At 36.5% G+C, this 141,699-nt stretch overlaps 2 protein-coding genes, 4 long non-coding RNA genes and 1 pseudogene across 7 annotated transcripts; 4 read left to right on the top strand and 3 right to left on the bottom strand.

The window, feature by feature from the left end:
- The first annotated feature begins 48,774 nt into the window (after positions 1-48,774).
- LOC138309240 (uncharacterized) lies at positions 48,775-50,566 on the top strand. The gene is made up of 2 exons (XR_011206224.1): positions 48,775-49,188; positions 50,190-50,566. It is a non-coding gene; the product is annotated as an uncharacterized lncRNA (long non-coding RNA).
- A 9,132-nt stretch (positions 50,567-59,698) lies between these two features.
- LOC138309236 (elongation factor 1-alpha) lies at positions 59,699-78,888 on the bottom strand. The gene is made up of 7 exons (XM_069250391.1): positions 78,782-78,888; positions 75,260-75,451; positions 74,684-74,852; positions 72,147-72,325; positions 68,403-68,682; positions 65,470-65,726; positions 59,699-60,339 (listed from the first exon to the last, which is right to left on the bottom strand). Exons 2-7 carry the CDS (start codon positions 75,413-75,415, stop codon positions 59,986-59,988), a joined length of 1,395 nt encoding a protein of 464 aa, XP_069106492.1. The 5' UTR covers positions 75,416-75,451; positions 78,782-78,888; the 3' UTR covers positions 59,699-59,985.
- Positions 78,889-78,920: 32 nt separating this feature from the next.
- On the top strand, positions 78,921-88,602 carry LOC138309239 (small ribosomal subunit protein uS14m-like). The gene is made up of 3 exons (XM_069250393.1): positions 78,921-79,172; positions 80,195-80,386; positions 86,696-88,602. Exons 1-3 carry the CDS (start codon positions 79,122-79,124, stop codon positions 86,876-86,878), a joined length of 426 nt encoding a protein of 141 aa, XP_069106494.1. The 5' UTR covers positions 78,921-79,121; the 3' UTR covers positions 86,879-88,602.
- Positions 88,603-97,257: 8,655 nt separating this feature from the next.
- Positions 97,258-101,848, top strand: LOC138309311 (uncharacterized). Its single transcript, XR_011206243.1, has 2 exons — positions 97,258-97,825; positions 101,394-101,848. It is a non-coding gene; the product is annotated as an uncharacterized lncRNA (long non-coding RNA).
- LOC138309310 (uncharacterized) lies at positions 99,814-101,387 on the bottom strand. Of its 2 annotated transcripts, none has more exons than XR_011206241.1 (2): positions 100,917-101,387; positions 99,814-100,058 (listed from the first exon to the last, which is right to left on the bottom strand). It is a non-coding gene; the product is annotated as an uncharacterized lncRNA (long non-coding RNA). The 2 variants fall into 2 exon arrangements; XR_011206242.1 differs by having other exon boundaries at positions 100,921-101,387.
- Positions 101,849-112,974: 11,126 nt separating the features above from the next.
- Positions 112,975-114,825, bottom strand: LOC138309700 (uncharacterized). Its single transcript, XR_011206311.1, has 3 exons — positions 114,747-114,825; positions 113,509-113,613; positions 112,975-113,088 (listed from the first exon to the last, which is right to left on the bottom strand). It is a non-coding gene; the product is annotated as an uncharacterized lncRNA (long non-coding RNA).
- A 12,336-nt stretch (positions 114,826-127,161) lies between these two features.
- LOC138309137 (uncharacterized) lies at positions 127,162-130,121 on the top strand (annotated as a pseudogene).
- The last annotated feature ends 11,578 nt before the right edge of the window (positions 130,122-141,699 follow it).

Raw genomic sequence — 141,699 nt, 5'->3', positions numbered from 1 at the left:
ATTGTGGACCAAAATTTGGCCACAAATACATCCTTGGGGGAAGGGGAAACAGAACTATGTTATAAATTTTGGCTCTGACCCCCCCTGGGGGCGGGAGGGGGGGTGCCCAATAGGGGATTTAGAGGTTAATATTAAAATTCCTTCAGAAAAAGAAACAATGAACCTGTATTCAGAACATTTACTTGGCATTACAAACCAGGTGATGCGATACAGGCCCTCTGGGCCTCTTTGTTAGGTCATCTGACCTGAAGGTTCAGGATGACCTATAGTTCATCATGCACCGTCCGTCGGCGTCCACCATCCGCCTTGCGGCAGTGGACGTAAACTTTTCATTAAAACTACTTCTTTCTCAATAACCATAAGGCCAAGAGTACGCTATTTGGACCTGTTGCATGCTGGGATAAAGAGATACCATAGTTGTGAAAATAAATGACCTTGACCTCTTTCAAGATCACAAGGGTGTCAAATAGGCTGAAATCTTTGAACGACTTCTTCTCAATAACCATAAAGCCTAGAGTACTCATATTTGGTCTGTAGCATGCTGGGATGAAGGGCTACCAAAGGTGTTAAAATAAATGACCTTGTCCAACTTACAAGGTCACAGGGGTCAAATAGGCTGAAATCTTTGAACGACTTCTTCTCAATAAAGCCTAGAGTACTCATATTTGGCCTGTCAGCATGCTGGGAGGATGAAGAGCTACCAAAGTTGTGAAAATAAATGACCTTCACCTACTTTCAAGGTCACACAGGGGTCAAAAAGGCTGAAATATTTTAACGACTTCTTCTCAATAACCATAAGCGTCCGAATAGCGGAGTTGTAGTAATATTTGGCCTGTAGCATGCAGGGATGAAGGGCTACCAAAGTTGGTGAAATAAATGACCTTGACCAACTTTCAAGGTCACAGAGGTCAAATAGGCTGAAATCTTTGAACGACTTCTTCTCAATAACAATAAAGCCCAGAGTACTCATATTTGGCCTGTAGTTTGCGGGGATTAATGGCTACCACAGTTGTGAAAATTAATTACCTTGACCAACTTTCAAGGTCACGGGGTCAAATAGGCTAAAATATTGAATGACTTTTTCTAATTAACCAAAAGGTCCAGGGTACTCATAATGGCCTGTGGCATGCGAGGATGAAGGGTTATCAAAGTTATTGAAATGCTTGACCTTGACCAACTATCAAGGTCAGGGGGGTCAAATATTCTAAAATCTTGAATTTTGAATTTCTTCTCAAATTCTGCCAGTCGTGACCATATTTATATCTTATGTTGATCTGAAATCCAAGATGGACACCACTCCCGCCATCTTGAAAATATAGTTTGAACTTATTCTCAAGTTCTACCAGTGCGATTTTGCTGGAACTTATCTGAATAATTTTAAGGATACTGACATTGTCCCAACAAAGTGTTGTTATTTGTCGGGTTGACCCGAAAACCAAGATGGCCATCGAAGCCGCCATCTTGAAAACACATTTTGAACTTTTTGAAGTTCTATCCATGCAGTTTGACTGAAACTTGCATGAAATTATCCTTACATGGTCATGACCAAGTGTTTTTTATTTTTTAACCATGACACCATATCTAATTAATTTCCTATGCAGCTATTGCTAAAGTAGTCAGATGACCGTTAAGGCCCTTGGGCCTCTTGTTATAGTGTTATATCACTGAAACATACCACTGAAGACACCAAGCAACACACTCAACCCTGTCACATTATGCTGACTACGAGAGAGCCTATCGTCCCACTCACTTAATGCGCCGCTAAGCAAGAGTAAAGGGTAAATAATGTAAGAGTGTAGTTGTTAAATAGTCAATGTGTTTCTTGTTTAGTTTTTGTTAGGATTTAGAATTTCAAAGTTTTTGCAGGAACTAAATATAAATTTCGACACCATTGACGAGTACACCATATCGGATGTACCACCATGGCTCATTCAAACACCTGATATCAATTTATCTTTGCATCAGAGGGCCAGTGCATTACCCAAAGAACATACATCCTCCTTTCCGGAGTGCATCAGGACTTTCCCTGATCATATTAAGATCTACATTGACGGCTCAAAAGATGGTGATAAAGTTGCGTCAGCATGCTGTACATCTAATCACTGCTCCTCTATCCGACTTCCGATGTTGCCTCCATTTTCTCTGCGGAAGCTTGTGCTATCGGTCTGGCTCTTGACAACATCGAAGAACACCGCATTGAAAAGGCAATCATTTGTTCAGACTCTCTTTCGGTTCTTCAGGCTTTGAAATCAAGAAACCCCAGAAATACTCTAATTCAAAATCTTTTAATCGGAACATTTCGATTATCTTCTAAAACTTATCTCTGGATTCACAGTCATGTGGGTAAAAGGGGAATGAACAGGCTGATAAAGCAGCTAAGACTGATCTTCGGCTAGCACAAACAGATTTGAAACTACCATACACCGACATCAAACCTTACATTCAGTCAGCCATCAAACACCATTGGCAACAAAGGTGGTCTACCGAATCAAACAATAAACTGTTTAAAATACAACCTACACTTAATCCTAAACTGTCAAGTCGGAGAGACCGCAGAGAGGAAGTTGTTCTCTCTCGGCTCCGAACTGGACACACATATTTTACCCATTCCTATCTATTGAGAGGGGAGGATCCTCCCACATGCAATGCATGTGATTCTCCTCTCACAGTGGAGCATATTTTAGTGCACTGTATGATTTTAAGCACATACGAGATAAGTACTACGATGACTCCGACATGTACACTTTGTTCAATGTCGTTGAGGACATAATCGTATTTTTAATTATCTCAAAGAAATCGGTATTTTAGATAAAATATGAACGTTTTCTAATCATATCATACGTATCAACTCAACATTTCATCGTTTCATCAACATTTTGCATGAGTTTTCTCGTGTGTTTTAGCCAAAACTATTTTTTCCCATGTAAACCTTTTTTATCAAATAAACGTTTAAAATCTGTGTTTTAATCCTTACTTGCCTTTTCTTACCCTGATCTTTTATCCTGATATTAATGCCTTACTTGTAGTTTGGCCCTAAATGACCTTAGTGGGCCGTAAAACTCAAACAAACAAACAAAAAATTGTTAGGCTAAGCAATTCGTTTCTCCTTCAACAATTATTTTCAATGTTTATCTAATATAGACTACATCACCCATTACCAGTAGGTTCCTTACATTGGCCAAACACGATAACATGGAATGTATTGAAGATAGGCTCTTGCCACTGATGAGAGATATCATACTATCATACTGTTGTGTTCTTTGAATGGTTGTACCAGTTAAAGAGCGACATCGCTATCGTAATGACAGGCAGTCAATTGTGTATCTATAATACCACTGTTTTGTTTATTAGAAGGTCGTTTTTGATAGCGGCTCGAGTTAATAATAAATATCGGGTACTTATATCACTGATTGATAGTAAACCAAAACCGATAGCAACTGATTTACTTTAAATTATTCACTGACATCTTGGGCGGACCGAATATCGTATTCCGAATACCATATTTATTCACGATGTAGATAGTTTAATAGGTTAAGTGTATTTGTTTACGGTGTAACAGTCTTAATCGTTTTATAACATGGGAACGCAACATTTTGGGTTTGACTGAATGGTTAGAATTAAACGTTTCTTCTACTAGAAAATGGAGTAACTCTAATGTCTAAGTTAGATGGTTCGGTGGATAGTGCATGGCTACACACGATTACGCGGTACATTGTGGATGTTACGGGAAAAAGTTCAGGGGGACACTACTATAACTCGGTCCAAGTTAACATTGTACTCTGCTTACCGCACAAGGCACAGATGTATCGTAATTTTACCGTATCGCGAGGTTGCTATTGAGTTTCATCACCACGGTCCTAAAGACATAATCTTTTCACGCTATACTATAAAGAATGGTTTTTTTATATAGGCCGAGGAGTGCCAATTGTTTTTTTTTTTGTAGCCTTCATGACCCACTGCGTAACGAAATCACGAGAGTTCGGTATACATTGTAATAAACTGGGAATGAATCTTCCTGGTTATGACCACCAGTTTGACAGATGGCTTGCCATCTCAGAATTTTACTACGAAAATGTATGAAAATAGTGCTACAAACATTGACATTTTTTAACTGAAGGAAGACCATAAATAGAACCTAAAATATAATATCAGGGGACCCATATCATCCAATATCATGTAGTGATTTCTAGGTGTAGGTAAATGGGACAAACTATCGGCATTTTGTTCATTAATTATTTAAGGCTCAAAATTCATGGTAATTTTTCAGTCGTAATTTTTTTAACGCACAATTTTTTAATTTTTTCTCTGATTTGGCTTGTCCTTTTCGATTTGACTGGCTTATTGTGTTGGGCTTTGGAAGCACATACACAAAACAAATTGTTTTCCACCCGCAGGGCAAACTGGTTTGTATATCCTAATCAGTTATTTGACCTCTCTATCAATCAGTAAAAAACAACACCAACAAAAAAAATGTGGAAACATTAAGTAGCAACATATAAACTCTCCGGTTATGACAGAATAGTTGACCGAATATCCCCCGAATAAGGTAGGACAAGTCACAGCAGAGTTTCGTTTATTTCGTCTTTTTGCATATCTGTATAAGCTAAAATGTTCAGATTGGGATTGTTACCACAATGGTCACATACTTCTTTCACTGACGTTTCTCAATTGTCATAAGTGTCATATATCATTCCGTGCGTGCTTTGCCCGCCTCGCTGTTTTCTGCTACTATCCTGTGACACGTGACTCGGCGCTACTTGTCTGGTAGCTGGTCCAAAAATCAGAGTAATCGAGATATCAGTATCCAATTCGTCGAAAGCCAGAGCGTCGTCGTCCCCCCTTCGATGTCGATGAGCTAATGTGACAGTCATACATTACCCGTGGTGTTTCTAGCCTCCTTATCTTTCATGACCCATCCATGGCCAGAGTCAGAGTTTATATCAGAGAACCAACAGGTCCAGGGATGTGGGATCTCCTTCGCAAAATTCTAACATATCGTATATGCTGTTTTCAGACTTTTCACGGAAATTCAAACCAGATCCAGATTCTTCGAATGGTGGAATGATTCAAGCACCATTCATCAACCTTGTGGACACTCGTGCGACTTTTGAATTTCACAAGGTGATATCACTCGAGGTACTTTAATGAGGTTAAAAATGTTAAATGTTTTTCATTGGTCAGCAGGACTTTCTCAAAGTCCCTTTGAAGGTACTGGTTGTGTTGTGTCGCATCTGGTCGTCATGCGTGGATACACTCAGTATATTAAGACGGACTCTCCAGAAAAAGTGTTCTACAGTTGCTCTCCAGACGTTGGCAAAGAGAGGAACTTCACTGTAGGACCTCATTTATGTACCTCAAAGAATTCACCCTGTTGCCATCTATGAACAGCTCGATACTTATAGGTTCGTGACCAAATCCTCGATACGAATATGTTTACTGACTCTATAAATCAGCTCAATACTGGTATGTTCGTGACCAAATCCTCTATATGGATATGTTTACCGACTCTGTAAATCAGCTCAATACTGGTAGGTTCGTGACCAAATTCTCAATACGGATATGTTTACTGACTCTAAAATAAGCTCAATACTAGTAGGTTCGTGACCAAATTCTCGGTACTGGTAGGCTCGTGACCAAATCCTGAATACGGGGCTATGTTTACCGACTCTGTAAACAAGCTCAATACTGGGTAGGTTCGTGACCAAATCCTCGATACAGATTGTTTTTACCGACTCTAAAATAAGCTCAATACTAGTAGGTTCGTGACCAAATCTTCGATATGATGGAAATTGTTAACCGACCCTTTAAATAGGCTCGATACCATTAGGTTCGTTACCAAATCCTCGATACTGGTAGGTTCGTGACCAAATCCTTGAGAACGGATACGTTCACCGTCTCTGTAAATAAGATCGAAACTAGTAGGTTCGTGACCAAATCCTCGATACTGATATATTTGCCGAATCTAAAATAAACTCGATTGTGGTAGGTTCGTGACCAAATCCTCGATACGGATAATGTTTAATCCGACTCTATAAATTAGGTTCGATACCAGTAGGTTTCGTGACAAAATCATCGATACTTGTAGGTTCTTGACGAAATCCTCCATAAAAGATAATTGCAACCTTTCCTGACTGTTCTGTTTTCAAATGAGGGGAACTGGTCATTTCCCATAAGTTATAAACTATTGCAAACCATTCTATTCTTAATTATGACAGCTATATTTAACCTTTGTTAGCATATATTTTGCGTATATACACATTCCATATGTGGAATTCCATATAATATCGGATAAAATTATAAATCTACAAATATAAGCCTGGATACGGAAGCCGATTGGGCTCGTTTTGTTAGAAGACGAAAGAACAAATTTCGCGTATCAACGCGAAACGTTTGCGTTATTATGCGAAACTCTCACGTTATCCTCAAAACCTTTGGCAATATTACGCGAAACTTTGGCGTTATTACGCGAAAATTACACGTTATATTCAAAAACTTTGGCACTATTACGCGAAACCTTTGCCGTTGTTATACTATATATGATTACATTGAGCCTCGGAAGCCACATGTTGTTTCCGAAAGGCACATTTAAAATGTACGAGCAAGAACTTTGTCATCTGTCCGGAATGCTGAGGTAAATAAATGTTGAAATATCGTTTAAATCTGAAAACAGTTTTCCTCTTTTTAATTCCAATTGATTTAGATACCTCTTTACAGTATATTTGCTTGTTGAAAATCCAAATGTATAAGTCAAAAATTTCCACTTATCCCATGGTCACCCTGAGGTCGATGTATGAACTCGGATTAATTTAAGAAACATCGATATTGGATATTGGAATTAATATTCCATTAAAATCCAATTATCCAAAATGTTAATCAGGGTAGTGTTTTATTACGTTGTCTGCAAAAACTTTGGCCAAAAGTTTCGCGTACTTTACGCGATTTTTTTTTTTTTTATATCAAATTGAACCCATCGGCTTTCGTACCTGGACGGCTAACAGGCTTGCAGTGATTGTGTTACATTTGAAAATTAAAAAGAGTGCTAATGTGGTACTAGTTTATGTGTTATCACTGATCAGAATAGTGTCAAATGACATGATATTAACAATAATAGACAGTATTGTGTAGATTCGTCTGTATGCCATGGCCATTTGAAGGTCATAGATTTGATTTGATTTGAGGGTATTAGCTGTTATGCCCGATAACACAACATTGCCCGACTGCCACCACGTGGAGGTTCCCTCTTTAGGCAGTCATATACGGAGTGTTTCAGAAAACGTTTACCGACCTTTTCATGTAAAATAAACACATTATAGAAAGTAAACAATACCACCATTTTCTAGGATTTCATACTAAAACATAACTTAAAACTATGATACTAAGGTACAATCGATCAAAGACTGTTATGTGGTAAAATCATTGTATCAACGATGAAACTGCAGCAGAGGTGAATCTTGAACAAGTCACTGTAGAAATAGTTTTACGTTCTCGTTCATAAATATTATTAATCTTTACAATAAATACTCGCAGAATAAAGGAGATATTCTGACAAATTACATGTATTGTTGACGTTGCTCATAAAAATGATCTAATTTCTGAGAAGACTGCATGTCTGTTAAACTGAACCTAAATGTATACGCCAATCAAATTGTATGTACCTTATTTTTTGCGCACTCTTTAGATAAAGTATGGAATGTCAAAAAAAGGGGTGCGCAAGAATAAGGTTGTTTGAGATATTGTTATTTTCGTCCGCTATTTTGGAGTATCTCCCTTTACAGATATGGGAAAAAATAAGTAATAAAAAAAAAAATTTAGACAACCTTTTTTGAATATTTTAACCGTTTATATATTATAATACGATCAAAACACGATGGTAAATAAGCAATATTAAAATCTTGATCATAGGCAACTAATTATGTAAAGTTTTGTAAACTCAAGGTTAAACCCGAACTAAGTAATAAACGTATACATTTGGAAGCACTTATCACCACTTGTTTTCGCTGGCTTTCCCCTTTTCTGTGAATGCTTAGATATGTCCATTATCCACGTCGTTTCATCGCTATACTCATGGGCGTCTTTCATGCGTATAATTTTTCCAATCATGTCCCCAACTATCCGATCTCGAAACGATTTCTTATTAATAAACGGTTAAATATTGGGACCCATTATCGCAACACGGAAAGTCCATAGTCACAGGCTTCCCACAGTCACAAGTTTACTGAGCCATTGTACACGAATCCCAACATAGCACAGGTCCGTAGTATCATTTAGATACTTTATACCAACGGTTGCACATTCACTGGTTGACGCGGCCTCGTCCATCAGGCTGTAAAGTCGTTGGTTGCTTATATGAGGAGATTACGAACATTACAGGAATGAAGGTTTGATGATTTTAAGTTTAGTAGGCTGATCCGAGCTGTCCGTTGAGTTGTGGTTTTCGCCTGGCATTCACCTTGTTTGTCCCTGACATTGATCCCATCATCCAAATCCGGTTCACATGCTGTTAGCTGTAGGTTCACTCATCAATGAAGCTAATTCTTTTCCAACAATGATAAGATTCGGAAGATACGATCGGGGGTTCGAGAGGGGGGAGGTTTGTATGATGTTAGTTCATGTGGCCCGGATTTTAAGGCATTCAGCATGTTAGTTACTCTGTCAGCATTACCTTCACATTAGGGGGGTCCTAATGTAACGGACTGGAGATACAAGCATGATTCTTTCCTCCAGACGAGTGTAGGTCTCGTTTACTCCATGAGCAATTTTTTTCATTAGAGCGTTCGCACATCCAGCATTTTTTTCGTTTTTTACGATTGATGGTTCTATAGGGAGATATACCTAGCCGGAGATTTTTCTCATAAAAATCACTCAATGTTCCCTTGTTGATTGAATATTCTCTTACTTTGTAACTTGTATAAAAGTTCGTGTATTTTAGTGAAATCCAGGATATCATTCTAACTCATCTAAGGTATAGGTAATGATTATCTCTATTTTTTAGTCAGATTGTTTCGTTTTTTGACAAAGTACATCTGAATTCAAAGTGGCCTCAATGGTGAAATGTCGCTTTCTCTGCATTTGGAAATGGTTATAGCTAGCTGACGCCTCCAACCTGTAGTCAGGACTTCCCCCCCAAGAGAATATTCTCCGTTTGCTCCAGGTTGAACTTTCCTTTTCTGCCCGTGGTTTGTCGTACTCAAGCAAAATTTTTCGTGCTTGGAGTTCATAGAACTTTATGATAAATTTTTTTTACCGTCCTGATTTAACTGTGTCTGCGTCAAAATATAGTATGTTTATATCATTTTCTTCCGACCGTCCTGATGATCCTAGAAGTGGAAAGTGTTGAACCTAATCGGATGTACCAGTTTAAGTTAACTAACGAGTACGCATTCAGCATGACAGATAAGAGGCTCGAGATGGTATACCCGTATCTAGTTTTGAATTAATAATTTTGAAAAGTCTTTCTTCTGGGCTTTTGACGACGCTTCTGGTTCATGTTGAGCTCATCTGTAGGGTACGACTATGGAAACATGGAGGTCAAAAGTCTGCTATTCACTTTGAACATTTGTGTGGAACTATGTTATTGATATGTGATACTAAAAGCACGACTGGTAATAATGGGAAGAGCACGGATTTGTTAAGGACCAAAATACAGCCATTGACTTCGAATTTGACATTGAACTTAATATAAGTTCGAAAAAAAAAATATTAATAAATGTGGCAATGTGGTATGACTTTAAAACTATGCATTCTTTCATAATCGTCTTATTTATAAAGATTAATTAATATCAAATGATAATTGTGACTACAATCTTAGTAATATATAATCATCCCCCCATCCAAAGGTTTCCTGACCCTTATATAAGGAAAAAGAATATCCAAAAATTCCCTATCTGAATCAAGAAAGACACATGCCTGCACTTGTTAAAACGGCTATGTAATTTCATAGACGCCATGTCACTAACATCTGTGGCCCCTAGTGATAATGAATCAGTTGTCTGTGTAAACTCTGTCGTCTCCTAGGTCCGGGCTCAGTCGTGATTGGTTGATGTTGCTCTTATGGACACTTGGAAAAGACCATTAACGATCCCTGGGACACTACCAGCAAATGTATGTGATTGTGGACAAGCAAGTCCTCTCCACCTGGGTTTGGTCGCTTTCATGGCTCATGGTAACCGGTCTCCGATTGTTATTTACGAAGATTTCACGTACTCGGTCCAAGCACCTGTCATGGTGCATTTAACAGTTAAGTCAAGTTGTGAAGATTCACGGAACTAGCAGGGGGTCCACTCTCGATAACTGATACCGGAGGTTTCAATTTGTGTTTCCCCTGGCCACGCCCAAATATTCTATTTGTAAGGGAGATCATCTGTCTAGTCCAATGGTGCATGTTTGACGTCGTCACCTCTCAGAAAAGATTTGTTAGACATTCTTATTTTATTTTGAAAGATTTGATAATGCACCCTACTTTTTTCCCCTGTCAGTGTCCGTCTTACGTTCTTTTATGCTCATCCTAGCTATTCAACAGGTGAGTTGTTTTAATAACGGACGGCTTACTTGTCCGCTTTCCTTATAGTCACGCTGCTGGAATTGACCTAAAATAACTCCCTCCTGAAGACTTCGTATACATTCTCTAATTACCGCTGGTCCATATCTTATGCAACCATACCACAATAAACAAAAAAAAAAAAACAATTTTTTGTTTTTTTCTTCCTTAACAAGAATTTCCTAGTAGACTTATCCGCAATGTGTTGTTTTAAGATTCAGCTGATAATACTGGCAGGCGACTAGGTTTTGTGTCCAGCAGCATATCTTTGAGCAGTCAATATATTCGATTAACGTCCGCGGGTCCACTGTTCATGTTGGTTTTTACATCGTCAATGGTTAATCTGTAACTACAATCAACATAAAATTGGGACTCTCAAATTCCAGCCCACTTCTCAACGTTTACGATCCACTACAAGATCAAACCAATCCCCCTAGCTTTTGCTAGTCATACTCAGCATGACCCCCTACATTTAACCAATATCTTCGGTGTGGTAAGATTTCAATCGGCAATGTATACAGATGCCTGACACTGCATTTCCTGAATTAATATAAGGGTCCATTATTATCACTGCCTTATCAAACCGGTAGTGATGTTACGAAAGTATCTTAGGAGGGTGATAGTGATCTTTTTTCATATGATCAAGTAAAAAACAAGAGTTGATTTTTGAAACTCATTTCCGATCGTCCGCGATCCCGAGTGCCTCTAATTGAAGTCAATTTTCAATTAATAATACATGTTTGAGTATATTGTGTGTTCGGTTTTCCTCGCAGTATCAACATAAGAACACTAAAAGCAAATACTTGACCTCTGGCTCGGGCAACCTCGCGATCGGATCCCGCGTGCCGACTAAAAATTGATCAAGAAAGTTGAAATTTACCTCATTATTATATTTATGTAAAAAAGAGGCTATTAAAAACTGGATTAAAACCGGTAAATACTTGGGAAGAGATAATTTGGATTCGGTATCCTCAATGCAATAGTGCCACTAAGAGTTTTCTCTTAATGATATAATACATTTATTAGTTTTCGGATTTCCCACGAGTTTTAATATATAACAGTATAACACTAAGATGATCTATTGGCTCGTCTCAACTCGATACCCGACGCGCCACTAATGAACCGAAGATCTTATTTCCTTGTGTGTGGTAAATAACAATGAACAAATTTTATCTATTTATTTAATCTGTGTTTATAGATACCGAGCGCCACTATATGGAAGCTTATGATACTGATATAGAGGGATAAAAAACATTAGCAAATTTAAAAAAGAGACGAATCTATATTTTTTAAATAACAGAAAACATCTAAAATTTTAGCTTTACCCTGAAAAAAAATAAAAATGAAAAAGCGAATTCTGCGGTAGTATTGAAGATAAATACAACTGATGTGCAGATTATCAATGACATAATTATCCAAAACTTGGGAAGGAAATATTTGATGATATTTGTTTGATTTTCGGTCACCTCGATGCTTGGTTGCCACATAATATAACCAAAAGGACCTAATTGTCCTAAATGTTTTATTTAATTAACTTGTGTAATAGTTATGTATGTGTATTATTTTCCTTCGATTTCATTTCGATTCCGAAACTAATATAACTTGTAAACACAAAATAGAATATTTTATCATCTGGCTCGAGTCAAACTCAGTCCCGTGCGCCACAATGGAATCTGACATCTTATAGCCTAAAGGGTGACGAGCTGAAATTTTACTACTTGATATAAGAATCTTAAAAAAAAGAATGTTATTGAAAATCTGAATGGGAATAAGGAAATATTATTGTGATCTTTGGATTTGGTCTCCCTCGATGCCGCAGTGGCACACTATGGAACCAAAAGATCTTATATTCTACCATAGGATGGCGATTAATGATTCTTTTAATAAAACTACAATAAATAATAAAAAAAAAATGAATGAATGCGGGCCAAATTTAATGAGATCTTTTTGGATTCAGGTCTCCTCGATGCCGAATGCCCCTATGGAAACAAAGGACCTCGTGCATTTACGAAAAATTTTCCTATTGATAGATCTTATGTGTTTAACATATTCTTGTTATTAATAATAGATTTTCCTGAAATAATAAATATAGGTAACACAAACAAGAACATATCAATGACTTTTGAAGATGTATACAGTGGTGGTACATAAAATACATTATAATGTATCAAAAACCAGAGGCAGTATTTGATGAAATACTGTTTAAGTCGTTTGTTTCAAAGTGTGTCGTCCTCTATTAGGTCATGTTGTCACCGCCCCGACCTAGTTCTCTAAGCATCCCATAGTAAGGGTAAAAAGGACGGATTATCTTGCCAAACACTGTATATCAATGTCATGTCATGAAATTGTATACAATTGCGGAAATTTAATATAAAAATTAAACATTTGAAACTGAATGGTGATAAGGACATATTCTATGAGATCTTTGTGTATTCCGGGTCTCCTCGATGCCGAGTGCCCACTATGGAACCAAACACTTTGGTATTTTTTTAAAAGTTTTCTATTGATGATACATGTTTATGATTCGGTTTCCCTCGAGAATCTAATATACAACAATATTGAAGTTGTTGAAATCTTTGGCTCCGGTTCACACTCGATCCCCGTGCGCCACTATTGAGGTAAAAACCAAAGACTCTTATATCCTACCAAGAGGATCGATTTAAGATTCTTTAACAAAATTAATGAAAAAAAATAAAAACTGAATCAAATATAAGACAATATTTAAATGAGGATCTTTGTGATTTCTTTCTGTCTCCCCTCGATGCCGAGCTGCCAACCTATGGATACCAAAGTATTGTTTAAAATATATTATCTTAGATTTTACCTGAACATAAAATATTGTGATCAGAAATTTAATACCAATGAATATTTGAAAGATATTTACAGTTGACTTGTACATGATAATCATTATATGATATAACAAAAACGAGGAACTCTTTCATGAAGTGTTATTTAAAACATTATAACATGCGTCTGTTACTATATGGAGTCTGTTTTTGTCGTCGAAGTCCGCGGTTTTAAATGTATTCCCATTTAACGTCAATTGTCTATGGCCACCTGCCCCGACCTATCTCTAGGCATCCCATAGTAAGGAAATGGTGACGGATTTCTTGTTAAAACTGTAAACTGTCATGTCTTTATGCTGTCGGGTTTTTTTTGTCAATGTCGCTGTTTCAAATTATGTCCACTTACGTCTATTGGTCATGTCCACCGCCCCGACCTATCTCTAGGCATCCCATAGTAAATATGGTGACGGATTTCTTCTTAACACTATATACTACGTCATATCTCTATGTTGTCGATTTTTGTCAATGTTTCAATTTATGTCCACCTACAGTTATTCGTCAAGCCCACCGCCCCGACCTATTTCTTGGCATCCCATAGTAGCAAATGGTGACGGATTCCGTGTTAACACTGGTCACAGCAATTTGGAAATATATTTTTGACGAGTACTAATATTGAATATACACAAAATATATACAATTGATGTGCAGATTATATTTACAAAAGTGAGGAAATATTTTATGGTATCTATGGTTTCGGTCTCCTCGATGCCGAGTGCCACTATGGAAAACCAAAGACTTATTTATCCACATGTTTTATGTGTTTAATTATGTGTTTGTAAAGTTATGTATTTGTCATTTCCTTCGAACTAAAATAGAACAAAATAGAATATATTTGATCTTTGGCTCGGTACAACTCAATCCCGAGCGCCACTATGGAACCAAAGATCTTATATCCTTTAGGGTGATAAAAGAGCTGAAAATTACTCTTGATTTCACAATCTAAAAATATATAGATTGAAAATGAATGGGATAAGGAAATATTCGATGAAATCTTTGGATTGAAAGGCAATCGGATTCTTGGAAATATTATGAAATGCTTGGATTCGTCGGTCTCCTCGATGCCGAGTGCCACTATGGAACCAAAGACTCGTGTATTTACAAAAGTTTTCTATTGATGATAAATTTGTTAACATTTTAGTTTTCACCGCCTCGAGCTCTAATATACAACAATATAGAATGGTTGATCTTTGGCTCGGTCAACTCGATCCCTAAGCGCCACTATGGAACCAAAGATCTTATATCCTACCAAGAGGTCGATAAAGATTCTTTAATAAATTAAATAAAAAAATAAAACTGAATGATTCAAAAAGGCAATATTTAATGAGATCTTTGGATTTCAGTCTCCTCGATGCCGAGTACTATGGAACCAAAATTGATATATGTATTTACAAGACGGGAAATATTTGAACAATGTTGTTTAAACCTTTACTAGTTTCCATGTTGTCGATTTTTTTACGATACAACAATATAGAATGGTTATCTCTTGGCTTGTCACCGCCCCGACCTAACTCGATCCCATAGCGCCACTATGGAACCAAAGATCTTGTTTTTATATCCTACATGTAACTCTTGTCGGGATATTCCTTTTTTCAAATCCTAAATCCCATTTACGTCTACTGTCTATGTCCTACCCGCCCGACCTATCTCTAGGCATCCCATAGTAAGGAAATGGTGAGATTTCTTTTAATATCATGTCTTTATGTTGTCGTTTTTTGTTACTGTTTCAAATTATGTCCACTTACGTCTATTTGTCAATGTCCACCGCCCCGACCTATCTCTAGGCATCCAATAGTAAGGAAATGGTGACGGATTTTTGTTTCGGTCTCCTCGATGCCGAGTGCCACTATGGAACCAAAGTTTTTTAAATTTAAATATATTATCAAATTTATTCCCTTTAAAATATTGTCTATTAATATCAATGAATTTTGAAGACCTATATACAGTTGGTGTACATGTAATCATTATATTTTACAAAAACGAGGAAATATTTCATGAAATGTTATTTAAACCTTATACTATGCGATGTTTCTATATTGTCGTTTTTTGTCGATGTCACCGTTTTAAATTATTCCCATTTACGTCTATTGTCTAATGACCACCGCCCCGACCTATCTCTAGGCATCCCATAGTAAGGAAATGTTGACAGATTTCTTGTTGACACATGACTCGGTGTTGTCGTTTTTTGTCGAAGTCGCCGTTTTAAATTATTCCCATTTACGTCTATTGTCTATGTCCACCGCCCCGACCTATCTCTAGGCATCCCATAGTAAGGAAATGGTGACGGATTTCTTGTTAAAACTGTATACTGTCATGTCTTTATGTTGTCGGTTTTTTTCAATGTCGCTGTTTCAAATTATGTCTACTTGTGTCTATTGGTAATTTCCACCACCCCGACCTATCTCTAGGCATCCCATAGTAAGGAAATGGTGACGGATTTCTTGTTAACACTGTATACTATGTCATGTCTCGGTGTTGTCGTTTTTTGTCAATGTCGCTGTTTCAAATTATGTCCACTTACGTCTATTGGTCATGTCCACCGCCCCGACCTATCTCTAGGCATCCCATAGTAAAAATGGTGACGGATTTTGTTACAACTTAACACTAGTGTATACTACGTCATATCTCTATGTTGTCGTTTTTTGTCAAAATGTTTCAATTTATGTCCACCTACAGTTATTGTCAAGTCCACCGCCCCGACCTATTTCTTGGCCCATAGTAGGAAATGGTGACGGGGTTCCGTGTTAACACTGTTATATGGTCACAGCTACTTTGCAAATATACTTTTGACGATCTTTTGTCGACCTTATGGAATATCACACAAAATATATACAATTGGATGTGCATATTATATTTACAAAATGTTTAAGGAAAATGGTTATATATTTATGGAAATGATTATCAACAATAGAATGGTTTTGTTCTTTCGGTTCTCCTCGATGCCGAGTTCCACTATGGAACCAAAGACTTATTTATCCAACATGTTTTATGTGTTTACTGTTGTTATCAATGCTACGTACTGTTGTCAAATTTGTCCACTCGACCTAAAATAGAACTTGGTAAAATTCCCCACCGCCCCGTAATATTTCTGACCTATACATATCCACAGTAAGGAAATGGTGACATGATTTCTTGTTCACAAAAACACTGTTATACTACATGCTTTATGTTGTCGTTTTTTTGTCGATGTCGCCGTTTTAAATTATTCCCCTTTACGTCTATCGTCTACATGTCCACCGCCCCGGAACCTATCTCTAGGCATCCCATAGTAATATGAATATTAATGAAATGGTGACGGACTTCTTGTTAAAACTGTATACTAAGTCATGTCTCGGTCATCGTTGTCGTTTTTTGTCAATGTCGCTGTTTCAAATTATGTCCACTTACGTCTATTGGTCCCATGTCCACCGCGCCCGACCTATCTCTAGGCATCCCATAGTAAGGAAATGGTGACGTATTTCTTCTTAACACTTAACTAATGTCTCTATGTCATAATGTTGTGATTATGTTTAGTCTACCGTCTTTCAAGAAATATCTCGGTACATGTTGTCGAGATTTTTGTCAAATGTCAATGTTAAAAAAGAGAGTGGTTTTCACCACAGGGACCTGGCACGAAAATGTTTAACCAACAGTATACATACTATAATATACTATACTATAATATATATCTGTATACTGTTAGTTAAAAAAATCGTGCCAGGTCCCTGTGGTTTTCACTGCTATTCCCTTTCAAATTCTCTCCCTCTTCTTTTGAAGCATTTGATGATTGATAAGCACATGGATACTACCATCCTCGATTATCCATGGGTTACTATCACTGACGCTATGTACACCCCTGGACTATCTCGTAGTAAAACAGGGGGCAACAGAACAGGTAATTAAATATAAGTCCGTATAACGGTACTCTAAGGTTGACTCTGTGTCTTAAGCTGGGCATCGCTCTCTATGTAATCTGCGAAGGAAGTCGTTACAGGGCTGTGTTCAGATTCAATTTTTTTTTCGCCTGAGCTGACTCAAGTTTTACTATGAGATAGTCCAGGGGTGGATATAGTGCCAATGATAGTAACCCATGGAGTATCGAGGATAGGAGACTACATATGAAATCAACATAGCCAGCATTTCAAATTAAGAACCTTCAGTAATTGAAGTCTGGGAAATAGCGATATCGCTTAAATCCAAAATGGTTGCCTTTCGGCCACTTCGTTTTCAGATCGATTTCAAAATTCAATCTGCATAACTAGTCGCCAAGTGTGTCCGAACCCACAGCGGTTGAGAAAGCTGAAATCGTTCTACAGAAGCGCATTTACCTTTTAAGCTCAGTTAGTCCAAACGTCGTCAAATGCGAATATTTTGGATCGTATGCTGATTGTTCTTCCTAAAGTCTCTCTTGACATCGCCACACTCTTGGCTCTGAGTTAAGAATGTGAGGTAGGCTCTGTTTTTGTCTCCTGGCCGAGACATGTCATAGTTCGTAAAAGTGGTAGTCCCTGTTCTTGCTTAGCATAAACGAAGCGAAACGACTGACATGACTGTAATCAGTTTGTTTTTGGGTTAAATGTGTTTTCCGTGTCTCAGTCTCCCAAAGCATACAAATGTTCATGCATAGACAATGAATTGCATATATTCCAAACAGAGGTGAGCATTTTTCAATGACATTTAGCTGTTATAATACTAATAGATCGATTTTACTAAAGTACAGATCATTCACTACGTAACGTACTCTATAATGGTGATCTGTATTTTAATCATATTGCTAATAGATCTATATTAAGATCTAGAAGATATTATCGGAACAGGTTTGGCTTGTACTTTCAGTAACCTTTCAACTCAGTAATTTAAATGCCGTTGACCTATGACATGCTAATTTAAATGCCGTTAACCAGCTAATTTAAATGCCGGTGACCTATACTGTGTACTAAATGCTGTTGATCTATACTGTGTACTACATCTCAATCCTGTCTCCCCCCCCCCCCCCCCCCCCCCCCCTCCTACTCCCCCTGTTCCTGCATGTGTATAATGGCACTTAATACACAGCTAGGCTAGTACCTTAGCTTGTCCACACAATCTATACACACTGGTGACTCCCCCATCTAACTTGAACACATAATCTCTGTTACTGATCTTGCTATCTAAGTCTCATATACCTAAAAGTTATAATTAAAAAAAGTAAATTAATCAAACTTTCTTTCTGTGTACATTAAATAATCCTTTTGAAAACAGACCTGAGGTTAAAGACAATATAAGGCCGCCATTATGTGTGCATGGTTTTACTTGCATACATAAGTGAGCAACACAAGAGTGTAGTACAAATAATTTTTTTTAATGAATATAAGACTTTTGCTTTCTTTATTTTAAAATCTTTTTTTTTATAAGAATTTTTATAAAGAAAAATGTCAAATAAGCATATATATGGTTTTTCTGTGATCAGTTGAATATTGTTGAAATAATCGATATCAAAGTCAGGCACAAGACATTTGACTGCTGATAGATACACAAAGCTTTGAATTAAGCTTAATTTTCATATAACACACAGTATCTGTTTTTTTGGGGAATAGAAATCTGCCTAACAGCTTAATGTTTTTATAATGAATAAGTCATATATTTACCATTAATTTTTTTTTACTATAATGATAATTGTAAAAACAGAATGGTTTATCTTACACCATAGTAATGTCATATAATCAACATAAATTAAAACTAAAAATCATTTTGAATTATATTAGCATTTGTGGCAGTATTGCAAAAAATATTACATTTACATTTATAGTTATAAGTGAAACAAGTACATACATTAAATTCAGACCATGAAGTCAAATTATGGTTTACAATTTCATTTCTTCTAACATTTATGTAAACTAATGTTCAAAATGAAATATGTTGTTAGCATCTCGCTAGCTTAACAAAGATTCAACTTTGGAGGTGTCACTAAAATCATGAAATCCATACATATACTTGTGCGGCATGATCATTTCTGTGATTTATGTAATGGCCTTGAAATCATCTTTTTGCCTTTTCCTCAAATACATATGAAAATCATATATGAATAAAAAAAAAAACCACAGAAACTGTATTTTCAGTACATCAGAATGAAATCACTGAATTTAACGAGACACTGCTTGATACCTTAAATTATTATTATTCAAATTATGATTGCAGAATTTACTCTTTGTGTTTATTCCCCATAATGCATGCTTCTTAGATTAAAACCACGATCTATTTTTCATAAAACAGACTGAATTCCATCATTATGATAAAAACGGACACAAACAGTGTTAAATTAACATACTTATTTTGAAATAAAATACCTAACAAAAGCTTCTATAACCTAATGATGGCTTGAAAAGTATACATGAAAATTAAAATATATTTTGATATTTTTAACATTTACAAAATAATTTGAAATATAGGTGGCTTATGATATTGTGTAAAATACAGATAACCTTGAGAGAGTTTCAGGTTGTAAATATTGATATAAGCATTGGCTTTCAGTTGGCATTATGAATACCAACTGGAGGGAGGCAAATTTCATTATGCGCTCTAGCTTTATTGACATTGCTAATGATACAAAAAAGCCTTTCGATCAATATCGATTAAATATGCAGGAATGAAAGAAATGATATGCATATGCACGAAGAAGTTATATATAGAATACTATCCAATTGATGTTGTCAGAGTAAATTGAAGATTGCCATAAAGGGATTTAAAGGATATGGTAAATAAATTAAGGTACACATAATAACAAAATCTTGGAGTGGCAAATGACATTTTTTTGCGATTTTCTCAAAAGAAAGAGAGAAGGAAATATTCATAAATCATTGACTCATGGTCGACCCTACTTTGTGATTTGCTATTTGTTTATCAATAATGAAATAAATTGTCATCTTATGTTAGAGTGCTTGCATTTATAATACAAAACTTTTACCTGGAATTTATAGTTGTCCAACTGGGAATTTACATGATGTGTATGATATGATGTTCACCAATATCAAATTGATTTATCTAAGGAACTGCAATATTTTTGGATTATTGTATTGCATAACGCATGTTTTTTGTTTTGAGTAGAAGGAAATAGAAAATTAACTCTAAAAAAGTATATAAAAAAACTTCTTTTCTGCGGCGGCCATTTAAAAAAAAACCACCAACAAGATGACTGATATATCACCTGGAACCAAAAATGCATTGTTCTTAGTAATCCGCATGTAGCTCCTTTTTAATTCTTAGCATTTACAATATATATATTCAAGTATATTAAAGCACTGATTATGTTTAGTTAATAATTTTCTATATTCAATTTAATTCTTTTTATTATCATAGGTAATTTAGCCTATCGGCTACAAACAAGCATATACATTTACACAATAACACCAATTCTAAAGAATACATTTGACAAAATACTAAAGCGGTGCGTATTTTCCAAAAAAAAGTAATCATATGAATTAAATACATACAACGTAAACAGAATAACCAATATATAATACTTTGAATTAGATATTGCACCTAGAGTTACAATATTGAGTTATATGTACTAAAATCACACCTTACAAATGACAAAAAAGGAACTTGCGGACGAATGGACTGATTAAAGGACACGAAAATATCGGATAGAGAGCAGCACTTAGAAGACAAAAACATTTCAGTAATAATGTAATTACACAATTCTACTATAAATCTTCCCAACAAATTCAATTCTTTCTGACTCTTTGAGTTTGATAATTCGATAACTTTATGAACTGATGGCTTTTGCCAATAATATTTCTTTATATATATTTCATCCTAATATCAGAGTAAAAGTGACAGAGAAGAAGAAAATGATATTCATCTTCAACATCTAATAAATTACAATATTGACAATATCTGTAACATCTTTCTACATTCCTGTATCTCCCGGATTCTACAGCTAAATTATGAGCAGAAAGACGAAATTTCGTAATCATAATTCTTCGTTAATTTGGCAATGATTTAGTCAAATAGAATTGCAAAGTCACTTTATCAACCATATGCCTATAAAGATCACATTTACTTGAGACTTATATCAAATTAAATAAATTTTGATTGGCCTGATCTTCAATTCTCTGTTTAATTAGAGACAAAAGAGAGATATCGCTGGAAGTCTGTCTCGTCCAAACATAACGAAAACCTAGCTCAAATAATTTACGCTTAAGAAATACTAACCAATTTTGCTTAGGATGTTCCTTCTCCGTTTCCATGTAAAGAAAGTTATATACCTCAGATAAGATACAATTATCTGATTTTAATAATTTAAACCAATACATATTACATGCATTTAATGTTACTTATGATACTGAAATACAGGTAAATCTCAGATAATTGCCTTCCTATTGTTTCCTAAAACAATACCTACCTATTGTTGTTAAATATTTGGCATTCAGAGGGCACCCAAATCACAATAGACCTTCTTGGATATCAGCTACACGTATTGAGGTACATACACGTGTAAAATTAGTGACATTTATCAGAAAATCCACTTTCAACATATTTATAAAAAAAAAATTATGGTAATAATTATGTAATCATACAGTTATGTTAACGCCTCTTTTAATTAGAAATCACCTTCGTGTCAATTCTACTGAAATATTTATACTGCAATATATCGTCATTTTTAGGAATGCGGTTGAGCCAATTTGCCGAAAAAAATTGTACTTTTACGTTCATAATTTGACATGTTCGAATTATCCGAAATATGATCTATTATAAAAAAAATCGGTGTTCGAACTATCACTGGCTAAACAATTATCTCAATAACATTCACATTCTCTCAAACAATTTTCAATCTGCAGAAGTCTATATTCTGTAGAAATGCTTAGGTTTTTATGGTGTGATAAGAGGGATGCGCATTACACAATACACATGTATATATACACGACCAAATTACTTGTCAAATCATGCAAAGTCAAATGCAATTGCAAGTTTTGCGGGTTACACTTTCGCTAATACAATGTAACATTTAAAACAAAAGATATCTCAATGAATCCAAATATTACATGTTGACTAAAAAGTATATTTAATTTATTGTATTTAGTAATTATATCAGGTTTGATATTTTAGCGACCATCTGGATTTTTCCAAAAAATATCACTTGATGAAAAATATCTTGATTTTCTCAATGCCTAACATGCCAAATATATATACAGTATGTTAGACTTTCTTGTCACTGTAGAATTGGAATTTCGGGACATCAGTACAGTTATATATATATATATATATTGTACAACTGTATATGGTATAATTAATTAGATACAAGTTCAAGATAAATTTGTATCTACATGTACATTTATATTGTTACATGTATCATCCTATAGAGTTAAACAGTATCTTATGCTATATTCTCTATATCGATCTGTAGCTACATAACTAACATAAGTGCACATGCCAACATGTATTTATTACAAGCATTATTGTCTTGACAAAGTCTTTATAATAGTGATAGTGGAATATGTTATTACTAAATATCACATATTTGTTTTTAACTAATTTTTGAAATTGCAACAGTTTGTTAAAAAAAAATTCTGACACCTAATTCTTCTAAAACTTGGACGCAAGTTTGTTCTTTAATTCACCATTCTAATGGCGAAATTTATAAAGATGTAACATATAAAATATTATTTGCATTTGTCTGTAAAAATGCACAAAGTATTATATAGTACTGTATACATGCATGCATATTGGTATCTCTCTATTTCCCCATTTTTGACAAACTAAAGGTAGCTCAGGTAAACGAACACAGTTAAGCACAGTTAAAAATTAATATGGAACTGACTATAACTGGTTTTCCATTGTTCTCCTATACCAACACTTTTCTTTGTTCTCTGGGCAAATGGAGAACACACCATTCAGAGAACACTCCCACATATGCATACAGCAACTTGAAAATAAAGGTATTAAACAAACATTATGATTATATATCAGTTAGTTTTCAAATTATTATAATATTTCTATATTTAAACATTTCTATGTCGGCCATTTTGAAAAACAAGATGGCCTATCAGTTATTAAAATATGGCTATGATGTCATCTCTTGTTGTCCCAATTTTCAACTAATCTACAGTTCCAGGTAAACTAATGTACATAAGTACATTGAAAGGTAGAGTGACACTACATACAGCATTGGAAAATTGGACAGATAAATAAAAAATAAATGTAATCAAATTCAACATAAATGTAATAGAAAACTTCAATAATACATACTATTACATATTTTCTGTTTTATATATAGATTCGTGGACATCGCCATAAATCCAATCACATCAACCACAACGCATAAGATTACCCCTTGTGTTGAAAATCAAGACTCTTTAGTATTTCGACAGCACATGCATTCCTACAATGATGTTTTGATTATAAATAGAAATGTGTACTTTCTTTCTTTGAAAATTGAATGAATGCTTTTGGTATATTTCCCAATAATTTCACTGTTAATTGCTTCATTTCTTGAATGCATACACGTCACACATAAATCCGCGTTTTCCAATTTGAATAATTTCGGTATAATTCCTTATCCAAGAATCACACAAAGCCTAATGAACAAATTTGAAATTTTAAGCTTTCTTTTCATCACTTTGCCGTTTTCACTGAATTTCAATCTGGTTTCCTTTAGAATCCACTAAATCTTGATATCATGATTTAGGACCAATCATATTTTTCATTTCATAACGTAGAGCGGTATATTCATGATTTATATATTCATATTTATTTGATGAAGAGAACACAAACTCACAAAAAAATCTCTGTTAATAACATTGGTATGGAATTTCATGAAAAATTCATGCAATGCATGTACGACCAGAGCAGACATATAACAACAATTACTGTGCTGACATGTTCAGTGTCAAAGACGGTTGAAGGCCTTACCTGTAGCTGTAGATTAGTTACACAATAGTCATAGTTAGCATTGTACATCAGAGTGCCATGTTTTAAGTAAGAGTTTGAGGTGTTTCTCCTATACTTAAAGGCTTGTTCAACAGATTGAGATATGTGAGACCAGGTGATAACTGGAGAATTCGGAGGTCTATAAAAAGTACCATGCAAAACATTTACTGTGCCAAAAACTATTTCCAACCACACACATTCTATGGTTGGTAATTCAAGATCTTGCCTACGCTTTGCAGGTACAGTATCTTTAACATAGAAAGATATACCACCGCCAGTACGATCAGGCCTACAGTAACAGAATGGGTCAGAGTAAACAGGCAGACTGAGTTCTGGAGAGATATCTGTGACATTTAGCCAGGTCTCGGTAAACGATAAAATAGTGCATTTGTTAAGTTCGGTATAAAGTATATCGATTTTTTTATTTAGACATTGAACTTTGAGATGGACGAATGAAAAAAATATGCTCAAGGTCAAACTGTTCACTTATATTAGAAAAAAAGTGATGATGAAGATGAATTCAGAGATGAAGGACCGGGATTTATTTCAATGTCAGACAAAGATAGTTACCACTGGATAAGCGAGAAAAGAATGAAAAAGGTAAAAAATGTCTACTGTAGAAAAAATGATGTTAATAAACTTACCAAGACAACTATTACGAAAAGAATGGATTTGAGACCTAACAAATGACAAATACATTAATGAAATCAGAAGTAATAACCCAACACAAAGTGACTTAAGGATACCAAAATAGATGATCTTTTCCCTGCTTTTCAAACTTTTTCAAACATACTACAAATAAAATTTCAGACAGATCGCTTAAGTACTTTCTTAGAAATAGCGGTAACAAACTTAAACCTTGAAATCCAAGATGGCGACCGGTTGGCCATCTTGTTGACCGATTTGTCCCAAAAGGCATTATGCACAACTAGGGCCTAGGGGAACCTACACATGAAATTTCAGGAAGATCCCTTTAGTACTTTTTGAGAAATAGCTATAACAAACTTTAACTATCAAACTCCAAGATGGCTGCCTGGCGGCCATCTTGTTGACCGATCGGTCACAAAACGCAATATGCACAACTAGTGCCCTAGGAGAACCTACATATGAAATTTGAGAAAGATCCCTTTGGTCATTTCTGAGAAATAGCGGTAACTTCGGTAACAAAAATTAATTATCAAATTCCAAGAAGGTGGCCTATCGCCCATCATGTTGACTGATCGGTCCAAAATGCAGTAGGCACATCTAGACCAGTAGGGGAACCTGCAGATGAAATAGGAGACAGATCCCTTTAGTATTTTCTGAAAAATAGTGGTAACAAGCTTCAACTATCAAAATCCAAGATGGCGGCCAGTCGGCCATCTTGTTCATCGATCGGTCCCATAATGCAATATACACAACTAGACCCCTATAGCTAGGGGAACCTGCACATGCAATTTGAGACAGATCCCTTCAGTACGTTCTGAGAAATAGCGGTAACAAACTTCAATTGTCCTGTCGGCCATCTTGTTCACTGATCGGTACTAAAATGCAATATGCATAACCAGGGACATAAGGTAATCCCAAAATGCTATACGCACAACAAGTTCCCTAGGGGAACCTGTACATGCAATTTGAGATTTGTACAATCCAAACTTTGAAAATGTTACCTACAGCATCGGGTAAATGGCCTATCGGAAGTTAGAGGTTAGACACGACGTAATGTTCCAAAAGTGTCTCGTCGTGCTATACCTCTAACATTGTTGGAGTATCTTCCATGAAAGTTTGTCTTAGGATGTCGTAGAATGTACATTCAGAACAAAGATGAACTGCAGCGTTGTCAAAAGTCAGAAAGCAGAGCGGACACTGGTTACCGGCAAACACTCTCGGTACTGCCAAAACTTTACATAAACAGTAGATGGTCTTAATATCGGACAAAGATTCAACAGCAAGCCACAGTATATATGGGTGGTATGAGGAATGTACAGTTTTTAAAAAGGATAAGTCATTATCGTTTGCCATACGATCCTCGAGCGCCGAATTTTCACGTGATCTGATATTGGAATTTATTATACGTTTCCATTGGATCTTGGAAGGAAAAATGTAAGATCGTAGATAAGACTCCAAATAAGCAAGAAGGTTGTATTTCTGGAGTACCTTAACTATATCAGGGAAATATCCCTTCTCGTGGTTAACCGTGGGTCTCTTTGAAATATACAAATGAAGACGAATGGTAAAAATTTGCTTTGGCAAGTAACGTTGGTCCATAGCGATAATTTTTTGCAGAAACAGTAGTTTCCTTCGGTCGATCTCTGCTGAAATTCTGAAGAGACCAAGAATAGGCTAGGCTATATCGGACCTCGTACGGCTCGGCAAGCCAAGTATAAGGTTTGCAGCGTAATATTGGAAACGTGCTATCTTGGAGATGTCATAAGAGGAGAGATTTACCCAATGTTCACAACCATACAGAATAGATGGTAAGACGACTTTCCTATAAAGACTGGCTTTAACGATTGGACTTATTGCAGATAAGGAATGGGCTACACCAACGATCGAATGTAAAGTTCTTCTACCTTTATCACATGCGCTGGTGATACGTTCGGCATTAGTCAGTTTGGACGAAATAATTGTACCCAGGTGTGTTTGGGAGTGTGAGATTTCAATAATATGAAGGCCCAGTGTCCATGTTTCCATCGGATTTCTTGGAATGTAGTTTCCTATTACTAGAATTTTACACTTTGAATCATTGAATTCAAACCTCCACTTAGTGCTGTGTACCTGACAAATGTTCAATAGGTGTTGAAGCGATCGTGAAGAAGTGCTGATTAGTGCAATATCGTCTGCCAGAGTTGGGTTCCCAGAGGTAATCCTACCGATAGAGGCACCGTGTTGGCTTTTTTCTAGACAATCGAGTAGGTTATCAATAAACGTTTGGTAGAGAAAGGTAGATAAGACACCACCTTGCCCGACTCCAGATTCAACAGGAAACCAATGTGACGTCATACCATGCCACGTCACGGCGCTTTACATACATATCCTTGTACGAGGCGCGAATGGGCTCTACTAAAGAATCAAAGAGTTTTAGTTGTATATCTATCGGAAGAGAAAGATTCCTGATTTTTTATATATAGAAAATATTGACTTTTGTGCCTGATCGATTAGTCTACGTCTCGCGTTGACAAAGTTCCCATTGTAATTAAAAGTAATTCCTAAATAAGTAAAATTATCTACATTTTCTAAAGTTTCGTTTTGCAATATAAATACATGATTCTGTTTACTTTTTTTCTTACAAAATACCATAACTTTTGTTTTATTTACATTAATTTTAAGCTTCCAAGTTTCACAATAAAGCTGAAATACATTTAAAGCACTTTGAAGACCTTCTGGACTTTCTGAGAATAACACAGTATCATCGGCGTATAAAAGAACAAAGATTTCAACAAAGATGTGAAGTTCGTTAAAAAGCTTATCTCTTACAGTTTCAGGTGGATGACTACCTAAAGAGGCAAAATAACTTGCTATGTCATTAAGGAACACGGAAAAGAGAAAGGGAGATAGGTTTTCTCCTTGTCTGACTCCAATTAAGCACGGGAAGAAATCAGACGTTCTGGAATTGAATTGAACACATGATTTGATAGTATTATACATGATAAAATAACTTTAAAACATTTACCATTTACATTACTGTTATGTAATTTTTGCCAAAGGCCTGCTCTCCAAACGGTATCAAATGCCTTTTTGAAGTCTATGAAGGTACAGTATAGTAAAGATATATAGATATGAGAATATGCAAAACGAAAACGTTATCTACAGTTGAATGACCTTTCCTAAAGCCTGCCTGGTTTCGAGATATTGAGTTAATTTGTTTTTCATATTCATTAAGGCGTTTATTTATTATTGAAGTGAATAATTTGCCAAGACAGCTTATCAATGTGATAGCTCTATAATTATCTGGGTCTTCCGGACTACCTTTATTTTTGTATATAGGTTTGATGATACCGACACTCCAACTATCCGGAATAATCCCCGTGTCTAAAATTATATTGAACAATTTACCAAAAACAGGGAGCATCTCCGGAGGAGAATTTTTCAAATATTCGTTCAAAATACGATCTGGGCCGGACGCTTTGTTATTTTTAGTAATCGAATAGCTTTCTGTATTTCGATCTCGTTAATCGGTTGATTCAGTGTATTATTGACCAGGGGCGTAGGAAGCGGGGGGGCAGGGGGGGCAACTGCCCCCCCCCCCCCCCCCCGTTCCCCAGGACGGGGGGGCAGACATGTCTTTTTTTGCCCCTCCATTTTCGCCTACTGAAATTTTCTAAAAATGCTTATTTGAATGAAAAAAGGGTCCTCCTGCACATTTTTCGTACTTCATTCTAGAAAATTTTCCGCTGCGCGGCGCATTTCCACAAGCACATAATGTCAAACCTTAAATAGTAAAAATTCAATACACACGAACTAGACTAAAGTGTTCATCAAGGGATTATATGTACTATTTAAAAAATGTCTCTTAAAAGATCAATTTGTTTATATGTCTTAGCGAGACAATTAATTCATTTTTTTATGTTACACAACAATGTGCCGATGGTGTGAAACCGGTATATTCAGATCGAGTAGGGTTGCATAATGTTATGGCGACACAATTATCATTTCTAAATCGAAAAATTACCATGTTAAGAACGCTTTATAATCATTAAAATACCTCTTAAAACTCATCTCAGCCATTCTAAATCGTAATTTTTTGCCCGGGGGAGACCCCCGATCCCCCCTAACACCAACTTCTCGCGCCTTTGAGCGCTCGCAAATTCATCAAAATGCATCGTAAAACTCATCTAAGCCATTCTAAATCGTAATAAGTTCCCGGGGGAGGCCCCGGACACCCCACCCCCCAAACACCAAAATCTCGCGCTTTCGGGCACTCGCAAAATCATCAAAAAACATTGTAAAACTCATCTCAGCCATTCTAAATTACAATATTTTTTTCCCGGAGGTCACCCTCAGACCCCTAAAACACCAAAATCTCTCGCCTTCGACGCTCACACGCTAATTTAGCCAATTTGCATATTCGTTAATTTCCTTTTAGTGACCCCACTGCTTATAAATGTGTACAAGGATTAAATTTAAATATATATGAAAAATGTACATAAAGCATGTATGGTTGGCAGTTGAATGAATCTCCTCCTGGAGGACCTTTGCCCCCCCATTACGTTTCATCTTCCTACGCCACTGTAGACATCATTATCGTTAACATCAAGGTTGTCAATTTCATTTATAACATTATTATTTTCTTCTTCAGATGTGTTAAGTTTTTTGAAATAATCATGTAAAACGTACGGAGCCCACGATGGGACATGGAAATATATTTATCAATCCGTGCACACGGTTTGTGAATCTGTTCGCAAGGTTTGTCAATCCGTTCGCACGGATTACTAATCCGTGCACACGGTTTACTAATCCGTGCACACGGTTTCCCAATCCGTCCGTACGGTTTGTCAATCCGTTCGCACGGATTATAAATCCGTGCACACGGTTTGTGAATCCGTTCGCACGGTTTACCAATCCGTGCATACGGTTTGCCAATCCGTTCGCACGGTTTGTGAATCCGTTTGCACGGTTTACTAATCCGTGCGCACGGTTTGTCAATCCGTTCGCACGGTTTGTGAATCCGTTTGCACGGTTTATCAATCTGTCGTGCCAATCCGTCCGCACGGTTTACAAATCCGTCTATAATTAGACTAGATCTATGCAGTAGGATTACTAACTTCACTGGACATGGGTTCAATTCCATTCTAAGGGTTAACACGGAGCTTGTATTAGGGATTACACGGTCATATAAGGTAAGGACATGCTACTTTCTCTTATCTAACCTTTTTGGTCAATTCTTTGCATTATTTTGTTTGGAAGAACAGCTGTATTCTACTTTCTGGTGATATAATCAAAATGATGTGAGAAAACATACCAGGTGTACAATTGTCACGTTTTTCTTCGAGTTTAAACGACGTTTTTATTCATTAAATCACCGCTTATAAAATGCTGAATATAGACAATATTGTTAGAAGATAATGGCTTATAATCAAATCCAGATTTTGGGATACATAAAATGTGGTATTACCGTGTACTGTCTGCAGTTTATGCAAAATGTTGTATTTTTTCTATTACAGTTATGGATGACGGATGCATGCCATCGGACAAGCGATATTTCGTCAAACATATCCATAGAATCGATTGATTAAAAAATCATAACTTCAGTTTTGATGTGGAATATGCACATTGGGATAAATCCTTTAAATCCTTTTAGCACCCACAGTTTCTGCAGGCTTAAAATACCCCTATAGATATTATCCACGGTGACACAACGGGCTTAATGAACTGTTAAGTACAGTGCAGATAATTGTCAGAGATAATGAATGATCTTAGTTCCCGACCAATGAAGGGACTTATTTCACTGATAAATTTAAAATAATAGGAGATTTCAGAAAAGATGGCGATGACGTCACACAAAGGTACATCCGGGCGCTCAAAGGTACAACTCCTATATCTGTACACATAAACATTGAGGGAACACAGCCGCTTGCGATGTTTGTTTACATTTTATTGTAATAAATAGTACAATCCGAGAACTATTGCGTTATTTACATTTCGAAAAGTGTAAATAAAAATATATTTACAATAATTTACAATATTAAACATATGGTACCATATATTTTACTCTGTTTATACTCCATTTTCGACCGCCACGAGAAAACACGGTCGCCATTACGTATAAACATTGACAGATATATTGCAAATATCAATTTGAAATTACATATTAAATTCAAAGTCACCCAAAATATAATTATAAGCAATTACTGTTTTCGAAGGGTTTCTTGATAAAACACCTTACGATGTGTGATTAGTACAAAATTAAACAGGTGTACAATTGTATTCTGGTTAATATTTTTGTCATCAATTTTGGGATTTAGTTTATAACATACAAATTCACGTTTTTCTTCGAGTTTAAACGACGTTTTTATTCATTAAATCACCGCTTATAAAATGCTGAATATAGACAATATTGTTAGAAGATAATGGCTTATAATCAAATCCAGATTTTGGGATACATAAAATGTGGTATTACCGTGTACTGTCTGCAGTTTATGCAAAATGTTGTATTTTTTCTATTACAGTTATGGATGACGGATGCATGCCATCGGACAAGCGATATTTCGTCAAACATATCCATAGAATCGATTTATTAAAAATCATAACTTCAGTTTTGATGTGGAATATGCACATTGGGATAAATCCTTTAAATCCTTTTAGCACCCACAGTTTCTGCAAGCTTAAAATACCCCTATAGATATTATCCACGGTGACACAACGGGCTTAATGAACTGTTAAGTACAGTGCAGATAATTGTCAGAGATAATTAATGATCTTAGTTCCCGACCAATGAAGGGACTTATTTCACTGATAAATTTAAAATAATTGAAATGCGACGTATTTAAATTTAAAGCAATCCTGAAATTTTGTGTAAATAAAAGTGAATATAAGACATCGTTTTAAATAGATCGAACAACGTCTTAGAATGTGACGTGACAGTCGGGGAAAAACTGAGTACATGTACATGTACCTTCGATATATGAGTAGTGCCTTATTATGCCATAGCCATCGAAAAGCAAGTTTCGAACTGGCAATTTATATAATTAGGGGCAGCCTGCCAGCTGACGCCTGATTCACAGGGATATGAGAATTAGTTACACTCTATATAACCATGGACACACCAGAGTGCCCACAGACCAATTTAGATGTTTTAGGAGCTAGATAAAAAATAGGAAAATAATCATACTCTATAGTTTGGTATCAGTGTCATAGTAACTCAAGCTACCTTGCTTGTCGGAACATTACTCGGTTGTTATGTTGACATTATTCAAGAATGCTACATATGTAATATCAATACCTATAATTCATTCTAAAGTTGGCGTAGCTATCATATTATTTCTAAACGCGTGCACAATACAGGAGCCTAAGAATTAGTTAAAGGAGAGTGGCCAAGTGGTTCAGATGTCCTGACATATTACCACAAACCTCTGGATCGCGAGTTCAAAACTTTCTTCCCTATGTATACAACTGTATTTAGTACAAAGAGGTATGATTTTTACCGATTTTAATCTAGACCCTTAAAACATATAATATACATTGCCATCCAAAAGGTCTGTTACAAGTGTCTAAATTCTGTATAAATAGTTTTGACAAAAATCCATGTGTAACAAAACATTTGGAGGGCAGTGTATGTCCAATATCACGAGTTTAAGTACATATGGACCATCAAGTCCCTGTGGTCAAGGATTACAAGATAAAGTTTCGTATTGTATTATTAAAACAAAGGAATATTAGTTAGCTATTGAGTTCTATAAGTAAAGTCTAGGTTCTCATATAACACTAGATAGAACAAAAATGGGTCCTTCTGCTCAAACTCCAACCAGGGTAGCTTTATTGAAATCAGGCGCATTTTGCGCTCAAAAATCCTGAAATTCTAATATTTTATATATGGCCATATAATAATGTAGAAAGCAATGTCATTTACAACGGCCAACTAACCAAAACCTAATCTGACGCCGACGCCAAGGTGATTCCACAAAACAAGGAATGTGTACCTAAATACTCTATGGTGTTTTACCAAATTCTGTAAAACATTGCTGCACACAACGATGTGTATGGTACATGTATATATTTTTAAAAAAAAACAACATATATCTGTGCCTTTCTGTGCTAAGTCATATGTACCTGTATATAAAGAATAACACAGTGCTTGGGATTTTGAGCACAAGTATTCGTCACATCTCCTTCGCCAACGTTGTCCACTCCTACTTGAAAGTACTCGCACCTCATGTTTCGAAATTTGTTACAACGCTCAGCCGAATAAGTTCAAAGAATATTATAAAAATAACCTTGAAGCTATTCCGAACTGTCTTTATACCAAACTTGATATCGTCTTTAGACGTCACAGTGTCAGATTGGTTTCCAGTCGTCAGTAAGCCCAACACAGGGATCTGATAATTAGTTACAGTTTATAGAAATACAGGTTACATGAGTCGTTGTTGTTGAATACAGAATATATTCCACATGGTGAGTTACTTGTTGAAAGTTACGAGCTTGAACTCATGTATGGAAAACATTGTATGACCTGTGTCTACCACAATACGTTTTAAAGGTCTAAATCTTACATTTGTATTATTCATGTACACCATGTAGAGTATGATTCCAGTCGACTTATTATATAAAATATACAACGACTGAAAATGGTTATACATGTATATAAACTAACTAATTTGCAGATGCCTTTGAGCTCCAACGTTCGGACGAGGACAATTGTACAATTTTAAAATTGAACGAATCCATGTACAGGTTGATGTTAAGAAACAAACAATATATTGTGTCCATTTAATACTAGATTATTATACATGTATTTCACCACTATATGAAGACGGACCATGTTACAACTCATTTAAATATTACTAATGTAAGTATTTTCATATATACAGATCAGCATACATACACTGATTATACATGTAACAAAAATGTGAAAAAGTAGCCAAAACAAATCGATTTATTGTGATAATCAATCAACTATCATTTGTAAAATAATGAGAAACATTTGTGTATCATTAGTCAGCGTACATACATGTTTTTTTGTTTTTTTTATTAAAGTCAACAATAAATCCATGGAAAATATCCCGTTTGACATAAAAACCAACAACATATACCTTTTCGAAACACCTTTTAATTTAAAAAAAAATAGGAATATAAAACGAGACTGATAATTTTGTAGAGTTGCAAAAGTTACAGGCCAAGTACCAAGATTTAGTATCAGACTACCAGCAACGAGGATGGAGAATGTGGTGTCTTCCTGTGGGGGTTGGTTGTCGTGGTTTCGTTGGGCAGTCTATGTGGAGGGCCCTGCGGATCATCGGCATCACTGGCATAGGAGAAGAAGATTGATAGGGCGGCTCTGTAGAGAGGCTGAGGTGGCATCAATGTGGCTGTGGAAGAAGAGAGGAACAGTGGAGAGGGCAACACCAGTAACATCAAGTTGTGTATGAACATTTACTATCAGAACAACAGTGTTGCTCATACTAGCGGACAGCTGAGTGGTTCCGGGCTGAGACCTGATCACCCCAGTCGGCGCACCTCCGGAGGTTGTAGTGAACAGCGCCGAAACAACCAAGGAAGGAGGATTCACCTGACGACGGGACCATGACGCATCAGTACCATCCAAGATGTATATAGGTAATATTAACACTACACTTATCATCATCTTCTGAACATTTTCAATAAAATGTTCACCTTCATAACGCGGGTCGCCTTGTGCTTTCCGCCTCGTGCTAATCATCGTGCGTTAGTTGACTATCACTGCGTCAGACGACAAAACAGCTCAATGAATCTTTTCTTCACATGTAGTTTTAAAGAAACTTTTTTTTTAGAATGGAAGTGTTTATTGGTCTTTGATCCGATTAGTGACAGTCGTGCGATGTCTTTCACCTTTGAGTTCGAAACCTATGTGGAGTGAGGCAGTTGTCAGGATTTTGAAACATATCGATGTTTTTCTCCCAATACTCTGGCTTTATTTTATCTCTCGATAAGACTCGTCCTTACATAGCCCTGTCTGATCTTATCCTTGATCACCAGACGAGCGTGACATTATTTTAAGGACAATTAATGATATGGTTCACTGATCAATGTCAGGTTTAAGATAGAGCCATTTTAGCATCACATTGAAACTCCGTCAACTTGTATTCTTCTTAAAAACTTTGGTATCGTTTTACCAACAGTATGTCGTCTCTCCGTTGAGTTACACAATAATATTTGACTACTTTTTCGCGTTATGGAAGCACGTGTCTTTGTTTTTGAATTGCCGTCAACTGGAATATCAAGTAGAAATTGTCTATTAGATGAAGTACATATACACATGCATTGTGTATATTTTTTAAATATTACTCTTTACTCTGTGATCTAGTTATTTAAAAAGTTAACATCAACTTCTAAGCATAGCAAATTCGATTTACATGTACTTATAACAGGTCGTTTACTTCATACTCACAAATTGAAAATAATCAATAATCTCGAAGGCATCAATTAAAAAGCACATTAAACGTTTTGTAAGATACATGTTTATATGTCTCCATTGTATTATCCATTAATTAAAACTGTAGATTTCCTTACCTCATGTTGCCGCCGTGCCCTCTATAATCAATTGACTCGAAAGTAGTCGATGGTTCAATGTTCTATGTACACGTCACGGTTTGATAACAGATCATTAGTAAACCGTGCGGACGGATTGACAAATCGTGCGGACAGATTCACAAACCGTGTGCACAGATTTGTAAACCGTGCAAACGGATTCACAAACCGTGCGAACGGATTTGTAAACCGTGCAAACGGATTCACAAACCGTGCGAACGGATTGACAAACCGTGTGCACGGATTGATAAACCGTACAAACGGATTCACAAACCGTGCGAACGGATTAACAAACCATGTGCACGGATTAGTAAACAGTGCGGACGGATTGCCAAACCGTGCGCACGGATTGGTAAACCGTGCGAACGGATTCAAAAACCGTGTCCACGGATTAGTAATCCGTGCGAACGGATTGACAAACCGTGCGGACAGATTCACAAACCGTGTGCACGGATTGATAAACCGTGCGATCGGATTCACAAACCGTGTGCACGGATTAATGAATATATTTCCATGTCCCTTCGCGGGCTCCGTAGTAGTTTATTTAGCCTGCCATGCTTGTTTTCTTCTGATATTCAACGAATTTAACAACTTCTTCACTGACCTTTGTTGGTTTCATGATAGGCCGAACACGTGGAAGCAGGGAACCATGCTGTTCCTCGTACAACTTTGCGATGTTTCGACAGGTGGATTTACAAACGCCGACCGCTTTAGATATATTTCCATATGACACCCCATCATTTTCACTACCCTTTCGCGTACTTTTAGATCGGTTCGTGGCTTTGACATGTCGACATATGATCGGTTGAACCGCTTCTAATTTTGGCTGTGATCGGTTGAACCGCTTCTAATTTTGGCGCAATTTTAGCGAGAGATTAAAATAGTAACGTAACGTTACACATATGTACTGGTAACTTATAAATGCACGCGTAGACAGCTTGGCGATCGACGATTTTTAGTACTTCCACACTTTATTATTCAGTAAAAAGTTCAAATTAAGAATTAAAATTAACATTTTAAATATACATTACTATAATTTTGAAACTGAACAGTTACACGTTTTAGCAGATACTTTCTTCTTGGCCTTCATTAATGGTACCAGTATTATTATGTTTAAATCAATATTATGTATTCTTCTACAGCTAGTATAACCTGATTGTGTTATCTCTTTCCATGTTTGATTTTTTTCCTTATCATATTATTTATACTCTGTCAGTCATGTTCGTCACAAGTGCTAGGTGTACTACGGAAAAAACACCCCGGATCAAAACAATCATGTATATTACAGCGCGAATTCTATATATCAGCGTTATTTATTTTTACGGCATAATACTTGTATTTTGCAAATATTAATTTTTCAGATGTTTATCTATTTGAACATTTGTAATTGTTTCGACGTACTTTGAACGTCCCGCGGATGTACAATTCAATCGGAACTCCTCGGGCATTCTTGTTTTCCGTGCTTGCGGGAAAGGAATCGATACACTAGTACTGTAACACAATCGTGCAATCTTATGATAGAACGGCAGTAACGCGCGGTCAAGGTCGTGGTGGTTTACAAACTTGGCTATGATGTTGCGTGGTTTTCCATCCCGTCGCGGACGTAGACGGTGCTTATTTTGGAACGCTATGTCTCCAGCACTTACTACCTCCAGCCGCTGATCGATAAAGGTTTTGAGAACCTCCTCTGTGTTCTCCTCGTCAACATTGCCTTCACCTGCGATTCCCGAAAATATTAAATTATATTTCATGGAGTGAGTTTGGAGTCGCAGAAATTGCTCCCTGAGCTCGTAGTTCTCCCGTTCGAGATCATTATTCATCGATTCAATGTATGAAACACGATCATCCATTTCATGGTGATGGGCCTCTTCCTTCGCTAGAATGTCGTTATGTCGCTTTACTTTAGAGGCAATATTTGCGAGTTCATTCTTCAATGAACACATACTGGTGTCAAGGGTTTCAAACTTGGTATTTATATCAAGGATATCAAGCTATGAAGGCGGCTAGGTGGAGGAGGGCTGAGTAGGAGGCGACCGAGAAGGAGGAGGCAGTATGGGTGGAGACGTCGATGTGATAAACTGGGGAAATGGTGGCGGGGGCCTGTTCAATGGGGACAACCTACGTCACCGGAAGTGATATCGGACACACAAAAACAATGAAAAAACGCCCTCTTCAAGATAAAAATCGGCTGAAATTATGACATAAAAGCAATGCATTTTCTAAATCTATCGTGCGTCAAAGACAGTGTATTGTTAGAGATTCTATGAAGCTATTAAATATCGTCAAACTAGCTCAGATAATGCAAACACCTCAACACAATATTTTTCGACAGCAGGGATATCGGTCACATTTTATTCAATAAAACGTTAAAAGTTGTAAATAAATAAAATTTGCTGTCACAAAACCGTCCCGTTTACTAATATGTAATATATGACTGTTGAAAGAAAATATTTCATTCATTACATCTGCTAGTGGAGAAACATAGACGGTGCTTAATTAGAAATTATGAAAGTGATATCGGTCACACTTAGAACTTTAGGGGTAACGGTCACATCCAAAGTTACGAAAACTGAATATTACAGCATTGTACATGTAGTCGTTATTTACGCATTCATGCAACTCCAATGGATACCCCGCCAAAATACTTTTATTTAATTGATTTTTCTAACCCACCATCAGCAAATGGTTGTCAAGCTATAAAAATAGCCTTCCCCTCATTGCTCGTCATCCGTTCGTCTTTTATATCTGTTATTTCTCTGAAAGTACTGGAGGGGTTTCATAATCCAGTTATGTATAACAGATTTCGGAATCAATCCGAAATCGATTTATTTCGATACCGCTACATGTATTTGCCAGAGAGTACAAAGGCTCTTTTTTAAATTTCATGTTTAGAAAGTCATCTTTCTTGATTCTTATAGATGGACTTGTTGCTATGGTTCAAATTCAACATGTGAGCTTAATACTTAATGAACCTTTCTGGAATTTTATAAGTACTACATATGCACCAATGGGAAAACGCGGTAGTCGATAACTTGAAGCTCGTTACCATGTAAACATACAATTATCAAATATCTTGTTCGATATAGATATTTTGATAATCATTTTTAACATAGGATTGTATTTATTAATGCTCATTTTTGAGACAGATAAGATTACAAAATAATGAATATTTGGCTATCTTGAAATTATTTGACGACCACGATGCTTTAAAGCATTCATATACATATAATTACTTTTTCACTGCAACCCTTATATGTATACTTACCAAGCGCATTTGATTTGCTTTATTAATTTGTTTGCATATGATCATTTGTGCTATTGTTTTTAAGATATATTTTAAGTACATTTTCAATCGTTACTGTGTGTTAAATCTGTGGAGAAGTTATTAGTGAACTGACATGTAGAACTGTACTAACGCTATCAGCTAAACAGCTAAAAACCCTCAGTGATCCTGTCTATCATGTATTCACGTATTTCTGTAGCTTATAGATCAGTGTGTTTTTTCCTTTTGTTTACATCGGATGCCTTTACATCTTTAAGTTTTATGTAGTTTCTTGTATATTGTCACTGCGAAGTTTTTAGATTATAATTACTTTAACACAGAAACGTACTTCAAAAGAGTACAATGGTACTCCATGGAGATGTAGTTTGTCTGCTTGGTAAGGGTTGCCTCAGTTCTACTTTGCTTCAGCAAACGTTCCACGCAAAGACAATGCAAGAACAAAGGGTGTGTACAAATACATGTACAGACAAAAACGAAACAACATACAGTGTACGAATAACCAAAGTATTCAGAAAAAAAATAGTTACGATAATAGTTAATGATGTATCATGTATCTCGGTAGTATTTCCTCTTTACCTGAATGATTAGTTAGGGAAAACAACGCTGCAATATTTCAGCAATCTTTACGAAGCGACAAACCATTTCAAAATCTTGACATATTTTCGGTGAATAAAATGTGACCAATAGCCACGCAGTGGAAAAAAAAGACGGACGGATGGAGAGCAATAGACGAAAAGCGATTTCAATAGCTCGCTTTACCATTTGCTGATAGGGGGTTAAATTATCGTCTACCAAGATCAGATAAATTCAACAAAAGTATTTTGGCGTCTTATCCACAGTTTTCGTAACTTTGGATGTGACCGTTACCCCTAAAGTTCTAAGTGTGACCGATATCACTTTCATAATTTCTAATTAAGCATCGTATATGATTCTCCACTATCAGATATAATGAATGAAATATTTTCTTTCAACAGTCATATAATACATATTAGTAAACGGGACAGTTTTGTGGCAGCAAAATTTATTTATTTGCAATTTATAACGTTTTAGTGATTAAAATGTGACCGATATCCCTGCTGTCGAAAAATATTGTGTCGAGGTGTTTGCATAATCTGAGCTAGTTTGACGATATCTAATAATTTCCCAGAGTCTCTAACAATACACTGTCTTTGACGCACGATAGATTTAGAAGATGCATTGCTTTTATGTCATAATTTCAGCCGATTTTCATCTTGAAGCGGGCGTTTTTCCATTGTTTTTGTGTGCCCGATATCACTTCCGGTGACGTAGGTTGTCCCCATTGCTGTTAGCTATAGGCTGGCCATTCACTATGGAGTGCACATCAGGTTGAAAATAAGGTGTACTGTGCGCTACATGTATATGTTCACGTGCCGGTTCGCATGACTGACTATGAACGGCGTGAACTATAGGCACGGGCATCGAGTTTGAACTGTTGACCGTTTGAAAATGTTCATTAAAAGTTACATATCCGGGTGGGAGAGAATTCTCAGTCATTTGAGGACCAAACAATGACCCGTGGGCATCGGACAAAACTTGAGAAGTCTGTAGGTCACCAGTTGGTATACAGGAACCCGACATACCTGACATAGCCACAGGGACTTGAAACGTAGGTTGTGAGAAAGTCTGTTGTGTATACATGTGTACTAGGCCTATATACTATATAAAAGGACAAGGGAACCAGCGGTTCGCTTGGAAGAGGTACGCCTGCCTCTACAAAAGTCGCCCGTATTCCGTCAAACATGGATAAATATGTACATATATAATACCAATACATTCTTAAATAAATTTTCGACATGGAAAACACAACTTCAATCACGAAATAATATATTAACATACCTTTATTTCACTATATTTACACTTGCTAGGCTTGATCACTATACGTAAGTACAAGCCGATTTTTTACCATAACTGCATGGTAACATTGAACTTTGAACTTGCGTATGAAAATATTCTATGCAACGTAAAGGGGCTACTTTTTTTAAAAGAAACACATGGCTTTGTTTACATTTTGACGTAACATTACGTGTATATTGCTGTTTTTCATAGAATTTGGGGAAAATGTAAACAATACATATATGTTTTATATTTATATATGATACAAACATTTTTAGAATTAACAATTGTATAAAGAAACGGGAAAAATATCCCGACCGGGGCGACGTGCAGCGCTTTCATTTTTGTTAAAAATGATGGATGTCAAATGTAAACATTACCTCTGTGTCTGTGTCCTACGATCGAGTCTTTTGGGTTGACGGGCGTGAGACCCACTGACAGAGATAGGTCAGTTATAAACATATTCTCTTGTCTTTGTTCTTTGAGAATTTATCATGTGTATTATAAAACATGCACCGCTTGTAATCCACGTGTTGACAGTCACACGTCACCACAAATACATTGTATCCATCGAACACAAGTGAATGTTACAAGCAGGAATAACAGAAATGAGAAACCAGCAGCTAAATTCAAAACACAATTTAATTATATATAAAATATTATACAGAGATGGTTTACAATATCTAAAGTAATTGGTGGTGGTACAAGAGTAATACGATGATTTAAAGTGTTACTTATCTGTATGCGAATGTCCTGGTATAGTCCTTGATCCTTCCAGGTTTCAAAATAACAATAATCACAAATCCACGAGGAAAATGAATGTCCACAGATAATTTGTAAAGTTCCAGGCAATATGAATAAATCCACAAAAAGTGTTGTAATAATCCACAGATAAAGTCACAATAGCTCTCCCAATAGAATCTAATATGGCACTGTACAATTCTTGATATGTCCCTTTACAGGTCTCATTACAGTTCTGATTAGCTTTGGACAGTTGGAGTATATATATCTAAACCCTAATTCAAGACTACTGGAGAACCTTCTACTTCTAGAAATATCTAACTAAAAACAGTAAACAAATAAACACACAGAACTTTCTGGAAATAGATCATTCTAGATCTCTACTTATAATCAACATGTTTACAAACATATTTGTTTATACATGATAATATTCTAGAAAGTTCTATAACCTAAATCAATTATATGACCTTTATAGGATGTATTGATAATAAAGCTAAGGGAGTTATCTCCCTTATCTCATAACTACATGTATTTAGTGTCATACATAACACACCCCTCCTTAAAGAAAAGAAAGTTTTCTTGAAAAGGAAACTTTCTTGACATATCAAGTCATATTTAAATCCTTGATAAAGCATCAGCCAGAATATTGTCTTTCCCTTTGATATGTTTGATGTCAAGATTGTACTCTTGCAAAGTCAAACTCCACCTGAGAATTCTTTGATTTTTGTTTTTCATTTTCCCAATGAATGTCAAAGGGTTGTGGTCGGTGAAGACCAACACAGGCACAGCTGTAGTGCAGAGATACACATCAAATTGGTTTAAGGCCAAAATCAATGCTAAACATTCTTTCTCAATGGTGGAATAATTTTTCTGGTGTTTGTCAAATTTTCTCGAGAAATAACAAATTGGATGGTCAATTTGTTCAGAACCTTCTTGCATCAAAACCGCACCAACACCTACATCGCTGGCGTCAACAAACAGTTTAAACTGTTTATTAAAATCTGGAGCAGTCAGAACTGGTGAGTTTGATAGTATGGCTTTCAATTTCTCAAAGGCAGACTTACATTCGTCTGACGAGACAAATTTTACATTTTTCTTTAACAAAGCAGTAAGTGGAGCTGCTATAACAGAGAAATTTTGACAAAATTTTCTGTAATATCCAGCCATACCAAGAAATATCATCAGCTCTCTCTTGCTTCCAGGAGTTGGAAAATCTATAATTGATTCTACTTTGGCCTGAACAGGTTTAACCTGCCCCTGTCCTACAACATGGCCTAAAAATTCAACAGTTGCATGACAAAATTCACATTTCAATAAGTTTACAGTCAATTTCATGGTAATGAGGCTTTCGAAGAATTCACGAATCCCGCGTAGATGGTCTTCCCACGTGTCGTGGTAGTTGATGACGTCATCAATGTATCCATCACAGCCTTCCAGGTCTGATATCACGCTGTTAAGAAGACGTTGAAATGTTGCCGGGGCATTCTTCATACCAAACGGCATAACTTTGTACTGGTACAAACCTTGTGAGGTTACAAATGCCGACACTTCTTTAGCTCTTTCTGTTAATTGCACCTGCCAATACCCTTTCAACAGGTCAAACTTGCTTACGTACTTGGCTTTGCCAACTTTGTCAATACATGAGTCAATCCTTGGAATTGGATAAGAGTCTATTTTACTGACAGAGTTTACTTTTCTGAAGTCAGTACAGAACCGGCATGTCTTATCTAGCTTTGGTACCAGAACACATGGAGAGCTCCATTCACTTTTGCTTGGTTCAATAATATCATTGTCCAACATGTATTGAATTTCTTTCTTTAAATGTTCTTCTTTCAAAGGATTGACACGGTAAGGATGTTGCTTGACAGGTGGCGCATCGCCTACATCCACGTCATGATAGATAGCATCTGTTTTGCCTGGTGTATCCGGAAACAGATGTTTACACTCAAGTATCAAATCTTTCAGTTCATTTCGTTCCTTTTCTGATAGATGACACAGTTTCTTGTCCAAGTTCGCAAGCACATCCGAGTTCCGTAACTTAACACCACAGTCTAAACCTACATCTTGTACACCACCATCTAAGTCTAATTTACAAATATCAGCTGTACTTTCACTTTGTGATGGTACAGAGGCCAAAGTAGCAATAGGTTGCGAGGTCTTGCTCTCTTCTCTATCTACATATTTCTTAAGCATATTAACATGACATAATTGAGTTTTCTTGCGCCTCCCTGGAGTTTGTATAATGTAGTTAACATCATCGACCTTTTTCTCCACAACATAAGGTCCAAAATATCTAGCTTGCAAAGGCTGACTCGGTATTGGTAATAGAGCCAAAATTTTGTCACCTGGATAAAAACTTCCTGCACGGGCATCTTTATCATACCATGTTTTCATTTTGGTTTGAGTAACGGCCAAATTTTCTTTTGCCAGTTCACATGCCCTTGTCAATCTTTGCTTAAAATTAGACACATACTCTAAGAGATTCACTTTAGAATCTTCGTCCAAAATTTTGTCTTTCAAAATTTTCAAAGGACCACGTACAGTGTGTCCAAACACAAGTTCAAAGGGACTGAAGCCAAGAGATTCTTGTACAGATTCTCTAACGCCAAACAACAACATGTGTATACCTTCGTCCCAATCTCTTTTGTTTTCAAAACAATAAGATCTCATCATAGTCTTCAATGTTTGATGAAAACGTTCTAAAGCACCCTGAGATTCTGGATGATAAGCACTAGACTTATACTGCTTGATCTGGAGCTGGTACATGACTTGTTGAAAAATACCAGACATGAAATTCGAACCTTGGTCCGATTGGACAGCTTTTGGAAGACCAACCAATGTAAAGAATTTAACCAAAGCCTTGACTATGTTAGGGACCTTAATATTTCTGAGTGGAATGGCTTCAGGAAAGCGTGTGGAAGCACACATAATAGTTAAAAGATACTCATTCCCAGACTTAGTTTTGGGTAGAGGACCTACACAGTCTATAATGACTCTACTAAATGGTTCCTCAAATGCTGGAATGAGGTGCAGAGGTGCCACAGGGATTTTCTGATTATGTTTCCCTACCACCTGACAAGTATGACAAGACCTACAAAAAATCAGCCACATCCCGTTTCAACTTGGGCCAAAAGAAGTGATCTAAGATCCTGTTATAAGTCTTGGTCACACCTAAATGCCCTGCCATAGGTACATCATGAGATAAACTCAGAATATCTTGCCTATACCTCGGTGGGACAACTATTTGATTGACAACCTTCCAGTCTTCTTCGGGAGACACATCAGGGGGGCGCCACTTACGCATCAACACACCTGACCGACGGAAGTAACAAACCGGGACTTTCTCAGCCTCTTCCTCACTCAAAGCCCGATTACACAATAAGGAGATTTCAGGATCTTTTTCCTGTTCTACTATAAGCTCCTCTCGAGGCAAAGATGATTTACTCATCATGTCAGCCAAAGAAGTATCCTTGTTAGGAACAACTCTATCACTATCAAAGTCTACAGGATTGCTCAAAAGATCACACTTACCCCCGACATCCTCTATAACATGAGCCAAGAAAGTGTCACCTAACCCTGGACTATTATGATCCTCAACTACTGCAACATCAGAAACCTTCTTACTCATTGAACGAGTTACAGCACAAGAAGGGAAAATACCAGGAAATTCCTGTTGAATAGTCTCAGCATCACCTGTTTTATCAGGAATACTGGACACTAAGGGATCTACCCTAACTTTCTCTCCAGCCAAGTCATTGCCTAAAATGAGCGACACGCCCTCTATGGGAAGTTCCGGTCTAACACCAATGGTGACAGGCCCAGTTACTAAGTCTGACTTTAAATAAACACAATGGAGAGGCACACTAACAAAACCTAACTCTACACCTTGAAGCAAAACACTACTACCACATGAGGTCTCCTCAGACAAAGGCACTACGCCATCTAATATTAAAGAATGAGAAGCCCCAGTATCTCTCAAAATCTTCACAGGTTTCAAGTTGGTGATATCACTAGTCAGTGAAACAAAACCTTCAGAAATGAAGGGAGAGTACTTCTCCAAGACACTATCAGACTCTGAGCTCTTAATCTCAACAGACACTTTAGAATCTTCCACAATATTACTAAGTTTCTGACTAGGCTTTGACATAGCTAACACAGAAGGAACTGACTGTTTACGCCTTTGCTCCTTACGCTGGAGAGAATAACATTCAGACATAGTATGCCCTACTTTCTTGCAGTAATTACAAACAGGACCAGAAGGAGACCCCACACCTGCCCTATGATCTGTTTTAGAATCAGACTTAGTCTTATCACCTACATTAGGTTTGTCGTTAGAAGGGCCACTAAAGGTTGGGTTCCTAGGCTGACCAAATTTACTAGTACCTGTGGTACTGTTTTTGTCTTGAGAACTGTTTTTAACAAATGAGCCTTTGTGGGTGAGAGCGTAATCATCAGCCATTGTAGCTGCTTCACTGAGTGTTTCAACCTTTCTCTCATCTAAATGAGTTTTTATGTTTATGTGGACACAACGTTTAAACTCCTCTATCAACAATAATTGCCTCAATTTACCGAAATCCTCATCAATTTCTTTAGAATCACACCACCTATTAAATAATTGTTCTTTTTCTCTGGCAAATTCTACATGAGTTTGTTCATCACTCTTTCTCGAGTTTCGAAATTTCTGGCGGTAAGCCTCAGGAACTAACTCATAAGCTTTCAAAATAGCTTTCTTGACTACTTGGTAATTTGAAATCTCATCTACAGATAAAGAAGAATAAATGTCTCTAGCTTTACCAATCAAGACACTTTGAAGAAGCATTGTAAGCTTATCTTCAGGCCATTTCATACTATCAGCTATTTTCTCAAAATGCAAAAAATACTTGTCAACTTCTTTCTCTTGAAAAGGAGGAACTAACCTTATGTTTCTACTAACATCAAAACCTCTGTTTCCTTGTAAACCCCTAAAAGATGGATTACTTGAACTGTCCTGAGAAGCTAGCTCTGTTATGTTTCAGCTTGAATTTTCTGCTTCTCTAGCTCTATCATCTGATCTCTCTCTTTTTCTTTTAATTCTCTTTCAATTTCTTTTTCTTTTAATTCTCTTTCAATTTCTTTTTCTCTTAACTCCTTTTCTATTTCTCTTTATCTCATTTCTTTCTCTATTATTTCATTTTCATTTCATGTTCAAGTTCCATTTGTCTAATTTGAATTTCTGAACTGACTGTTTCCTCTATACTATCTAATGCACTAGAGTCAAATTTGCCATTGTCAACAAAATATCTTATAAATACATTCCTAATTTCAGCTTTCCTCAAATTAGTTTTGATAGTTAGGCCTAAATGTTTACCGAATAACAGTAAATCCTTCTTACTAACTTGCAAAAGAACTTCCAGGGATGGCGCTTTAACAAACTGTTCTACCTGCATAGAAGTCATGTCTATCTAGCTGTTGGTTTCAAATGTAAACTCAAAGTTTGTACACAAATTTTGAAAATTTCTTAATTAATTTTTCAAAGTTAGATTTCACAAATTAAATATCGGTCGGACAAGAGCCCCCAATTCCTGTTACAAGCAGGAATAACAGAAATGAGAAACCAGCAGCTAAATTCAAAACACAATTTAATTATATATAAAATATTATACAGAGATGGTTTACAATATCTAAAGTAATTGGTGGTGGTACAAGAGTAATACGATGATTTAAAGTGTTACTTATCTGTATGCGAATGTCCTGGTATAGTCCTTGATCCTTCCAGGTTTCAAAATAACAATAATCACAAATCCACGAGGAAAATGAATGTCCACAGATAATTTGTAAAGTTCCAGGCAATATGAATAAATCCACAAAAAGTGTTGTAATAATCCACAGATAAAGTCACAATAGCTCTCCCAATAGAATCTAATATGGCACTGTACAATTCTTGATATGTCTCATTACAGGTCTCATTACAGTTCTGATTAGCTTTGGACAGTTGGAGTATATATAGCTAAACCCTAATTCAAGAATATTGGAGAACCTTCTACTTCTAGAAGTATCTAACTAAAAACAGTAAACAAATAAACACACAGAACTTTCTGGAAATAGATCATTCTAGATCTCTACTTATAATCAACATGTTTACAAACATATTTGTTTATACATGATAATATTCTAGAAAGTTCTATAACCTAAATCAATGATATGACCTTTATAGGATGTATTGATAATAAAGCTAAGGGAGTTATCTCCCTTATCTCATATCTACATATATTTAGTGTCATACATAACATGAAGTTGTTTCATCTATAGATGGCGATGGATCTAAGCGTAGATTATATAATCACATGGCTCCGAAGGATGTAATATCGTCAAGTCAGACGACAATCTCAAACAAATTTAGCTACTTGAACATCGGTGTTTTGACAACTTCGGAAAACTCCAGTGTGTAAGCGTGCGTCAGCCTCGCCTCGCTTCACAATAACGGTCACCGAGTTCACACATGTGGCCGAGTACAAATACTTTATGTTATTACGCTATATATTAAAGCCGCATGATCCGTATCTTTCAGGGTCTGTAAAACAAAAAATGACAAGATATGGTGTAATAGCCCTAAAAAGTTATGAACTTTCCCCAAATTACAAGTCTAGAAAGTTAAGAGGTCCAAAGATATAAATATACAAAATTTTATTTTAGACTTACGCGCTGTCCGACAGAAAGTCAAAAGTTAAAGCCTCCAAAGCTTAGAAAAGCTACTTTGCGCATGTCCGGAAATAAAAGTTGTTTAACCGCAATGGAGCGAGCTTTGCAGTGAAAGCTCGCTGGCTTAGACTCAACTGCTGATTCGAAGTGAATAAGGAAATTATTTTAACTAAAAAATGTTCTGAATTGCTGAGAATATTATATGGAAACGAATTCGAGCTATGACAACAACTATGATTCGTGAATGATCTACCAAAACCACATAAACTGACTTCTCTTCGTCTCTATAAGGTGAGTGGGGCCCCGAAGGGGTAACAGTTATATTCTGTAAGTGTTTGGTCGCTTTTTGGAATTGGTACCATAGTAAAATAGAGATTAGAAATCAGGAAAAGTGTTGATAAATTGGGGAACATATAACAGATTTATCTTGGATTACAACACAAGCATTAATAGAGTCATATTATACGTGTTTCCTTAAAAGATGATCGCATTCTTCAGTGTTATACCACAGGTGTTCGTTTCTAATATAAGTATAAGTATAATACTGGGTCAAGGTCTATAACTCGGCCGGCCATATAACACTACCCAATTTCAGAAAAAGTATGATTATTAACCAACCGTATAGGATATAATAATAGGAATACTCTCAATCGACGGCCAGATAATTTATCTTTATTTTGGTATATGATACAATATATATCATGCCGTATAAATGTCACTAGGTATCCAAAAACATCGGAAAACAGATTTCAACTGGTCGGACACTGTGGTGTCCTCCGATGAACACGCCAGGGCTCTAATGGGTAGCTCAAAAACCACTGCATGTCAACACTTCAGCGTCATAAGAATGAAAGTTTGGTAGAAAACAAACTTACCGGTTAGTAAATCCCTGGATAAATACCATCCATTTGCCTAACGTAGCCCTTTGAAATTTCCGATTGAAAAAAATTATGTCTCTAGCCGCCATGTAAGTATGTGTGCAGTAGATTTGTTTTGTCGGCGTTGATTGGCTCTCGAAAATTAATTGACCAATCAACGCCGAGAAAACAAATGTACTACACACATATCAACATGACGGCTAGAGACACACATTTTTTCAATCGGAAATTTCAAAAGGCTGTATTGCGCAAATGGATGGTACATAGATAAACACTAACATACCGGTAAGTTTGTTTTTTACCAAACTTTAATTCCTATGAAGCTGAAGTGTTGACATGCAGTGGTTTTTTGAACTACCCATTAGAGCCCTAGCGTGTTTATCGGAGGACACCACAGTGTCCGACCAGTTGAAATCTGGCTGTTTTCCGATGTTTCTGGATACCTAGTGACATTTATACGGCATGATATATATTGTATCATATACCAAATTAAAGATAAATTATCTGGCTGTCGATTGAGAGTATTTCTATTATTATATCCTACACGGTTGGATAATAATCATACTTTTTCTGAAATTGGGTAGTGTTATATGGCCGGCCGAGTTATAGACCTTGACCCAGTATTATACTTATACTTATATTAGAAACGAACACCAGTGGTTATACATGTACGATATACATGTAGCTACTGTTACAGGCTTACAGCGTCAGGAGTGATATCTTTTCCGATATCTATTTGTGTATTGATGTATATCAGTGATATATATCCTTTTACTGTATGCTATGGATATTGCTGTATTAAAGAAGCCACTTTCAAACTTAATTCATTCGTGCTCGTGTGTATAAAATTATATTTTTTTAGACTTACAGTCACTTAGTCACGTACTCGTTATCCTATCTTCTGGTCTTAATTATATAAAATTCACACCAATACATCATAAGTGGTGTAAGTAAAGAATAGTTATTGACTTTTTAAAATATGTATTATATATCATGTCCAATATATTTAGGCTACATAAATTCTGGCACTAATTAGTACCATTATTCTTCACATGAAAATGCCTAGACCTCTGTAATTCAAGAAATTACTAACTTAATACCTAGTGAGGTTTGATTTTGATAAACGTGTTAAAAAAATGTGTAATTGTTATAAATTTGTGTTTGACAGAAAACAATTGGAACTAGTTTGATTTACATGTAGTCTTACACTGAAAGAATATGTACATGCATGTATACAGTATTTATCTATGTACATAACTGACATTTACTCCACATTTTCTTTATAGAATATATGGGACCTTCAACCAGATGACAGAAGTGCAAGATGTGATGGCAGCTTGCCCAAAAATAAAAGGGAAAAACAACTACTTGTATCTCTGAGATCAAAACTGACAGTAAAAAAATAAAGTCTGTTTGTAATGTACCCATTATGAACCAGAAAGAAATTATTTCAAGAAGGAAGGACAGAACAAACCTAGCATAATTCTTTACTATTATCACCAGGATATTTTCAAATTATTCATTTCTTCTTCACACAAATGAAAAAAGGAATAATAATGATTATTGCATGTTTACACACCTAGTGTGTATAACTTTTGAATAATTTATATGGGACAAGGATGTAATTCTAATTTATGAACAATAAACCAATTAAAATAATATATGTTATTTGTCTGAGTTGTTTAATTATGTAGTGTTCATTTCAGAAATGTTCAAATACAGAAAATAAATAGCAAACAAGACTGGAGCTAGATCAAAGGTTATTTGAGTCAAAAGTCAGTGTCAAATCTCAAGATATTGGCTCTATAGATATACATATATCCCTATGTGTAATAAAAAAATCTTGTTGTTGTGTAATACACAGATTGCACATATATATAAGAATATCCATATATCTGTAGAGACAATAGCCTGTGATGCATGTTGTTAAATTGCATTATTCATTTTTGACTATTTTAAGTTGCGAAATTTTGATTGATTTAGAAAGGAATAGACTGACAATAACTTCTAATTAGTCCAGGTCAATCAAGGTCTACATGTACAAGCTCTTAGCAACTTCACAATTAGTGTTTGGAGCAAGATCACACTAAAGGAATTAGGATTGCTTGAATATATAAAGATAAACTAACAAAATAAAACTAATAAAGTTAGATTTTCCACCAGGTTAGACTATATACATACTAAAAAAGGAATTTTACTGCAATTACTCAGATGACATGATAATCACGTGCTATGGTCAGCTTATTTGCTACTGGATGCTATTTTGAACTCCAGTCATTTTTCTATTGACTTAAAATTCAATGCACAATATGTGTACATGACACTATACAGTGCATATAAATGTGCTATTTGTGCATGAATATGATTGTATAAGAAACATCTAGGTCTTTTATTATGCATGTTTCTGATTCATTTGATTCAGAGGCAAATTCACGGCTGGACATCATATTATATGGTAGCTATATGGTTCATTAGCAAGCTATCATGTACATGTACATTACAAATTTAACTAAGGGAGCTGTCTTCATTATCTACACAGAAAATATATACATAATTGCATGTTAGACATTCAGAACTTTTAACACACATTAAACCGCCTTATTGCAACCTCAACCCCATTCTTTCTTTTATTTTTTTTTTTTAATTTTCTGTAATCCTTGAAATCATATAACCAAATGTTTATAGTTTCACCAGAAATTTATCATCATGTTTTTAACGATCATTGAGCTTTTCCAACATAAATATCAGAAATATACATAAAATAGCATGTATTAAGTTTTATACTCGTTTATGGCGGTACATGGTGATCATTTAACAAATAGATATGTATGTATACATGTATACACATATGACATTGAACAAAAATGCATATTATGTCAAGTTTGCTCTCCGTGCTTATTTTACTTGATTTATTATTATATTTCATTTGGACCTTTATAAAACAGGTTATATGGTTATCCAAGGCAAGTCAAATATCGTCTGAGATATTTATTTTAAAAAATATCACCAGAGATTTACATGTAGAAAACCATTTTCGTCTCTATATAGTACGATGTGTCTTGTCTATTTCATTATTTATCAACACCATTATTTATATATCTGGTACATTTTTGTACAATTTATTATCTTGTCTAGTACGTTGTATGGTATATATCGCAACACGTATTTTATACGAAGTTTAAATACCGTTCCCACATAAATCCCTCCGGTGGCCCCTGGAAATTAGGCAAAGCATAGTCAACCGATCGCCGTATTGTAAACACTCAAAATGACCGAATGGAAGTATTGTTTACACGACTTTAATGTATATATATTGTTCTGAGGGACTCTTTAACTTCATCACATAACTAAACATTCACTTGTTCATGATAAGTAACACGTTCTTCCGTAGAAGTTCCTGCTAACATGAACGACACACTTTTGACTGGGCACGCCATTTCGTTTGGTCTGGAAAGTCACGTGATCGTCGACGATTGAAAATGCATAGTCAAACACTCTGGATATCGAATTTTTAATCATTAATTTCTTTTGAACTCGGGACTTTTTGGGTGTGTAATTAGGGGAAAGTTGATAACTTTTTATAATATATGTACCCTAATTTTCTTTTATTGATTTACGGACCCTGAAAGATACGGATTATGCGGCTTTAACTTTTAGCCAAATTGAATACCTATTTAAAGTTCTGATATGATTAAATAAAATTATCACTGAAATTTACTCTGTTTGTCATGTTCATTTTACATTAAAATATTGAACTTTTTTTCGTCGCGGATGAAAAATTCTATCCTACGTGAAGAGTCATCATTCGCTGTTCAATTGAGTAAGCTCCTCCCACTTTTGACCGACTTTTATTGAATAATTACGTCACTTTCAAATGACGATTTTATTGCATAAAATATAAAAGAAAAGTCTTGTGAGTGTAAATATAGGGATTGGATTTAGTTTTTATGTTAACCATGCTTGTATGGAGCAATTCCTCTAAGAATATATTCAATATGGGGCGCTAACGCAGTCAGATTTGTCCACTGAAATCTAGGTTAAACACGTTTGAGTGGATATTGTGTACCCCATACCCGGACCCGAACTGGAAACCCCATATACACAGTGCCTGTATACTAAAAGCTACAATATTAATGTGGTAACGGTAAAGTAAAACATTAGATTCTAAATTAATGATACGTGTATTTCAAATAAAGGTACTTCTAAGAACCTTAACCATGAAACTTAATTTATACAGAGTCTGGGTACAGAATTTCAGTGCAGTATCGGGTAAGGGCGAGTACACTAAAAGGTACCCATCATCAATTACAATATGGCGGATTATACGAACAAGAGTCGAGTGCTGGATAAAAAAGTGTGATTCCTCGCTTAGTTGTTGGATTGGATTAATGAAAGCGTTATCGGGAATCTTCGTACCGAAACTTTTTCGTACCGGAGACATTTTCGTACCAGGGAATTTTCGTCCGGGTATTTTCTTACTGAAAATTTTTATTTCATCTTTAGTGTTCCATTTAATTTCACTTTCAGTGATGATTTATTTCAGGCGATTACAGACCTGTATATATTATTCAGTTTGCGAAACTACGTAGTCTCTTTTAATGTATTTTAAATGTATTTCGTTTTTAAAGACATATGATGTATAGACATATGTATCACACAAAATGATCTTCATTAATAACTGACTGCTTGCACCAATGTTTACTGTAATTTTTGTTTAACAAAAAAGTAAATCATATAATCAAATATGATAAATATAGTGTACACGTGTAATCATTTTAAAAGCTGATTTTCCTTTTTTGGCCTGTCTTGTAAAAAAATAGATCGTCATTTTTAATTAAAGGAGGATGTGAAATAAACGAAAACACTATACATAATGAAGATGTATGTATCACAAAATTACTTTCTTAGAAGTAACCGATTGTTTGTGCCAAAGCCTTTCTGCTTTTTGAAAAACAGGCCTGTAACCCCTTGAAAGTAACTTTCAAACAGAAGTTCAATAGAGAGACAATGAAGTTTGAGAAAAAACGGATTGCGTCAATTTGCACATTAGAAAAAATATAATTTACTGGCGCATATTTCAACTTGTGAGGTACTGTGGAAATGTCACCGAGAGAGGATTATTATCAAACAGGATGACCCTAGCTATATTAATTCAACATATCAAGGACGTATATGAGAAGGATAAGTCACACGGGGTTTTGGGGGAGTACAAGGCAGGAGCTTTTGTGTTTGTGCACAAGCACTTTGATGTAGCTTTGTAGTTTATTAAATTTCACAACGTTAATAACTTGTTTTAAGGACTGAAGATTTAGAGGATATGTCTTAAATTTTCGTTTAAAAAAATACGACAGCTCATGAAATGACGGCCCGCTTCAGAAAGTAAGACGGTACCCCTCACACCCGCAAGCTACATCAAAGACTGCGCCGGCGGATATCAGAGGAAAATCAGTCGTCGCCCAACGTCACGGTCAGTGCACAAACACAAAAGCTCCTGCCTTGTACTCCCCCAAAACCCCGTGTGACTTATCCTTCTCATATACGACCTTGGTTTAACATTAGTTTTGCGGTACGAAATTCCCCAGGTACGAAAATTCTTCGGTACGAAAATTCTCCGGTACGAAAATTCCCGTATTCGCCTATTTGTATTTACGATGGGAAAATATCACCAGAAAGTGAAATGAATGCATACAAAATTTGTTACAAGGGAATACGAGTGCCTTTGACCTAGATTTCACTGGACAGGCAAAACGACATCGGTGATATCTGACTGCATTTTCTACGTTCATAATGAAATAAAGGTATGTTAATATATTATTTCGTGTCTGAAGTTGTGTTTTCCGTATCGAAAATTTATTTAAGAATATATAAGTATTAAATATAAACATATTTATCCATGTTTGACGGAATACTGGCGACTTTTGTAGAGGCAGGTGAACCTCTTCAAAGTGAGCCGTTGGTTCCCTTGTCCTTTTATATATAGTACACATGTATACACAGCAGACTTTCTCACAATACGTTACAAGTCCCTGTGGACATAGCCATCTTGTTTTGCTCGGCGGGGTCACACCTGAGGTAGAGTTTTTGCTTCTGCGGCGTTTTTTCGACGATTTCCCTATGAACGAGCCGACACTATATACCACATATATGTAACATTCACAATCTCACAGGAAAAAGTTAGAAAAATGTCATTTCTCAAGGATTAAAAACGTATGAATCGTCAGCTCTGTGAACACCGGCCTATCCACTCTGTCATGTGCACTCAGTCTTATAAGAAATTATTATTTACCAGTTTTATCTTTTATTGACCCATCATTGAAAAGCAAGTCTTCAATATATTTCATCTAGTAAAAGTAATTTGTCATTATTTAACATTTAACGTGACGCTACCCAAATTGGAACAGTTTTTGAAGATAATTGTAAAAAACATTCTTACTTGTGCCTGAATCCAGATTTTTTTCTTAATATTCCACAAAAAGATGCCTTTATTTCAAATTTCAAGATTTGTTTACTGGTCAGAAGTGCATATATTTATAAACACAGAGCTTAAAAGCATGCCCGGTCCAGCCCTATGTTTCAGCTTTGAGTACCCAAAATGGAACACCTCCTAAATAAAGTATGATTAATAAATAACAAGGTATGATAGACAAGAGGGCCTGTATCGATCACCTGGTTATTGTAATGCCAAGTAATGTTCTGATTACAGGTTCATAATTTTTTTTCTGAAGGAATTAAAGATTTACCTGTAATTTCCCTATTGGGACCCATTCTTTCTGCTCCAGGGGGTCAGAGCCAAATTTAGAAGAGATTCTGTTCTTCTTCCCTATTTCTGGTTACATTCCATGTAGAACTCCGACTAGTAGTGATTTAAAGGATTTACCTCCATTTCCAATATTGATCCCCGCCCCTACTGGCACCTGGGAGTCAGAGCCAAAATTTATACAAACTCTATTCCCCTTCCTCCAAGGATGTTTCTGGCCAAATTTGGTTAGAATCCATGCAGAACTCTGGACTTACCTCTATTTCCCTTATTGAGTCCCGCCCCTCCAGCCCCCGGGGGGTCGGAGCGAAAATTTATACAAACTCTGTTCCTCTTCCCCCAAGGATGTTTCTGGCAAAATTTGGTTACAATCCATGCAGAACTCTATGACTAGTATCTCTATTTCCCCTATTGGACCCCGCCCCTGGGGAGTCAGAGCCAAAATTTATACAAACTCCGTTCTCCTTACCGAAATTAGCTTAGAATCCATACTCATGCAGAACTCTTTGACTAGTAGCAATTTAAAGGATTTACCTTTATTTCCCCTATTTGGCCCCACCCCCGGGGGGTCAGAACCAAAATTTATACAAACTCTGTTCCCGTTCCCCCAGGGATGTTTCTGGCCAAATTTGGTTAAAATCCATGCGGAACTTTATGACTAGTTGTGTTTTAAAGGAAATGTTGACGGACGGACGACGCGCCATGACATAATGAAGCTTACCGGCCCTTTGGCCAGGTGAGCTAAATATATTCCATTCAGCAATTGTTTCTCTTATTTTCAAATAATTATATGGTGTTTTTAGGGTTGTCGCACAACATTGTTTCCCAGAGTTCATCAAAATTTCATTATTTTCATTGTTAAATGACTCAGTCAACAGATCGTGGCCTTTTACCTCAAAATGTGTTCCAGTTGGACGCTTTATCTATTATGAATATTGCTGTAACTGTAGATATTTGATATTGGTGAAATATAGCTGTATTGAATCTAGAACGAATACGGCCGGGTACGGTCCCTATGTGCCGTAGTGGACCACAGGGACCTGGCACGAAAATTTTTAACCAACAGTATACATATAGTAACAAGGGTAATAACTCGGCGGTCGAGAAAAACGGACCTATTTTTTTTTTAAACCGTGATTATAATATTTTAATAAATGACTCTATACCATTGACGTATATGTTACCTTAAAGAGAAATAATTTATCTTTCCATCGAGTGCTTGCTGAATCGGGAAATTTACGAAAAATATGCTAGGTAGACATTTCCCTGTCCGGTCGAAATGTCGTCTCGCCTCTAATGGGTACCCCGTGTAGTGGAGCACTGCCTCCGAAAATCACTCCGGCATAATTTTCTATACTTTTTTGTAGGTTTCCAATTATTTCATGCGTTTACAAGCATTTATACAATACTTTTGTCCAAAACAAACAACTTCTAGTCAAATTCATAATTTGTAGACTTGCCGTATAATTTCTTCAGAAAGGCTTGCATGTGTATAATTTGGTACTTTATACGATATAAGTTTTAATGCCTAGTAGGTAAGAGATGTAAAACAAGATAAAATGCATGCAAACGATTCAATATTGGTTTTCATAGTCGTTACTTTGCTCCATTAGCAGTAATAGGCACCAATCGTAGCTCTAAAGACGACACCAGTTTCTGTCTAAAAGTCGTTTGAGCTACAATATTGCAGCTATATTGAATCAGGTATGGTCGTATGTTGATTTATCTTCTGAGCTATTAGCAAACACTTTGTGAAACAGACGCATATGCCTGAAGCCATATCTTATATTCTTTCAATAAATGTTTGAATACTGGGTATTAAATACAATCATGATGAGAATCGAATCAGATTAATATCTCTAACAATCCGTTTTCATTTACAACTAGATTCTAATTTTGTGTGCTAACAGTACTAGCAGTATACATTTGTACCAGAAACTGGTAGGCCAACTAAACGCATGAACTTGCTGTAATAGTGCAAGTCTTCCCAAATTGATAGTGTCGAGTCAAATATTCTAAAGAAACTCTCTTTGAACCAAAAAGACATGTATAAGGTGTTCTGGTGATCATGAGAACCACAGCAACTACATTATGGAAGACGTATTTCACACATCTTCATAAAAAGATTAATTCTGTTCCCCTTCCCCAGATGATCTAATATTTAATTCAAGTGCCTCCCACCATGGATAATTCTGGTATAGCCCTTCAATACAAGAGGCCCAGAGGGCCTGTATCGCTCACCTGGTTTGTAATGCCTAGTAAGGTTCATTGTTTCTTTTCTGAAGGAATTTGAATATTTACCTCTAATTCCCCTATTGGGCCCCACTCTTTCTGCTCAAGAGGGTTAGAGCCAAAAATTATAGGAATTCTGTTAACCCCAAGGATGTTTCTGGGCCAAATTTGGTTAAAATCCAAGCAGAACTTTAAGACTAGTAGCGATTTATAGGATTTACCTAAATTTCCCTATTGGGCCCCGCCCCTCCTGCCCCCAGGGGGTCAGATCCAAAATTTATACAAGTTCTATTCCCCTCCCCCAAGAATGTTTCTGGCCAAATTCGGTTTCAATCCATGCTGAACTCTAGGACAAGTAGCGATTTATAGGATTTACCTCTATTTCCCCTATTGGGCCCCGCCCCTCCTGTCCCCGGGGGGTCAGAGCCAAAATTTATACATGGTTCGTACGATTTTCAAACCAAATTCAGCACTTTCAAGCACTTTTCCAGCACCTTTTCTAGATTTTCAAGCACTTCTTTTTCTTCTACATTGGACTCGAAATCAGAATTTTCAGAAACATGCCTACAATTTTGCAAGCAATTTGTTAGTACAATTTTGTCAGAGTAATTAGATTCAATTACACATTCTTATCAAACACAAAGTCATCCCAAGTATGTCTGATTACTGAAATTATGTAATTGGCAACAGAGCTTTTGTCAGTGTTCTGGAGCATGAAGTTTCATTCCAGCACTTTTCAGGTTAAAAATTCAGCACTTTTCCAGCACTGACCAAATTCAAGCACTTTTCAGCACGACCCCAATTCCAGCACTTTTCATCTTCTGTAGACCATGTTATACAATTCTATTCCCCTTCCCCAAGGTTGTTTCTGGCCAAATTTGGTTACAATCCATGCAGAACTCTAGGACAAGTAGCGATTTATAGGATTTACCTAAATTTCCCTTATTGGGCCCCGCCCCTCCTGTCCCTGGGGGGTCAGAGCCAAAATTTATACAAGTTCTGTTCCCCTTCCCCCAAGGATGTTTCTGGCCAAATTCGGTTACAATCCATGCAGAACACTAGGACAAGTAGTGATTTATAGGATTTACCTCTATTTCCCCTATTGGGCCTCGCCCCTCCTGTCCCCGGGGGTTCAGAGCCAAAATTTATACAAGTTCTATTCCCCTTCCCCCAAGGATGTTTCTGGCCAAATTTGGTTTCAATCCATGCTGAACTCTAGGACAAGTAGCGATTTATAGGATTTATCTAAATTTCCCTTATTGGGCCCCGCCCCTCCTGTCCCCGAGGGGTCAGAGCCAAAATTTATACAAGTTCTGTTCCCCTTCCCCCAAGGATGTTTCTGGCCAAATTTGGTAACAATCCATGCAGAACACTAGGACAAGTAGCGATTTATAGGATTTACCTCAATTTCCCCTATTGGGCCCCGCCCCTCCTGTCCCTGTGGGGTCAGAGCCAAAATTTATACAAGTTCTATTCCACTTCCCCCAAGGATGTGTCTGGCCAAATTTGGTTTCAATCCATGCAGAACTCTAGGACAAGTAGCAATTTATAGGATTTACCTCAATTTCCCCTATTGGGCCCCTCCCCTCCTGTCCCCGGGGGGTCAGAGCAAAAATTTATACAAGTTCTGTTCCCCTCCCCCCAAGGATGTTTCTGGCCAAATTTGGTTAAAATCCATGCAGAACTCTATGACTAGTAGCGATTTAAAGGAAATGTTGACGGACAGACGGACGACGGACGCCGCGCCATGACATAAGCTCACCGGCCCTTTGGGCCAGGTGAGCTAAAAAACTCCCACACTTTACATATTTAAATATTTTTTTTATTATTATTAATGCCATTACCTACAGCATTAACATATTTTTCCTTCTCACTTCCTTGCGATGGATTCTGTTGGTAAGAAGTTTTACAGTCCAGTAAATACTGTGCTGTGTATCAATAAAGATTGATTTCATTTGAATTCTCATTATTGTTCTTCCCTTTTTAAATAATTTGACCTTCTTGGACAATCTCTGTTCAAAGTCACTAGAGGTAAAAACGTTTGAACAAATGTTAGGAGAACAGGCTTGGCGGACTGATGGTATAAACTCATTTCATTTTTTGGAGGCCTTTTGGGCAGCTTTGGTAATCTTGCCGGCCTTCTCAGTTTTCTTGACAGCCTTGATGACTCCAACAGCCACAGTTTGACGCATGTCACGAACAGCAAAACGTCCAAGAGGAGCATAGTCGTTAAAGGCTTCAACGCACATGGGCTTAGAGGGTACAAGCTCTACAATGGAAGCGTCTTGGGACTTCAAACATTTGGGGTTGTCCTCAAGCTTCTTTCCAGTACGACGGTCGAGTTTCTCCAAAAGCTCCTTGAACTTGCAGGCAATGTGAGCAGTGTGGCAATCGAGAACAGGGGTGTATCCAGCGTGGATCTCTCCAGGGTGGTTCAGCACAATGACCTAGAATACAAATATATATCAAACATTAAAATTGATGGAAGTCAAATATTATTTGCGTTATAAATGGTCTTTTCGAAGAGAAATGTACAACAATGTAGAATTGTTGAGCAAAATTCTATTGAATTTGATTCAGCAGATATGGAAGAAGTCAATAATGTAAAAAAAAATTACGAACACACGACACGGACAAAAGGAGATTAGAACAGGTCACTTGAATTGAGACTGACTTCATATCAAGTGACCTAACAGGGTTCTCACCACGTCGGGGGAATAAAAAAAAATTCCAAAGTCACTTGCCCCTGGCAAGTAGAGCCCATTAATTCACTTGCCTGAAATTAAATTCTATTTGCCCACAAAAAATACCTTATATTCTATCGCAGTCATATACTGCAGTGTAACTAGAAAATAAAAACTTCTGAATTATTGTATCTAATAAACATTTCTAATTCTATTAGATATTTTCCTTTTAGTATAAGAATAATGACAACAAGTACTCCTTGTAATGGACACCATTACATAGTCCCCCAAACGCATCCCCAATTGCAACAAATCAAGAATGCAGTTGCACAGTGTATATGAACATCTTTTAATTTTGATGTACTTTTATATAGGAATTCAGGTTCTCCTAACATGTACATAACTCGGTGATCATGACCCAGGGCCTGCCATGCCTCGTACCTGCGTATAGTGAGCAACCCAACTTTTCACTCGATAATTTATGAAAAAAAGTGTGCACTATATGCTCAAAAATACCGTAATACAAGGCTATTTTCAGAGGAATTGATTTGGCAGTTATCATGACTGTACGACATCCCTTAAAATGTTAACTCTTAGGCTGCTGCAATGGCTTGTATATTAATGGCTCTCAGTGCTGCATTAATTTTGTAAAATCCAGGTAAATGATAACTTAATTATAAATGATTATATCTTGAAAACTATTTGCATTATGTGAATAAAAGTTATATGAAAATTGTTTGTTATTGCCTAGTTTAAATTGATGCTGTTTATTCCGCAAATATACTTCTCGTTAAACATACAGGTAATAATACAGGTGACTAAAGGTAAAAATATTAGGTTGTATTAAATAATAACAAGAAAACTCGATTAAAATTATGAAATAAAACCAATTTAATCGAGTAACCTTGGTATTAAGAAGCATATGACATCATCCGGTTATAAAGTCTTTGAAAAAATCCAGGTAAAAACTCCTAAAACTAATTAATATTCACACACAAAATCTTGATAATTGTTCATGAAGGAAAGAAGCTAGTTTCCTGTTTAATTTCTGGTCTATCATCACATAGTGTATGCTTTTTCATTATGCACCACATATTATCTCTATCTTAGACCAAGTTACCCTTAAAAGTATTGTTATAGCCCAGGTGAGTCCAGGTAAGTAATTTTCAGTCAGGTGAAAGTTAAGTAGACAATATAATTAGAAAATGATCCTGAACAATCTCTGAAAAATTGTTTTTCAAATGCAGTATGACCAACAGTGGTGTAAATAACTTAATCTGGCTAAAACCCATAGCCGTTATCAACGTAAAATACCTGCATCTTATAAAACGTAATACTGTCATTTTTTGTTCGTCCGTTTTCTTTCAACATGCCGGTCATTGAAGGTAAACTTCGTGTAGATAATATTAATATAATCAAGGACATAGTCATTCAGATCCCCCGCCAATGGAGATATCAAAGCTGAAGTAAGTTTGATTGTGGAGACTTATGTGTATGAAAAAAACCAGGAAAAAGGAAGTTGAGCTAAAGAAAGATGGTGTATAATTCAAGTAGAGTGGGGCTGCAATTGTTGAATCAGGTATACAGCCTTGACATTTATATTAGACTATATACACAAAGATGGGTGGAGTTTTGCAAAGTAACATTTACCATGATATTTTCAGCAACGTTTCCATGGTAACAGAAAAAGTGCAAAAAATGAAAACCTAAAAATAGCAAAAGGTACGACTAGACCTTAAAAAGAATGTGTCTATGAAATATCTCTGCTGGTTTTAGAGTTATGCTCCGGAAATGAACCTGCTACAAAAATATGATATTTTCAGTAATATTTCTTTGGTTACAGAAAAAAGCACGAAAAGTGAAAACCTAAAAATAGCAAAAGGCACTACTAGACCATAAGAACAATGTATCTATGAAGTTTCATGGAAATATCTCTGCTGGTTTTAGAGTTGTGCTCCAGAAAACGATTCTTACGCGAAAATCTGCCATTTTCAGCAATGTTTCCATGGTTACAGAAAAAAGTACAAAAAGTGAAAACCTTAAAATAGCAAAAGGCACTACTAGACCATAAGACTAATGTGCCTATGGAGTTCATTGCAAATATCTCAACCAGTTTTCTAGTTATGCTGCGGAAACGAACCTGGTACAAAATAATATTTTCAGCAATGTTTCCATGGTTACGGAAAAAGTGCAAAAAATGAAAACCTAAAAATAGCAAAAGGCACTACTAGACCATAAGACCAATGTGTCTATGAAGTTTCGTGGAAATAACTCTACTGGTTTTAGAGTTATGCTCCGGAAACGAACCTGGTACAAAATATGATATTTTCAGCAATGTTTCCATGGTTACGGAAACAAAAGATGTTTGTGGCCAATTTGGTTACAATCCATATAGAACTCTAGGACAAGTAGCGATTTATAGGATTTACCTCTATTACCCCTATTGGGCCCTGCCCCTCCTGCCCCCGGGGGGGTCAGAGCCAAAATTTATACAAGATCTGTTCCCATTCCCCCACCGCTGTTTGTGGCCAAATTTGGTTACAATCCATGCAGAACTCTAGGACAAGTAGCAATTTATAGGATTTACCTCCATTTCCCCTATTGGACCACGCCCCTCCTGCCTCCGTGGGGTCAGAGCCGAAATCTATACAGTTCTGTTTCCCTTCCCCCAAGGGTGTTTGTGGCCAAATTTGGTTACAATCCATGTAGAACTCTAGGACAAGTAACGATTTATAGGATTTACCTCTATTTCCCCTATTGGGCCACGCCCCTCCTGCCCCTGGGTGTCAGAGCCAAAATTTATACAAGTTCTGTTCCCCTTCCCAAAAAGATGTTTGTGGCCAAATTTGGTTACAATCCATATAGAACTCTAGGACAAGTAGCGATTTATAGGATTTACCTCTATTACCCCTATTGGGCCCTGCCCCTCCTGCCCCCGGGGGGTCAGAGCCAAAATTTATACAAGATCTGTTCCCATTCCCCCACGGCTGTTTGTGGCCAAATTTGGTTACAATCCATGCAGAACTCTAAGACAAGTAGCGAATTATATAGGATTTACCTCTATTTCCCCTATTGGGCCCTGCCCCTCCTGCCCCGGGGGGGTCAAAGCCAAAATTTATAAAAGTTCTGTTCCTCTTCCCCTAAGGAATGTCTGTGGCCAAATTTGGTTACAATCTATGTGGAACTCTACGACTAGTAGCGATTTAAATTAAATGTTGACGGACGGACAACGCACGCTGCGCCATGACATAAGCTCACCAGCCCTTTGGGCCAGGTGAGCTAAAAATGCAGACTATGAAAACCTAAAAATAGCACAAGGCACTACTAGACCATAAGACCAATGTGTGTATGAAGTTTCGTGGAAATATCTGTACTGGTTTTAGAGTTATGCTCCGGAAACCATTCGTACGGACAGACTGAACCCATTTGTATATCCCCCGCCAACTTCGTTGGGCGGGGGATAATAAATTGTGGACAACTTTATTTTCTATATTGTAATCATCCACAAAAGCGTTTAAAACCAACTAGCTTACATTTATTCATGTTATGCATTAATTTCAACTCGCCTGTGAACGGAGCATTGTCAAAGTCAATCTTGTTGTCTGTCAACACAGCAGCCGGCCCCGCATGGGGGGGGGGCTGCCTCATGTTCTGTGTTGGCATCAGGCACACGCTTATTTATAGGAGAAATTAAAATAACGTTGCCTTCTATTGGATCCCAATCTAAAGTATTTGACCCTTCAAATTTACTTTCAACTTCTGACACATCGCTAGCAAAGAACTGTTCTTTCATCACTTCGATCTAGTATACCATTCAAATTCCTCCACACCTGTGATTATTTTTAGTGTATAATCCCGAGAATATCGAATTTAATGACATTAGAACCAATCGGAAGCATTCTACTTTTGTTTTCAGTCAAATTTTAGCAACAGGAGAGAGATTTGACGATCGGACCGCCGGTTGAAAACTCAGAGTCAAAAAACGTCTTTTTACGCGTGTAGCACTGAGGGCCATTTAAACCAACGCGTATATAACCGCATGTAGCAGTCTAAGGGTGAACTTTCTATTTTGTTATTCCATCATTTTTTTTTTGTTTGTTCTAGATTCCTGAAACCAGATTCCAGCTCCATTATTAGTACCCATGTGCAACTTCCTGCAAGTTGTGCAGAGATCGTTTTTACAGAGAAAAACTCCTTTCTTATTGCTAGAAATAATGGTTAGACAACTAATAATGTAAATTTACTCTAAAAAGCATTTCTATACAACTTAAATGCACTTAATTATTATTGTTTTTATCAGCTTGAATGTCTGAAAAACGTCTCTGAACTGAAGTTACACCTAGCGACCCAGTTATGCTCATTTCAATTTTTTCATTTTTGTGAAAAAAAATTTGTTTCTTACAGTTAAAACTAAATTATTTGTTTTTAGTAATATTTAGGCAGATTTGTTTCCTCAGGTATTAAGTTACAAGTCTCATATAGCATGAGGCTTAGTGCACCAGAAAAATTATGTCCAAAAGTTCACTTTGCTGTCGCTTGCCCAAACTCAAAAACTGGTTGCCCAGGGCATCGGGCAAGTAGATTTTGACACCCCTGATGGTTGAAAATAAGTTAATAGTTGGTTGGGGGGCTGCATCCATGGTGGCCAATACTTATTTCTGACAAAAACAGCTGGTTGTAAACAATGAAATAGACAGCTGCTTTTTCTGGCAACAGGCTTTTAATGAGAACCCTGCCTAAAAATGATATAAATGTGCGCATCTTTATCTATACCATATAAAAAGCAGTGTGATTCCCTGGGACAGTTCTCCATTGGCATACAGAGTCCATAATGTACCCGGCCAGAAAACTTACTAAACTTGGAATAGTATATTTATTTATGTAGCAACTAACCTGGGCATTGAAATGAGCAACACCAGTTGGGGGATCATTTTTGCTGTCTCCAGCAACGTTTCCTCTCTTCAATTCCTTCACGGAGACGTTCTTGACGTTGAATCCAACGTTGTCTCCGGGCAGAGCCTCAGGCAGAGCTTCGTGGTGCATTTCAACAGATTTGACTTCAGTTGACAGTTGAGATGGGGCAAAGGTGACGACCATACCAGGTTTGATGACTCCAGTCTCAACCCTGCCGACAGGCACAGTTCCAATACCTATAGTATACCAATGCAGGCAAAAGTATGAATTAAAAAGTAATGCTCAATTTTACTCATTCTAAATGTTTATTGATGTAATAACTAGGGATGTGATTTTTTTTTTTTAAATACCAATTATCACAATAACCTTTACAATGAGAAACAAGATGTAATTGTGATCGGTGCCATCGCATAAAGTTCCCCAATCTCCACCGATCCTCATTTGACAAGCGTGATCTCCCCTGAATAATGAAGCGACATTGTTTTACCAGTAAATAAATTTTAAGATGCTCCACTGCCGACAGACCATAAATGATAATCATCATTTGAACAATTGGTGTTCAATGGTGTAAATATGACACAAAAAATAAAATAATTGTTTTGCTTTTTTATGCAGTACTTCATTCTAAATAGATTATTAGACATGGTGCCACAGAATTTTTTTCAGAATGTAATGGTGTAACCAAAGAAACAAGGACATAGTCATTCAGATCCCCCGCCAATAGATATCAAAGCTGATCATGAAGTAAGTTTGATTGTGGAGACTTATGTGTATGAAAAAAAAAAAAAAAACAGGACAAAGAAGGAAGTTGAGCTTAAGAAGATGGAGTATAATTCAAGTTGAGCTGGGCTGCAATTGTTGAATCAGGTGTACAGCCTTGACATTTATATTAGACTATATACACAAAGATGGGTGGAGTTTTGCAAAGTAACATTTATCATTAACCATGATATTTTCAGCAATGTTTTCATGGTAACGGAAAAAGTGCAAAAAATGAAAACCTAAAAAATAGCAAAAGGTACTACTAGACCATAAGAACAATGTGTCTATGAAGTTTCATGGAAATATCTCTGCTGGTTTTAGAGTTGTGCTCCGGAAACGATTCTTACACAAAAATCTGCCATTTTCAGCAATGTTTCCATCGTTACAGAAAAAAGTCCAAAAAGTGAAAACCTTAAAATAGCAAAAGGCACTACTAGACCATAAGACTAATGTGCCTATGGAGTTCATTGCATATATCTCAACCAGTTTTCTAGTTATGCTGCGGAAACGAACCGCGTACAAAATAATATTTTCAGCAATGTTTCCATGGTTACGGAAAAAGTGCAAAAAATGCAAACCTTAAAATAGCAAAAGCAAGGTTCATACAGAAATCAAGATATGATATTCAAGGCTTTTCAAGGCCTTTGATGATAAAATTCAAGGCCCTTATAGCCATATTATAAGCATAAGAATTTCATATTGACAAGAAAATAAAAATGTTTCTTTCATGCTTCTAACATTAATCCTTTATATTGATGATATCTGACGAATTTGCAGACAGTTTTAAGTGAACAAATAATTTGAGAAATTTCAATCTAACCATCACGTCATTGTCAAATAAAAACTAGACAGCCATGCTCTTAGTCTTCCGTTATAACTTCAATTTGCTTGAACAAGATTGACATTACAGATGCTACAATTCCTCTAACTTTCCCATACATCGCTATATCTAACTCATAACCATCCCTCTCTCACCCTATCTCAACATTTGTAAGAAGGTCCCGATCTTTTGGAAATTGTACGGTCTCAAAATACCGATATTCAACTATGATTTTACCATCTCAAATTGCCGGTCTTTAACTAAATTTGGCCACAAACACCCTTGGGGGAAGGGAAACAGAACTGTATAGATTTCGGCTCTGACCCCACGGAGGCAGGAGGGGCGTGGTCCAATAGGGGAAATAGAGGTAAATCCTATAAATTGCTACTTGTCCTAGAGTTCTGCATGGATTGTAACTAAATTTGGCCACAAACATCCTTGGGAGAAGGGGAACAGAACTGTATAAATTTTGGCTCTGACCTCCCGGGGGCAGGAGGGGCGGAGCCCAATAGGGAAAATAAGAGGTAAATATTAAAATTCCTTCAGAAAAGAAACAGTGAACCTGTATTCAGAACATGACTTGACATTACAAACCAGGTGAGCGATACAGGCCCTCTATACGACCATTTTTCAAGGCCTTTCAAGGCCATATATCAATTTCAAGGCCTTTCAAGGAAGACACTCAAAATTCAAGGCCTTTTCAAGCCTGTGCGAACCCTGAAAAGGCACTACTAGACCATAAGACCAATGTGTGTATGAAGTTTCGTGGAAATATCTCTACTGGTTTAAGAGTTGTGCTCCGGAAACCATTCGTACGGATGGACGACGGACCCAACCACCCCCCACCCCCCCCCCCGGACGACGGAACCCATTTGTATATCCCCCGCCAACTTCGTTGGACGGGGGATAAAAATACCATTTATCAGCAGTGGAGCAAATACCATTTGTCAACGGAGGAGCATCTTAAATATATTAGGCACTGCTATGTTTATAACACCTGGTTTGTAATGTCAAGTAATGTTCTGAATACAGGTTCATTGTTTTTGGTTTCTGGTCAGATTTGGTTTCAATCCATGCAGAATTCTAGGACGAGTAGCGATTTAAAGGATTTATCTCTATTTCCCCTATTGGGCCCCGCCCCTCCTGCCCCCGGGGGATCAGAGCCAAAATGTATACATGCTCCCTTCCCCATACCCAAAGAATGTTTCTTGTCGGATTTTGTTTCAATTCATGCAGAATTCTAGGAGGAGTAGCGATTTATAGGATTTACCTCTATATCACCTATTGGGCCCCACCTGAAATAATCCCTGTATACAAATATTTTATTTACCTCCAATCTTGTAGACATCCTGGAGTGGAAGTCGGAGAGGTTTGTCATGTGGACGAGAGGGAGGGAGAATGCTGTCGATAGCTTCCAAAAGGGTATTGCCTTTAGCATTTCCTTCCTTCCTCTCAACAGACCATCCCTTATACCAATTCATCTTTGTAGTTGTCTCAAGCATGTTGTCACCGTGCCATCCAGAAATGGGAATAAAAGCTACAGTCTTGGGGTTGTAACCAACCTTCTTGATGTAAGCACTTACTTCTTTCTGGATTTCATTGAAACGACCCTGAAAAAACAATACCAATGATGTAGGTAAACCAAAGTAAAATGCTAACAAGCAAATTTGTGGAATTTCAATCCCCTGCTTTCAGGACACATTGTAGATTAACATTATTAGGTTAGGGGTAACCTTGGTTTTAACATGAAAAACTAAGCTGAAGTCTTATTCGGAAGTAAGATGTGTGAAATAATGTCAGCTGAAAGTGACAATTAAACTTGGCCAAGCCCTTAAGGCATTTGATCTTGTTACAAAGATTGAACGAAATTGGTTAATATTTATTACAGTTATTGCAGAAAATGACCTTTATTAAATGAAAGGGCCATAACTCTGCTAACCTCTTAAGGCATTCAACTTTGTGAGTTATTACACAGAAACTGCAGAAAAATAATATTTGTAAATTAAAGGGCCATAACTCTGATAAATAACTTCCGCTGAAAGAGTTGATCGAACCTTGCCAGGCACTTAAGGCATTCCCCCTTGTTACCAAGTTTGAAGAAAATCTGTTAATATTTAATACAGTTATTGTGCGGAAGTAGCAGAAACTTGACTTTTTTTAAAATTTAAATTTAAGCAAAGGGCCATAACTCCGCTTAATAAGGTCCATCGACAGTCGTGATCCAACTTGACAAAGCCCTTAAGGCATTTAACCTGGTCACCAAGTTTGAAGAAAATCAAGTTTACATTTGTTAGTTGCTGTACGCAAAATAATGAAGTGTTACAGACGGACAAACCCAAATTCCCCGTTTCGGAAAAAACAGGGATAATAAGCCTCCTTCTTTTCGAGGCCTCATTTCTTCTTGTTCCCAGCCCTACCATTTGTATTATTTTCTGTCTAAAAGTCTTTTGAGATACAACATTGCAGCTATCTATAAGGATGCTACCTGTCAAATTTTGTTAAATTCTAACCAGAGATTATGGAGAAGAAGTTGAATGGTTTTGGAGTTACAACCTGGAATAGAAACTATGACAGACCCAAATTTAACAAGTACTCATTGTAATGGACACATTACACCATTACATAGTCCCCCAAATGCACCCCCAATTGCAACAAATCAAGAATGCAGTTGCACAGTGTATATGAACATCTTAAAGAGAATTTTGATGTACTTTTATATAGGAATTCAGGTTCTCCTAAAATGTACATAACTCGGTGATCATGACCTTGTCATGCCTTGCACCTGCGTTTAGTGCGCACCCCAACTTTTCACTGTGCACTATATGCTCAAAAATACCGTAATACAAGGCTATTTTGAGAGGAATTGATTTGGCAGTTATGACTGTATGGCATCCCTTAAAATTTGAGGTTAAAACCCCTTTATTCTAATTTTTATTGAAATCGGACCAAAATATAAAAAGTTAGCCCAGCGACCATCTTGGAATATCAAAAATATTTACGACAAGGAGCCGCAAAGCTTGGCATTATCCCCCGCGCCCAGTTGTGTATGAAAGCTCAAACATAAAATAAATGAAGCTCATTGTAACTAAGAGTTTAAAATGAAAGATTCCCATTAGCAAAAGGCACAACTAGAGCACTAGCCTAACATGTACAGAAAGTTTCGTGTAGCCAAGTTGAATGCCTGAAATAGAAAGGAAACTTTAATATGGTATTTTTGAATAAGTTTCCATAGTAACAGAAAAAGTATCGAAAATGAAAGGTTCCCATTAGCAAAAGGCACAACTAGAGCACTAGCCTAACATGTACAGAAAGTTTCGTGTAGCAAGTTGAATGGTTTTCGATTATAGCCCGGAATAGAAAGGAAACTTTAAATAATGGTATTTTTTAATAAATTTCCATGGTAACAGAAAAAGTATTGAAAATGGAAGGTTCCCATTAGAAAAAGGCACAACTAGAGCACTAGCCTAACATGTACAGAAAGTTTCGTGTAGCCAAGTTGAACGGTTTTCGAGTTATAGCCCGGAATAGAAAGGAAACTTTAATAATATGGTATTTTTGAATAAGTTTCCATGGTAACAGAAAAAGTATCGAAAATGAAAGGTTCCCATTAGCAAAAGGCACAACTAGAGCACTAGCCTAACATGTACAGAAAGTCTCGTGTAGCCAAGTTGAACGGTTTAGGAGTTATAGCCCGGAAACGATACTCGGACGGACGGACGGACGGACAGAGCCCAAATCAATATCCCCCGCAAACGCGTTTCGCGGGGGATAAAAATGTTTTTATGTTGATTGCCATCCCTTAAAACCCCTAAAGACAAATTTTCATCGAGGTCGGAGATCGAAACCTGATGAACAGGAAGTGAGGCAGCGGCCATCTTGGAATAGCAAAATCTGTACAAAAATGTTTGCATGTTGTTCGTCATCCTTTAAAACCCCTACATACTAATTTTCTTTGAGATCGGAGACTGAAACCTGAAAACAGGAAGTGGGCCAGCAGCCATCTTGGAATACCAACAAGAGGCCCAGAGGGCCTGTATCGCTCACCTGGTTTGTAATGCCAAGTAATGTTCTGAATACAGGTTCTTTGTTTCTTTTCTGAAGGAATATTAATATTAACCTCTAAATCCCCTCTTGGACCCCACCCCTCCCGCCCCAAGGGGGTCAGAGCGAAAATTTATACAAGTTCTGTTCCCCTTCTTCCAAGGATGTTATGGCCAAATTTGGTCACAATCCAAAACAAAACTCTAGGACAAGAAGTGATTTATAGGATTTACCTCTATTTCCCCTATTGGGCCCCACCCGTCCTGCCCTCCGGGGGCCAGAGTCAAAATTTATACGAGTTCTGTTCCCCTTCCCCCAAGGATGTTTGTTGCCAAATTTGGTTACAAACCATGCAGAACTCTAGGACTAGTAGCGATTTAAAGGATTTACCTCTATTTCCCCTATTGGGCCCCGCCCCTCCTGCCCCCGGGGGACCAGAGCCAAAATTTATACAAGTTCTGTTCCCCTTCCCCCAAGGATGTTTGTGGCCAAATTTGGTTACAATCCATGTAGAACTCTATGACTAGTAGCGATTTAAAGGATTTACCTCTATTTCCCCTATTGGGCCCCGCCCCTCCTGCCCCCGACGGACCAGAGCCAAAATTTAGACAAGTTCTGTTCCCCTTCCCCCAAGGATGTTTGTGGCCAAATTTGGTTACATTCCATTCAGAACTCTATCACTAGTAGCGATTATAAGGAAATGTTGACGGACAGACGGACGCCGCGCCATGACATAAAAAAAGGAAATGGGCACTGGCGGCCATCTTGGACTTCCGGTTTTAAAAAACAAACCTTTATGCACAATCCCACACCCTAATGAGTATGTGTATGAAGTTTCGTGATAATCGGCCCAGTAGTTTCTGAGAAAAGCTGCGGAAACCCGCGCGGCAGAAGTGGAAGAAATAAGAATAAGAATAATAATAATAAGAAACGGAGCAAAAACAATATGTCCCCCCACTTCGTTTGGGGGACATAATATATCCTACAAATATGTTTTCACAAGGGATAATTATGTTGTGAAAACATGCTTTACCTCGCTATATGGTGGCTCGGTGTTGTCCATCTTGTTGATGGCAACTATCATCTGCTTTACACCAAGCGTGTAGGCGAGCAGGGCGTGTTCACGGGTCTGACCGTTCTTGGAAATACCAGCTTCAAATTCTCCAACACCGGCAGCAATGATGAGTACGGCACAATCGGCTTGGGAGGTTCCTAAGCAAAAAATGTATAGCATTGATAAATTCATCTGACCGTATAGCATTGATAAATTCATCTGACCATCCTTTGACCATCCTGAAAATATGTTTGGAATAGTGATTTCTTTAGGTACATTTTGGGCCAAAAAAACCCCCCTTGCTGTTGAGAAATTTTGCTGTATTTTCATAATTGAATGCAAAATCTTTTCCCAAATAAAGAAAATCTATATTAGATATACACCTTTCAAGAGCCCCATAATTACATACTATGAAAATTACTGAATTTTTTACATTTACCACAAATTATATAAGAAATACTCGGCAACAGTTCTTCAGTGACATTTATAAAACGGAATATTTAGTACACAATACAATCACTGTTGATTTTATCTTTTTCTCAACAACACTTGTTTCTATATACATAACGCTAGCGCTTTCTCGGCTCATGCCGGTCTTCAGGGGTTTGAATTCTTTTATTAGTAAAACATGACGTCATAGTAAGATTACGTCATAACATGGTACATAAAGATAACTAACACCTCTTAGTATAATGGGACAGCCACAATCAGTGACTTTGGCCGGGTCAATCTAGTTTACCTGTATTTTTTTAGGGGAGAGAGGCTGTAGAGAAAGTCTGTAGAGTGTGTGTGTATACACAAACATACGTATACCCCAGCTGCAGGCCGTGTGCAAAAAGTCAAAACATACGTGGGATTTATAAGATGCCTAAACTGACCTATATTTAGGACTTTTAATAAGTGGTTAGCAATTTTATTACTGCAGAATTAACAAGCTACAAGGTTAGTGACATATTCAACCGTATTGATAAATATTATTAGCCATCAGCTTGGATCTGGTACCATACTGTACAGGTAGTGAGTTTACTCGCAATGTGATTGTTGCAAGCTAACATACGTATCCGCTAGCCAATTGTTGTTGATTGTTAATGATCTCAAACACACAAATTACTTATTGTGACAATTTTAAACAAATAGATTCAAATCTTTTTAAATGTTCCTGATTACTATTCATGTGTAATATCTCAAAACATTGACATGTGCACGGAGTACGGCGGACCGGACCGTCGATGTTTTAGACATCCGCAAGATATTTTAGTTTCAGGTTAAGGTGGCCAATTAAAGAAAACACATGATGCGGTTTTAATGTGTTATTTTTTCTTAATATATCACTTCTTTGTGCAAGTTGTCAAGCATTTTAGGGGAATATTTTGCATTGAAATTATCACATTCATACATCGTTTCCCCCCACAATTTTTGATGCGCAAAATATACTGATAGTAGATTTTTTTCCCAGCATTTTCAGCCCTAAAAAGTACCTGCGCAAATTACACTGGTGTGAAAATTATACCAGTTTTTACGATATGATTTTACCATCTCAAATTGCCGATCTTTAACTATGAATTGCCTTGAACAATATCTAAAGAAAACCATTAAACTAAACCAATTCACTGTCAGAATTTAATATGATATCAAAATGCAGTCATCATTATTTTCCTCACCTTCTCACGATAGACAGGCTCACCGCCATGTTTTTGTAGCCGGCTAGTGATGCTGACTGATCCAGCTCAGTGATCTGTCTATATCTTATTATAACTTCACCCCTCATAAATGACTAACCCACAGAAGACCCTGATTCTTCTTTTATTAGATAGTGATAAAACCAGATGTGTTCCGAGTGTCATATTACCGATAACAGGTGGTACATTCTAGAGACTCCACAAACGTCATTTTCATTTTGTTGTCAATATGCCGTGATAAGGGTTAAGAAATTTTTTAACGATTTTTCTGCAATTAACCACCAAAATTAGAAGATGTCTTTGATAGATTAAGTAAATTCAAGGCCTATAATTATGTTTTCCAAGGCCTTTCAAGCCCATATATCAATTTCAAGGCCTTTCAAGGCAGACACTCAAAATTCAAGGCCTTTTCAAACCTGTGCGAACCCTGTACAATCCGATTAAAATACAGATCCTTATAACCATTCCGTTAAATATAGGATCTGACAAAATCCCATAGGAGGTCACGTCCAGATGACCTTTATACCACGCGGAATTCATACCAAATCCATTTTCTACACTTTGCTACATCAATTGACAATGATATTTCGTCCTAGTATATATATACAATTAGTTTTGTTGTGCTCCAAAATAACCAAAATAATTCTTACAGTTTTTCAAAATATTTCGTTCCCTTAAATTCACTGTCAAAATTTTGAAGTAGCAATTTGATTGGCTATTTTCAAAGGTCACCTGGACATGACCCCTAATGGGATTTTCTCAGATCCTCTTATCAAATGTAGTGATAGTAAGGATCTGTATTTTAATCAGATTGCAAAACATAGTATTCAACATTACCAGTGATCATGTTTTTGATGAAATCTCTGTGACCCGGGGCATCAATGATGGTTACGACGTATTTACTCGACTCAAACTTCCATAAAGCAATATCAATGGTGATACCACGTTCACGTTCAGCCTTCAGTTTGTCCAACACCCAGGCATACTTGAAGGAACCCTTTCCCATCTGAAAATGGTAAAATTTAGCTTGCAAACATATCACCTACCTACCAAGCCAGATTACTCTACCATATGCAAATACACTTCTGAACAATATAAGATTGAATTTTAATAGTAAAAAAAGTTCTGGTCCCAATTTCTTGTCACCAAAGTGTAGTTTTATCTCTTATGTAACTTGGTAAAATTGGCAAAGTTCACCTTGCCCCCCCCCCTTTAATACTCACGAGTCAAAGAGCTTTTAATATCTTATTCACTACCTAAAGTTACCAATATTCAGAGATTGTAACACTTTCAAGAGGTTTTAATTTTATATTTACATGAAATTGGGAAAGCTAAGCTAAATTTCTGCAGGGAAAGATTTGGCCCCAAATAAATCAGTTACGCCAAATAGAGCACACATAACTATGAACTTACCTCCTGAGCTTCCTTCTCGAACTTATCAATGGTTCTCTTGTCGATACCACCACATTTGTAGATCAAGTGACCAGTACTTGTCGACTTGCCAGAGTCGACATGGCCAATGACCACGATGTTAATATGTATTTTTTCTTTATTATCTCCTTTACCCATGGTTGTTTCTCTGTTGTTTCAACAAGGTAAGGGAATCTGCAAAGTAAAACATTCTATTTATACAAGTGGTTTCTTATTCCATATATTAGTCCTCCTGAGGGAGAACATATCTATTAACTTCAAACAGTAAAAATCTTTTTCACAAATTTTCAACCAGCTAATTTAATGCTTGATCAAATTAATGATCCACCAAGTGTGGCATCTGCCTCCCTCAGTTGGTATGAAAGCCCAAATACATGTATATTTCAACAAGCTCAAAGTAAGACTCCAGAACTTTGAATACCAATTTTGACCAAAAAACACCAAGAATTCCATTTAAGTGAATGTGAATTTTCGTTGCAATTGAATAAGAATTAAAAATACTAAAGTTATTGAGCAGAAACCAGCAAATATTTAGCAACTGGAACTTTTTACGAATACTTGCATGTAATGCTGCTAATGCGGTCACCTATCAAATCTAAAAACCTTTTGAAAAAAAAACATTGCTCGCTGCAATTTAGTTATGTTCGTATATTTAATGATCTGGATTATTTTAGTTTTTTTTCATTAGCCTGGTAGTGTCCAATATATAAAAGGATCATATTGTGGATTGATAATTGGAACGACATCGACATGAGAATTGTTCACATCAAGATTATTTTTGGTGTCGGGAATTTTTGTACCGAAACATTTTCGTACCGGAGACATTTTCGTACCGGGGAATTTTCGTCCGGGTATTTTCGTACCGAAAATTTTTATTTCGTTTTTAGTGTTCCATTTAATTTTATTGATGATTAGTCTTGTCAACAACATTATTTTGATTATTTCAGGCGATTACAGACCTGTACACATTATTCAGTTTACGAAACTACGTAGTCTCTACGTACATGTGTTGTTAACTTGCTGGCACGTGTCAGCGTCGTTGTAGTAATTACGTTGTCATCTAGAGCCCTTGGGGTTTAATTGGGTGCTTGTTTAATGAATTACAAGTACATATATAGAACAAAATGAAACTGATGAAAATGTTATCATGATTAGCTAAAGATGGACATGGGTCAATATCTCAATAGCAGACAATTTTCGTCCTTGATGTTTATCTCTTAATCAAATATAATGCACGAAACAGAGACATAAATTTCGGCAAGTAATAAGTCTATTTAGGACAGCATAAAGAATAGCTTCTAGGTTTAAATTAAGCAAAATAATAATAAAAGTTAGATCTATTAAACGATTTTGAAGAAAACATGTCACTGTCAAATGTCCTTCCAAAACGTACACGTATGTATCAATTTCTCACATTGAATAATATAATGGTTATTGAGTTATTTCTTCAAATACTTGAACCAATATAGCACACATTAATCAGAAAAATGTTTAAAGAAGTCTATCTAATCTTTACAATGAATACTATTCTTTCTATGCATGTCATTATCGTTACAGTACAGCACTAGAAATTGTTGAAAATGTTTGCCTGTCCTTAGTTATGGCAACATAAACCTCAATCATCGTCATTTTTAATTAAAGGAGGATGTTAAATAAACCAAGGACTTGTAAATCCTTGAATAACCGAAAACCCTATACATAATGAAGATGTATGTATCACAAAATTACTTTCTTAGTAGTAACCGGTTGCTTGTGCCAAAGCCTTTCTACTTTTTGTAAAACAGGTCTGTAACCCCTAGAAAGTAACTTTCGAACAGAAGTTCAATAGAGAGACAATGAAGATTGAGAATAAACGGATTGCGTCAATTTACACATTAGAAAAAATATAATTTACTGGCGCATATTTCAACTTGCGAGGTACTGTGAAAAAACAGGATGACCCTAGCAATATATAAATTCAACATACATATATGTGTAACGATTGTAGAACACAGTTTGATACTGACGTGCTCCCGTGCACGTGGCTGTTCCTTTGATCAATCAGTCAGTCAGGTATAATTGACAGGCACGTGAAGTGTATGACTCCTCCCCCATTGAATATCATTGGCTGGCGAGCTCTCACCACACGTGTCAGTCAATATAATATTACAGGTGATTGACAAGGCGGTTTCCTCAACCGACCGGTGACTCAGCTACCTTTTCTTTAAGACATGTTTCTAAAATAAATGGCATTTTGTATGATTTTTAAATCATGGTTCACCAGAAAATCTACTTGGTTCAGCAGATAATCTACGACTTGAATTTGTGTCAAACTAAGTACTGTTAGATACGTCATGTAATATATGTTACTACCAAGCACTGACTGCCGCGATGTCTGAAAAGCTAAATACTGTACGCAAAAGAAATCGTCCATTGTAATTCATAGAGTAACTCAATACATCCACAGCATTAATAACACAACATTATATCATGTAAGTATATCAATAGTTTTGCGGTACGAAATTTCCCCGGTACGAAAATTCTCCGGCGGTACGAAAATTCTCCGGTACGAAAATTCCCGTATTCTTATTTTTGCTTGGTTTCATTTGTTATAGTGGTATGTCCGTAAGGATTGGCCAGACGTTTATATGTCTAGTAGTACTTCAAGAATAGTATCATGTGATCTATCGCATAACTTTTATATATATTGACAGTGATATTGTAATCTGTTAGGGCCTTCGCTATGATCACACTTGCTACCCAAAACCCACGTGGTTGACCAATATAAGGCCGCCATATTGGATTTGTAATTCAGACATTTTTTGTTGTTGTTGTGCAATCCTATTAAACGAGAATAATGAATTAATTATCGTATGTAAATGTCCAACGGCACGTACATATAAAACTAGGAATAACAAATCTAATACAAGAAATATTCAAATTAGTAAAATGTTCACATACTAGTATACCAGTTGAAATTGTATTCATATTGATAGACTGCAGTAAAGATTGACTATAAAATATATTCGCGTAAACATAGAAAATGATTCCTGGTCACACACTTCCAAAACTACTGCAAAAGACGGAGATACAAGAAACTCGAGAAATAATGAAATGTTCGGAAATATTTGTCAAATATGGCTGCCGATGCAATTTTCTAGTTTCTGTTCCAATAAATCATTTTATGACATATGTCGAAATTCATACAATAAACTGAACTATACATCAATAAAAAATTAATATGATTGAAAAATCTATTCTACTAGCGTTACCAAATACCATTACTACAATATCGGTCAGTAAGACTGCGCCATTACGCCGGTATGTCGACGTGGATGGTTTTATCATTTTACTAAAAAGTTCGAAAAATCATGTAAGTACACATCAATCGGTAAATATATCAGTATAAATTGATCAATGTGCGTCTTTTCCTTAAATATATTATATAAAAAGTCATAGATGATAAACACATCAGAAGATTGAAACAGATTTAAGCTCGACACATTTACAACCACATATACTCACAGTCACGCCACAGCAGAAAAGGAAGGCCCGTCGGTATCACGTGGGCAATAATAGAGTTCGGGAGATGCGCACACAGTGATGTTGACGTCACTGCCTTATTTGTGAGCTTATCTAGGTCTGTAAAATGTTTGTTTCGAACAGTGAAATTAATGACAACAGAAAGCTTAAGAATGACACGTTAAGTAACTTTCAGAACGTGGGTCTTATTTCTTGCCTTTCTCTTTGTAAAGATTTCCTAAATAAGCTCACTTGCATCAAAATGATGGTATAGTTTGTGAAAGAATTGAGAGTCATATGAATTAACACCTCGTTAAAAAATTCGCGTGTTAAAATAGTTGCAATGCAAGCGATTACATCATCTTTGCGAATTTTGGCAAGGCCATTTTTGAAGGTAAATTATTCTATTTTTGTTTCTCTTTCTTTTAATACTAAAATATGTAAATCCGGGACAGGGCTAATATAGGCATTGCCTGTTGCCAATTTCCCAATTGTAATCAGACATTAAAATATTCTGAAATGAAAAAAATAAGGTCGCAACAGCCGCCATCTTGAAAACACATTTCGAACTTCCCGAGTTCCTCTCAAGTTCTACCTGTACGATTTAGGCTTTAGCTGAAACTTGCAGGAAATGATCCTGACATGGTCCCAACAAAGTGCTGTTATTTTTCGGGTCGATCCGAAATCCAAGATGGCCGTCACAGCCGCCATCTTGAAAACGCATTTTGAACTTCTCAAGTTCTACAATTGCGTTTCAGCTGAAACTCGCATGAATTGAAATGATCCTGATATGGTCCCGACCAAGTGTTGTTATTTTTCGGGTCGATCCGAAATCCAAAATGGCCGCCATCTTAAAACCTTATTTCGAACTTCTTTTCAAAATTTCTACCAATTTGATTTAGCTGAAACTTGCTTTGTCCCGACCAAGTGTTGTTATTTTTCTGGTTTATCATCACATTTTGAACTTCTTACCTCTGTATTTTGGCTGAAACTTGCCTAAAATGATCCTGATATTATCTTGACCAAGTGTTGTTACATCTGTGGTCAATCCCAAATAAAAGATGGCTACCAAAAAAAGTACCATGACACCATATCTAATTAGATTCATATAAGACTATTGTCAAGATGACTGTTAAGGCCCTTGGGCGCTCCTGTTCATTAATGTTTAAAACTTTTGTTAGCAAATATTTTCATATTCATCATACAGCTACTGCATATTTTTTATAAGCTAAACTTTGAATTTTTGAGCTTAAAATGTCTTGTTTGAATAAATGTAAAACTAAAAATAAATAGTTTTACAGCTTTTTTTATCAAAATTAATTTTAATTTTGGACCAAAATCAGCGGAGTCAAATTCCCCTATATTTTGCCAAACTTTTCCCCTCTTTTGAAATCTATGAATTTTTCTTTGGTTTAGGTGCTTTACTTTCCAAATACTACACTTCCAGTGGAGCAGCAAGCTTTTCAGACGGCTCAGGTACGAACCAGATATGTCGACTGGATGATGCGCAGAGATGCTAAAAAGCGAGAACTGATAAAGGAATATGGTGCAGAAAGATTGCGATATAATGCCATTAAACGCAATACAATCCTACCATCAAAAATACGAGTAAGTTAATTCGTCTTTGCATAAATATCATGTCTTCCTTGCATGTTGTTATCTATTGTACATGTATGTGACATCATTGTTTTATGAAACAGTGAAATTCTCTCCAACACGTGCATTACATTACATAGGTCACAATCAATACCTAGCAGCAAGGGTAGAGAACTCTTTGATATTGAAACTGAAAACCAGAGGGTTTTTCTTTTTGATTTCTTTTGTAAATTAATTTATTGATGGCTTACAGACTGTAGTAAATTTGTGAAATGTTAGCCAAAATTTGTGCTTTGTGCTCTTCAATTCGTTTAGACGCTTAGTATTTGAAATGATATGAGCAACAACAACACACAAGCGATTGATTGTGACAAGTTTTCTATGACATTTCTTGCATGTTTTACTGACCGGCTAATTATACACTTTTGTTTATCATAGTATCGGGCAATTCCGATGAAGCTCACATACATATTTCTTAATCGATTAATTGGTCAAACACCCCAAACAAATGATGCTCGATTAACTGGATTAATCAGAACACCACTAATCCATCCGACTTTGGCTCAGGTATGGGTACAGCATACATGTTATACCTGCTTAATCATATTGATTTACGATTTGGAATTTCAACGGTATCAATCAAAATACTTAACAATGTCGAGAAAGTACGGTAATGGCTCTTTTTTGCCCCTAAATCTACCAATTTCAAAATTTCAAATTTGAAATGAGGCCTCAAAAAGAAGGACAGCTTATTATTCCCGTTTTTTCTGAAACGGGGGTATACATTTGGGTTTGTCCTATAGTCCGTCTGTCTGTAACACTTCGTTTCCGTGCAATAACTGTTACAAATGTAAACTGATTTTCTTCAAACTTGGTGACAAGATTAAATGCTTTAAAGGCTCGACCAAGTTCGATCGCGACTGTTGATGGACCTTATAGTGGAGTTTTGGCCTTTTGAATTACTGAAAACATCATTTTCTGCCATTTCCGTGCAATAAGTGTAACAAATGTAAACGGATTTGCTTCAAACTTAGTAACAAGGTTAAATGCCTTAAAGTGAATAGTCGGGCAAAGGAAACCAGTCTAAATGCGTTCTTTGGCCTTCCAAAAGTCATTGTATACCATAATGATGGTCAAGTTCTGCTTACGGTGTCCAGTTTTGACCATTGAAATGTTGGGGAAGCCCCGTGTAAATTTAGCACAGTTCTAAATATAAATTCGCCAAACTCTTTGAAAACGAGGCTGCGTGGAAATGTCAACATGGACATGTGTTTCTCAGTCGTGTCGGTTTCGTTTCGTGTGATAAACCACTAATGCGGTATGCAAATTGTTGTTTTGAGATGATACATTTGATGCAAATGAAGTATTCTTACATTAATGACAATGCTTTGTAATCATTTTTCGATAAAAGCATCTTGTACATGGAAATCGACACAAATATTCGGCCGATGCAGAGGTGGGGCCCCGGCAAGGGGCAATTATTGCAGCATCGCATTCGTCGTATTTTACATGAACCGAATCATGAAGGTTAAATACAAATAATCGTAACATAATTTCCCATTTAAAACCACACGAAAACGTTCCATAGAACGTCCATGCATGTAGCTGTCAAAGATGTGAAAATAAATTAGCTCATACATAGATATTTTACAAGTACAATATATGTGTTCAATTATTCGTGTAGTTTTTTGCAGAGATTTAATTAAATTATCTATGTCTCTGTTTTTTTTTTTTTTTTTTTGTAAACAATATTTGAGTTCTGGAGAGAGATGACATGAATGTCCAGCTGGAAGGAAAGAAACTTTTATGATGTATATGTATCGTACAATGTATATATGTAAACGTACATTCCATGTAGCTGCTATAGAATTACAACTAGGAAATTCTCTCAAACATTGATAATATTTAATTCTTCACATTCATGTAGGCCTATGCTGTGAGAATTAACACATCATATATATTTCCAGAAAACATTTAGGCCTGCATGTATGTTACTTTCCTTTTCTGTTGTTTCCTGTTCTTTTTTGTGCTCTGGAGAAGAAGATGATTGAGTTGAAGAAAAGTAATTAATTAAGAGAAATGTGTACCACAGTACTTTGTCTGTAGCCGAGGGGTTCTATACTGTTTTAATAGTCCAGTAATTAATAATTAAATTGAAAATTTCAAAATTAAGATGAAATTGTAAATTCCATTTTTGAATGAAGTGGTTCCCCTCCTTTGAGAGTACACAGTGTGTATACCCTTTTTGGTTTTTAGGAATAATACCTGAATAGGAACCTGAAATAACATGACAATCAATCAGGTATGTGTGTGTTGGGGGTGGGGGGTGGGGCTAAAAGACAGAAGAATCATGAGGATGGGAAGTTGTAACTTGAGTGGGGGGGTTGAAATATAGAAGAAATAGCTACAGATAACTGGAAGTGGAAGGGTGCTTTATCATTTATCTGGTCATTGCATATTTGGGGTTTACATGGCTTTTTTTTGGTTATTTAGTCTCATTGATTTTGGAGCAACTTTGAATCCATATGGTACTGTATATCTTTCTTTTTTCCATGTGTAGCTATTTCTTCTGTATTTCACCCTCCGCCCAAGTCACAACTTCCCAATAGGTACCACTTTTTTGTTTAGAACTCAAATCAAAGACAGATGTACATAGTACTACATACTACATTTTAGTCTATGTGTTTGTAATCACTGTTACTACAGTATTAATACATAAATGGTCTATGTACAAGTTACACATAGACAATAAATGTGAAATTTGGTTCAGACAAAAAGATTTTTAACATTTCAGATAACTTGCTAGTTTTATGGTTTTATTTATATGTTGAGTCTACTCTCTTGTAAAGTAGAATTTAGAAATCCTAAGACAATGGTATCTATATTGCTATATGTAAAAAAAATCCTTATATTTTAAAAGTAATTGAAAAGCTATCTCACAAGCCCTGACAAACAAATGGGCCGGCATATGGATGCAAGAATTATAATCACTGGATCTAGAGGACTAATATAAACAAATATTTCTACAAAGTTAAACAATGAAAAAGTATTTCATCATAATTTTATTTAATGATTACAGTTGAAAGGAACATTTAATAAATTAATACTGTTTAAATGTTCTGTTCATGATCTTCTAGGTCCATATTGGAAAAGTTTACTTTCAAGAGCACTCATATCAACATTCTTCAGTCTTCATATGATGCTAATTGTATGTATATGTATACATACACTTGTATACAGGTCCAAGGGATGAACTTTAGATGTATTCATGTCACTATGCATGCATGGTGCCTGAAAAAAAGAACCAACAATTTTTTATATCTGTTGAATATGACAAAAATTGAAATGATCAATTTCAAATATATATAAATGAATAAATGTAGGTTCATTCTACAGGGTTTTTTTTTATTTTAGAGAAAACATTTTATAAGTTGTGAATGTGTCACTGATGCATTTGATAGAATCAAATATTGTTTCAAAAAAGATACAAAATTCATTATCTATAGTTCCAAAAAAAAAAAAAAAATGATTATAAATGATACATGGCTGCAGTACATTTCAACTCTGTAAAGTTTGTCATATACACATGAACCAGGTACAGTTGTAATAAATATACAAACACTATTTATTATTATGACCAGAAATAATACTGTATGTGTCCTCCAAATATATCTAAAGAACAAGCTAAAACCTACATGTACATATGTATATGTGTATATCAGAACATATACAATACAATTTTACCAATTAACCTACAATGTAAATCCTATATACAATGTATGTGTATAACACTACCAGAACATGTACAGAACAAAAATTTACAAATTAAAAATCTATAAATATATACATCAGAACTGTATGAATTGACCGGTAGCATAATATTATAGATTAATTGAAACAAATCTTAGCTTGATAATGCACTAGCGGTTACATTCTAACTGTACATGCATTACAACGGTACATTTTATAAATATTCAGGGCATTCATTACCCCTAAAGAGGCCCCACGAAAGAACCGCTATTTACCCCCAGGGTTACGTTTTACGCGATTGGGGAACAGGTATGAAACATGTGACCATATGTGACCACTCATTTATGAAAAAATACTGCTAGGGACTATTTACATAATGATCAAAATACGAAGACTCACTCACTATCAGCTGAGCAGGGAGTACCGGGTAGTAGGCCTAGGTACGTACAGTAGCGGTCCGGAGCCGCGTGCTCGTTTGAACTGTTCTCTTCACTATAACAAGTTGTATTAACACTCTCCATGCGTCGTAATGTTTACCGAGTCATTTGTTGGGATTGTCGCTGCTCCATTGTCTTTCCTTTCGCATTTTAGGTGAGTCAGTTGGTTGTTTTGGCGGAAACCTTTTGGTTCAAAACTACGGTAGCCATGTTTTGTTTACTACGGAGAGTGGTGGATGTTGCGCATGCGTTAAGGGTGAACTGCACTCATAGCCGGTCGGGAGGACTTTTAGGATTCCCATAGATATTATTATTTTCTTCGCATGTACAGCGATTTTGACGGAAAGTTTTATTTTTCTAATTCATAAGAAATTATACCGGATATATTAATACCATTTTTACCGATTTTACAGTCACTTGCCCGACTATTCGCTTTAAGGACACAGCCAAGTTCAATCACAACTTTCAACGGACCTTATTTAGCGGAGTTATGGCCTTTTGCTTAAATAAAAAAAGACAATTACTGCCACTTCCGTACGATAACTGTAATAAATATTAACCGATTTTCTTGAAACTTAGTAACAGGGTCGAATGCCTTATTCAGCGGATGTTATTTATCAGAGTTTCGGCCCTTTAATTTACTACAAATGCCATTTTTCTGCAGTTTCTGTGTAATAACTAACAAATGTTAAAACTTGGTAACAAAGTTAAATGCCTTAAGGGCTTAGCAAAGTTCAATCGCTCTTAATTAGCAGAGTTATGGCCCTTTGATTGAATAACTTTTTTTTTAAAAAGTCATTTTTTTGCCACTTCCGTACAATAACTGTAATAAGTATATATATATTGTTACATTAACGAATAACAGAAAGGAGAAACCAGCAGCTAAATTCAAAACACAATTTAATTATATATACAATATATACAGAGATGGTTTACAATATCTAAAGTAAATAGTGGTGGTACAAGAGTAATACGATGATTTAAAGTGTTACTTATCTGTATGCGAATATCCTGGTATAATCCTTGATCCTTCCAGGTTTCAAATTAACAATAATCACAAATCCACAAGGAAATTGAATGTCCACCGATGATTTGTAAAGTTCCAGGCAATATGAATAAATCCACACAAAATGTTGTAATAATCCACAGATAAAGTCACAATAGCTCTCCCAATAGAATCTTATATGGCGCTGTACAATTCTTGATATGTCTTATTACAGGTCTCATTACAATTCTGATTAGCCTTGGGCAGCTGGAGTATATATAGCTTAACCCTAATTCAAGAATATTGGAGAACCTTCTACTTCTAGAAATATCTAACTAAAAGCAGTAAACAAATAAACACACATAACTTTCTGGAAATAGATCATTCTAGATCTCTACTTAAAATCAACATGTTTACAAACATATTTGTTTATACATGATTATATTCTAGAAAGTTCTATAACCTAGACTAATGATATGACCTTTATAGGATGTATTGATAAAAAAAAGCTATAGGAGTTATCTCCCTTATCTCATAACTACATGTATTTAGTGTCATACATAACAATATATATATTTTATTAACCGATTTTCATCAAACTTGGTAACAAAGTTAAATTCTTATTTACGAATAACACTTCAGATTATTTTTTCGTGTTTCGACCAAGGTTAAACCTAACCTCAATAATGTTTACCTACAATATGTCCTGAAAGCGGGGGATGAAAATTCCACAAATTTGCTTGTTGGATTAATGAATATGGTATTCTTTAATTTAGCAAAAACATGGTCCTGTATTTTAGTATTGGACTCTTACCTTTCAAAGGAGTTCTAGGGAACCTCATAGTCAAAACTAAAGGGAAACCTTAATACCGTTTTCGACCCAATAAACTCCATTAAACAATTGGCAAAAGAAATATATAGAGAGACCTCTACACACTTTTCATAGTTTCAGTCTTCGTTTAATTCAAAGTAAGTGAAAATGAGTCCTCTAAAAGGGTAGAGGCTCTTTAGGGATTGGGCTCTCATTTGGATGAAGACTGGAGTAAGGTACCTTATGATTATGAAAAGTAATGAAGGACCTATCGCTTAGTCTGCCTTCAAGTTTTGAATTTGATTATCACAGTATTAATATCTGTTCTTGTCTTGTAGGAAAAAGCTGCAGAGGATATACAGACACTGCCATTGAATAGTTCTATATCTCGTTCTCATAAACGATGCATTATAACGTCTCGAGCACGTGGAAATCTTCGGAGGTTCAGAATGAGCAGAATTGTTTGGCGGAAATTAGCGGACTACAACAAGTTATCCGGTGTCACGCGCTCCTCCTGGTGAATGTGTTGTGTTGGTTTTTAGACATACAGTTGAAGTCTCTTACACCTGTGCATTGGATTAAATTATTTAATACACCCAAAAAATTGTGATCCTGTTCTCATAAGGCCAAAAAAAAGGGTTACCCGACCAACCCTATCTTTTTTACCCATGACCCTAATTTTTATTCCCCACTTTTCTATGAAAAAAATATTAAAAGTTGGAATTTTGATCTCAGACTCCGGTTCCAGCCATTATATTAGAGTGAAAGACACTAAAAAAAAATCCTCCCAACCTACTGATCCTATTTTTTTTTTTGCCAATGTAACCCTAAACAGACTTATTTTTTGGTCTAACAGGAAATTCACCCAAAAATTTCATATTGGACTGTTCCAGTCTTGGAACAAGAAGAGATTAAATGTGTATTCAGGGGCGAATTAAATTATTCACTCAACAAATTGTGATCCTATTTCTCATAACAGGAAATTCAGTCACCCAAAAATTTCATAATGGGCTGTTCCAGTCTTGGAACAAAAAGACTTTAAATGTGTATTCAGGGGTGGATGGGTTAAAATGTATTTATCACTTCTGCATTAGGAAAACAAATTTTGCATATGAATTTATTGGATTATTGCTTGTTCAGCAACTCAATTTACCCACATAGGTTATCTATCAACAGCTGTAAACCAATGACATTACTTAATTTTGCAGGTTGACATTTTCAAAATTTGCAGTTTTAAAACTCTTTTGTACTTATATTTGAAACGTTCCCATGGTCACAACGTGATTGGCTGGGAAATGTAAGATATTACAAGTCATGAGAAAGTAGGTTGCAGTTGATAAAAGATCATTTGATAGGTGAAATATGTAGAATATTGAAACTGTATTGGATGAGTCTATCGGATTACAAAATTACTGGAATTTTGTGTTAATCTGAATCACAGGGACCTGGTAAGAATTTCCAACCAACAGTAGATATATATACATAGGTATGTATACTGCAGGGATTTCTGTCCGGTTTTAATTTTGGGAGTCCCAGGGATGCCTAGGTATGAAGTTTGTGAGTCCCTTATAAAAACATTGGAGTCTTTTTGTTAAAATTTATTGTAGATCTTTAAAAATCTTTCTATGCTGAATCAGAAAATATGTCTTGTACTGTGTTGACTGTATATGCCTTTGAAAAAAATAGACAATTACATTGATTCTACTTCATCTAATTTTCACGTAGAACATAGAACACTTTTTTTATACATGCATTAAGAAAATAATATAATTGGCCTGTTATTTTCTTTTTAAATTCATTCCACATTGAGTCCGAAGGACACCCATCATTTTAAGGAGTCAGAAAACCTGCGTCCCGGAAATCCCTGATACTGTTGTTTAGTTTGGTTTGGTTTGTTTAGTTTTACGTCCTATTAACAGCCAGGGTCATGTAAGGACGTGCCAGGTTTGTTGGTGGAGGAAAGCCGGAGTACCCGGAGAAAAACCACCGGCCAGCGGTCAGTACCTGGCAACTGCCCCACATAGGATTCGAACCCGCATCCCAGAGGTGGAGGGCTTGTGGTAATATGTCGGGACATCTTAACCACTCGGCCACCGCGGCCCCTGTTGTTTAGAAAGTTGTGTCTGGTCCCTGTGATAAGAATGATGTTTTGATGTAGTGTTAGATATACAGGTATGGTTTGTGAGTGAAAGTATGTGACGGTATATTTTTGTGTTTTGACTGAATAAAAGTTTACTGATCTGTTTATATTTCTTTTGTTTACGATGAAAATCGGATGGAACAGAAGATATGTAACAGCTGCCCTGATTGGTTATAGGCTTAACATTCCATTGCCAGACAAGGCCATTTGATTAGGATGATCTCAAGTACATGTACCGTATTTCCATATTAAATATAGATATACTTTATTTATTTTACATTGATTGAGAAACAAGTTATACAACTTATGTAAATCACTCTCAATGGCCCGGATGTCACTGTGCAAGGGATCTTAGTGTGGAAGGAAACCGGAGTGCCCGGAGAAAACCCACGTGATCAGGCAAGTGACCCCTAACCTTTTCACGTCGTGCCGGGGATAGAACCCTGATCGGCTAGGTGAAAGGCGAGCGGCTTAACCACTACACCACCCGACCACCCTATTTTCCCTATTGAGAGCGCCTCCTCTAATAAGGGCGCCCCCACTTTTAAAACAATTAATTTCATACAATTTTTCTGGCAGATTGTGACAATTTGTCTTTGCAGGTGTTAATAAAATATTGTTTCACATCAGTTTGATGATTAAAATTTCTATATAATTTTGTATAATTATGTAATTTCAATACTCACTTGACTTAAAAATGTAAGTTGGTTATAGTAAGTTTCAGAGAAATACAAAAATAAAAGCAAGATGACTTTAGCCAGTTTCAGAGAAAAAAAAAAAAAAAAAAAAAACAATTACCCACACCCGGCGCCCTTATTAGGGAAAATATGGTGTATGTAATATCTTGCATGTGTGAAGTTAGCTGCCATATTGTAGCTCAAAAGACTTTTAGACAGAAAATGATGTCGTCTTTAGAGCTACAATTGGTGTCTATTACTGCTAATGGAGCAAAGTAATGATCATGCAAATCATTATTAAAACGTTTGTATGCATTTTATCCTACTTGTTTTATATCACATATCTACTAGGTAATAAAACTGAACCGTATAAAATATCAAATTCACGAGACATTATTTTTTCACATATACCTATGATGCTATCTTGCAAGGAAAATTATACGGCAAGTCTACAAATTATGTATTTGAAGTCTTATGAGTGGTAAAGTAGATATTAAGAATGGTCGTTATGCTTCTTTTGGACAAAAATATTACATAAATGATTGTATACGCTTAAAATAATTGGAAACCTACAACAAAGTATAGAAAATTGTGCCCGAATGATTTTCTGAGGCAGTGCTCCACTATGACATATAGCACAGGGACCTGGCACGATTATTTTTACTAACAGTATACATATATATTATAGTATCTATAATATATATATGTACACTGTTGGTTAAAAATTTTCGTGCCAAGTCCCTGTGACATATAGGGACCATTTCGTACACGGCCGAAAGGTATAGTAGGCCGGGTACGTATATTCGTTCCAGTGTGAAATATATGCAAAAGTTATTAACTTACACTACACATATCATCACCTTCGGAATAATTTGATTACAATAAATAAAATGTTAATTTTCAAAGCGCGGGTCGTCTTATGTTTCCTGCCATTTTAGATACCACGCTGTAGTTGACTATCACCCCGCCAGACGGCAAAACAGCAAGATGACTCTTCACTGTTATCATATATTACGCCTGAAATTTTGCATATTGTCGGTGTTGTAACCTCATCTTAGGTCATCGGTATACACAAATGTATATTTTCTGATGCTGTTAATGCCTTTATGTTTTGATCTGGAAAGGTAGTGAGCCTTTAAAGTGAGTCACATTATGTTTTGATGATTGTTCTGCAAACTAACCATTGATTATCCCTATGAACTATTCTTAATTTTATTCAAACATGAAAATAATATTGAAAATATATATAAATAGAACACGTAAATGTGTTTGTCTGAAAATAGCCAGATAAATTCAATGGCGAACAACCAAATAAAACATTTTCGTTATCCTGAAAAATATTTTCCTATGTGAGCCTAATACGTTTCCGTACATTAGCGTTGTCTGTTAACATCTACAATGTATCAGTTGACAAACATACCTGGGGTCAAAGGTTATACCCATGTGTGGACTCTGGCACCAACAGAGTGTAAATAACGGAATCTCTTGATATTCCCCAATCATTGCTACAATCCTGATTAACTACGGCACCTTTAATTAAAAAATATCGTCATAATTGTTATCAACGCTATTATTTGGCAAAATTTGTTATTTTGTTACGATTGAAAATATTACGAAAAAATAATGCGACTTTCAAGTGAATGTTTGGTTTCTCATTTGTTAGAACGAATATACGTACCTGGCCTACTATACCTTTCGGCCGGGTACGAATTGGTCCATATGTGTCGTAGTGGAGCACTGCCTCCGAAAATCACTCGGGCATAGTTTTCTATACCTTTTTGTAGATTTCCAATTATTTTAAGCGTATAATATTTTATATAGTTCAGTTTTATTCCCTAGTAGGTAAGCGATATCAAAAAAGTACGATAAAATGCAAAAGAAACGTTTTATAATGGTTTGTATAATCATCACTTTGCTCCGTTAGCAGTAATAGGCACCAATTGTAGCTCTAAAGACGACACCATTTTCTGTCTAAAAGTCTTTTGAGCTACAATATTGCAGCTACTCATTTGTATGTGAAACCTGTGAAATTGTCTGCATTTGTACTTACTCCAAAGTTGCCGGATAGGTGCATGTAAGTAATAGTGTATAATGTTGTTAAGTTATCTTAAAGGCACATTAACTTTCCGTAACAAAGAATTTATATTGATGGCGTAACAATCTGATTAAAATACAGATCCCCATTATACACTACGTAATAACGTAGTGTATAATAATGAGGATCTTATTACGTACGTAATGTATAATGGGGATCTGTATTTTAATCAGATTGATGGCGTAAGATCATAGCTGAGATTACAACGCAAAAGCAAATTTAAGTTTCCCTGCGTAATCTTTGTTTCCAGTGAAGATTAATTCATGTCGCTGTTTTGTCATTGGTGCAGTGATAGTCAACTACCGCGCGGTTATTAACACGACAGTGAGAAACATATGACGATCCGCGTTATGAAAATTAACATTTAATTGTTTTAATGAAATTGTTTAGGAGATGGTGAAGTTTTATACTAATGTTAAGTTGAAAACTTTAACGGTTCTACAAAACTCCCTTTATATTTCATAAACAGCTTTTGATTTTTAAACTGGATTTAATGCAAAACGAGATTGATAATTTTGTAGCCAGAGAAGTTATTAGCTTAACATGAATACCTGTACAAAACTTCTGTGACAGGGTAAATAATTCAGTAATTAATGTAATTAAAACTAAGTATTGCTGAATTTTTGTATCTTTAGAAATTAAGCTGTGCCCCTGCTTACATGTCTTAATTACCCTGCCATCACCTTCTGAAAAAAATGAAGGTTAATATGAATTTGCATAACTCGGGTCGTACCACAGGTACTTAGCTCGCTGACAAAAAAATATATGTAAAAGAGTAACATGTCCATGTAATGGTTAATATTTAAAATGAACACAACTATAAAACCCAAACCCCTGAAGACCGGCAAGAGCTGAGAAAGCGCTAGGGCGGAAAAAACTGTTTTATTTCTTTTGTAAGTATATGTATATACTCTTACATGTATGTGTTGTCCTAATTATCGCACGTTGGTTGACCATCACTGCACCAGACAGCAACACAGCAAAGTGGATTACGCAGGGGATCTTGCATTTTTTTGATGTTGTAACTCCCTCTTAAGCCATCAATAACAAATTGTTTCTGTTATTATTGTTTCATAAGAAACTTTTTTTTGTCCACCATCATCAGATGGTGGGCTATTCAAATCACTTTTCGTCCGTGGTCCGTCGTCCGCCCATCCTTCCGTCCGTTAACATTTCTTGTTACCGCTATTTCTCAAAAAGAGCTTAAGGGATCTTTCTTAAATTTCATCTGTAGGTCCCCTTAGGCCTTTGGACGGTGCATAATGCATTTTGAGAATGGTCGGTCAACAAGATGGCCGACAGCCCGCCATCTTTAATTTAGATATTTAAAGTTTGTTACCACTATTTCTCAGAAATTACTGAGTGGATTCTTCTCAAATTTCACATGTAAGTTCCCCTTGGGCCCTTGATGTGCATAGTGCCTTTTAGGACAGTTCAGTCAACAAGATGGCCAACCGGCCGCCATCTTGGATTTCATCGTTGAAGTTTGTTATCGCTGTTTCTCCAAATGTTATATGAAGCAAGGGCGTAGGCAGCGGGAGGGGGAGTGGGGGGTGCAAACATGTCTTTTTGCCCCCTCCCCCATTTTCGCCGTGTGAAATGTTCTAAAATTGCAAATTTGAAAGAAAAAAGGGTCCTCCTACACATTTTTCTTACTTCATTCTAAAACATTCAAGCACATAATGTTCAAACCTTTAATAGTAGAAATTCAATAGACATTAAATTCACTAAAAATGTCCATTAAGGGATTCTACGTACTACATTTGTATTTCCTTCCCCCCAAACACAAAAATCTCGCGCTTTCGGGCCCTCGCAAAATTATCAAAATACATAGTAAAACTCATCTCGGCCATTCTAAATCGTAATATTTTTCCCGGGGTCGACCCCTAGACCCCTAAATCTCTCGCCTTCGGCGTTCACACGCTAATTTGGCCAATTTGCAAATTCGTTAATTTCCTTTTAGCGACTCCACTGTCTATAAATGTGTAGAAGGATTATATTGAATGATACATGAAAAAATTATATACAGTATATATGGTTGTGTGTTGAATTAATCTCCTCCTGTCGGTGCGGCGCGGGGGGGGGGTGTTACAAGATATTGAGGACTTTGCCCCACCCCCCACCCCCATTACGTTTCAAAGTTGGGAAAGATCCCTCTTTCCATTTTCATACATAGATCATTCGTTGGTGGGCGCCAAGATCCCTCTGGAATAGTTGTTTTGTTTATGAACATAATGGGCCTTTTGAAATTGTCAGTAAGTTGTGATTAGCCTAATCATCTTTTGAACAATTGGGCTCCTATTGGCCCCTGCCCTTCCTGCAACTCAAAATCTGATCCTGTAAAGAGGCTTTGGACCACCGACCCGTCCTGAGTACATTTATGTCAATGGCAGCTGGATTTAGAGACTTTCAAATACAACGGGTAGTCTGATATGCAATACGTGAACCAAGTAAAGGTCTAGGCAGTCACAGGCGTCTGAGAATTAGTTACAATCATTATATATATATAAATATCAATATGAACCCACCGGAGTGCACGTGCCCATAGAGACGTTTTAGGGGTCCAGATCAAAAATTGGTAAAATCATATTCTACACGGTACCATACACGACATCGATATCGTGTATTTTTATCTAGAGACGCCTAAAATATCTAAAAATGGTCTATGAACACTTTAAACTGACTTTGATAATTCTCAGATCCCTGCATACGGTGTTTGGGTGGAGCCATATTGATTTCACACGCAGCTGAGTGGTGCTGGATGTGTAAGCACTTAAGAAGAAGGTTGGAAGGGGGTCTGCGGGAGTCTCCCCGGGAAAAAAAATGAAAATCTAGATTTGAAATGGTGCCATTTTGTCGCTTTTTAGCAGTTTTTGCATGATCTACCATTATGCAAAATAGTTAACATCAAATGGGTCATGCTAGTAGGGTATATCAAATATTCTTTTTAGTCTCGTAATGTCATAGGAAATTAGTTCATTTTAAAATATTATTTCAGGTAGGTATACGTTATCTTTGATGCTAAGTGTTCAATGAATGTGCACTTATGCTGAATTGGAAGATATGAAATTTATTCCGTCTGTAAGCAAGAAGATCAGTTCGTTCTTTAGGATTAGCAAAGTTCAGATCATCCCCCAATATCTATAGGTAACGTCTTTATTTCTTACTTTCATAATGTTCATGCTATAATTTCACCAGAGAAACTTGTTTATGAAATATATATGAGTATAAAGTACATATCCACATATTCTGTATTTGCATTTTACAGAGTTATCTGCCCTTGCGGGTAGGTATTGATTGTGACGTCATGTGTTTGCGAGCGAAACGTCATACTTTTCGGAGAAAACGATGTGAATTGCGCTCCTAAAATAATGACGTAACAATCGATACCTACCCGCAAGGGAGCTAATTCTGTAATATGCAAAGACGGAATATAGACCGAATTATCTGTCTTTTAAAATGAGTTCATTTTCTTTTTGTTGTCGTTTAGATACGCTCATCTCATTTTAAGAGACAGATGATTCGGCCTAATCCAGGTACAGAGTGAGCATCACCACATCGAAACTCAAACACTCCATACAATGATCTCTAATCCACGACTTCCAAACCCGAAATTCCTAGAATCAAATTAAAGTTCCTTTCAGGCGAAAAAAATCACTTAAACCGGCTCCTAAAATTAACTGGCAGTCCATCATGAGGGACCTAATCTCACCAACGTAGCTTTTTGACTTACACTTTTATTTTGCTCTTGATACGGAGGCGAACGTACTGTTACGAACATTATCAGGAAAACAAGACACAGTTTTTATCTGTATATTACCAAAACTTTTACAATGTATAGACTGTCACTCTCACACGTTGTATACTCATTTTAAAACGAGTTTCACAAAAACAAACACATAAAACTCCAAAGTTACTGACCAGTACATTCTATACGTGCCTCGAATATTGGCATTTCTCGAAGTTTAATACACATATTTAGGAAAATGATGTGCATGCACGGGCTTATGTGCTTACATGGCAGCTCATCCTCGATACTCCAGGGGTTCCGATCACTTACGATCTCTACACCCCTGGACTATCTCATAGTGAAATTGAAGGCAGCTCAGCGGAAAACATTTGACCAATCACAGGCTAGCAAAGATTTCCTTTGAAGACTACAGAGAGAGCGACGCCTAACATCTAAGCCACACAGTCAACCACAGTGTACCGTTATACGGCTCTTTTGATGTACATCAAATGACTAAATTACCTGTTCTATTCTGTTGCCTCCAGTTTTACTATGAGATAGTCCAGGGGTGTAGAGATCGAAAGTGATCGGAACCCCTGGAGTATCGAGGATGATGGCAGCTACGCGCCAGATTTGCACTATTTATAATAGTTTTCTCTTTATTCAAATAGTCATTAATTAGAAATTAATTTAAAATCATTATCTGAACCATTTTTGTCATATGTTAGTCATTTTTGTTTTTACCTGTAATTAATTATCTACATGTATGCCAGAGTTAATCCCTTACTTCCTGGGACAAACAGGAAAGGATTAAGCCTTAAATCAACTCACACCTCTCACTTACATTTGTAGACATGTTTATTGTATTCTCGCCCATTTTTGCCTTGAGAAATGCATGCCACTCTATTTTGAGAACTTTGAGTAAACAGGCAATTGCCACCCACCTGTCATAATTTAGAGTAGGTATAGGATTCTTATTTAAGGAGATACAACAAATAGGTAGTTAGTTGGTTAGAGAAAGTTAGTTAGGGACACAGAGAACAATAAGAATCAAGTTAATTATATGTGCCGTAACTGGGCGATAATTTTGACATGTAAAATTAAAACCTATGCATTGAAAGCACTGTAATTTTCAAAAAATTGGTAATTTTGGGTGCTGAATAACATATTAAAAGCTCATCTTGATTCGTGAGTATGAAAAATACGGCACATTTAACTAAGTTAAAAGAATCAAGCGGTCAGACTGATATTTGGATTTTACCCATACTTATGGGATTTTATATGAAGTTGATTATGGATATGTAGAATAATTTGACTAACTTATCATGGTGACTTGACTTTCCCCTACGACTTCAACTGTGTTTATATTTGTGACTATTCTGTTATTACTTGGACTATTGTCAACATGTTTATATTACCTCTCACTTGTAAATAAACAATCGTAACCTATACTATGTGTTAATCGTGCCCCGCTAATTCCCCAGCGTAAAGACGATGAGTTTGACAAACTACAACAACAATTCTAACGTGACTTGCCCAAACCGACCTGGGCATCGGTCACAGTGATATAAACTTTCACCAATCCTCAGATCCCTGTGGTGTTTTGGCGGGTCCCTATTGATATAAACTGTAACTAATCCTCAGACCCCCAGTGGGTGGGGCCAGCGGAATACATGGATTTGAGAAATTCTGGACCATATCTGACATATGATACACCTTGACCAGACTCTCCCTGCCATAAACCCATGGTCGGTCACCCACGTTAATTAGCCCATAATAGGAGCATAGTGGAGTTAAGACACTGGGTTTCAGACATCTTCTCTAGCCAAGGCTTGGAGTGTAACGTAATCAGAAGCCTTGGCTTGCGCGTGAGATGGGTTAATGCCACCATATCTACCCAGTCTGATCTTTCATCCCCATGACACTGGGTTTCAGACATCTTCGCTAGCCAAGGCTTGGAGTGTAACGTAATCAGAAGCCTTGGCTTGCGCGTGAGATGGGTTAATGCCACCGTATCTAACCAGTCTGACCTTTCATCCCCATGCCACCTGGGAACTTGACAATTTGTAGCCACGGAGATCTGAGAATTAGTCATGACTTTCCAGACCCCGATCGGCCCATCTTTTGTACTTTTGGGGCTGCTAGGATGATTATGTAAGAACATTATCGCCCTTTCCATACGAATACGTATTATTATGTAACTACGTAGAGTATGATATTTACCGATTTTTACGCTTAAGGCTATATAGCCTTACAGCGTATAGGGGATTTCAGAAAAGATGGCGTGACGTCACAGAAAGTTTACATCCGGGTCCTCAAAGGTACAAACACAGTATGGCGACTGATAAAAACAATAACAGATACGTACATCCCTGCTTCATAATCGATACTTTGTCAAAAGTTTACGCTTTCATACTTGCAAATTCTGATTTTGAATTGGTTTCTTATTGTTTCACAGGTTACGGATGATAACATTTTTATATTTTCGTTTGTTTATTGCTAAATTTTAGTGTCGAAGCCACCTATCGAAGCGCTGTCGGGCCATCACACGTAGGCCTACCCGGTTTTGTTAATACGTATAAATTCAGGTTGTGAAAAGGTGTTTATGAAAAGATGATCTATTTCAATTTATAATGTTTCTGTTATACATGAAAAACTGTTCACAATACGATATGATATAAACAAAACGTGCACCTGACCAGACCACGGCCGCTCGTGTATGGCTTCGTCGCTGGTAGATCACCGCGCGCAGGCCACAGCATTGTTAGGGAAATAAATCATATTAATAATTACCAACACTTTTATCTCAAAAAGTGCTTGTTTAAAGTGAATAGTCGGGCAAAGGAAACCAGTCTAAATGCGTTCTTTGGCCTTCCAAAAGTCATTGTATACCATAATGATGGTCAAGTTCTGCTTACGGTGTCCAGTTTTGACCATTGAAATTTTGGGGAAGCCCCGTGTAAATTTAGCACAGTTCTAAATATAAATTCTCCAAACTCTTTGAAAACGAGGCTGCGTGGAAATGTCAACATGGACATGTGTTTCTCAGTCGTGTCGGTTTCGTTTCGTGTGATAAACCACTAATGCGGTATGCAAATTGTTGTTTTGAGATGATAGATTTGATGCAAATGAAGTATTCTTACATTAATGACAATGCTTTGTAATCATTTTTCGATAAAAGCATCTTGTACATGGAAATCGACACAAATATTCGGCCGATGCAGAGATGGGGCCCCGGCAAGGGGCAATTATTGCAGCATAGCATTCGTCGTATTTTACATCAACCGAATCATGAAGGTTAAATACAAATAATCGTAACATAATTTCCCATTTAAAACCACACGAAAACGTTCCATAGAACGTCCATGCATGTAGCTGTCAAAGATGTGAAAATAAATTAGCTCATACATAGATATTTTACAAGTACAATATATGTGTTCAATTATTCGTGTAGTTTTTTGCAGAGATTTAATTAAATTATCTATGTCTCTGGTTGGTTGTTTTTTTTTTGTAAACAATATTTGAGTTCTGGAGAGAGATGACATGAATGTCCAGCTGGAAGGAAAGAAACTTTTATGATGTTATATGTATCGTACAATGTATATATGTAAACGTACATTCCATGTAGCTGCTATAGAATTACAACTAGGAAATTCTCTCAAACATTGATAATATTTAATTCTTCACATTCATGTAGGCCTATGCTGTGAGAATTAACACATCATATATATTTCCAGAAAACATATAGGCCTACATGTATGTTACTTTCCTTTTCTGTTGTTTCCTGTTCTTTTTTGTGCTCTGGAGAAAAAGATGATTGAGTTGAAGAAAAGTAATTAATTAAGAGAAATGTGTACCACAGTACTTTGTCTGTAGCCGAGGGGTTCTATACTGTTTTAATAGTCCAGTAATTAATAATTAAATTGAAAATTTCAAAATTAAGATGAAATTGTAAATTCCATTTTTGAATGAAGTGGTTCCCCTCCTTTGAGAGTACACAGTGTGTATACCCTTTTAGGTTTTTAGGAATAATACCTGAATAGGAACCTGAAATAACATGACAATCAATCAGGTATGTGTGTGTTGGGGGGTGGGGGGGCTAAAAGACAGAAGAATCATGAGGTTGGGAAGTTGTAACTTGAGTGGGGGGTTGAAATATAGAAGAAATAGCTACAGATAACTGGAAGTGGAAGGGTGCTTTATCATTGATCTGGTCATTGCATATTTGGGGTTTACATGGCTTTTTTTTTTGGTTATTTAGTCTCATTGATTTTGGAACAACTTTGAATCCATATTGTACTGTATATCTTTCTTTTTTCCGTGTGTAGCTATTTCTTCTGTATTTCACCCTCCGCCCAAGTCACAACTTCCCAATAGGTACCACTTTTTTGTTTAGAACTCAAATCAAAGACAGATGTACATAGTACTACATACTACATTTTAGTCTATGTGTTTGTCATCACTGTTACTACAGTATTAATACATAAATGGTCTATGTACAAGTTACACATAGACAATAAATGTGAAATTTGGTTCAGACAAAAAGATTTTTAACATTTCAGATAACTTGCTAGTTTTATGGTTTTATTTATATGTTGAGTCTACTCTCTTGTAAAGTAGAATTTAGAAATCCTAAGACAATGTTATCTATATTGCTATATGTAAAAAAAAAATCCTTATATTTTAAAAGTAATTGAAAAGCTATCTCACAAGCCCTGACAAACAAATGGGCAGGCATATGGATGCAAGAATTATAATCACTGGATCTAGAGGACTAATATAAACAAATATTTCTACAAAGTTAAACAATGAAAAAGTATTGCATCATAATTTTATTTAATGATTACAGTTGAAAGGAACATTCAATAAATTAATACTGTTTAAATGTTCTGTTCATGATCTTCTAGGTCCATATTGGAAAAGTTTACTTTCAAGAGCACTCAAATCAACATTCTTCAGTCTTCATATGATGCTAATTGTATGTATATGTATACATACACTTGTATACAGGTCCAAGGGATGAACTTTCTGTATTCATGTCACTATGCATGCATGGTGCCTGAAAAAAAGAACCAGCAATTTTTTTATATCTGTTGAATATCACAAAAATTGAAATGATCAATTTCAAATATATATAAATGAATAAATGTAGGTTCATTCTACAGGTTTTTTTTATTTTAGAGAAAACATTTTATAAGTTGTGAATGTGTCACTGATGCATTTGATAGAATCAAATATTGTTTCAAAAAAGATACAAAATTCATTATCTATTGTTCCAACAAAAATTCAGAATAATTATAAATGATACATGGCTGCAGTACATTTCAACTCTGTAAAGTTTGTCATATACACATGAACCAGGTACAGTTGTAATAAATATACAAACACTATTTATTATTATGACCAGAAATAATATATTGTATGTGTCCTCCAAATATATCTAAAGAACAAGCTAAAACCTACATGTACATATGTATATGTGTATATCAGAACATATACAATACAATTTTACCAATTAACCTACAATGTAAATCCTATATACAATGTATGTGTATAACACTACCAGAACATGTACAGAACAAAAATTTACAAATTAAAAATCTATAAATATATACATCAGAACTGTATGAATTGACGGTAGCATAATATTATAGATTAATTGAAACAAATCTTAGCTTGATAATGCACTAGCGGTTACATTCTAAGTGTACATGTATTACAACGGTACATTTTATAAATATACAGGGCATTCATTACCCCTAAAGAGGCCCCACGAAAGAACCGCTATTTACCCCAGGGTTACGTTTTACGCGATTGGGGAACAGGTATGAAACACGTGACCATATGTGACCACTCATTTATGAAAAAAAATACTGCTAGGGACTATTTACATAATGATCAAAATACGAAGACTCACTCACTATCAGCTGAGCAGGGAGCACCGGGTAGTAGGCCTAGGTACGTACAGTAGCGGTCCGGAGCCGCGTGCTCGTTTGAACTGTTCTCTTCACTATAACAAGTTGTATTAACACTCCCCATGCGTCGTAATGTTTACCGAGTCATTTGTTGGGATTGTCGCTGCTCCATTGCCTTTCCTATCGCATTTTAGGTGAGTCAGTTGGTTGTTTTGGCGGAAACCTTTTGGTTCAAAACTACGGTAGCCATGTTTTGTTTACTACGGAGAGTGTTGGATGTTGCGCATGCGTTAAGGTTGAACTGCACTCTTAGCCGTCCGGGAGGACTTTTAGGATTCCCATAGATATTATTATTTTCTTCGCATGTACAGCGATTTTGACGGAAAGTTTTATTTTTCTAATTCATAAGAAATTATACCGGATATATTAATACCATTTTTACCGATTTTACAGTCACTTGCCCGACTATTCGCTTTAAGATATATACTCGTTATTTTATATGTACATGTTGTTTTAATGGAATACTCTTGTATCATAACAAATTACGAATAGTAATTAAACTACTGTTTTACACGTATGACTGCCGATCTCGTAAAATAATATGGTGAAATCGTTCAGTTTTCATGCTGCAGATTTCATTTTTAATATTTTATTTTCAGTCGCTTTTATGCCATGGACTGCTGTGTTAAGTCTCAAACTGAAGTGGAATTACTTTTAGATAAATGGAATACATATTAGGTAGACTTCATTTAAATTGATATACATGTAAATTACAGATCGTAGTACTGTAAATGCCGACCAGGATACATTGCGAACGACTTCGAGAATCCTAAATACTCAAAGTTTTGTTTAAAAATATGATAAAAAGAACCTACAAACTGACTCATTTGTATGTTATAAACTAAATCCCAAAGTTGATGACAAAAAAAAATAACCAGAATACGTAATTTAATGACACTGAAAATGGACGAAATTCGGGTTCTCGGCTGTACTGTAATGGCTGCCGTGGGCTTGGGGTAATCTACGAAAGCAAATGTTTAATTTTTTGCACTAATCACAAATCGTAAAGTGTTTTATCAAGAAACACTTCGAAAGCAGTAATTGCTTATAATTATATTTTGAGGGACTTTGAATTTAATTTGTAATTTCAAGTTGATATTTGCAATATACATGTATATGTCAATGTTTAAACGTTATGGCGACCGTGTTTTCTCGTAGCCGTCGAAAATGGAGTATAAACAGAGTAAAATATATGAATACTATATGTTTAAATTTGTATAGTATTATAAAATATTTTTATTTACACTTTTTGAAATGCAAATAACGCAATAGTTCTCGGATTGGCGTACTATTTATTACAATAAAATGTAAACAAACATCGCAAGCGGCTGTGTTCCCACAATGTTTATGTGTACAGATATAAGAGTTGTACCTTTGAGCGCCCGGATGTACCTTTGTGTGACGTCATCGCCATCTTTTCTGAAATCTCCTATTGTCATTGCCTGCGATACCGGAAATACTGGAAATGCCTTTTCGACTACGACACCACCTAGCGTGAAAAAGTATTACACCTCAGGTCCAAAAAATCCGCTTTCTAAAGCAAATATGCTGTCATGGTGTAATTATGATTGCATGAAAAAAATCTGTAGTATTTCCTTAAGTGTTATATTTTCAAAAATGTGTCCAAAGCTATAATATCATTGTCTATTAATGGAAAATAGTGAGAATAATTTGCATGAATGATAGCGATCGATGACCTAAATTCTCGCCAATCATTTGCATATAGGATGAACTTCTAGTTTAGATAACACTAAATAAAGGAATTGACAGGATTTAAGTATGTATAAGTAGGGTTGGTATGGGTACTAAATTTTGTCCTCGTGTACCCGAATTTAAGTATCCGATCCGTACCTAGATACTCGACATGTATTCCTACAGTATGTGAACGTATTCCTATGTGAACGTATCAACTTCGTGAGTTTGCTTAGTGGTACAATTTACCGATGTTGTTTGGGGCGATCTGCAGATGGAGCAAATTTCAATGTAATCATAATGAAATGTGAGAGATTTATTCTCCAAAACTGCAAATGGCATTGGTATATCAATTTAATATCAATCGGTAACATCATACAATCGTAATGTAACAAGCTGACACAGCCCAGAATGTCCGTGACTGATGTTGTTTACCGCACATGCGCAACAGGAAGTACAAAAGAGTGACGTAGTCTTCATTCGGATAGCCTCTGGTGTTGTCATATACAGCATACCGATAGTGAAAGTAAACATGTGCGCCATTCATGATCACTTCTCCGATCATGGGAAATAAGAATTGCAACAATGCTGCTTGTGAACATGTCGTTAGCAGATGAAGTGTCATCCTTTGTGAGTAAAATAGAACAAAAGAGTGCTATTTTGTACTTCTTGTTACTGAATTTTACGTTTACACAGACATCTAACACTCAGTATCAGTATGTTTCGTCAGTATGCCCTGCCGGGAAGCCTACACATGGTTCCTACGTGTATTTTGACGGGTACCCGGGTACTTCCCCAACACGACCTGTGTGGCAATAATCAAGGCCTACAACATTCCATTCGTATTTGGACACAGAAACAGCAAAAATCGTAAGTGTTCATTTCGTTTTGCTTATACCTGTCTACAGTAAATAAATTACACATGAAGTGAACTTACGTGTCTCTGTGTATTTCTGCTAACGTATGTGATATAGATGTTTTATTTTATTACAAGAACAAGAACATTACTTTATATTTTGGAGCAGTTTCCTTTTCAAATTCGAAGTTGACAAAAATTAACTGCTAGCATTATTTTCTAATTTTATGACATACAATTTAATGCATTTAATTCAGTAGGTGTAACAGATTTAATTTGCCAAATTTTCCATATTGATACCGTGTTAATGGAGTGTCACATCACAAAACATAACAGTATGTAGGATTTTGTATAGTGTGTAACATACATGACAATGAATTAGCATATTAATGTAATCAATTAATATATAGCTACTGTTGTAGAGGAAAAGATATCACCTTCTGACTGACTCTGCTACAACAGTAGCTAATCAATATAGAGATACAATTGTAGCGGGATTGGACTGGGTCGATCATCGGTGACCAGGTAGCTCAGTCGGTAGAGCACTCGACTAGTGTTCTGAGGGTCCCGGATTTGAATCCCGGTCTGGCCGCTACATTTTCTCCTCTCCTGTTACAAAATTGGCGCCCAACTAAATAACCCACGTTGGTGGTATTTGGAAGATTCTCGTATGTCTTCGAGGGTGAAGACTTCGAGAAAGGAGGGAGGATTGTAGCAGGATTGGACTGGGTCAATCATCGGAGACCAGGTAGCTCAGTCGGTAGAGCACTCGGCTAGTGTTCTGAGGGTCCCGCGTTTGAATCCCGGTCTGGCCGCTACATTTTCTCCTCTCCTGTTACACAATCATGCATACACAATACATTTGCACATAATATACATGTGTGTATATGAAGTTTAAGAGACAAGTGTAATCACTAATAAGGCTAGATTTTATTAAGACAATTATTATCTCTGATTTAAAAACTAAAAACATGAGCTTAAAATATTGATAAAAATTAAAAATAAAAAGATTAAAAATGATGCTAATATATTAACTCAAATTACTTGTAAACAAGACTTCACAACTGACTTGAACTTAACAAAATTCTTTAAGTTTATGTTAGAGGACTCTATAACTTTTTATTGAAATTATTGCATATTTTGTTAAATTCTAAAAAATAACAGGACCCAATATTTGCTAGTCATCCACAGCAGACTCAAAATGTTGAAGAATTGAGATTATCAAGAAGCAGTGAAATAATACCGGGCATATATTAACTAGCTGCAATGGAAGATATATAAAGCTCTAGACAACTTTGTCGTCAGATCTAGGGTTACAATTCTGTCTAATTGACCGTAGTGTTGCAAAACATCTATTGATGAACATGACATAATTAGCGGACTGCAGGTTTCAAGTAAATTTGCAATTGAACAGATTTACGGTATGTAAAAACATATCAAAAAGCATACGTTCAGATGGACATGTATCACTAAAGAGTAAAATAAAAATAATGTTTTGTTATGTTATGCTATGTTATTTTATTCAAGTATTTTTGAATAAACATAATTAAACACAGTTCACTTCAGTGATAGGGAAGGAGATTTGTTACTATGCGACTATGTCCCCTTGAAATAAAATTTCGATGGGACATTTGATCAGACAATGCGCCAAAACAACATTTTCTAGGGACATTGAGGCGAAAACAAAAATTAACATCAGCATGTGTATCATCAATGTTTTATTAGTCACTCATTAGTCAGTGTACTGTTGATTCAGCAAATAAGTAAATAATGCTAGCAGATGAATTTGTTAACTGATAATTTAACCAGAAACTGCTTCAAAATTAGAAGTAATATTAAACTTTTTTTTTCTTGTTGTAAAACAAAACATTGATTATATGTATGTTAGCAGAAATACACAGACATGTTACCTAGTTCACTTCATGCGTCATTGTTTGTCAAATACAAAATCAGAAACATAAGTGGTATGTAGTTCATATACCGACCCAAAGACCAATTTATTTAATGTAGAAACAAAACGAAATGAAGGCTTACGAATTTTACTGTTTCTGTCTCCAAATACGGAAGGGATGTTGAAGATTACTAGCGTAATGCACGTGGTTGCGTTGTTCAGGTGTTCTTCAGATAAAGTTACGTGAATGTGATCGACCACATCGGGGGGATGCTAAAGAAATTGTCTCTGTCGCTTTCAAGCTGTTGAGTGAAAAGAATGGAAATTATCTCTCATAGATGATTTCGACCAGCAAGTACAGTATCAGATTTACATCTAGGTTCTAACGCAGGGAACTCCCTGAACAGTATCAGATTTTGCGTTATGACATCTTTGTTTACATCGGACCGCTTATACCATTGCTGAGTGTCACGTGACAAGTCGCTTATTTAGATGAAAAACACTTACACTCGAAGGCAGAACACGATAAATAGTTACATTTTCTTAAAAAAACGATAAACAAAACTCGATATTTCAATGCATTAGTGGTTTGTAATACATGTCATATAACCTCTGTATACATTTGACAAATCAGCGGGTGGGGAACCAATAAAAAAAGACCTTATGTCATCGTGTTTAGAAACCGGGGTCCGTCTCAAAAACCATAATATCTTACCGATGATCAATCAAAATGTCTAAGTATGTTTTTTGATGCGTCATTTATCCAACAAATGCGCGTATGGCGCAGGGCGCGTGGCCTTCCCTATCACTGCACTTTGATTGGCTTTCCCAAATGATTTACGTGTGTTGTTTGTTTGATTAATTAACGTCCTATTAACAGCTATGGCCTCCTATGTATGCAGTGTGTTGCGTGAATGTTGTGCGAGGTGCGTGTTTTGGGAGACTGCAGTAAATTCATGTTGTGTCTTCTTGTATAGTGGAACTGTTGCCCCACTGAAGCATGCAACTGAAGACACCAAACAACACTCCCCACCCGGTCACATTATACTGACAACGGGCAAACCAGTCGTCCCACTCCCCTTATGCTGAACGGTAAGCAGGAGCGGAAACTACATCTTTTATAGACTTTGGTCTGTCTCGGCCAGGGGACAGAACATAGAGCCTTCCTTACAGGGGCGAACGCTCATCTCAAGGCCAAAAGTGAGGCGGTGCCAATGGAGGCATTGGGAAAGATAAAGTAAGTTAGGAAGAATAGAAAAGATAAGATCCTAAATTTAGTCACCTTTTACGATCATGCAATAAGGGCAGCAGGTACAATTCTAACGCCCTACCTGCAGGTCCAACAAAAAATTGGTTACTTGTTGTTGAAGATTTCATGTGTGTAAGGGGTACCAGTGGGGGAAATCATTGCAAACAAATTATCATTAGATAAACCCAGAGAAGTCTGAATGTTTTTTCTGGTTGTTGGACATTATTCTCAGAAATCACATAAGGCGTTGCTACACGTACTGAATAGAAACATTGCCGGGAGCATGTGGAGCATCTAGATATAGCCTAACTGGTACTGTACGCTAGATGGCCATGACCTACTTGTAAAAACTGTCGGTACATGGGAGATGCTGAAACAAAGTTAGGCTTTACTTAGGGGATATTTGTGGATCTGTATGCGCTAAAGTAAAGTACAGTTTTAACCGAAAAGTTATGCTTGTATACTATGTATTTCACCAACTTGTCCAAGTACATGTAAATGTATATCAGTATAGTGTATATTTGACGGAAAACTTGTTAGCATAAGGAAAAGGCCCTCTTCACATTATGAACAACTTTATTGAAATAAATAAAAGTTTAAGTTTCATATCGCAGGTTGTATTATGTTCCTGGCGTCGTCATAATTACAATGGGTTAGTTGACCATTTCTGCGCCACAAGGCAAAACTTCAATTTATTATATTATAATTGTTATAAAAAGATTTTTAATTTTTTGTTTCGGAAAGGTAGCCTAGTGGCCCTTTCATGAATATCATGAAGTTGATAATCTTTTACATTGAATGTAAAAGCATTTGAATTATCATTATTCAAAAACGAGAATAAGAACTATGGCAGCTACCCTGGGTAACTGTGAAAAGAACAATTTGTCAAGCTTTCCTATCATTGCTTCCTAATAAACAATACTGTATGGTAGCCTTCTTAGCTTTTTGGGTAGCTAACACTTGTTTTTTATGTCTACTCATCTGAATACCTGCAAATTAAATTTCTTCACTTGCCTTAAGCTCTCAGTACTTTCAGTACTTTGATTTTTGTCTAGACTTCTAAAACGAATGGTCTTAAGGGACTCTAGTGGGTCCACAGGATTACGACGCGCGCCCGCGAAAAGATACTTTTTTTGCGCGCGCGTCGTAAACCTGTGGTGGGTCCATAATTCTATAAACTGTAACTAATTCTCCTATCTCTATGGATGTACAGACGTGTACCATCGAAGTACCAATAGGTTACTTTTAGACGTGTTCAGGAACTAGATAAAAAATCTCTAAAATCACATTCTAGATGTAGTTTTTATCTAGACCACGAAGACGTCAAAAAAAGTTCTATTCATGGCACTCTGGTGGGTCAAAATCGATATACAAATCCATGACTAATTCCCAGGTCTCTGGCCCAGAGTATTATCACATTGTGTTACTTCCACGAGACATCCAAACATCTATACAACCACAGGCGTTTGGCTCTACAGAAATTCTCTCTCTCTCTCTCTCTCTCTATATATATATATATATATATATTATATATAATATATCAAATAAACACAATTTAACAAAGCATGACAATTTATTGACTCGTGCCCTATCCGGGCCTCGAACTCACGCACCCAATCGCCTAGCCAAACATACCTGCGCCTTCTACCACTGCTCCACATCCACATCCCCATATAATACTGTGACACAGTATTACATATATCGGGATGTAGCCAAACGCCTGTGATACATCAACATTTGATACAGGGCACATTTGGAACGGATAACTATCACGTGTAGTCGTCTACCTCATCATAGGCTTTAGCATCCTGACCTCGATAGTCTAGGGGTTACTATTACAACATGTCATTGAAATTATATATATTAATTCTACTTCGATTTTATTGTTAACACAGAAAATAATTTTTCTTTTTATTCGGAGCGTATCTTTCATATACACATGTTAACCGTTTCTGTTTATTTAAATTCTTAGGCGTTTTACACAGACAGTTCGAATACTCATATATCAGAGTTACTTCCCTTCGTTTTACTCTGTAACTTAAAGGCCCACTTATACCTTTCTGGAGCAAAATTTAAAGGTTTCTTAAAAACATTAATAACAAAAGAAAATATATATCGGTGGCTTAAGATGAGGTTACCACACCAAACATATGCAAGATTTCCTGTCTAATGTACGATAACAGTGGAGATTCATTTCGGTGTTTTGCCGTCTGGCGCAGTGATAGTCAACTACCGCGCGGAATTTAGGACGACGGTGGGAAACATAAAACGACCCGCGTTATGAAAATTAACATTTTATTTATTCTAATTAAACAGTTCTGAAGGTGATGATAAGTGTGCTAGTAATTGTATAGTTAATAACTTCTGCGACTCTACAAAATTATTGATCTCGTTTTGCATTCTTATTTCAAAGATTAAAAGCCGTTTCGGAAAGGTAGTGGCCCTTTAATACCAAAACTGATGTAAAAATGAACCGTCGATAGTTTTCGTGTATTTGCGCTTAATTTCTTTATCCGTAAGGTATTTTGACTAGTTTTACAGGTACGTTTAATACAACCAGTGACTATCTAAATCTCTCGAAAAGGACGCAGACTTAAAATAACCAAATTTTCTCATTTTCCTCTATCCTAAATGATCACGCGAGGCATGATATAGCATATCGGCTTAGTGTTAAAACCCAGTTGATTTCTGTGACGTCATAACCCAAACATTGAGCTCTTCAGGGTGACGTCCTGTAGCCATCGTTCTTCCTGTAATTGCAATTGACAAAAACTAGAATCGAATAAATCTTTGGCATTTGCCAAAGGACTACATAGCTAATATAGAATATAAAGACCATTGATTCGGTCTATATGGTGTTATAACGCCTTGGTAGAATATCAAATAATGACCCCGAGCTACAGGTACGCCTTAATCGTCTTTCCACTGTGTTAATAAAAATACCATTGCCGTTCAAATTTCAGGCCCGCTTCAGGTCACCCTCGATACTCCAGTGGTTACTATTACTGACGTTATATCCATTTTTTACAACGATTGTGGATATAACGATATTGATAGTAACCCCTTGAGTATCGAGGATGGCTTCAGGTTGGAAACGTACCATAGCCCACGTTTTACTGGACTAATTTCGTTTTGCGGTTCTGCAACATTCCTGGATTGAGTGGAAAACGACTTTTTCAAAACAGTGTATTTTTGACCAATTTTCACACCTGAGTGGATTAATGACGTTCATGATTCATTTTTTGAAAAATGGTCACTATATATATATATATACACACAGGCGTTTGGCTCTATATATAAAGAGAGAAAGAGATAAATGTCTACAGAGCCAAACACCTGTGTGTAGAGACAGTTATCTTCACAGACAGGTTGAATTTTTATGCCAGTCATCCAGTTAAAGTCACACTATACGTAACTATCAACAAAAAGTCAAGTGAGATTCAACCCTAATATTGTTAGTATATATAGTATTTATAATGATCTCTTGATAATTTGGTACAGCAGTTGTTAAAACGACATTACAGTGTCGGCTATTTTCGGCTTGTTTGACTAAATGGGACCACCTAGCGATGTTCAATATTTATTTGATTTTTTAATCAAAACTTTCCGAATCATTTGACTTGAGCTGTTTATGGTAAATCGATGATAACCTGAATATAATTTTAAACATCAAAATTTTAGGGTACTCGAGTAGTGCCTTACTTATTCTGGTGCTCGAACGAAAAATTGAAAACTTCAAAAAGTCGTATTTTCTGTCAAATTTGATATTTACGTTCGATTTGTGATCGAATGATATTGGATACAGCCAAGTGTGATATGTCGTTAAAAAGGCAATTTTATGTGGTATTTTAAATCACAAGAAAAACGTGATTTAAGTATTTTTACTATGACCTATGCTAAGTAAAAGGCCCAATGGACATTAAATTTACCAGTGTTAATGTAGGGGGCGCTGTAGTCCTAATAATGGTCCAATCGGGTTTTAAGTATTACAGACATATGTGTATTAATGCAATTAACTAATCTAAATTGAAAAATCAAAAAAATATCGTGGGCGGATTTTCACCCTGTATGCAACACCTCCTTTTCTTATTTTCCTCTATCCTAAATGTCGACTTAGTGTTAAAACCCAGTTGATTTCTGTGACGTCATAACCCAAACATTGAGTTCTTCAGGGTGACGTCCTGTAGCCATCGTTCTTCCTGTAATTGCAATTGACATAAACTAGAATCGAATAAATCTTTGGCATTTGCCAAAGGACTACATAGCTAATATAGAATATAAAGACCATTGATTCGGTCTATATGGTGTTATAACGCCTTGGTAGAATATCAAATAATGACCCCGAGCTACAGGTACGCCTTAATCGTCTTTCCACTGTGTTAATAAAAATACCATTGCCGTTCAAATTTCAGGCCCGCTTCAGGTCACCCTCGATACTCCAGTGGTTACTATTACTGACGTTATATCCATTTTTTACAACGATTGTGGATATAACGATATTGATAGTAACCCCTTGAGTATCGAGGATGGCTTCAGGTTGGAAACGTACCATAGCCCACGTTTTACTGGACTAATTTCGTTTTGCGGTTCTGCAACATTCCTGGATTGAGTGGAAAACGACTATTTCAAAACAGTGTATTTTTGACCAATTTTCACACCTGGGTGGATTAATGACGTTCATGATTCATTTTTTGAAAAATGGTCACTATATATATATACACACACAGGCGTTTGGCTCTATATATAAAGAGAGAAAAATAGATAAATGTCTACAGAGCCAAACACCTGTGTGTAGAGACAGACTTATAATTGTTTACGAATATGACATTATACGGCAATTACATGATGGTCCATCTATAACTTACCTGTGGACTGATATTTTGACACGTGACGTGTGCTAATCAACAAAGCGTGACAGGTCACTAAACACCCTTCTTACATAATCTGGTTAGCCCCCTAATTAGCCAGGGTTGACCACGCGTTTTAGTTACAGCAGTATACAGGTATAGAGATTAACGCAGCACGACATTGGCTATATTAGGAAGTATTCTGATTTCAATATTTGATATCTGCTATTGGTATAAGACATTGACATTTTTCGTCTGATCCGTGTATGTTTTATTTTCAAGTAAAGACATTAATAAATGAACTTGAGCGAAATATCAACAAGTCGTCGGAAAGCTGAATTTATTTCATCAAAACCAAATTGGTCGAAAAATACCACTCCTGATAAATTATAAATATTTGTGATATGACGGTTCTCAAAAACTTGTTATATAGAATTAGAACCGCCAAATTACAGTAGAATTAAATGACAAAGATATATACTGGTGATTAGCAATATAATAATCGTGTACATGTATATGTAGTTCTAAACACCGCGGATACACTTATTATGTACATTTTATTGTGTAAAATTATGCAGAGATGGCAATTCATCTACGATAGGTACATCAATATATGTATGGTATAAATCCCTATTTCCAAGTGTATTCCGAACTATATCTGTGATTGAGAATATATTAAACATGTATCGGACATGTACATAGGTATTTGTGCCTTACAAATCGATATTCAGATTCAGATTCTTTATTTTGCTTAAGTGTTACAACTTATCGCAACATAATGCATAAGGTTCACACTTAGCCAACATTCTGAATATTTAGGTATACAGGTAAGGTATTTTGTTGGCCAATGGAGACTAGGTGTGAAAGACAGAACAATAGGAGATAATTACAGGTGAGGCTATAGGCTGTTTCATGAAACTTTCAAGTTTTATAGGTATGTACTTTATGTGATACCCCACTTTATGTAAAGGGGAAAAAACGCTTGATATTTTGTATTATATGTATTTTAAATAATAAACACACGTTGTATATCAGAATGCATACATCCAGTAGTAGATTTTGAATATAGCTACTACTTTCAAATAATTTCATTTTTAATGAATATATATCATAATGGACACAAAAAGTTATTACATTTTGAACATAGCTACTACTTTAGAGTCTGTAGAGTCCTCATGACGTCACAGGTAAGGGTTCAAAGCTTGGGGCTTCAGGTGAGTTCTAAGAAAAGTCGCATTATCTCTAATACCGTAATGGAAATCGTACTTTGTCCATTCTAAATTTTATCCAATGGTGCGTTTTGCAAGTTTTATACATCAAACCATTCCGTGTACACTAAAACGGAGAGAGAGAAGTACAGAAGTGAAAAAAAATAAAAATCAGTAAGATGATTATAACAATTATGTGTTACTTATTCCAGCTGTCTTTAGAAATTGCAAAAGTAAGAAATCTAAACGAAAGTTATATCCTCATTAAATATATATAATCCTCTATCTTCAGCCAGCCTCCGTATCCAGGTAAAATTGTACAGGTTTAGGTCGTTCATCGCAGTTGGTCCCTCATTGATTGGCATTTTTAACTGAAAAGCATATAAGAAAACGGTAGTTCAAGACAAAGTTATTTATAAGAAAAAAAAAACGTTCCAGATAACGAATCGGCAAAATAACCATTGTTCTCCCTTAAATAATTTTTCCTGCTGGTCCTAAGGACCGGCTGACCCTAAACGTTACTGGTCCTTACACAGTTACAATTCATCTCTATAGCTTACATAATTACTAGCAAAGTAATAGTTTTACTAACAAAATATATCTGCATATCCGGATTAGTATCGTAGGCTCTCAACAAAATTGGCCGAAAACCAGAATATTACCAAAATTTGTTTTGTACAGTTTAATCTTCAACCTTTCTTCAATTCTACTGCCATTTATGTTTTTTATATCTTCTATCTGGACCAAAAGTTGCCTATCAAAGGACCAGCTACATTATACAAATTGTCTACCTGACTATAAAATTGCCGGTCAAGGGCAGATGGACAGGCGTTAATTTTGAACGCTGAAAATAACGATCCCCGAAGGCGTCTCCTCCGGCGTATCTGGATCCGTATCTGCACGAGGACGTAAATGTGAAAAGTATCACATTTTAATAATGAGAATTATACAAAGAATGGTAATCGCATAACATGTAAAAATTGAAATTATTTAATATTAAACGTTGCTACTCATCCTATATTTCCAAGGGGACACAACAATTTCGTAAACCTAATTATATATATACATGTATATTTTAATCATCCTCATGATTAATTCTTATTATCTTACTTAGAACGACGAATTTCGTCGAACAAGTAGTTAAAACACCTTAAGATAAATGAACAAATAAATAAACAGTAATGATATTTTGTCTGGGTTTTGTCTTTTTCTTGCATAATGCATCCGAATGCGACATACATGTAGTGTGTATATCATGATATGTATATGAGTGTAAGTTGACCAATAATGGTTATGAAACAGGTTTTGAAAATCACAGGTAGGCGTGTCGGGCGCTGTATGCAAATATTGATATGATGAGCTGCGGGTCGATTACGTCACGCACCAAATAAGTCTCGTTACCACAATATAATATATTCTGATACCAAAAGGCGGATATCTTAGGAGTCCGACAACTGTTAACTAATAACTGATATTTTAGAAGCGATCTTTATAATTATGTTTTTAATTTTAATCCTCATTTCTTTGAACGTGATGATAATCATAACTTACAGTCCGCCCATACAAAACATGCTAGGTAAATATTACATGTACCTTATAAAATATGTGTTTTAACTTCATATAATTGACAGATCGCCAGCTGTCAGTCAAATCGCACATGACTTTGCATTTTGTATTGTGTGTGTGCTACGATGTATGCTCCGACATTGAAAAGAAACACGTGCGTTTGCGAGCACGAGACGTGTTTATATTACACATGGCGATCGGTCAATTCATTTTCAGTTTTACTTCTTTTACCCGTTTCGGTGTGACATAATTGTGTGTATGTGTGTGTTTTTTCCTTTTTACTTCAAATTAGTGTCTCATAAGTCAGTTTGTGTGGATATCATTATCATAATATTTTCATATGTACTAGTACTCTGATGAAAACTCGGTTGTTTTTATGTGATTTTGATATGTGACACTCAAATAACATAAAATGTACTGATACTCCAAGTGATCGCGTCTAGATCTTGAAAGGAGTACTCACTTCATTTTAGCGTGAACAATTGCAAAGTGAAAAATCGTTGCACTATTCTTTTGATAGTTGAGAATAGTTTTCCTTTACATGACATATCACTATAACATTTTCCAATAAACAGGTTTCATGGTACATCGTTTTAGCTAGTAACAGCAAAGATGGCGGTCCTACACTCTGAAAAATGATTATCAGCACTAGTAAAGAAGGTATCGTAAAAGTATTTCATGAAAGTAGAAGTTGTTTAATGTGTTTACGTTATTGGAAAATAAATGCGATAGAAATAAGCATAACTTAGTCGTCGAATAGCACCCACTTCAACATTTATGGTCATTTCGTCCATTTCGATGTATCGTAGGTGTAACGCTGAGTGAAGTCGTATAAATTAGATAATATTTGAAATTGACTGAAAGCATCATCGTTAACACTTTTTCTTCAAAAATGAATATAATGACAGGCACTTACCGTTTTGGCTGGAATATGCGATGTTGGTATTTTTACATTGAACAGGCATATTCATCGTATTTTGTTTCCCCGCTGGTCGATTTCAGGTCTTTCCAGATAAATATATATTGCACAGTGAGGATATCGAGGACAAGTAACAACATCCAGTCAATTGTTTTATTTTTTATCTTAGTTTCAAACAATTTGCATCGTATAAAACACTTCATACAAATAATATTTTCATCAAACGTTAGGTATGTTCAGCTAAAGATGGCGTACTTAGACAATTTACATAATAAATAAACTACATACATATACATGTAATTACATGAAGCAAAGCATTCTATAACGTTGCATGGTAAAAGTAAATAAGGATTTTGAGAGGAATTATCTGACATTAATTTGAATTGGTTAAAAATATCTACTGTATATATTCTGAGTATAAAATTAAAAGAGGCCATATCGTACAAACATCATTCAGATGGTAAAAAATACCAGTTAGTTAAAGACATTTGAAATACAGGCCATATGCATATTGTTTGAATTTGTCTTCACGACCATTTGTATGTCATCATGCCAAAAAAGGGATATTTTGATAAAAACGACGAAACTATACGACACATTCTAATAATAGATCAGTATATATATCAAATCTTGAATTAGTGTCAAATTTTAGGAAAGACAACACATGGACATATAACAGTATATACTTATCAATAGTATATTTTATTAAAATATTGAATAGGATTGATTCACAAAGCTCGTGATTTTAACACATCATTTCTATTTAGAAAATTTCAAGTTTCTGTCATAAATGTTTTTTATTGTGATGTTCCTGAATAGCAAGATTGTTCACATAGAAGGTTAATTCTTTTAGTTGTTAGCATAACTATACTCGTCCCTTTAGTATAAGATTGTGTACATGCTAAGGAAGCCATCGCGGCATGTAATACAAAGCTGAAACGATGACAATATCTACCAAAAGATCGCTGGTGACAAATCGATGCCGAAGTGTATCATATCGCTACCGAAGCAGATCATATCGCTGTCGGAGCGGGATCGCTGCCGGAGCGGATGATCTCGCTGCCGGAGCGGGATCGCTACCGGAGCGGATGATCTCGCTGCCAGCGGGATCGCCGCTGGAGCGAGCATTAAATCGCTAAGCTGAGCGGGACCGCCGCGGGAGCGATCTCGCTTGCGCGGATCCGCAGCGAGTTCCGGGGCGAGTTCGCTCGATTGTCGCTCGTCGCTCGCGGCGCGATTTAGTCCCGAATCAGCCTTCGGGTAGTGTACATTGTACATGTATGTAGGCGGGTTAGAATCGCTCAACCACTGAAAAAACCAAAGTTGAAGAAACCTCAATCAGGTAAGAATATTTGTGATATTTGCTTATTGCGTTCCAGTGTAATTATTTAAAGGAATTAATGTTAAATGGTATTGTTTATATCTTTAAGATACATGTTATTGATTTGGGTTTTAGTTTTACCAAAGCCTTACAAAATCTCAGTAAAGTACAGTATTTCTTAAAATTGAAACCCCGTAAGTGCGAACTATTCCAAACACGTGTCTCCTATCTGGGCCATGTGGTGTCAGAGAACGGAATAAGCTGTGACCATTGCAAAAGTAGGTCAGTGCTAGAATGGTCTGAAGACTGTGACAAGTCATTTAATGAGCTAAAATCATTGTTTACAAGTCCTCCTATCCTCAGCTATCCAGACCTCCATAATCCTTTTGTACTAGATACAGATGCTAGCAATTACGGTCTGGGGCTGTTCTGTCACAAATTCAGGATGGGGAGGACCACCCATAGGGAACTTTTGGCTGTGGTTATAGAGTTTACAGTTAATATATTTTTATCCGGTAATAATAATAAATTAATGATGTATAAAGGCTTTGTAGTTGTATAAGAGTTCTTGTTCATTCCAATGTTTGTCTAACGCATTTTTGAAGGAGTTTATATTTGACGCCATCACTACATTCTCTGGTAGATCGTTCCATATCTTAGTAGCTCTTAGTGAAAAAAAGTTTCTCCTAATCTCATAGTTAGATCTTGTATGGAATAACTTCCTCCTATGCCCCCTGCTGCTCTCGCGGTCCGTTGCATCTTTCCATAGAGATAAAATGTTACAACATTCGGAGTCATATACTACATCTAAAATTTTGAAGAGTTCCTTCATGTCTCCTCGTATTCTTCTATATGCCAATGTTGGTAATTTCAGTTTCTCCAGCCTTTGACTGTATGCTAGATGTGACATTCCTGGTAGACATTTTGTCGCTCTTCTTTGGACACTTTCTATCATTTCTATATGCTTCTGTAGGTAAGGCGCCCATACGGGGCAAGCATAGTCCTCCTAATGAGACCGAACTAAGCATTTATATAGCGGAATAAATGATTTGATGTCTAAAAACTGAAAAGTTCTTCTCAAAAGTCCAAAAATGGAATTGGCGTTTTTTACTTTCTCTGATATATGGCTGTCGAAGCTTAACGTGGAATCTACAACTACTCCTATATCTTTTTCTTGGTCTAGATGTTGCAGTGTTTTTCCATTGAGCTGGTATTGTATAATTTCCTCACATTGGTTTCTTGTTCTCTGTTTGTGTATCCTCATGTGTTTGCATTTATCTGGGTTCATTTTTAGAAGCCACGTTTCACTCCATTTCGACATTGTATCTAAATCACTTTGCAGATCTAAAGCATCATCTTTGTAAAGCATCTAAAGCATCAGCTTTGTATTACTGTACAGTGTAAATTCTTAATTAATGATCGATCCTTAAATGTCATACACCAAAATGGAGATGGGATTATTCCCTTTCCAATGATGTCTTCAAATATTCGCTGATATTTCTGTGTCGGTAGTAATCGACTTACCTGTATTTTTCTCACTATATGTCTCTACTAAACCCAAGCCAATTTAGACCACCAGTGGGCGTGGCCTAATCTTTCGTTCTGACAAGTGTGACGTCAGCCTGAATGGCCTTATTTGACTTTTGTGTTTTCTGTGTTCAGTGAAGTGATACAGGAAAACAACATGACGAACAATGAGCAGTGACAAATATTATACAGATATTTACAATTGAAATGCTTGCTAAACTTTAGTAGGTCCTTTCTATCACTGTAAATTAACGTTCTTTTAAAGCTATTTAGTTTCATGATTTCCATTTCAAAACAATTAACAAAGATAAATATTTGCGGTTTTAACAATTGAATGATAATTCATATCAATATAGATATTAATTCGTGGAGATAAACTTTCGCTACTTTACTCGGATTGCGAATTTTGCGAAAGTTTGATTAATTAACGTCCCATTAACAGCTATGGTCATGTAAGGACGGCCTCCCATGTATGCGGTGTTGCGTGTATGTTGTGAGAGGTGCGTGTTTTGGGAGACTGCGGTATGTTCATGTTGTGTCTTCTTGTATAGTGGAACTGTTGCCCTTTTTATAGTGCTATATCACTGAAGCATGCCGCTGAAGACACCACACGTGAAAGAAAGTTGGTTACAATTGGTTAACAATACACCACTACTTATTAAGTTGTACTTGCGAGCAAGAGCATGACCTTAATGGTCATCTGATTATAAACAATACAGCAAAGCTAAGATTTTTACAAACTCTAGGCCTATTTCCATTTCCCAAAGGATCTTGTTAACCAACTTATAATCCATGCAGACCTCTAGAACTATTAGCGTAAAATAGGTGATCACTGGGATGAGTCTGGACTTGTTTTCCTTCAGTCTTCAAATTCATAACTTGCTTATTTTTTTATAATATGTTTAACAGAGAGACGTGTTCGACAAATTGTGTTCAGAACTGGTCTGATAAAATCTTTAAAGAATGCTTATATTAAAGCGTTAATATTTTGTATCATTTTGTTCACACAGCCTATGACAACAGAACCCTCTATGAAGGCCATCGAAAATCTACTAATAAGCAGAAAAACAACAAATCAAACCACAACAGAAAATGCACTGAAAACATTGAAATTGCACAAAGCAAACAGAAGGCAAGATACGCTAACATAAACAGGAAAAAGGAGTCAACCGAATTCAAAGCTGGTGACAGAGTGCTTGCCTATAATATAAGAAAAGATGGTAGAAAAACTACAGGATTACAGAAAAATTATGAAGAACCATACACGATTGTAGAAATCAAAGGGAAAAATGCAAAACTAGAAAGAAAAGTAAAAACCTTTATCTAAAGTCAATGTTGACCGACTGAAATTTTTTGTAGAATCTAATCGCCGAAAACATTAAAATATTGATAAAACAAAAACAGGAGCAACGACATATGCAAATTTGTTAGCAAATTTACAGGAAACTTGATAATAAATATGCTTCTCTTAAGATGAATAACCACTTAATTTAGAGTTATGGTCATAATAGTACGTACTATATACAGCAACTATAAACAGCAGCTGACATACATTTCATAATTCCGCTAGCTGCATTTTCAAAAGTATAATTACTAACGGGTTGCATAACATCAAAAGGAATTATTTACTACTAGATCACTAAGGAAGGTACATGCGTCAAAAAATGAATCATGCTATGGAACTATAATAATCATGTGTGTTGCGATCCTTGTATTGGTTTCTTATTGTATATATATCTTTTTTAATATGTAGAACCAATGGAAAATTACTGTAGAGAGTGCTGCCTTACATACACAGCAGATTCTTTATGGGGGAGAGAAAATTGACATCCTCATTTTTCACCTTTACTATACAGATAACTTTTATTAAAACTCCCATGGTCTATGACTTCATTTCTTTAATATCAAGACTATATAGGACCTAATATTCCATGTTAATTAGACATCAAATCCAATAATAGAATCAGTCATTTGTTCTCTCTTTTATGCTCTAAATCTTAATTGAACAAATGCATCAATGTGACTCATCTTTCATAGATCAAATGCGACTCCTGTCCAAAGTGGTTCCACAAAGCATGCGAGATGGACATTCGTGCAAACTTCAGAAACAAAAGACCGGCAATACCTCTGCAGAATTTGCCTGAAAGATTTTGTGCCTGAGGTATTTGAAAAATTAGATTAAAACATGACTTTTTAAGTTAAACATTGAATGCATGGTAGAGCTTCGGCAAATAAATCCATTGCTCATTTATTTTTCTTGCAAAACAAAGTAAGCCATCAACCCTTTTCATGTTTAATTGAGGAGAACACATTATTTCTTGTTCAGACAACAGTTCGGTGTTAAAATGAGCTTTGTTTTTCATTGATAGCAAAAAGTATAAATCAAGTGATAGTGTATACTGACATACATACGTCCTATTAACAGCTATGGTCATGTAAGACGGCCTCCCATGTATGCAGTGTTTTGCGTGTATGTTGTGCGAGGTGAGGGTTTTGAGAGACTGCGGTATATTAATGCTGTGTCTTCTTACATAGTGGAACTGTTGCCCTTTTTATAGTGCTATATCATTGAAGCATGATGCCGAAGACACAGTCAGTAATTGTTTGTTAACAAACAAAGATCCATGTGTCCAATTACCATTTGAACCAGCTGCTTCAGGGTCAAAGCCACCATTGGTCTCGCTCAACCACTGAAAAAACCAAAGTTGAAGAAACCTCAATCAGGTAAGAATATTTGTGATATTTGCTTATTGCGTTCCAGTGTAATTATTTAAAGGAATTAATGTTAAATGGTATTGTTTATAACTTTAAGATACATGTTATTGATTTGGGTTTTAGTTTTACCAAAGCCTTACAAAATCTCAGTAAAGTACAGTATTTCTTAAAATTGAAACCCCGTAAGTGCGAACTATTCCAAACACGTGTCTCCTATCTGGGCCATGTGGTGTCAGAGAACGGAATAAGCTGTGACCCTTGCAAAAGTAGGTCAGTGCTAGAATGGTCTGAAGACTGTGACAAGTCATTTAATGAGCTAAAATCATTGTTTACAAGTCCTCCTATCCTCAGCCATCCAGACCTCCATAATCCTTTTGTACTAGATACAGATGCTAGCAATTTCGGTCTGGGGCTGTTCTGTCACAAATTCAGGATGGGGAGGACCACCCATAGGGAACTTTTGGCTGTGGTTACATTTTTTGGGTCAGAAATTTACTGTTCGTACAGACCATGCTTCGTTGATCTGGTTAAAAGACTTATGCTGAGGGAATATTAGCAGGTGGTTGAGTATCATAGAGATGTATGACTTTGAAATAGTGCACCGTCCTGGTTGAATGCATGGAAATGCAGACGAATTGTCAAGACTTCCAACTAGACCATGTAAACGAGTAGACTATCAAGACTGTAGTCCCCGGGGTGGGTGGGGGTTAACAGGCTTGGAACATGTCCCGGAATACACCTTGTCTGTTGGAGTAAATCTTCTCAGTGCCTGCTCTTCGGAAGAATCATTTATTAATTGGGTGAGTCCTGGGCAGTAGAGAAAATAAAATCCTTATAAAGTTTAGATGAGCACATTGCTGAAATCATTTCTTTAAAACAAGAATGTACCACGAAACCATCTAGATCTCGGATGTGTTTGTGGCCCTATGGTAATGATGGAGTCATGTACCTTACGGATTTAAACAGTGAAACAGAAGACAATTCAAAATTTTTTAACACCTTATTGTTTAAGGAATTATATTATGAACCAACTGCATAATGGACCCACTTCCGGCCATCTCGGTAGGGACAAAACTATTGCTTCTGTTAAGCGAAGGTTTTTTGGCCAGGACTTACCGAGTCAATAAGACAGTGGTGTAGGAAGTGTGACCAGTGTGCACGCAGAAAATCAGGCCCAGGTCCAAGTAATTCTGCTCTTAGGTCCTCCATAGCTTATGTGCATAGACCAATAGATAGAATAGATATCGACATTCTGGGAGGTCTGCCTAAAACAAATAATAATAACAAGTACATCATTGTAATGAGTGATTATTTTACAAAGTGGGTGGAAGCATTTACTACCCCCAAGCATACCGCCCTTACAATTGCAGATAAACTTTGTTCTGAATTTTTCAGTCGTTTTGGAGTACCTAGACAGATTCATAGTGACAGGGGACAGGAATTTGAGAGTGAATTGTTTAAATGTATGGCTGAGAAACTCGCTGTTGAAAAGAGCCGTACTACCCCGTACAGACCACAATCAGATGGCCGTGTCGAACGGTTCAATAGAACGTTGTTACAGATGCTCTCATCGCTTGTAATTCAGGACTGGGATGATCATTTACCATTCATGTAAATGGCTTATAGGGCAATATGTCACTCCAGTACCGGATATAGTCCAAACATGTTAATGTTGGGTAGGGAGACAACACGCCCGTAAGATGTGGTGGTAGGGGTACCTAAAAATGGCCCAGATTACTGCCCTAGTCAATATGAAGCCTGGTTACAAGAATCAATGAGAATTTTTTGGGTAAGCACATGATAATTTAGGTGTAGCAGCTACGAGACAGGTGAATTATTTTGATAGGGGGTTAAAATCTAGGACTTATTCAGAAGGTGATTTTGTGTGGCGATGGTATTTACCAGCAGTTTTTTTGTAATTTGGGACAAGGTTTGACTGGGCCGTATAAAGTCCTGAGGATATACACAGATATTACATATCTAATTCAAAAGACTCCCAAGTTCCATCCAAATAGTGTCCGTGTAGATCACCTTAAGCCTTACCAGGGGAAGCAGATACCGAAAGTCTGGGGGAAGGAACAACCCATCCCAGCACCCTGTACTGTTCCTGGTAAGGATGCAGAGTATCTGGAAGCCCCTGGTTCTCCAGTTCGTACACGTACCTGGTAGAGTTCTGAGGGCCCCATGGTGTATTCACCATAGTTCTAACACATTACCCACAGCCACCGTTCCCGACAGTAAAATTTTCTTTCTTTCCTTTCAATGCTCTCAGCTGTCTGTAGCTGAAATCTGTTAAGTAAAGTAATTATATATGTAATATTTTTTATACAAGTGTTCAGCTAAGCATTTTTAGCCCACCATTATCAGATGGTGGGCTATTCAAATCGCCTTTTGTCCGTGGTCCGTCCGTTAACAATTCTTGTTACAGCTATTTCTCAAGAAGTATTAAAGGGATCTTTCTCAAACTTTGGAGTAGGTGCACTAAGGGCCTATTTTAGCCCCAGAATTTTATAAAAATTCAAACAACGTCAAACCTTACATATACAGCTTTCCACAAGGGTTGAGTATCCATATTTTTGATATCAAATAAGATTTTCCACATTGAAAGTTTGTAAATGGATTAAATGAAGATATATTTAAGCCATTTTGAGCGTTTTTTTACAATATCTTGAAAAACGTAGTTTTATCATTGGCCGCAGTTTTGTCCAAACACCGTATTTTGGTAACGGAACCAAAATAAAAATTCATTTCAGTATGCAAAATATCGAATTTGGACATAAATGTCGGCCAATGCTAAAAAAAGAAATTTCTTTGAAATAAATTGAACCAGTTCTGCCCGAGATCGTAGCGGCTGTTATAATAATGTAAAACGTAATCGGGCACGGCTATCCGGAATTGTAAATCCTGGAATTCACTCATTGTGCATAATATGAACTATGTAATTGTTATAATGATAACTATTTTAATATATTTTAAGACAATATCTTAAATTATCACTCTGTATAGTAAGTGTTATTTTCAACTTCCCGACGAAAATATTTTCGGATAAAAAATGTCCGTAATTTTTTTGCCCTGAGTACGAACACGTGCTACCACACCAACCTTTACAGAAAAGTAAAAAACGTGCCACTAAGAATAGCCAACACCGGACTCTATGTATTATTGCGGTCCTACCCAACCCCCATAGAACACATATATAATTACCATATCTTCAAAAGTTTTTTGGAAAGAGCATCATGTTTACGATACAATCCCCAGGTGTGGCACAACTCAATGTGGCTAAATGACCAACAATAATTAAAGAAATGGAGGAGTTATGGACAGATGCAATTTTCGTGACCGTCAGTGATTTTAATTTTGGCAATACAGGGATAATGAAAATAAAATACAAACTCGGGCTATTTACTAGCTATAACACAGAGACGGTGACACAGACGCCCCTTTTATTTACCCCACCACGATAAAATGTTTCATTTTATTATCACAACAGTAACCTTTTTACCCAAGATCAAGTCACGCATCAGGTCGCCGATATATACAAGATCACACACAAAACCATAGCAAATTATGACAGCTGTCAACACAGAGCAACTTCGCGATGTTTTCGATGTTCTACCTTATCTTACCTGGTCGCTTTCAACAAAGATCATGAAGTTACATAGTCAGATATACTCTTCTATATATACATACATATACTTCTTGAAATCTTTTTTCATAGCTGGAAACTGCATGAACTCACTCGTTGACTTCGTCAGTGACGGACAGTCCGCGGATTTACATACAGTGTTATGTAAGCTTAAAACTAACGTCATAACAATTCCATCTTCTTGTATCAGCTTTGATTTGACATGTGAATAATGCACTAGGCCTAGATTCTAGATTTATGTCTTTTATATCAAAAGTCGGTTAGGCCTAAGTTGATTTAGGCTTCTCCTCAAAAGTCAATCCAGCTACATGTATTCTCGCTGAGCAGACGACATCAGACTGTGCATATTGTTACGGTAACATATTTCTCTGGCATTATAGTTATTCTTTAAGCTATAAAGATAATGAATTACAATATGAAGGTGTTATATTCCATTGAATTTTCTAAATAATTTATCGAAATCTAACTACAGCATTGTTTTGCTATTTTGCTATTATGTTCAACAGATCAATATTTTAAATATATCTGACATGCCCATTTTAAATGTTGTCTCGTTAGTCTTGTGGTTCTGTCATGTGCTCATTGGTACGAAGTTCATTTTTAGGTGAGTTCGAATCCAGATTATCATCGGTTATTTTTTATTTTCATTTTTAAATTTATATCAAACACTATTAATTAGACAGTTTATAGAATATTGATTAAATCAAATACACTCTTGCTGAGTGTGATTGTGTAAACACGCGTCGTGTCTAGATCCATGTACAGTTGTATAAGTCACAATTGTAAAGTGACACTAATTAGGAAGCCAGACTTGAGAGGATTATTAAACAATTCATAATTAGCAGTCATTGTTGTAGTATTTTCCCTTGGCTGTATCTCCATTTGCCCACTTTTTATAATCTGACACAACTGGGGTTTCGAGTCACCCATTCTTAAATTACATATACAAAGAAGGGGAAAAAAACCAAACCGAGACTTCAAACTTAATTCGACTCAACCGGAATTTCGAGTCAAGCGATTTTGAGATATCGAGTTTCGAATCTCGACTGTATAAAAGTTCTGTATATAGCACATATCTTCCTGTAACACAAGACACACTGTACATAGAGGTACCACTCTCCCTCACAATACTGTAACACAGACACACTGTATATAGAGGTATACGTGTCACGGTACAAAAATAGTAATTTTTATATTTCAAACATTTGTTCAGATATTTCAGTATCAATTGTATTTCAAATATAGGAGATTATTATAGTTGGTTTACATTCAAGATTTTGGAGCTAAGATTAGATAATTAGATTTGAATAGAGCTAAGATTAGATAATTAGATTTCAATAGTGTTCATTAGTCCAGGTTGACCAGTGACCAGTCTTGGCATGTAAAGGAAGTCGACAGGTGACAAGCCCCTAGGCTGGCTCAGCCAGTCTAATTGTAACTTGTAAAATAAACATGTCCATTTAATTTGTGTTCTATTGTACAATGTTGACCATATGCATTTACTGTAAGGACATATTAGATTTATCACTGTAATGTAAGATTTTTAGGGTAAACTCCGCCCACTAATTAATTGTATAGCCAATCAAAGTATAACTTCGTATCTTTAGTAAGTAATTGTAACATAGGGGATAATGATATGAACGTGTTAGTTAGTTAGAAAAAGAGTGTGGACCCGAGAGCAAGTGGTGTGCTGGCCTGTGCACAGGACCAATGGACATTATAGACCAATTTATAGTTCAGGCCAGCATCCCAATATGTAATGTGTGTTAGAATGACAAGAATGGAAAATAAATACTGAAGAGGAAATCAACTGTGTTTTGTTAATCATCAACAAATCAAATGAACAGTTCACCAAGTGCGTAGACCAACACGGATGTTTCAGAAGGGTGTGGCTTATGCGATACCACGCTAATTCCCCAAAATAAATAGCCACATCCTGATGGACCTCCGAATCACAGAATTGGGGAAAATACCCAAAAACCCAAGCAAACCACTTGGTGACAGACGTACCACTCTCCCTCACAATACTGTAACACAGACACACTGTAATATAGAGGTACCACTCTCCCTCACGATACTGTAACACAGACACACTGTATATAGAGGTACCGCTCTCCCTCACAATACTGTAACACAGACAGACACACTATATAAAGAGGTACCACTCTCTCCCTACAATACTGTAACACAGACACACTGTATATAGAGGTACCACTCTCCCTCATGATACTGTAACACAGACACACTGTATATAGAGGTAGCGCTCTCCCTCACAATACTGTAACACAGACAGACACACTATATATATAGAGGTACCACTCTCCCTCACAATACTGTAACACAGACAGACACACTGTATATAGAGGTACCACTCTCCCTCAAAATACTGTAACACAGACACACTGTATATAGAGGTACCACTCTCCCTCACAATACTGTAACACAGACACACTGTATATAGAGGTACCACTCTCCCTCACAATACTGTAACACATACATTTATTCTGAAATAAAAAAAGAAGCTCACACGTTTAATTAATGGCAATAGTCGAAGGTCAGTAACATTTTTTTACAAAAGTAAAATACTAAATTCCTGAGGTACAATACTTTCACCTAGTTCCAAAGAAAACAAGTTAAATATTGACTTTCATCATAGTCATAACAATACATTTCTTCATCATACTCAAATGTAGAAATGCATTACATATATATATAACCTGTTGTGTTAGTGATCTGAAGGCTGATTTTCTTTACATCTGTATTGTAGGATGCCTGGGACAGGACCTAAGCACTTCCTGTGCTTAGATTGTGGTAAAAGAACAATTCCTAAGGAAAGGCTGTATCTTTGCCGTGATACATATTCAGAATACACTGAACATTTAGGAAAAGGCCACTGTGATGACAATGATGTTGCTTGTCAGAAGTGTTTTGTACGATATAAAAGATCATTAAAAGTAAGTGATTCTACTAAAGACAATCTTGCGGATACAGAAAATGACCCTGACTACGTTCCAAGTGCTAAGAAATCCAGAGTAGAAGCCCATCTGAAAAGTCCACAAACTATCCCTTTACCCATATTATCGTCTGGAAATAGCCATTCCACTTGTTGCATTTGTAAAAAGCGGAGTCCGAAACTATTAACTGTGGCAACTGAGAGCAGATACAAATTGTTTGTTGAAAAGGGACACCTTCTGTTATCTGGATCTAGATGTTGTTGTAATCACATAGACAATGATAAATACTTCAAAGAGGAAGCACTGCGTTTAATCAAAGAAGATTCCATTGAAGAACCAAAAACTTTCTTTAACAAAAGTGACATTTTATCATTGATTACTCACATTAGAGCTATAGCCATACGCAATGAAAAGTACAGAATCGATTTCGATAATAGAAATACTTTAAATGACATTGATTATGTAACGCTCACTGTAATTACAAAGGATGATTTTGAAGACTTATGTTCGCATCTAAGTTCCAGTTCTTTACGATGCACCAAAAAACCGATCCAGTCGAACATGTATTGCTTTGCTATTAGTCAAGTTAAGAACTGGTATGTCAAATCGGTTATTGTCGACTCTGTTTAATATCGGAAAGAGTAGCATACGACGATCTATTGTGTCAGCCAGAAAGTTCTTGGCATCCAATTTTACCCCAAGGTATGTAGGATTTGAACACATCAGTCGTGAGGATGTAATACACAATCACACACGACCACTTGCTCAGGAACTTTTCAGCAATATTTGCCAGAACCCAGCCATATTGGTAGTTGATGGGACTTACATATACATTCAAAAAAGTAACAACTTCAAATTCCAACGACGGTCTTACAGCATGCATAAGCATCGCCCGCTGGTAAAGCCGATGGTTATCGTTACAACAACTGGCTATATTGTGTCGATTCTTGGTCCCTATTTAGCGGATTCTAAAAACAATGATACCTCCATATTGAAACACAATATTAGCAGCAACATGGAGCATATGAAAGATTGGCTGCAGGAGGATGACCTATTGGTAGTTGATAGAGGATTTCGTGATTCCTTGGATTTTCTTAACGATCTCGGACTCAAGTGCAAGATGCCACCTTTCCTTAAACAGAGGACAAAAACAACATCCTACTGAAGAGGTAATTCAATATCATTGCTCGTGTTGAAAAAATATTAATTTTGCTGCTAGGTCTTTAAGTCATTGTTTGATTTGCTATTCCTTATCGATTTAATGATATATGTTACTGAATAATCAAAGATGTACAGTTCTTTAACAGAAATGCTATACTAGTTGGAATGATTATTACTAAAGATAATTGCAATTATAAACTTTTCTAAAGTTCACCAGCGAAATCCTACAGGTTAAAGTCTATACATATACATATACTGTACACGCAGATTAAAGCCAAAAGTACCCTCATTTTCTGATAAATTGCTTTTATGTCTTTATATACTTGATTGAATAGGCTAATTCATCCCGACTTATCACAAAAATAAGATGGATTGTGGAATCGGTAAATGGACGGCTGAAACAGTGGAAATATCTCCAGAACATAGTGCCTAACAGCCAAATACCAGCCATAGGAGACTATCTACGTATTGTGGCAGCATTGTGTAATCGGTATCGCACACCACTGAATACTGGCAGCACAGAAGAAGACCAACGAGTAGCTGCAAAGATGAAGGTACAATTTGTTTACTATAAATGACAATTCACTTTCATTAGTATTTACAAAGAATGTTTTATTTCAAACAAAACTGTTATAGATTTAGCTTTAGCAATTTAGCAATATGTTTATACAGCTGTACTTATAGATATTAGACGATCGTAGCTGCTTGGTACTGTCTTATGGTATTATAAGCTATATAACCTGATCTTTCATAGTTATAGCTGTAAGTTTCAATATCTACATTATATAAATGTTAAAATGTTCATTCTACTCACTTTTTGTATAAGATATATTGCAGTTTCCATTTATTATAAAAGTATTTTTGAAATTTTTTTATACATACATGCACATTCCACGATACATGTAGTTATGCACAACAGCTCACTCGCTCAAGGTAAATTCAGATTTAGTGCAAGTTTCCTTTACTTTCAGGTCTTGGCAGCAAGCACGAACACCTTGCAGAATCGCGTGCAAGAGGAACAACTAGACCGAAGGACACGTGAATGGAAACCATTGGACGGCGCTACTTCAGTGGTGGAGTTCCCAACTCTCTCTGAAGAGGAACTTCGACACATTACCATTGGAGTGTATCAGTTAAAGCTAGCACGTTTCTATGCTTCAGAACACCTGAGTGAAGATGGCGACTTCAACATCATGGTAAATGATGAGGAGGACGGAATGCTTCGTGCCAGAATTCAAAGTCGACACACAAGTGCACGGTCTTATTTACTGTGGATTGAGTATAATCCTGCTTTAGTAACCGCATGGTACTGACAATGTAAAGTTGGATCAAGAGTTGTAGGGACTTGCGCGCACATATCAGCTGTAATCTGGTACCTTGGCTATGCTTGTCACCTTAGTGGTGTGTTTGGCGTTAAGGACTGGTCCTCATATATCGAGGATGCTGCTAACATGCCTCAACTTGTTGATGAGTCAGACAGTGAAAACAGTGATCCCGAGGAATAATGTTTTCTTAATACTCATGACGAGAACCGTTGCATATACGTTTATTGAGTATCGGCAAACTGCACGTGGTATTTGGTTGCAGTTGTTTGTGGTTTTTTTTATCTATCGAAAAACTGCACTTGTTCTCTGATTTAATTCTATTTGCTACAGTGTTTAATATAGAAAATGAAATCTCTCAATATTTGTCGAGATATTGATGATTAAAGCTATTAGATGATAATGATGACTTTTATGAACACTCATTTTAATATTCACCTTTCGGTCGAAATGGAGTACATAGTTCTGCTGAAGTATTTTAAAGTAACAGAATATCGTGTATGTGTTATGTAGGTTAAAATAGTAAAAGATAGAATAATCAGATCATGGATTATTTAATCTCTGCTCTCAGTCTGATTTACCTGTTTACCATCAAAAGATGTAAAGTGACATGGGATATTTTTATAATGGGTTAAATAAGCAGATTTAACAAAATACAAAATGAATATAAATTCATTATGAATATTAAGTTTTAGTGTTCCATAAAGTTCACTCCTTCTGTCAAAATCATATGGGTCTTTAAGTTAGTTGTAATATGATATAGAAGTAATGACATTTATTCATGTTTTCAGTCCATAATCAATTGCTAATAATTAAAAGTATAACATATTTGATAAATAATGGTCAATAATATACAATATGTCTGGCTATAACTGCATTCGGTTTGATGATGATGTTTACAGGATTTAGATACTTCGATATATTTGTGTTGATTATGTAATATCAATAATCTTACTGGCATGTCTATGAATGTTGATTATAAAGATCTTATGACAAAGAAAATGATGATGATGATCTAAGTGGTGGTAGTAATGTGGCTTGTGCAGTTGATGCTGTAAAATGTTTAATGACATTTCTTGTTGCGAAGAATGATATAATTGTTATCAGTTGTTGCTGATAATTAATATCATTGATAGTTATGACATTATCAGAATAATGTTAATTACTTAATCCTTGATTCATATGCTTGTTATTTTAATACCATTGACAGTTATTTAATTAATAATGATTTTTATTACTGAATAATATCAAAATGGGAAGGGATTCTAAAGGGATAAGAAGGGGTAGATGACGTAACGTGATTTACAGAACAGGATGCGAACCTCTGGCACACCGTAAAAAGTTGTAAGTTGGCAAGTCACTGGCGCAGCTGAAAATGCTCGTAAACTTGGCCTGCTGTACATCAGTCTGTCATCTTTTATTATTGCACTTGGGGAATTCCGTATATAAGGGGACTGGCATTATTACTTTTGTAAATAGTGAGCGTATCATAACTATTGTAAACATATATATAATATACTACGTATAAACCATATAATTGTTTTATGCCGTTGCTACATGTATAAATTCCAGAAATGTGAAGAATGCATTCAATTGTTGTTTTTATTTCTACATAAAAAATGTTAAAATAATAACACTAACAGATAAAAAACAGAAATGGAATAAATAAAGTTAAAACTTCCATCTCTAAAAACAAATTGTTTTGTGTTTTGAATGGCTAAAGTGTTGTTGCTATGGAGAAATCTGTTTGTTTGTTTGATTAATTAACGTCCTATTAACAGCTATGGTCATGTAAGGACGGCCTCCCATGTATGCGGTGTGTTTCGTGTATGTTGTGCGAGGTGCGTGTTTCGGGAGACTGCGGTATATTCATGTTGTGTCTTCTTGTATAGTGGAACTTTTGCCCTTTTTATAGTGCTATATCACTGAAGCATGCCGCCGAAGACACCAAGCAACACACCCCACCCGGTCACATTATACTGACAACGGGCGAACCAGTCGTCCCACTCCCTTTTTGCTGAGCGCCAAGCAGGAGCAGAAACTACCACTTTTACAGACATTGGTGCGTCTCGGCCAGGGGACAGAACCCAGAGCCTTCCTTACAGGGGCGAACGCTCAACTCAAGGCCAAAAGTGAGGCGGTGCCAAGGGAGGCATTAGGAAGGATAAAGTCAGTTAGGAAGAATAGAAAAGACAAGATCCTAAATTTAGTCGCCTTTTACGATCATGCAATAGGGGCAGCAGGTACAATTCTAACGCCCTACCTGCAGGGCCACTATGGAGAAAAATTGGTTGCTATGGTGTAACTATGGGTTGTAATATGATCACGTGTTATGGAATGTGACATTTATTTTAATTATTCCTTATACACAATACAAAATACATCTTTCTCTCTTAATATACAGATTGGGAAATCCGCAAAATAACTAAATTGGCTATTTTTAGCATAACTACCATATGCCGTTTGCCAGGCCTGTTGCTAGGCAACAACATTACAGAATCCATTGAAACTGTGTTTTTTTTTTTTATAAATCTCACATATTGATGAAACTATGGAATTAAAATAAAGAGAATCTATGTTGGGGTCAAAATTGGCCCTTATTGCACCTACTCCTTTCATATGTAGGTTCCTCTAGGACCTTAGTTGTGCATATTGCTTTTTTGGACAGATCCGTCAACAAGATGGCCGACCAGCCATCTTGGATTTTGATAGTTAAAGTTTGTTACCGCTACTTCTCAGAAAGTGCTGAAGGGATCTGTCTCAATTTTTTATGTAGGTTCCCCTAGGACACTAGTTGTGCAAATTGCATTTTGGGACTTACCGGTTAACAAGATGGCCGACCAGCCGACATCTTCGATATTGATAAATAAAGTTTGTTACCGCTATTTTTCAGAAAGTACTTAAGGGATCTGACGCAATTTCATATCTAGATTCCCCTAGGACCTTAGTTGTGCATATTGCATTTTGGTACTGATCGGCCAACAAGAGCCATCTTGGATTCTGATGATTAAAGTTGTTTTGTTTGTTTGTTTGATTAATTAACGTCCTATTAACAGCTATGGTCATGTAAGGACGGCCTCCCATGTATGCGGTGTGTTTCGTGTATGTTGTGCGGGGTGCGTGTTTTGGGAGACTGCGGTATATTTGTGTTGTGTCTTCTTGTATAGTGGAACTGTTGCCCTTTTTATAGTGCTATATCACTGAAGCATGCCGCCGAAGACACCAAGCAACACACCCCACCCGGTCACATTATACTGACAACGGGCGAACCAGTCGTCCCACTCCCTGTATGCTGAGCGCTATGCAGGAGCAGAATCTACCACTTTTATAGACTTTGGTGTGTCTCGGCCAGGGGACAGAACCCAGAGCCTTCCTCACAGGGGCGAACGCTCAACTCAAGGCCAAAAGTGAGGCGGTGCCAAGGGAGGCATTTGGAAAGATAAAGTCAGTTAGGAAGAAAAGAAAAGATAAGATCCTAAATTTAGTCGCCTTTTACGATCATGCAAAAGGGGCAGCAGGTACAATTCTAACGCCCTACCTGCAGGGCCATTAAAGTTGGTTACCGCTATTTCTAAGCAAGTACTGAAGGATTAAATTGAAATCATCTTAATTACGCTTTGTATGTCTTTAATAATTAGCAGCGTCATCATGGAGTTCTCAGTATCAGCCGTTGAGTTAGACACGCTGGCGAATGATCAATCTGATTAAAATACAGATTCTTATTATCACTACGTTTAATATGAGGATCTGACAACATTTCATTAGGGGTCACGTCAGGATGACCTTTGGAAATGGCCAATCAAATTGGCACTGCCAGAATCTTGACCGGGCACGAACTAGTTTGAAAAAGCTGTCCGAATTATTTTCGTGCACGTAGTCATCTCGCCCAAAGTGCATACAATGCTAAATGCATATGCTTGCTGGGACGAAATAGCGTTATCAATTGACGTAGAAATGTTTAGAAAATGTATGTATGTTTGTTTGATTAATTAACGTCCTTTTAACAGCTATGGTCATGTTAGGACGGCCTCCCATGTAAGCGGTGTGTTGCGTGTATGTTGTGCGAGGTGCATGTTTTGGATACTGCGGTATATTCGTGTTATGTCTTCTTGTATAGTGGAACTGTTGCCGTGTTTATAGTGCTATATCACTGAAGTATGCCGCCGAAGACACCAAGCAACACACCCCACCCGGTCACATTATACTGACAACGGGCAAACCAGTCGTCCCACTCCCGTTATGCTGAGCGCTTAGCAGGAGCAGAAAATAGCACTTTTAATGACTTTGGTGTGTCTCGGCCAGGGGACAACCCAGAGCCTTCCTCACAGAGGCGAGCTGGAGTACACGTGGTAGAAGGTCATTCGAACGTGACCCCATATGGGATATTGTCAGATCCTATATTGAACGGAGTGGTTATAAGGATCTGTATTTTTATTCAGATTGGAGAATGATCGTTGCCCTGCAGGTAGGGCGTTAGAATTGTACCTGCTGCCCCTATTGCATGATCGTAAAAGGCGACTAAATTTAGGATCTTACCTTTTCTTCCTAACTGACTTTATCTTTCCTAATGCCTTCCTTGGCACCGCCTCACTTTTCGCCCCTGTGAGAAAGGCTCTGGGTTCTGTCCCCTGGCCGAGACGCACCAAAGTCTATAAAAGTGGTAGTTTCTGCTCCTGCTTAGCGCTGAGCAAACGGGGAGTGGGACGACTGGTTAGCCAGTTGTCAGTAATGTGACCGGATGGGGTGTGTTGCTTGGTGTCTTCGGCGGCATGCTTCAGTGATGTAGCACTATAAAAAGGGCAATAGTTCCACTATACAAGAAGACATAACATGAATTTACCGCAGTCTCACAAAACACGCACCTCGCATACATGTGATGCCTTTTATGACCAGGCAATAGGGGGAGCAGGTACAATTCTAACGCCCTACCTACAGGGTCTATTAAAATCAATACTTTATTAATTAACGTCCTATTAACAGTTATTTCCTATAATGGATGGAATTTGGTTTGGTTATTTTTTTTTGTATATCCACAATCTTATTATTTTTGATATCATTATATGCATTCTACAGGTACTACTAATTTCCATCAGCTATATATATATTTATTTATTTTTTCATACTACTTTACACTCATTTGTACAAAGTTAATTAATATCGGTCTTGGAAAGTAAGGTTAATTTGATGTTATACATTACATGGATCATATCTAAGATATGTGAAACCGTAATAGATTAAATGTGTATTTTACATGTTGGGATATTATGTGACCCATGAAAAATGGATTGGAGTCTACTCATGTTTTAATTTTGTTCTAATTATTGCTGTGTACTAGATGTCTATGATGTGCAGTATTTAACTAGTAGTATGTGCGAGTGGATACGAATCGAATTGAACTTAGGATTTTACAAGCTAAATGCTTGGTGCGGCATTTTTTTGAGGGGGGGGGGGTGTAGAAGAAATGTTTTTTTTAGTGTAAGGAATCATAGTTTACAACGTTAGGCTGGGTTATTTATGGGTCAGTTGTTATTGTTAGCATACCTTAGTTGAAATATCATTGCTTATATTGGTCGTGGGATTGATACTTCGGCATATTTTGTAATATTGTTCTTCTGTAGCTTGTCATGTTGATATTTTTTCGTGTTATATCGGATGTAGACGCGTTTCTCCTCCCGTCTGTACTTAATAGCCATTGGCCGATATTTTGGATTACGTTATTTCATTGGTAAATATTTTCTAAAGCATAAGGTCAGGACAGAGTATTTCGTAGCTTTTTGCACGAGACTTTGCTGAATTCTACACGGGGTATAAATTGGTGTGTAACGTGATAATTCGTAAGTCTATAGAAGCCCTTGGCAGGTAGGCTCACTTCCTACTTTCTTTCTAGACCCAACTAACGTTAGGAGTCGGGCGGTGACTGTGGGCAGGCTTGTTAGGAGCTAAATGTTACAGTATTGCTAAGATGTTAGCTGTAAGTCAATACTGTAGGTGTAGGAATTAGTATCTGTTTATTCTACGGTCCCTTGGGTTATATATTCGTACCGCACTTAGTTATGGGGAAACGTGTGGAAGTTCTCTTCTTTCTAACTGACTTTATCTTTCCTAATGCCACCCTTGGCACCGCCTCACTTTTGGCCTTGAGTAGAGCGTTCGCCCCTGTGAGGAAGGCTCTGGATTCTGTCCCCTGGCCGAGACACACCAAAGTCTATAAAAGTGGTAGTTTCTGCTCCTGCTTAGCGCTCAGCATACAGGGAGTGGGACGACTGGTTCGCCCGTTGCCAGTATAATGTGACCGGGTGGGGTGTGTTGCTTGATGTCTTCGGCAGCATGCTTCAGTGATATAGCACTATAAAAAGGGCAACAGTTCCACTATACAAGAAGACACAACATGAATATACCGCAGTCTCCCAAAAGACGCACCTCGCACAACATACACGCAACACTACGCATACATGGGAGGTCGTCCTTACATGACCATAGCTGTTAATAGGACGTTAATAAATCAAACAAACAAACAGTTTAGAGTATTAGTATATGTATATTGTGATATGTTTTACATTCGCAATCCATGTGTTGTTAATGAATACATCGTTAAGTTTATCTCTGCCTTGACTTTTACTTCATGGTACACGAAGCTGGTTTCTTGGGTGACCTTTGACCTACACAACGAACGTTTAGGGACGGAACCGCGAGGGATTCCATAGAACCTGGGTTACTCCAGGTTTGTGACATATTACATGACACGACAAAGCGAACCGTTACACACCTTTACCCTGCATTCCCTATCATTTTTTATATAGCCAAATTTCATGCAAACTAAGTTATCCTCCACTGCGGATGTTTTTTGTCAAATATGGTTCTAATTCACGCACAAACTGTTGTGCAAATGATGCGAAGACTAAATATATAGAGGGTAACCGTAGGGGCATATGTTACCAACTCGACCAAGCCATCTAGTGTCATAACGTATTAACGTTCGTGGTTACCCCCAATCAACCATGCGGAGACGTAACCTGGTTTACTTGGTAGCAGGTGGTACTTAACATAGCCCTCCAATATGACCGAAATTACCCACTGACTGTTGCCGAAATTGCCTTATACTAATTCACCCTTACTCCGAATACAAGACAAATCGTCCCAAGTAACAGAGTGCCGTTCAGCGATATCATTCATGTGATCCATTGTCACTTAACATCATCATGTCTATCAATAACTGACGTTAAGCTTGAGTTTAAATCTGTCTGATTGGTAATGGTGAGTTATTGAGAATATAAATGACAGGTAGACAACTGATGATAGCTGTGGTGGTTTTGAGTATGTTCTCCTGACCATTCGTTTACGTTAATAAATCAATCAAACAAACATACATGTATATGCATATCTATCGATGAACACAAAACGTTTCCCGTTAGCTTTATCCCTGTTTTGTATCGAAATCATTTAAAGATGTTAGTATTTGTCACATGGCAATGTATGTTACTACTTTTATTCATTTGTTAATATTCTGTGAAGCGATGATGCTGTAAATTGGCGATGTATCACTCGCCACATGTACTAGTCATGGGTCAGTAGTCGCATGTCATTGGTAATTGGTCAGTTCTCATATGGCATTGTTTGTTTGATTAATTAACGTCCTACTAACAGCTAAGGTCATGTAAGGACGGCCTCCCATTTATGCGGTGTGTTGCGTGTATGTTGTGCGTGGTGCGTGTTTTGGGAGACTGTGGTATATACATTGGTGACGAGTGGAAGGCTTTGTGCAGTTGTTATGTTAGTGGGTTATGTGCATATGTGAACAATGAATGTATACTATCTACATGATCCTCTTCTGGTTAGCACTCATCTAACAAGGTGTAGGCAGTAGAGGCAACTCTTTCCATGGCATACTTGAAGGAACATGTGCGATCTGCATCTTAAGGTTCATGTAATGGCTTTAACCAGTGATATTTTGCAAGCCTAAAACGCATTACTGTGCTGCAATTGAACAGAACTAATTTCATTAATTGTTGGTATATACCCTGGCTAACTGTCAGTCTTACTGTTGATAAGTAATTTGTGAAGCTGCTTGTAAATTTCAGTAAAATAAGAGAAAAATGTATATTTCTGGAGAAGACATAGAACTCGTGTGAATTGCATTGATGGAACCAAATAAACATGCTATCGTGTTCAGTAGTGACGATGCCAGGTACTCCAACAGTTTGTTTGGCAAAATCGGACCAGCGAATAGCGCAGGAGCCTATTGTTGTAAATGCAAATGGCTGCTTTAAATGGCGGATCACAAATATAGCATATAAAAAGACATTTTAATTGATACAAGTGCTCTTATATACACTATAAGGTACTCTGAACATGACAAGAAGAATATTTACGAAAAAAAATAGTTAAAATGTGGACTTTGAGGCTCTTTCCGGAAATTTGCATTTTTCGCCCCAAACAGATTGTTTGAACTATTTTTTTCGTGAAGAGTCTTCTTGTTATGTTCAGAGTACCTTTTGGTGTCTATAAAAACATTTGTATCAATTGAGATGGCTTCTTATATGCGATATTTTCGATCCGCCATTTATAGCAGCCATTTGCATTTACAACACTAGGCTCCTGCGCTATTTGCTGGTCCAATTTTGCCAAACAAACTGTTGGAGTACCTGGCATATTCACAACTGAACACGATGGCATGATTATTTGGTTCCATCAATGCAATTCACACGAGTTCTATGTCTTCTCCAGAACTATACATTTTTCTCATATTTTACTGTATTTTACACGCAGCTCCACAAATTACATATCAACAGTAAGACTGACAGTTAGCCAGGGTATATACAAACAACTAATGAAATTAGTTCTGTTCAATTGCAGCACAGTAATGCGTTTTAGGCTTGCAAAATATCACTGTTTAAAGCCATTACATGAACCTTAAATCAAGTTCTGCCATTCACCTTGCGGCATTTCTTAACAATTTTTGCAGATTCAAATTAAAGGCAATTACTGTGATATTCAAATGAAGCATATAAAGGAAGCAACATTAATTATAACCTTTCATTATATTGTATAGATATATGCTATTTGGTATTGTCTATCGTCATGTGTATTGGAACTCTAGGTCTTTTTATAGTGCTATATAACTGAAGCATGCTGCTGAAGACACCAAGCAACATACCCCACCCGGTCATACATACACATGCTTCAGTGATATAGCACTATAACAAGGGCAACAGTTCCACTATACAAGAACATACAACATGAATATACCACAGTCTCCCAAAACACCCACCTCGCACAACATGCATGGGAGGCCGTCCTTACATGACCATATCCGTTTATAGGACGTTAATTTATCAAACAAACAAACACACATACACCCAACACATCGTGTCCTGGATGTTAATATCACGTTAATTAATCAAACAAACAACAAGTATTGTCTATCTTGCAAACATCCCCTTGGCCTTAGTTGTCAATGGGCCGTAAAATTCAAACAAACCCCAAAAATCCCCAAATTTATCCACTTATTTTTATTCGGATGTGCCATTGACAATGATGGTTGAATATGGATCAATGGTATCTATTATGGTATTCGACTTCAGTTGTCTTTTTCAGTTTCTCTTTTTGTTGAGGTGGTGGTGCCTCTTCACACAGACCGTGGCCTTTTCATAAATTATTGTAGATATTTATTATTTCAATGTGAAGAACACCAATGTGTGCATTTAGAGCGTCTCCATCCTGAGACAAGTATGTCGCATTCTGCAGAAGAGACATCTTTTCTCGACATCTGACGACAAGTGCTTACTAGAGGCAAATCGACATCTCTATCTGCCTCATTTGTTACATTAGAAACTATGTCTGGGTCATCAAGTCATTCCTCTTTAATTGAATCTGGAGTAACAGGAGTCTTCACAACCTCATCATCGATGTTGAAGAACGGTGACCTCCTGCAATGTTCAGCAACATCCTACCATGAACATTTGGTATGTGCGAAGATCCCAAACATTCATCTGGTACTTAACACATGTTATACACTGCATACATGGGACACCGTCCTTTCATGACAATGACTGTAAAAAAGACATTAAAATAATCAATCGAACAAGTATTCGCTAGATTTGAATCTTGTTGTTTCTATTTCTCCTGCAAAACTGGGTTTTGTTTGTTTGATTCGATTAACGTCCTATTCACAGCTAAAGTCATGTAAGGACGGCCTCCCATGTATGCTTTGTATTGCGTGTATGTAGTGCTAGGTGCGTGTTAATTCAATTTTTATAATGTGCATCGTTTTGGACATTCAGAGGTTTACAGATGTTGTACTTTTACTGCACTTGGTGCAGTCAGTTGGTCTACACTGAAATGCCCGTAACTGCGGCGGTTTGTTTATTTTCTCTTCTGTCTAACAGACTTATCTTTCCTAATGCCTCAAGTCCACAAGCAAGCTTTCTTCATTTTCTGTCCAGGTCTTAGTCTGGTGGCTCTGCTCTGGAGAACTTCTGTCCCTACATTTACTTGGTTGAGTACAATTTTTTTCATCACTTAGTTGTTCCTGAATTGTCCTTTTCTGAAATTCATTAGTCATCCGATCTGATTGCTACTTTGCTCGTTTTGTTTGTTTGATTGATTAATTAACGTCCTATTAACAGCTATGGTCATGTAAGGACGGCCTCCCATGTATGCGGTGTGTTGCGTGTATGTTGTGCGAGGTGCGTGTTTCGGGAGACTGCGGTATATTCATTTGTGTCTTCTTGTATAGTGGAACTTTTGTCCTTTTTAATAGTGCTATATCACTGAAGCATGCCGCCGAAGACACCAAGCAACACACCCCACCCGGTCACATTATACTGGCAACGGGCGAACCAGTCGTCCCACTCCCTTTTTGCTGAGCGCTAAGCAGGAGCAGAAACTACCACTTTTACAGACTTTGGTGTGTCTCGGCCAGGGAACAGAACCCAGAGCCTTCCTCACAGGGGCGAACGCTCAACTCAAGGCCAAAAGTGAGGCGGTGCCAAGGGAGGCATTAGGAAGGATAAAGTCAGTTAGGAAGATTACAAAAAGATAAGATCCTAAATTTAGTCGCCTTTTACGATCATGCAATAGGGGCAGCAGGTACAATTCTAACGCCCTACCTGCAGGGCCAACTGATCTGTCAAAATTATTTTCGTGTATGCAGTCATATCGCCCGAAGTGCACAACAACAAAGCTAATTGAATATGCATACTGGGGCGAAAAGACGTTGTCAATTGATGTTGTAAGGTGTTGAAACTGCATTTGCTCTGAAGTACACGTGGTATAAAGGTCATCTGGACGTGACCCCTTATGGGATATTGTCAGATCCTATATTGAACGAAGTGGTTATAAGGATATGTGTTTTAATCAGATTGTTAATTAATCAAACAAACAAACTTCACATGACCCTTGCTGTTAATGGGACGTTAATTAACAAAAAAAAAACTGCAAATATTATACATACAAATATCCAAATTATTGTTTCATGTTCTTTTCCTTTGAGTTATATTTTTCCATGATTACACAAGACAGTCACATCACTCCAATATATTAAACTTTTGGAGGCAACAGGATGTGTCGAGAGAATAAAACATGTCCTGGAAAAATCTGGTGTGTATTTCAACAAATACGTGAAATGTTCGTAAGTGTTCGTGTTCAATTTCCCTCCCAGTTATGTGCATTGTTAGAATGTAAAAAGTCCTCCAGTATTTCCTACGTCTGAATGTATAATATATTTTCAATCAAATGAAAAGCTTTTATTAGCTGAAAACATGGATTGAAGTTTTGATAAAATATGATATATATTAAAATGAAAAAAACAACAACTTTAGTATGTGAACTGACTTTTAGGGAACGGTTCACA

The sequence above is a fragment of the Argopecten irradians genome, chromosome 15 (assembly GCF_041381155.1).
Source record: "Argopecten irradians isolate NY chromosome 15, Ai_NY, whole genome shotgun sequence".
NCBI classification, from domain to species: domain Eukaryota; kingdom Metazoa; phylum Mollusca; class Bivalvia; order Pectinida; family Pectinidae; genus Argopecten; species Argopecten irradians.
Note: the sequence above shows the minus strand (reverse complement) of the source record. Positions and strands in the feature narration are given on the sequence as shown.

What these genes read in the sequence shown, in the direction of transcription:
- LOC138309236 (XM_069250391.1), bottom strand. Translation starts at nt 75,415, where the DNA reads ATGGGTAAAGGAGATAATAAAGAAAAAATACATATTAACATCGTGGTC. An exon ending in CATCAAAAACATGATCACTG is followed by an intron (nt 72,326 to 74,683) that starts GTAATGTTGAAT and finishes TTTTTTGCTTAG; the next exon opens with GAACCTCCCAAGCCGATTGT. An exon ending in TTGCTCATTTCAATGCCCAG is followed by an intron (nt 60,340 to 65,469) that starts GTTAGTTGCTAC and finishes TTTGTATTCTAG; the next exon opens with GTCATTGTGCTGAACCACCC.
- LOC138309239 (XM_069250393.1), top strand. Translation starts at nt 79,122, where the DNA reads ATGCAAGCGATTACATCATCTTTGCGAATTTTGGCAAGGCCATTTTTG. An exon ending in TGGCAAGGCCATTTTTGAAG is followed by an intron (nt 79,173 to 80,194) that starts GTAAATTATTCT and finishes TCTTTGGTTTAG; the next exon opens with GTGCTTTACTTTCCAAATAC. An exon ending in TCCTACCATCAAAAATACGA is followed by an intron (nt 80,387 to 86,695) that starts GTAAGTTAATTC and finishes CTTGTCTTGTAG; the next exon opens with GAAAAAGCTGCAGAGGATAT.